The sequence below is a fragment of the Camarhynchus parvulus genome, chromosome 3 (genome assembly GCF_901933205.1).
Source record: "Camarhynchus parvulus chromosome 3, STF_HiC, whole genome shotgun sequence".
Classification (NCBI taxonomy): domain Eukaryota; kingdom Metazoa; phylum Chordata; class Aves; order Passeriformes; family Thraupidae; genus Camarhynchus; species Camarhynchus parvulus.
The window spans coordinates 18,996,880-19,113,928 of NC_044573.1; the positions used below are offsets into that span (position 1 = coordinate 18,996,880).

At 42.5% G+C, this 117,049-nt stretch overlaps 1 protein-coding gene across 1 annotated transcript; it reads right to left on the reverse strand.

The window, feature by feature from the left end:
* Positions 1-52,683: 52,683 nt before the first annotated feature.
* Positions 52,684-113,919, reverse strand: TGFB2 (transforming growth factor beta 2). Its single transcript, XM_030944551.1, has 7 exons — positions 113,001-113,919; positions 75,638-75,801; positions 60,934-61,066; positions 60,699-60,809; positions 58,755-58,929; positions 58,045-58,198; positions 52,684-56,238 (listed from the first exon to the last, which is right to left on the reverse strand). Exons 1-7 carry the CDS (start codon positions 113,341-113,343, stop codon positions 56,080-56,082), a joined length of 1,239 nt encoding a protein of 412 aa, XP_030800411.1. The 5' UTR covers positions 113,344-113,919; the 3' UTR covers positions 52,684-56,079.
* Between the last annotated feature and the right edge of the window lie 3,130 nt (positions 113,920-117,049).

Genomic DNA, 117,049 nt, shown 5'->3' on the forward strand with positions numbered 1-117,049 from the left:
ACCTAAGATCCATCCTAAGGTGGATTTTGAAGCCATCTCAAAGTATTTGAAGGTCATAAACACCAACACAGGGAGACAAATTACCTGGGGTAGTGTAATACACTTAAGGAGAACTAGCATGCAATGGAACAAAGTAAAATTCAGGCTGCATATCAGGAAAATTTTCCCTAACAGAAAGTCTATTAGTCTGTGGAATAGCCTCCCAGGGGAAGTGGTGGAAGCCCCACAGCCTGAGTCATTTAAAGCTAGACTAGAAAACATTTGAGAATAATCCTGAATTGGCAGAGAATAATCCTGCATTGGCAGGGAGATGGAAAAGATGACCTAATAGGTCTTTTCCATCTCTAGCTTCTATGATTCAACCAAGGTATGTTACTGTGTGCTATGTATCAGGGCATGCCCAGCCCATTAACTCCAAGTTCCACTTCAAAGTGGAAATCTTGAAATTTTACCTTGGCTGCTGCTAACTTTGCCATTTCAGCAGACAGTGAGAGCTTTGTGTTCTTAAAGAATTTGTTCATTTTTAAAGCTTGCATAGAGAATGAGAATATGAACAATAAATTTAGAAAAAGTTGTGGTTTCTTTTAAGCAAGAGGGATATTTTCTGTTTCTTTTAATTTTTTTTTCCTCTTTTCACGCATGGCACTATGAGACACAGCCCTCTGACCAGGTTCCAGATCTATCTATGTATTTCCACATCTGTTCCCATCATTATCACACTTGAGTATCTGACATATATGGTGTTGCAGGGAGCAGAACTTAGGTCACAAGCAGGCCTGAACCTTGCAAATGGATGAATATGTGAGTCCACACCTATGTGCCAGTTAAATTCATTAATTCCATGGGCCAGCCTCTCAGCTTAGTGTAAATCACTGTACCCTCTAAGGAGTGGGACACTTTTAACTGTAGTAGCGTGACTTCTGAAGTGGTGCTCCTGAAAGGCACTGGAAAAGATCCTCTGGCCAGGTCCAGCTTGCACCACTCCCACTGCACAATGTGGATGTCATCTGCCTGGAAATGGCTGCAGGGCACGTCCCTGCCAGGAAGGCTCTGCTCTTCCAGAGAACTGGCAGATACATCACCGCTGCTTCCTGAGCCCTGTGCGGAGTCGGGGAAGGGCCAGCAAGCTCAGCAAGCACAGTTCCTCTCTGGTTAACACCCAAGCAGTGGCACAGCTCTCTGCTGCAGAGCAGTGGGGCGAGGAAGGGGCAGAGCACCTCATCCCTCTGTTGTTGAATGTGCTCTGATGTTGTAAGAAATAAACCTCCTTAATAAATGTCTTTAAGGAGATGGGTCCAATGCCCAGCACTGATTTCAGCTACCCCTCACTGGAAAGTGACAGGAGAGATCCTGTGCCTGATTGTATTGAGGTTTTTAAGTTTGGCAAAGGAACAAGAATAAATTCTGATACCAGTGCTCAATGCTGGCCTTATTTGACTCAATATAGGGCACTTGTTTTTCTTGGTGAGGCCAACTCATCATGAGAAACACTTACTCAAGTGCTGTGGGTATTACTAAAAATTCCTGACATCAAAACTGGATAGCTTCCTAGTTCAAATTAGAGTTACCTCAAAAGTGTGTCTGCAAGGCTGTCTTATGCTCTCACCCCTGTGGAATCCATGAGCTGTGTGAGTGCGAGGACACTTAGCAATTATTTACAGGACAGAGTGTGTCATGCTGGAGGAGTGAATACCCTGATGCTTCTCTAAGCTTTCAGATCTGCCTTTCACTCTTCTCAACCCATATGTTTAACAAGTGACATCTGGCTCTTCTTGTCTTTATAGCACACATTGCTCTTCGTCCCTTTACAAGGAGGCCCCTATTTTTTTAATAGCTTGACTGAAATCACAGCATGTAAAGATCCAAAAAGTATTGCTTCTGACATCACATGAGAGAAAAATGTGTGAAAGGGAGGCTAGACTAAATTAAAATAACCTTCCCTTTTAAGAAAAAGGTATCAGTAGAAAGGTGTGCTTAGGAAATTACTGCAAGATCCTCCACTTTTTCCCTGCTTCTTTTTTTGTGTCACAATCCCTTCTACTTGCCTGTCAACTTTCATCAGACTCTATTTCTTTTTGTAGTAGCAGCTGTCCTTATTTATGGGATGCCTGACACCATTCCAGATGCTCTGTATCTAGAGGAGGATGAGGGTAAGAGCAACCATCCCAGGAGCTTTTAGTTGAAAATATGTATTTTGCACCTCCTATTGTGTGCTGGTTTCGACAAGGAACCAGGTGAGAAGTTCAAGCTCATAAAGAAAATTCTGAAAGTCAGTACATTTTCCAGGGAGCTAGCATAAAAATTATGTGTGGCTTCCTGTTTCTTCACCAGATATTTCAATGGCTAATAAGGACAGGAGTTTTTTCAACCCCCTCTAGTTCTGGCAGTGACTTCAGTGGGAGAGGGGTTATTCCAGTGCTGAGACCATTTGGAAAATCTCACCTTAAATAATAAAATATAAATTAGTTATCCAGGATATTATCTGTCACATCCAACATCAGCTGCAAGTGGATCAAATTTAAGCCCAAAATAGGAAACAGTAATCTGGAGCCCAGCTCGCTCTCAAAGTAAGCTTCAGTGCCAGCCATTGCCTCTACTCAATTGCCAGCTCAGGAGTGGAAACATGACACCATTCAGATTTCTGCCCTACAGAATAAAAGCTTCTCCATGTGTTGAACTTATGCTGTTCCACCTACTGATGCTGGAAAGAAGCACTTGTTAATGTTGGAGTGATAACTTGCAGCTTTTGCATACAAGGAAGTTGAACAACACCAGCATTTAGACGTTAAACCATTTCTATGGACCAACCTCACTTTTGGGTGTGAAGGATCTGCTTAAGTTAGTGCAGCTACAGATAAGTCTAGAAGTGAAAATTCTACACAGAGATGACATCTTTCCTAAGCTGAGATGAGTTGCAAACGCAGTGTTAACAGCACCAGACTGGGCTCTGACCATGCACTAGGGTAACACAGCTCACTCATAAATAATTTTAGAAAAAAAAATCAGAATGAGACATTCCTGGAGCAAAATATCTCTGCAAAATTATTGTGCAGAGCACTGTCGTCTGAAAAGAGACCTTAAAGAAGGAAGAACATGGGGTGTCCTCATTTTTAATTTCAGTGCCTACTGCTAATTAAAAACTGTGAATGGTGGTTTCCATAATATTAATTTATTATAGCATGCCTTTATTAACATAAATATTTCATTGTTCAATGAGGACATAAAAAGATAAATTGACATTTTGGCAGTCATTCAATGTTTTTGGGATCTATTTTATAAGATATTTTACTGATGAAAATGTGTCTTAAAGTCTTAGCAATATGTTTGGCTTTGGTCTTTGGCAGCAAAAAAGCAGGAATCTGAAAGCCAGAAATGTCCCCTGAGCATGCATCTATATTCCTGCTGTAGGTCTTCAGAGTTCTCCTTTTACAGACAATTGGAAAAATGTTTCAGTGGCTGTTTTCTGATACATTTTGTTTTGTATTTGAACAAATCTCACATTTCTACTGTCAGACATTCCATGTTTTATCACATTTTTCTTAAATGATTTTCAAGAAATTACATTAACTCTTCAAGTTGACAGAGTAAATATTGTCAACATAAAAGCTGAATACTGATTTCACAGATATCACCATCTTAACTTTCCAGGGAATTTTGTGTTGACTAATGGAAAAACAAAATAGGAAAATCACTTACACACAAAGAAAGTTTTATTTTTAAGTGAAGTTTATGGAAGGCATATTGTTCAGTTGCAGACAATATTTGGAGATATGTATGCACTTTTACATTTCTTGAAACCCTCTGTATCTGGATATGTCTAAAAACAAGGACACATTAGATACCATCCTAAATGCACATTGTGAGTAAGGCTTAGCACTTTTATAGAAGTTTAATACAATACAGTGCTAACAATGAATGACAAAAGATTAATTCTGCACACTGGAAATACATTAGAAATTTTATTATCTGAGACAGTTTTCCAGTACTTAGGACAATAGCTTTTTGTACAGGTGGTAAAAACTTGTCTGAAAGTTGAGGTATATTTACAGAAATCAAGGGAGGGAATTAGAACTTGAGAGTCATCAGAGTAAATGCAGGAAGGGCAGTCGGTCAAAAGACAAGAGAGTTCATCCTGATTGAATTGTGCATTGATGGAATGATTTGGATTCTCCATCCCCCATTGGTAGGCAGGTCCTAAACACACTAAGGTGTGTCACTTCCCAGTCTGGTCAGACATGCTGTATCTTCCTGAGTGAGGCCAACACCTGCAGCGTAACTGTTCTTTTTGTTTTTATTACTTTATTGGTTACATTTTTGTCTCAGAAACTGTCATCTGCCATGACCATAAAGTATCTAATTGCCTAATATAATTGCCTAATATAATATTCCTCAAAATTCTGTTTTAAACCTATTTTTTGGGGTTTTTTTTCCTGTTTTGTTGGTTTTTGTTTTGCTGCTTTTTTTAAGCAAATTACTTAAATGAAATTGTCTAGTTCTTTTGTTTTGTTCTCTGATTTCTTGTCCCTGACCTCTGCTCTTTTGGGGATGGTAGAGCTGAGCAAATTTTTGCAAGACCACCTTTTCAATCTCTTTTCCACAACACAGCTAACCAGAACCCCTAAGTTTGTTCATAACAGGCAAGGAGTTTAATGACTTCTCTTCAATTAACCCCAATTAATATCCTAAATAATAAGGCATGTGCTTACTCTTAACACCTCTGTTACACCCTTTCTTCTCACAGTTCTGTTTCTTTCTTGGACAGTGTATTCTCTGCAGCACTGTCTTTTATTGTGTTTGGAAAGCACATATGGCATTTCTTTTTTCACTCCTGCAAGGTAAAGAACTAATACTTCATTTTTTCCAGAAGTAGGTGAAAAGGTGAGTTGGAAAGACAGGGAGGTGGAAGGCTATATCTGTGTGCTGGAGTGGCTTGCACACTGTAACAGATGTTCTTGCAGCAGCTAAGAAACTAATAGAAATTAATAGCTAAACAAAGAGGTATTTAATTCCATCCTACATATGATTGGACAATAGGGCCCTAGGCTTCAGGTCTCCAGATACTTGCATGCATGTAAGCAAAACATTCCAAGGGATGCATTACATACAGCTTGAATGCCAGGCAGAATGATATACAACCCCAGGCTCCCCTTCGCTAAAAGCCAAAGTATTAATACTCAGGTGTTCATGCCAGTGGTGCAGAGGTGAGAAATGGCAGGTGACTGGATAGGCTACCCAGTACAATAAAGCCATTCTGAGCAGGAAAAAACATGACCCCTGGAAAACACTAACTGTGCTCAGATCTGCTCAGCTTCCTTGCTGCTGTTTGTTGTAGTGGCTCATGCAGAATTCTAAGATTTTCTTTCTGTTCAGGTGGTAGCTTGGGGACGGGAGATTTTGAGGTGGGCACAAGCTATCTTTTACCAAATAGGTTGCAAAACACTTAATTGAGATGTCCCTGTAAAAGAGGTGATATGCCTCCTCAAACCCAAAGCAGAGAGTGCCTGGGCTGCTTTACTAGGCTTACTTTATGATGGCTGTTTTACTGGGTGTGGGCACCAAACCTCACACAGAAATACTTTGTTCCTTGAAAACACAGTTAGGCTGGCCTTACAGTGTCAATATTTATCAGGTATTGGATCTCCTGAGCTCGGGAAAAGGTTGTTTTATCTAAGAACTGCACTGATTTTGAATCAGGTCGCTTATTCATATGCCAAGATGAAAACACAATGAAGCTGTCTAGCAACTGCAAGAAATGTTGCCCATGCCGTTCTGTGGTGTTAAGCATGTTGGTGAGACAGGTTCTGTTTTACACAGTCATAGAGTAGGGATGAAGGGGAAAATGAAGAAGCAGAGCTGTATGCCAAAAAATACTTTAATACTCTTCAAGGTCTATGATCTGAAATACGTCATCATCATCTGTGTCATTAAGTGCTTGTGGGAGATTGCAAATCTTCAGGCAAGTGCTAAATGCTGTTTTCTATTTTCCTCTAAGTCAGTTATAAGTATTCTCCAAAGTGTGGGAAATATAAATCTCATTTACATATGGTCGGAAAATTTGTATTGGCTTCTGTTTCACAGAGCCATGGAATTGCTGGCGCTGGAAGAAACCTTGGAGTCATCTAACTCATCTCCAGCTCCAGCAGGGTCAGCTGGAACAGGTGGCCCAGGCACATGTCCACTCAGGTTTTGAGTATCTCCATGGAGACAGTAATTTAAATGGGCTCAGCCATAAAGTGAAACAAGCCTAGACCAGTGGAAAGTAGGACATCTGGCAGGAAAAAGGGTGGACTAACAAAAGAGGGAAAACTACTGTGCACAGAAAAAACACATATCCTATTGTTGTCTGTAAGGACAAGGGCAGGCAAGTGCCTGAGAGCAGCATTTGTTTCTCTATGGAAAATCTGCCAGAGAAATATCCTTCATCTCTGAGGTGCTCTTGAGACCCTCATGGAATGAAGTATGGCACTTGAATGTAAGCCCCTGACAGAAAGCCTGGAAATGCCAAGATCCTAGAGAAGGCAGGAACGTTCTCATCAGTGTTTCCCATTAGGATGGCACGTTGCTCTCAAGAGCTCTTGTGCCGTGTCTGCCCTCTCCCAGAGGAAGTTTCCTTTCGCTTATCTTGGGCCAACAGCATGGGCCTCTCACAAACACAGAGCAGGGAAGTGGGCAGAGGAGGGGACAGCAGCTGAGCAGAAGATAGGGTGGTGTCAGCAAGGTCTGCAAGGTCTGTGCTGCAGCTCGAGGCCGGAACAGTGTCCATTGCTCCCTGCATGAGGATTTGGCTGTGTAGCTCTGGAAATGAGCATCCTTGCAATGCCTCCAGCAAGCAGCAATCACAGAAATCCCACTGTACCCTGAACAGGTCCTTCAAACAGGAGCAATCATGTGTTTGAGTGTTTCGGGTTTTATTTTTGTAATCTGAATGTAAAGGTCTTTTAGCAGTAATTCTTTGTGAAGGCCATTTTCTTAGGAGAAAATTCGTCTTGTATTTTACTAGAATAGAAATCATCTAAAAGTACATGATTTCACATTTCTGCAGAAATACAATCTAATGTTACAAATAGCTTCATGGAAGCAATTATTTTGAGAGCAAAGTCTGCATGAGGACACACAAATTGTTACAAGCACAGATCCTGAGTCATGTGGGTGAATAGCTTGTGACATTTGACTGTAAAATTGTGAGCCAACTAAATACCTAAATACTCTTATTGATTAAATTCAATAAAATTATTGACTTTTAAATTGTACAGCCTGATGGTTGACATTTAAGCAGAATGCCAGGATCCCATTATGTCTAAAGAACATCTTCCAGCTGGAGAGGTGGCATCCATGACATGACGCTTTCTACCTGAAAGAAAAGAAAGAATTACTAAAGGGGAAATAGAAAGGTCCTCTCTGTCAAAGTCATGAAAGAAGGGCAGTGTTTCAATGGAAAATAATAGCAAAATGGTTAAAAAAGCACTAAATTTTTTCCATCACACAGATTTCAGTAATCATGAATCACACTATTGTGCAAGCACACATCTGGCATTATTTCTTTCAGTACTGAGTGCCCACATATGTTTGAGTATGACACTGTGCTTGTCAAAGGTCCTCAAATTTTTTCTAACACATCAGTTTGGTGACAGCACAATTGTCTAAAGAATAAGCTTAATTAACAATGGCATGCTTAATATTGTTCTGTGATTGCCTTCTATTAAAATAAGATCTTAAGAAATCGTGACAACATTAACAATCATAATTACTAGCTTAGGTGGACATACTACGATTGTTGGACCAGAAAGAGATCGCTTCCAGGTGGGACAAGGGATTGCATTTCTGGCTGACTCTGGGTGAAGAAAATTGAGGTTGCATGTGTTTCAGAAATGTTACATACAAAACTATAGTGAATTTTCTGAAATAATGCTGAAACCAAATGTCTTTGCAAGTCTATGTTTTTTACCAAGTCCAGGAAGGCATCAGTGGTAATTTCTGTAAGCACATTGTGTTACTTACTCTCTGCACAATGACACCATAAAAAGATGGAACAGCTCTACCCTCAACAGAAGCAATATGCAATACTTCACTGAACTAGTTCCCTGGAATTGTTCTGGAAACTTCTTAATTATCAGCAGAGACAAGGGTAACTAGAGGACTTACAGGCAATTTCAAGGCTAACACCCAGTTCATATTTTAGAGTTAGTTTTAGAGTTAGCACAAGACTTCTGGTAACTTCTACTCTGGGACTATGGGTAAAATATAAACCTCGTGGCCACAAGTCATAGCAAATGAAATTAGCTCAGAGGGTGAAGGAACAGGATGTAAACTATAAAGTCCTTTTCATAACATTTTTTATAAATGTATGTCTATGAAATACAAATTATGAGAACCGTAAGGATGACTGGAGGCTTCTCAGTGCATGCAGACATTCAAGTTTCTGTTGGTGGCCCAGTATGGGGGACGGAAGGGAGCGAGGACACTGTGAGGTCTGTTGTTCACAGAGGCACATAGGAATGGGGGTGTGAGAGAGCTCTCTTTTTCTCATGTTTCCTCTTTTTTATCCATGAATCTGGAGCACAAGCTTTTCAGGCCTTTCAGCCTCAGCCTTCTGCTGTGCCTGTGCCCTTCCTTATCTTGTGGCCTACCACCATCCCTGCCATACTGTCCCTTCCTGCGTGTTTCCTTCTGCCTGGGCTGCTATCCAGCCCACAGGGCAAAGGAGAAAAGGTGTTATATGGTCCTGATGACTGAACACCCTTCGAATGGAGGAGAAGTGGAAGGATTGTGTGCCCAGAGAAAACAAGAAAAGGGAAAGAGGAGTCAGTAGCACCAACTCCTGTGGGTAGGAGTGCCAAGTCACCCTCCCTGTCCTATTGCAGCAGCTCCTGCTGTCCCCCATTCCTGTCCATGCCCCTCCTTGTGTGTAGAAGCAGCAGAACTTGAGGGAAACACACCCACAGACACAGTGTTTCAGCATAACCCTGTCTTCTTGGACAGGCTGCATCATGGTGCCACTCTTGGCAGCCACCTCCTTCTGTGGTACAGAACAGCATTGGCTGGTGAGTGTCTTGCTGTCTGGAGTCTTGCCACAGGAGTGTTGCACCATCCTGTATCCAAAGAATAGCAATCCAAAAATCATGTTCCTTTGCTTGTCAAGAAACATGGATATGAGCTGTAGCTTGTCTGCTGGGCAAGTACCTCCAATCTTCTGTTTCCTGTCTTGGTTTTCTTCTGCCAAGTCTATTCAGACTGCTGTGTCTCTGAGTCAGGGTCTGTGTGTCAGCTAGTTCAGGCTTGGGCAGCATGGGAAGAAAAAGGCATTTCAGAGCCTGAATCAAACACAGACATAGCACGTAGGTGTGGCAGACCCCTCCTTGTCACCAGTCAGAACTGGGGTCTGTCAGCTGCAGATTAGGAGGTAGGAGGTTTAGGAGATGTAGGTAAGAGTTAGTCAGTCACTGAGATAACAGGGATTTAGCTCCTGTAAGAAGAGGAAAAAGCCTCTTGAAGTGGATCCTGATTGCCACAACAGTGCAGTAACAGAGCGGGCAGAACACTTGTGTGATGAGTCCCTGTCACAAGGCTCTGCATCGACCCTCATGGCTGTACTTTCCAAGCAGGATTGATTGGGGACTGTATTTTACACTTTCATTCAGTACAAGAACTGCCTGTGCCATGTTTCAATACCTCAGGAAATAAATGATTAGTGCTTGCCAGATAATCAGATAAAGCAGGATACTTAAGTAACAAAAGATAGTTGTGTGAAGCAGTAAATCATACGTACACAAATCAGTTAAAATTAGGTACTCATTAACAACTATATTTGGCATCAATTAGCCAATTTCATTGTTGAGATACAATGACAACTTCAATTTATATCCATAAAATCTTCTTTCTTAACCACTGTTTATCTGCTGTCTGAGGTTTACTGACTTGACCAAGGAGATGAACACATAAATTTATGTATGGTAATCTACTGTGCATTGTCCCAAGAAAGTTTTAATCCCACTTCAGTTACTTTCTCTAAAAAAAAAAGTCACAAACTGTGAAAACTCTGTGTAGTGATGGAAATTCCTCACTTGGAAAACTTCCAAAAGTACACCTATTCCCACTGGAAATCCTTCTGGGCTGAGGAGAATGGATTTCCCTGGCTGCTACCAATGCTGGGCCAAAGTCTAATTCTACCAAGGAGAGGTCACATTAACACAACTCTTTCAGACATTCTTAAGTGGAGAAAAATACCTGATGTGTTTATGTTGAGAAATTTGTGCTAAAAATAATTAAATTTGAAAACTTTTATAACTCAATAAAAATAAATGTCCAAAGAGCAAATTATAGTGTTGCAGGAAAGGATATATTGTGCACCAGCTTCACTCTGCAGGAGACAGCCAGGAAAGCTCCAGAGGCTGCTATGAGGCCCATTTTGTCAGAGGTTCCTGAAAGTTCCCACTCAGTCCCTTCATTTTTGGAGCAGAAGAATTCAAATTTTGTTGCTTATATTAGTCTGAAATGTCTCTTGTGTACAGTGCAGTAGTAACAGCCCCTGCAGAGGCACAGCTTTATTAATTGGCTGCAGACTTTTAGATTTTATTTGTACAGTTTTGTAAATGTTTTTAATAAACCTGAAGGTCTGATTCTCATTGCTGTAACAGCTCTGGTATTAAGCAGACACAAGACATGTCTGTGTACCTGCTACAGAGCCAGGGCAAATGGCCCTGGCACCCAGCTCTGAATTGTGGCTATGCTACCATACCAGTGCATCCATCTACTTTTGCCTCTATCAATTTTATGTCTCTGTGTTTATGTATCTATCTATCTATCTATCTATCTATCTATCTATCTATCTATCTATCTATCTATCTATCTATCTTCATCATCTCTATCTATATCTAATCTACATATATGTGGGAGTACATTGCCACTACCATGGTAGTGGTAAAAAATTGGTTTGCAAAAGCAAGGGTGGCTGTGTCCCTGCAGCATTGAGCTCAGGTCTGTTAGGTCTCAGGAAAGGTCTAGACAAAGAGGTCAAGCAAAATGTGTCATTCCAATGGCTCTTTAAGCACCTCCATGCCTGAATGTTGTTTCACAGCCCAAAGAAGTGGTTTTGGACAGGCTAATTTTAGATGGACCAATGTAAACACATGAAATGTAGCACAGCCAGGCCACCTATTTTCCTGAAAAAAAAGCAAAGGGTATGTATGACTGGTTACTGATGAGGATCCAGTTTTCCACAGCGTGAGCATGAGTCCCTAACCCCGCACTGGGTGCCCTAATGCCACTCTGGCACTGGTTCTTTGGGGGGGAATGCCAAGGCTGAGTCACCAGCAGACAGGGCTTCCTCCAGTACCTTCCCTGCAGCCTCCCAGCCTTGCCCTGACCCAGCTGCTCCACCCCGGCTCCCCAGCTGCTCTGGCTGCTCGCCACCCCCTGCCCTACAAAATGCAAGTTTGTTTTACAGGAGGCACATGGCTGTCAGTCACTCCAAGATTTTAAATAGCCTCTTTAATACCTTAAACATGGTATAACATGCAAAATAATTTGGGGACACCAAACTTTATGACAGAAGATGCTTACATTACCTAGTAGAGGATTGTATATGAACCATTACCCTACATTGTTAAAATAACCAGTGGATAAAGGATTAATAGAATGAGGCATTTGCAAATCTTTTCCCTTCAACTTTGTCAAGAATTCAAATTCTTTAGCTGCCTGGCCAGACAGAGTTCCTTGTATATATTGTTTTGTATTACAAATTAACTGTTAGGTGTTTAGAACTTGCAAAACAATCTGTTTGAATGAGAGTCTGGCAGCGTGAAATAAGATTGGAGGGGGGAAGTGGGAAGTTATGAATATTATGTTTTTCAACTGGAATCTTGTTGGCTTTTCTTTAAAGTCAGATAGTCATAAATGACTTGACTGAAAGGATAAATAATATTTTTACTGCACATTTGGATACAGAATGCCACCCACAGATCAAAGATACACTCACACACTTTGGCAAGCCTAAATATTAACCTATATTATGGTCTGAGAAGACATTGTATTCACATACGAGCTGTCCATATTTTGTAGGTGTCTAACATCAGTTAGATAGGAAATTTTTTTGATGAAATCTTAAAAAAAATAAAAAGCTAAAAATGTTTGACAGCAATGAATATTGATGCTGAGTTCTGATCATTGCTCAGGGCAAGACATTGCAAGAACTTGAATATACAGGACAAAAGAGCTCCTGTGCTGGGAGAGATTTTGCCTCTGGCAAGTTTTGGGTGTATGAGCAGATCCCACATTCAACAAGTGGGACGCAACTGAGCTGGAAATAAAGATGGGATGGCAGCTTGCTATGCAGCCCTGTAATAATTAGAGGGGGATAAAACTTAGCCTTCCATATAATTCGCAAATTAGTTGAAATGCATTTGTACTGAATGTTGAATTCTTACCACATATTCTTCCAGTATGGAAATATGTAAGTGCCAATGATTGATGAAACCTATAGATACACAAACACCAAAAGCAAAAGGGGTTGATGTCCCGAAGACTGGAGCAGGATGGCTGGGAAAAGAGAGAAAAACAACCCGAGGAGATGGGATTCCCTTTCACATACAGTATGGATTCTTGAAGCGCTCCCAAGCTGTCCAACTGGCTGAAGATTAAAGAAGGCTGAGTGGAAGCTCAGTCTCTGCAGACTTTGCCTTGGGTATTGTTTACTTCTATCTGTGGGAGCTAAAGCCACAGCAGACACAGACACAACAGTGTCCAGTTCACTGGCGCCCATCAGATGGAATGCAATATGAAGGTGCATACTACTGCTTGTCAGTTTTAGATTTGGATAAACCACATGATGTGTGATGGCAGCAGGGAGCCTGTGTATATTTAACATATATATATATTCCTTCTGGAATTGGCACAAGAATAGTATAAGATGATTCACCTATAACTCAGAATTCACCGATTTTTTTTTTGGCAACACTTGCCAAAACTAGAGGAAAAACTTTTCCAGTAATTTGAATCTTTTCTTTAAAAAGTAAAACCCTAAAAACCTTCAATAATTCCTAACATAGATGAACCCCCAATATTTCTTGGACTTGCAAAATTAAGGTGAATTTTCTTAAGAAGAGTAAGGAAATATTTCCAGGCTACCTTTTCTTATGAAATTTCAGTAACTCTATTCAATATTGCTGTTAACTCTAGCTAGAAACAGAGTTAGATTTTTCAGAATAGAATGACAAATGATTTCAGGGAAAAGTGTTCGATCGTGCTTTAAATTTCTTGGATGATAAAGGTGGGACATAGTAATACAGGATAAGAATGATCTATATGTTCTTCCATAATATCTGTGCACCAAAAATCAGTAGAAGAGTCTGCTCAGGGGCTGCACTGTGGCACTGCATGGCCAGCATCATTTCTGTGCATACCTATTTACCTACACTAAACTCAAAATAGCTTTCATGCAAAAAGTAAAGTATAAGGATATTTAGCGCACAGGGGATAAATTTCAGTCCTCTTCTAAGCATTGTATTTACTACTTACTTGATTTTTTGACAAGGTTTTACATATCAAGCAGGAAAAAAATAATCTTCAATCTCTTTCTTGTGAACTACTATCTTTTTATCTATTACTCTTGCAAAAGTTTGCACCACAACCAAGTCACTGTACCTGCCAGGTATTGTTCTGGGCTTTTTTTCCCCTTATCTTATGGCTCTTGGGCCAAAAGCTTGATCCAGCAATAAACCATTCAAATAATGATTTTAATTTATTTTCAACAGAGTTAGCTGCTTCCCTCTATAGCTCCTAGGTTTCTTCACTGGTAATAAAAGCACAATGAAGCCTCATTTTTTCATGGAGATGAGAGCTAGAGCATACAGAATTGGAGTGCCTGAAAGTTGCTCAGCTGAAAAGGACCTGAGGGTACTGGTTGACAGCAGCTGAACAAGAGCCTGCAGTGTGCCCTGATAGCCCAGAAGGCCAGCGGCATCCTGGCCTGTATCAGCAATAGCGTGACCAGCAGGAGCAGGGCAGTGATTGTCCCCCTGTACTGGGCAGTGGTGAGGCCACACTTCCAGTGCTGTGTTCATTTCTGGGTGCAAGAAAGGCATTGAGGGGCTGGAGCAAGTCTGGAGAAGGGCAATGGAGTCAAGGAAGATGCTGGGGCACAAATCCTGTGAGGAGCAGCTGAGGGAGATGGGGATGTTTAGCCTGGAGAAAGAAGGCTCAGGGGAGACCTCATCCCTCTCTACAACAGCCCGAAAGGAGGGCGTAGTCAGGTGGGGTCAGTCTCTTCTCACAGGTAACAAGTGACAGACTGAGAGGAAATGGTCTCAAGTTGTGCCAGGGGAGTTTAAGTTAGACATTAGGAAAAATTTCTTCACTAGAAGAGAGGTCAGGCATTGGAACAGGATGTCCATGGAAGTGGTGGAGTCACCATCCCTGGAAGCATTCAAAAAGCATATGTGGAAGCAGCACTTGCTGATACAGTTTAGTGTGAACACGGCACTGTTGGGTTGACGGATGGACTCAGTCTTAGACCTAATGATTCTATAATTCTATACAAGGCATGATGATGAAACAAAAACAGCATTCCAGCTTTTGTTTTGGAGACACACAAGGTCTAAACAAGAGGAGGAGGCTGAGCAGAGGCCTCATTGCAGTCTTCAACATCCTCGTGGGAGGAAGCTGAGGAGCAAGTACGGATCTCTTCACTCTCATGGCCAGTGACAGGACCTGAGGGAATGGCCGGAAGCTCAGAGGCGGGGTTTATGTTGGATATCAGGAAAAGGTTGTTCACCTAAAGGATGGTTGGGCACTGGAACAGGCTTCCCAGAGAAGTAGTCACATCACCAGGCAGCCTGACAGAGTTCAAGAGGCATTTGGACAACACTCTCAGGCACATGCTGTGACTCTTGAGTGATGTGCAGGGCTGGGAGTTGAACTCAATGATCCTTGTGGGCCCTTCCAACTCAGCTTATTCTATGATTCTATGATAAGTTATGTTCCATGAACCTAAAAAAAACCTAATTTCTTTTGGTGTGTGGGCTTTCCAAATGCTACCCCAGAGTAAGTGCAAGGCAGCATGGAGTTATTTCCAAATTACTTAACTAAGTAATTGCACAGTGCTTTCCTTTCTGAGTACTTATTTCTTAATTACTGGATCCAGAGCAGCCTGGGAAAAAAGCCACCAATACATAAAGCAGCATGGAATTGTACTTCTCTTGGGTCTGAGTTAACTCATACACAGCAATGATAGGGAGTTCAAAATTTGCTTATATGTTACCAAAAGAATACACATCAATGAATAGTAAAATACACTATCCCATCAATATAGGCATGCGAAAATAGTAGAGAACAAAGTAGAGATACAAAGTAGAGAACAAAGCAGGAGATATTTTATGAGTAACTTCCAGAGTTTTAAATACATATCATATGAGCACTAGAAAAGCTGAAACCTAAACATTTTCCTTGTTGTTACTAAGAGATGGGAATTAGGCTGCATGCAGCCAAATAAATAAATAAATAAATATTCTTTCACTCTGGTTCCTGACTAAATGAATTGCTCCTCCTATGTGCTCGGACAATCTGGTGCAGTGCCTCTAATGAGTCACTGGGATTAGTCCCACATTTGGAGAGAATCCCCACTGTCTGCACCAGGGGACCTGCTCTGCACATCTGGGAAGCGTAGCGTGCCTCCCATTAGCATGATTTTAATTGCCAGTTGAAAGCACACAGCTCCTCACAAAGCCAGACCCAAGCAAGTGTCCATAATATAAAACATGGGCAAGCAATTTGCCTCCAAAACATTAGTATGAACTGCTAAGTAATCTATTACAGCAAAAAAACCCAGAGCATTAGCACATGTTGGGAGGAGCGAGCCAAGCACACCGTACCTCTTAAATCAAAGCAATAGGTTCCCAAGGAATGGTGTGCACATGCAACAAGGCTCATCACTTAGACCTGTCATCTCCCCAGACATATGGCTATCCATGGATCATATGGCTCAGGCTGTAACTTGTTAAATAGTGGGGGTTTTTTGTGATTGCTTCTTTTTTTTTTTTTCTTAGGTTATTGGACATACAAAGCCACCGGGGTGAAGCAGTAATACAATAAGGGGTAAAAGTTTGAAGCAAAGTGTGGTGTTCATAAACTGCTGACAGACACTACAGATAGACCAGTCCATTTTTTGTGGTTCTTGTTATTGCTGCTTCTAAGCATCAGCTCATATGTAAGGCCAGTCACAGTCAAATCATTAATGAAGAGTTCATACTTTCATTAGCTCTTGTTTCTTTTCTGGTCCATATTTGAAAGCTTAGTACTCTATTCAGTGTATTTGATTTGTTCTTGTACACGCATCCAGTGGAGAAAATGTCAGGGTACATAATGAAGGAATATATACTGTCAGCTTTAAAAAACCTGGAAATTATGAGTTAAGACTGAAAAATCATCAGATCAGTGTGGAAATTACATGGGCTTTTGTCAGTATGTTAATAATATGTTTGTGTCCATTGCATGTGATACCTTATTTTTGACATTTTAAAATTACTCTTTCAGACAATTCCTCCCCCCATGCCTCCCACAAATGCTCAGCTCAGCATGTTTTCTGCATTATTGCAAGCATGAAAAGCTCCAAACAACAAGTAAGTTGATAAGGGGAAAAGGCTATTCTTACAGTAAATCTTAACCCAAGCAGGCTTCTACAGCATGGACTCCATCACAGCAGCCTCTTCTTCCTATCCACAGTTTCTGCAGCGCCGTTGTTGGAGATCAGACACCCATTACACACAGGTCTCCCTGTCAGGTACTGACTTTGCCAGAATGCTGGAAAGTGGGATTTCAAAGCATGGATGAAAAGACAGATTCCTGTCTTCTTCAGCAGCTGGACAGGTGTTTAGAAGAGCTCCCAAAGAAGATGAGAGAAGCTGAGAAACTTATTCCACAAATGTTTATGTCACAAGAGATGATTCTAAAAGTCTGCCCTTGAGATACTTCATGTTTGTGATGCACACCCTTATTCAATGGCACAGTACTTGGTACAGCCTAAGAGTCATACAAACTAACATAGTAGAGTGCTTGAAATGAAAGCAAAGGTCCTCAGGCAACACCATGATTCTAGCATCTGGAATGAAAGTCAGTATCATGAGATTCCAAATAAAACTGAGAGTAGGAAACAAAGTAATACAGGTGGGGATTGATCTTCATCAATATTCAGACAGAGACAGAAAAAATCCTTTAGGACTACACTGTGACATCTTGGACTGCAGCAATATTGTTCTGCACTCCTAGGGATTCACGCAAAGAGGATATTTTTCTGGGGTGTTTTCTGAGGATATTTTTCTGGGGTGTACATGACACAGTAGTCATGTGCTGTTATTTTTCTTCTCTCTAAAAAAATAGCCCTTTAAAATTAACATATGCTGGTAGTTCTTGGCCTTTCTAGGTTTGGCCATGATGGCCAGAGGTTGGGAGGGGGCCAAGCCTACCCCTGTTCCCTGACCTTGCACATCTGCCATAAGGAGAAATCCTCTCCCAGCAATCAGGGTCCAGGGACTGTTTAAAACATACAGCGTAATAAGGAGATTTCCTAATTTTTCTTACTCCTGCAGCCTTTCAATTCAAGTCACAACCAAGTCCTGATAGTTATGATATTAGAAAGCTGAACTTATTCTCATTCTTTCCACTTTAAAAGTTTAATTCATACAGTTGTCTACAAAAGGTAAGTTTTCTCCCTCCAGTGTAAAAATGATATAATGTGCTGCAGAACAAATTTCACAAAATTAAACATAAGCAAAGACTCAAGCCATGTGACTTCTGCATAATCCTGTACATCAGCATGTCCTGATAAGCTAAGCTGTGATCTCAAGTTTTAAACCCACTCATTTTAAAGATTAAGCATTTGCTTCCTTCTCACTGAGCTCTGTGGAGAGATAACTGACATCAATTTTCTTTGCATCTTTGCAGTTGTTGCAACCTCATTATTCTTTGAATTATCTTGGCAGTCAGTCATTTTTTAGGTTTAGTTGGTGCCATCTTGTCTGTAGAGTACTACTGTGGCAAGTACAACACAAAGAAAGGTCACAGCATAAAAGCAAGTCAGTCTCCATCTTCTAGCATTTGTAGGACTCCTTTTATTTCATAATTGTTCATTTTCTACTACTTGCTTTTGTTCCTTGGCAGTTGCATGATTTCATCCTGCCCATGCAGCTCATGTGAATGTCCCATGAATGCTGGAAAAGTCCCCTTTCATGCTGCCTGTTTTCACCATTTCTGCTGGAGTTCTGTAATTGGGGTGAGGTAACACACCCTCATGACTCAAACCAGCTAATCTCCAAAAGCACAATAACCAAGAAGCCTAGCATACATTGCCTTGTCTAGAAGCTGATATTCAGCAATGAACTATGAGAGGATTTAAGTAAAAGATTTTTGCCCTCCTCCCCCGACCCTGTCTTCCTTTAGAAAATAAATGTCTGATTCATGCAAAAATAATGTATGAACCATTTGCACTGCATTAAAAAAAAAAAAAATCTGCTTGTTATTCTGAGACAATTCTGCCTTCTTCTGCCTGGAATCACACTGCTCTGCTTCAGATAACTCAGGGGTGAGCCAAAAATACACGGCGGCATTTGCCAAAATGTAAAAGCTAAAATTACACGAATGTCAGGATAGAAATGGGAAAAACACGGTTTCTAATAGGCTTTAGAGCAACCGCCAGGGCAGGAGCAACATTCCTCCAGCAACTGCTTCCCAGTGGCTGCTATCGCTGCTATGCACGCAGACCCTGTCATAGAATACTGCGCTGGGCTGGCCAGCAGCGCCGGTATCAGCGTGACCGCAGCATTCCACTGCCCTTAAAATAGAAATCAGCAGCGGTGGGGTCGTTCCTGTGGCCTGAGGGTGGGTAACAATTGCTGGCCATTGCAAGGTCGTTGGACGGGATACGACTCCTTTGTCCCGTGTCCCACGCTGCTGCTATCGGACTCTCTCAGAGATTTGCTGCTTCTCCAGCAAACCTGTTTGCTCTGAGACCTGTCAGATGGGAACTGCTCTGGTTGGCCACCAATATTTGTGAAATGCCTTCTTCTCCTCTTGAGGTGCAAGGATCTCCAGAAATATAAAGCATTAGTAATGCAAACTACTGAGTAGATATGCTCGACCTCCTCTTGTTTTCTGTGTTTAATTTCCAGCTGAATTCAGTGGGTTTTCAACATATGCTTAAGGTTAAACAGGCTTAAAGGCCATTTCTGAATTGTGATGCTTTCTAAATTAGGAGTCCCATTAATTGCTCATCTTGCAGAATGGAATTTAATTTATTTGGCATATTCTAAATCACTTTCCAGGAATAAGTTAAATTCTGATTACATGCATTCCCAACTTCTATAAAACTCTTTTAGCACAGATTGCTTTCTTCTTTGTAAATCCCTATTGGATTCATGAGCTTTTATTTCATTTCACTTCTCTTCATATATTTTTAAGCCTCTGAGGTCTAAGTTCATTTCTGAAGTCAAATGGGTGAAATGCTGTTGACTTTCTGGCAATTCTGAAAGTGACAATTTTCTCTATCACATAAATTACCATATTTCCTGTTATTTATTTTATGATACTGGTATTTCACTCACACATTTTTTTCTGTAGCCATAAAATTTTCCAGCTGGGATATAATTTTCTAATCCTTCTGTAAGCCCATGTATTTTGTTTCACCTCTTAAAGAAATTTAATATTGTCAATCTGCAGTATTCTCTCTTGGAGACAGACGATCTAAAGTTTTCTTCTCAGTAAAGAAATCATTGGCATACAACACATTTGCACACATAACACCTTAGAATGAAGAAGGTGCTATGGTTTGGGTTATTTTCATATGAAATCATCCTGTGTGAACTTCTTGTGGTTGAAAATAGAGTCTTCTTTTCCATGCAAGAAGGGAAAGTGTGGGTATCCCCGGAGTTCTTTTGCAGGGCTGGAAACAGAAGCCAGTCAAGGTCTCACTGAGTGGAAAAGAAAAAAAAGTCAAGTATTTTATTTTCTCATAGCTGAGAAAGTACAAAGCACTTTTTCTCTCCCACTTTTTTTCCCAGTGGAGCAGTGAAGTATATACCGTCAGAGGCCATGCAAGAACAAAACCAGAGGCATCATGTGGGTAAAGTTACAGGTTGATAATAACTCATGTGATGCTATTTTACTATTGACAGATCAAAATGAGAATAATTTCTCTTTGCTAGGTCAGTATTTCTCGTGGCTTTATGATGTAGGCCTTATTTGGCCATGAAACAACTTTGCATTTCAATTTGTTCTGCATGGAGTAGAAGTTCACCTGAAATCTTAATTTTTTTCCACTAGCAAGAAATTTCTGGCATAATTTTTCTTTTTGCTTCATTAGAAAATAAAACTATTTTGTCACTCATCCTTAAGACTTTTACATCATCCTGAGAAAAGTTGATTTGGAAAATCTCTTAGTGGTGTTAACTTTATTAGCCTGGTAGTACAAAACTATTCAAGAGCATTCAGCTAACAATGATCCAAACATGTTCTTTGTCAAGCCTACAACTCACTCAAATAGCTGAGGCAATGAAGAGGGAAAGCAGGGAGAGTCAGGATTAGGGATAATATGTTTTCTTGAAAGGGCTGCCTACCTCCACTGCCTCCTGGCACATTATAATAGGGAGCTGTGACCAAAGTGCTGAGTGCTGCAGCAGTGATATATTTGCATTTCACCAAATAATATTAGATACATATGGTGCCCTTCACTTTGAGACTTTACCCAAATATTTCAGAAACCTTGGGCCAAGTTTTTTTTAACCTCAGAGAAGATACTTCACACCAGTTTTACTGTAATTCCATGGAAGAATCTCCAATTGTTCCAGGAGTAAGAGAAGAGGATTAGGTCCCAGACTGCTCCTCAAATAATTTTTCTTGATGGATTAGGGACATACTCAATGCTGCTTTAAATGAATTATCTCAGATACCAGAAGCAATCTAGCCAGAACAGCATGCAGTACCATACAGGCTAATATATACTTGCAAGAAGCAAAAGTTATTCACTTTTCTTTAGTATTTTGTATCTAACACTGTGGAACATTTTGCAATTCAAATTAAATGTAGCAGTTTAAGATTATTATAAACATTTTGCTCACTTAGAACCTTGAAAATGTGTTCCAGCTTTCAGCAGCTTATCTCAAGGCAGCAGAGTGCAAAACAGAAAGGTAATAAAATATTTTGTTTCAGGGGGTTGAAAATTCCCTTCATGCCCCTCTTGGTAAACAAAATTTTGAAGAATCAAAAGTACTTAATTCTGGTTTTACTGAGTTTTATTACTTATTTATTAATTTAAAATTTATGTATCTGATCACTCACTGGAACACTGAATTTCAAGCTACATAAAGTATTTCCAGTGGACCAAAAAATGAACTTCTTTGTCTTATTTTTGTGTGTGATTCACACATCATCAAAATACGTCATCAGTAGCACTGAGCTGCTGTGGTGGAGCTGCCCAGCTCAATCCAAAGCCTCTCTCACCTCCAGCAGCTCTTTGAAGCCAAAGAAAGAAAGACACTGAGGGATTTTTGGGAGTGTGGGAGGGAAATGTGTGGGATAGCAGAGGGTAGAGGTTTTGGGAGAGGAAGGTGGGGAAAATCAGGACAAGGAGGGTGTTTCACCAGGTGGAAATGAGGAGCATCCTGCTGCTCTCACTGATTCCTTAAGGCAGGTGCTGCCTCCTGAACATAACAAATAACAATAGACAGTGCTCTCTTCAATGCCTCCAAAGAGTCACTGGGTCAGTTTAGCTGAGAAATGAAAAAAGCCTTCTGAACCTGCAGCAAAGAAGCTAAACTCAGGAAATCTTCCCAAAATCTGTCCTTTATGGCATGACTGTAGAAATATGCATTTTCTCCCTTGAGGCATTAAATTGTCTCTGAATAATATTGCTCACAGAAAGAAATAATCTGTTAAATGCCTTGTAACAAAGCAGTATTTGGCTTGTGCAGTATTCTCAAAGACATGTAGACTTTTTATTGTAGTCAGAATATTAACATAGGAAATTATAATAATGATTTATTAATTAATTCAGACTGTCATCACAAGTTTCTATAGCTAATTTAAATGGCAATCACAATGGAGTCTGTTTTGTCTCATGCTCTCCCTTTCAGTAAAATAAAGCAGAGACACTTTGTTGGCCATCTGAGATACTTTTATCTTTGCCTTCAAGGGCCCTGCGGGAATGGAAGCAGGGAAAGAATATGGAAAGAGGATTTGTACCTCATGACTTTGAGACTTTCCTTCAAGCCCTGCATTTTTCCCCTCTCTTTGCCTGTTCAATAAAACAGCAAGAGAGAAAGAGTGCAAGAGGGGTGGAAGAGGAGACAGAGAGAGAGAGAGAGAGAGAGGAGGGAGCATTGATTTAAACACATTCCAGTATCTAAAGACACAAAACAAAATAATTATATTTTAAGATTTTCTGAGCCAGGATTAGAGATGGATTTTTCAAACTAAACAATGAAGAAAGTGACTCAGGTTTTCGTGCATTTACAGCAATCATCTCCAATCAGTAATTAAAATAAAACCAGGTAAGAAAGAAGTTTCAGTACACAGGGAAGCAGTGTCCCTAAAAACATCCAACTGCATAGCAAAAAGTATTTGCAGAAACAGATGCTAAAAGTCAATTAATTCAATATACTTCAAAATACTTATCCTGCTTGCCAAGGCAGAAAACAAGGAGAGAGTTTATCATGTCACACTTCATACCTAAGATACATTCTTAAAATTTTCAAAGTGTTCCATAGAGACCCAATAGTGACTCTTGCTCCTTAAAAGTTACTGGAGATATATAGAGGCAATGAATGCTGAATTATCAAATAGCATCCACTGGTCTATCATGAAACAATTTTATAGTCTTCACTTAAGTCCAAGTTCTCCTTTAATTTAACTTTGACAAGGTTTAGCAGAGAACTGAAGAAGGAAGCAGGTAGATGAGAGTAAACAAGTGGAATCAGCAGGGAAAGCACACGTACACCCATCAGCTGCTTCCATAGGTTCCTGCCTGCAAAGAAAGCAAGAGCTGGAGCCTCTTTTCAGTGCTTTATCTAACCAAGGAGCAGAAAAAGCAAATATGCATTTTGGAAGAAGGTACCCAGTGTATTTTTCCCCACAACATTCGAAACTATGCTTACTTAGGATTAAAATGAGAAACACCACAAAGCAAACTAACTAACTGAAGGCATTCTTAAATACATGTATAGTTGTTCTGCATTAATGAAATATCCTGAAGTGTCAGGGACTGAATGGCACTGCCCCATTTCATCTTCCCCCTTTAGGGGCTGTGGTGCTCAAGATTGTCTCTTTTCTATTACATGGTCTAACAAACAAAATCATAGATGGTTAAAGCATCCCACAGATTTGTACTTGGTCCGTAACCTCTTCCCACATTGTAACAATTTGTTACTCAAGTGTAAATCTGATACTCTTGGCTTGAAAACAAAGTGTTAGGCAATCTGCAAACATGAGCTCATTACTTTGGGCAAGGTGAAAAGGGTCTCTGATGTGGTATACTCATTGTTGGCCTCCTGATATTAGTCAAAACTCTGAGAGGAAACCAGTGTTTAACATGGTTTCTGTTTTCCTTTTTCTTAGCCTTTTTTCTATCTCTGACTTTTTCACACTTTGGTATGTGCCACTCTTCTTTCAGGAGGGGGTTGTTTTTGGGTTTTTTCATGTGTGTGTTGTGATTCAGACTTCTAGCATGTATTATCAAGCAGCCCTGCCTTGTAGGGAGTCTCTGGGAAATTTGAGTGAGGGAGGGATTTTATTTAACCATTTCCTGTACTCTACCCTTGCCTTCCCCTAGACTGTGTAGCATTCTCTAGGAGAAAATATTTACAGATGCAATTAAAACACCCAGAAAACAACAAGGAGGTAGAAGCAAGAAGAAGATGGGCAGTACTGAACATCCTGTATCTGTATGGAGGCAGGCTGAGAGAGCAGGGCACTCTTAATCCTTGTGGCTGTCAAGTGCAGTCCTGGATGTGATGGGAAGACAACTCACAAGACTTTTGTTTTTCAGGCTTTTCCTTTGGCAGGCACAAATCTCAGCTCTTCATTATCCTTGCAGTCCTGTGCAGCTACTGCTGTCTGCATGGCTTTGCATGGCTCTGCAGAGCTCACTGCCCCTGGCAGGAGAGACAGAGCTGCTGTCTCTGTGCTTGGCTTTTGCACTGCACCTTTTCACTTAGAAATTGTGGTGTTACCCACAAACTTTTTCCTCAAAAAGGATGGAAAAACTGAAAAAAGCTGAAATTCATACCAGCTGCAAGTAAAATAACATTTCCTGAAAACAAAAATATTGGTGAAACCTCTTCAAATTCTCCTCAGGTCATCAGCTGGCACTCAAGGGGTTTTTTACATATCAGGCAATGCAAGGCACGGTATGTTTTGAGGCACTGGAACAGATTGCCCAGAGAAGCTGTGGATTCCCCATCCCTGGCAGTGTTCAAGGCCAGTCTGGACTGGGCATTGAGAAACTTGGTCTAGTGGAAGGTGTCCCTGTCCATGGCAGGGGTTGGAACCAGATGATCATAAAGATCTCTTTCAATCCAAAGCATCCTATGATTCATTCCCTGATTCTACATTCCACCTCCAACAATGAACAGCACAAGCTATCTTAAATCCTCCTAAAGATACACAAAGAGGTGCAAAATTCATGTATCTGGATAAAGCTTGTGGATTCTGATCAAAATCCTAGAGCAAAGAGGCCTTTATTCGTGCTTTCACTTGGCTCTCAGTTCTGGGTTTTTGTTGTTGTTATTTTTGTTGTTGTTGTTTTGGTTTTTTTTTTAAGCAAGCACACAAATGAAACCTTGACATGAACTTTGGGTTGGAATTTGTTTCTTTTTTTGTTTTAATTTTAACTCATCCATTTCATTATTCCCTCTGTTACACCTTTTGGCAACCAGGTCTACAAACTAAGATACCTGAGGATATTTTTTTCTCCTCATAATAAAGTCTAAAGTCATTACCGGAACCCTGTTAAACAGGACTACTGCCCCTGCAGACTTGTTACACACAGGCTCTTTCTCACTGGGTCCCAGGCTTATCAGATAGCAAGGACAGCCCCAGCTGGCCAGCCTTAGGTAAGCCAGTTAGCAAGACATCTTTTTGACTGACCTCCAAGTTCTGCAAGCCCAGAATGAAGTCATCATTCTGGCAAACTGGGAGAGAGAGGACCCCAGCGTCAAAATCACTCAACCCTTACTGTGATTGGAAAAGTCTGAGATGAACTGAGAGTCAGCAAAGCCTCAGATGTCTTCCGTGGAGACCTCTCAGTGAGGAAGATTGCTGAGACAGAACTACTGCACAAGACATGACTTTTCCTAACCAGCTAACTGAGAGTCAGTGAACTTGGATCAGATGCTGGCAGCAGACACCCTTACACATTAATCATTTTCCAGCACCTTGAAGCACAAAAGCATGTCACTAATAGCACATAAAAATAGGAAACACCTGTGGTAACTCTGTGGGGCTTAGCTCCTGGATGTGGACTGCTGCAATAAAGAACATTGCAAGGGTATAGGGGTTCCCTTGAAAGCCTGTGGATTCCAGAGGTCTGCCACCTCTCCTCTGACTGTCTCCTGCTTAAAAGTGTAGAGTCCTGGGGAGGATGGAAGGGTAGGATAAAAGAGGTAGGAAAAGAGGAGCTTGAACTGTACAGCTCCCTCTTAAAGCACTATTTTAAAAAAAATGGTCTTAGCTCTGGCAAATGAGTGTCTGAGATACAGTGCAGACTGATGAAGTGGAGTATTTCAAATCCAAGAATAGCTTCAAGAAGAGTGTGGAAACTCTGTGGCTTTGCAAGAAGGAAATGGCCCAAGAGTTCAGGCTAGAAAGAGATTTGGAGAGAGGTCGTTTCTGTCAGTCTCAGGTTCCAGACTGGGAATAGTTTGGACTCCTTCGAAGAACTGGGGAAACAAAGAGAGAAACAGAGTTTAAATGAAGACCTAGACACAGGAAAACTACTGCAAATTATAGAACGGAACCATCAAAGAAAGGGTGTTTGTGGCATCTGCAGGGCAGGTTACAGATCTTTTTTTTTTTTTTTTGTGAGACCTTTATGAAAGCTTGTTGTTTTCTGCTGCTGTTGTCGGCAGAGGAGCTGAGGGGTGGTCGCAGTGCAGCACCACACCACAAGATGGCAAGAATCAGAAGCTGACCTCAAACCAGAATCCAGAGAGAACAATGTAATTACATTAAAACTAGAGAATCAAATTACCAAAAGTGTAATGTTAATGAAACTTGGGGCTGTTACAGGAGATGAGTGTTTCAGGGTTTTCTTTGCTCTTTGGCCTGTGATTCTTCACACCAAATCTCACCCTTATGACACCTCATACACAGAAATGACAAATACCCTCTGCAGTACATGTCCTCCTAAGCATCTCTTTTTTGTTTGAGGAAACTTGAGGAAAACTGGGGGTTTTGCCACTACTTATCATCTTAGTTTCCTTTTACCTACAATTTTCTTCTTCATTTGTTTTTGGTTGGTTTTATTTCTTCTTGTCATACTTTTTCTAGCACTCACCTGAACTATAAATTTAATAAATTCTTATCTTTTTTAACAGCCTTCTCAAGTCCCTAAACTTATTTACTTGCTCTGTCCCAACATTTTCCTTTTTCTCTCCAACACCAAGGGAAAGACTGCTCCTTTGGCCTTTAGGGGGATGCTGAGACCAAGCTAGGAGCAATCACTTCTCAGATTGATATCTGAGCTATGGAAGTTCCAGGGCACATTATAAACAGCCATAGCACCATCCATGGTTTCAGTTTAGGTCTTTGGGACAAACGTGTACACTGCAAACACAGCAAGCCCACACAGCTTTGAGATTCTTGGTCCTGCCTCAACGGAGCAGTTGCATCAGCACATCTCATGCAGTCCTCTTCCAGTGGAACAGTGGCTCCTCCGGTGATGAGCAGCTGTGCTGGCAGAGCCCAAACACCACTGAGGAGCTGCTCTCCACCCCACAGGTTGGACTGGGGCTGAAATGGACTGGCAGGCCAGCCTTAGACAGTTTGCACAGTTGTATGTGTTCTACAATAAACAAAGGAGACACTTTGCAGCCAGCAGGTTTTGCCAGCTCCACATTTACATGCAAAATACCATTCTTAATGAGGTTGGACTGTATGACCTCCTGAGGTGTTTTCCAGCCTCATTTATTCCATAAGTCTATGAAATTTACATTAAAATTGCATCAATAAAAACAAGGATTCCCTAGAAAGCTTTCATGTCATTCAAACTACTTGATTTCTTCTTAATAACCTCACTGGGGAATTTCTGAAAACGCTGAGGGTGAAACTTTCCCCACCTCTGCTTCCACAGGTGACAAACGCTGGCGAAACCCCCCAGGAGCAGGAACAGTCTCCCGCCCTCCCCGAGCCTGACTTTGCAAGCCTGAGCTGACGCAGGGCGGTGCGAGGCTCCTGGGAGGCGCCCCCCGTTCCCGAGGGATGCTGCGGTCCCAGGAGCGCTGCCCGCGCTGCGGGTCGGGGCTGCGCGCTCTGTGTCGGGGCTGAGGAATCCGGCCAGTCCCCAGCCCAAAACAAATACAATTGGTGCACTTCAAACACCTCGCCCCCTTTGTCAGCATCGAGCGACTGCAGCCTTTATTGGCGTGCCAGCCTTTTCACGTCGCCTGAAAGTTTCAAACAACTTCATAGCCATGGGAGTGCTAATTAAAACATTCGGCAGTTTTACTGTCTGAGCAGTGTAAATATGATGTAAAAAGAAAATTAAAGAGCATTTACACAGATGCATACTTGTTCATTGTAGCTATAAAATCTAGCTGCAGGGACCTGGCAAGAGCAGAATTCTCTTACTCTTCAAAACAAGTTATTCAGCAAAAAATTAGACACCAAGCTTTAGCTTGGAAGAGTTATTCTTTGTTAGCTTCATTTTTTATTCATTCCTCCAAAGCCACACTTCCCCACTTTTTTCTAGGTTTATAATACTGGTCACTCAATTTACTGCTGAAATGGGTTAAGGGATGATTTGAAACAAAATATTTGTTTCACACTCTTGAGGTCACAGTCCACACACAAAACTTTTTTCCCTTCTACTCATGCAGCAGCCACTTTTAGACAGTGAATCCCAGTCACAGGGAATAAAATCCCCTGAAACATCAGCCACAGGTTATGCCTAGGATAGGGAAGGCATTCTGGGGAATCTTATTTTCCAGCGTTGGTTGATGTTTCAGTCTGGGATTTCAAGAACGCCGACTACAGTTGTTTACACTGCAAAGAAAGGAGCTTTTTGATCAGGGGAAGCTGAGTCACTACTCCCTGTTAGTTTTATCATTTTGCAGAGAGCGAGAGCTGATGCCTGATCTTTCTCTGACCTTTTATTCAAACTTTCTTTTCTGCATTCCCAGGCTGTTATATTCTGTTTAATCATGTCTCTTTGATTTTCAGAAGAATCAGATACTTTTTTTGTTTGGTGTTACATGATGTCATAGACAAAAGCAGCATTAATCCCATGAGGTTACCCTCCGGTCAGAATGGCTCACTGAGAGGATGAGACTCAGTCCTAGAGCTTTTTTCTGGGTCCTGAGCTATTTTCAGGAGTAGGAAGAGGGAAGGAGGGGATGAACTGGTTTTTGTTTTGTTTTGTTTTCCCACAGACATCATAAGACAAACAGACCATGGGTCAGGTAATGTAAGCAACAGGCTGCAAAACCATTGCCAAAAATCGTAACCATCCAATCATCTCTGAAGGAGAAAAATTCATTTAAGTGACACATGTTAATAGTATTGAATTCAAAACGCTTTCTTTGACATACAAATGTTGTAAAGTGCCATATACGGATCAACAAAAATATTTTCTGGTCTTTTAGATCTTCCTTCCTTATTTTGATCACAAATCAAGTTTTGGAGAAAATTTTTCCCACTACTGTCCACTGATCACATCACTGAAGTATTTAAAAATTTTAGCTCGCTTCCTATAAGGAAAAAATGGGAAGCATAACCACAAATATTTATGTTAGTGTCAGTGCTTATTATTGGAAGCTTAGTCCAGTCTGCTGCAGTGCCAGTGCAAGAACATACCATCAGATATAGCAGCCAGCTCTGCCAGGAAGTTCAGAACAACATCAGCACACACGATCTTCATAACCTGGAAAAGACAGAGAATCCCCAATGGGAAGGTGTGGGTGACATGCAAAAATGTCCCCACTTGAAATTGCTTCTAGTGTCAAGGCTTTGGAAAGGCATGGCAGTATTAGCAGCAGGCATGAGCTGGATTTGGAGCACCTTGCTCTTGGAAAAAATGAGAGCCCCATATTTTGGTGTTAATTCCTTTGCAGCAGGTATGACCACTAGTGATGCTCTGCAGCCTCTGGGTGTTTGCTTAGCTGTCTGCTGTCTGATATTGTACCAGGACCCAGAATTTTCCTGTAGGATGGTGGGGAGGGAGAGGGGAATTTTGGGAGAAGGGATTTAGGTCCCCATGCTGTAAAGCCTGTTTGGCTTCTACTACTTTCTAAGGGTAGAAGGGGTACGTGATGAAATTACCAAGTTTATAAAATCTTATTAACTGATCAGATGGGGGCTCTGCTTTTGAGGGGAGGGAGTCCACAGTGATCATGATGCTGGTGCAGAGCTCCCTTTCCATAGCAGGCAACCTGTGTTTCCCTAGCTGAGGTCTGCGTGCTCTTCTTGTGGTTGTCCTTCCTCGAGGGGCTTGCATTACCCATAATAGCGATAAGAAATAAAAGGCGTAATAGCAAAAAGAAATAAAAGAAACATTACTAAGTTCTACTAATAGATAGTAGATAATAATAATTAGTACTAATGGGGAATGCAATTACCTAAGAGAAATAGGTTAGGGATAGAAGACTCAGTAATATTTCCACTAGCCTGCCCATTTTTTCTCTTTTCCTTTAAATATGTCAGCTGAGATCCCAATGTTATTTCTGTGACAAAAGATCCTCATTATAGTTTTACTGCTGTCATTGTAGTCCTACTGCTAACTGTATTTAATAAATTAAGCTTTACGACAATAATGAGTGTGTATTCACTGCCTCAGGCTGCTTTATGACAAAGGCACTCAGTACTCAGGAAAGCCTCCCATTTCTCCTCCCCAGGTGGGTAATCACAGCTAGGAAAATATAGGCCCTTCTATCATCAAAAGTTTTTGAATCTAACAACAAAGGGAGCTACCTCAAAATTATAGAAATATAAGGGCAATAACAATAACAAAGACAGACAGCATCTCAGCATTATCAAAAATCCAAGTAAGTCTGAGGTGTGGTCAAGAAGAGAATTCAAGTTCTCCCCATTCCCAGATGAGAGCTGTAACTACAACTATATTCAAATTCCTTATTTGTTATATTTTGGTACATTTTCACCTATCAGTGAAGCAGCTTCATTTTCTGGAATTTTAAGGTTTATGACGCATTTCAGTTTCTTCCTTTATGGGAAAGACACATTGCAAACATTGGGCAATGTCTTGCAAAGTCTTGTCCTAACCTAACACGACTGAGCAGTGTGGGAGGAGGAAGTAATGACTTCCCCCTGACCTGAGTAGCTGACATGAAGTCTGCCAAGAATCACAGCCTCTTTGCTCCAGGGAACACAGGAGCAAGTCTTCAGAGAGGAGGCAGGGAAGGGGAGGGACAAAACGGGAGGCTCAGAAGTATGTCTCTGCCCCCTCCTGTGCTCCGTGTGGCAGAAGAGAGTGGCTGCAACGCTTAAAAAGAAGCAATAAATTCCTCCCCACCTTTTTCCCCCGCCAGTAGTTTGCTTGCAAAGGGTTGGGCCGCAGAGCCTTCGCAGGTTGGTGCCATTTTGCAGCGCCCACAATGTGGAGTAGCATATAAAATGCAGAGTCTAGCCCATTTGGAAAAGAAAGTAGGTTTCCTGTGTGGACATAAAGACAGAGCTGTAAGGATGGAATTTCACAACAGAACAAAAATAAAGCACAGTGCTGTTCCAGAATTTCTCGATCCTTATTCTAAACAGCAATAAACCCACCTCCCAAACCCCAGTCAGGACAAAATATTAGCATTCCCTCCACTCTGGTTACAGCTCACATCCCTCTTAATACCTCTTGCACTGCCATGAACTATTTGTATAAGAAAGGCTTATGTTTGAACTGGAATTGGCACAAATAATTACCCATTGGATATTCCTTTTCTGCAGAAATCTGATCTCTTTCAGTGCTTCACAAATCACAGAATCCACTGAGGACAGAAGCCTGTGTTTTCCTCTTCTCCAAAGAGAATAAAAAATCGGCAGTAACCCTGACAGCTTCCTGTAGTGTGGCTCTCACAGCTTATTCCAGATGAACCGAACATTAAACTTGCCATAAAAATGTTATGATGGGAGGATGTATCTCCCACAGTACTCAAAAATTATGTAGTGAGTTTTACCATCATCACCGCCAGGTTGTAACCCTTCCCCAGCTCTTCTGAAAAGTGAAAACAGTAAGAACAAACTTTTAAAAACCAGACCATAACAACGACAAATAATAGAAATAATTCTCACAGGCAGCAAAAACGACCTAAGCATAGCCCAGAAAGGGGCACCGCTTCTGTGCGCTTGGTGAACGACTCGGCCTCACCCACGGGGGCACTGCGGGATCCACCCGCGGCCCTGTGTGCGCCGGCCGGCAGGGCGGGGGGAAGGCTGCCCCGTGCTTCCCGCAGGAGGGAGGCCGTGTTTGAAATGTGCTTGAAATGTGCTTGAAATGTGTTTTACCCCTGCCTGCTCCGCACGCTGGCGGTGCGATCGCAGTGAGTCAGCCGGCTCCGGGCTCCTCTCCGCGCCAGGCGAGGTGCGCCCCGCTCCCTGTGCCCTGCCCCGCTCCTTCTGCCCCGCTCCCTGTGCCCCGCTCCTTGTGCCCTGCCCCGCTCCCTGTGCCCTGCCCCGCTCCTTCTGCCCCGCTCCCTGTGCCCCGCTCCTTGTGCCCTGCCCCGCTCCCTGTGCCCTGCCCCGCTCCTTCTGCCCCGCTCCTGTGCCCCGCTCCTTGTGCCCTGCCCGCTCCTGTGCCCTGCCCCGCTCCTTCTGCCCTGCCCTGTGCCCCGCTCCTTGTGCCCTGCCCCGCTCCCTGTGCCCTGCCCCGCTCCTTCTGCCCCGCTCCCTGTGCCCCGCTCCTTGTGCCCTGCCCCGCTCCCTGTGCCCTGCCCCGCTCCTTCTGCCCCGCTCCCTGTGCCCTGCCCTGCTCCTTCTGCCCCGCTCCCTGTGCCCTGCCCTGCTCCTTCTGCCCCGCTCCCTGTGCCCTGCCCCACTCCCTGTGCCCTGCCCCGCTCCTTCTGCCCCGCTCCCTGTGCCCTGCCCCGCTCCCTCTGCCCCGCTCCCTCTGCCCTGCCCTGCTCCTTCTGCCCCGCTCCCTGTGCCCTGCCCCGCTCCTTGTGCCCTGCCCCGCTCCCTCTGCCCCGCTCCCTCTGCCCTGCCCTGCTCCTTCTGCCCCGCTCCCTCTGCCCCGCTCCCTGTGCCCTGCCCCGCTCCTTGTGCCCTGCCCCGCTCCCTCTGCCCCGCTCCTTCTGCCCTGCCCCGCTCCTTCTGCCCTGCCCCGCTCCCTTTCCCTCTGCCCCGCTCCCTGTGCCCCGTTCCCTCTGCCCCGTTCCTTCTGCCCCGCTCCTTTCCCTCTGCTCTGCCCCGCTCCTTCTGTCCTGCCCCCTCTGCCCTGCCCCGTTCCTTCTGCCCCGCTCCCTGTGCCCTGCCCCCTCTGCCCTGCTCCGCTCCCTCTGCTCCGCTCCCTCTGCCCCGTTCCCTCTGCCCCGCTCCCTCTGCCCCGCTCCTTTCCCTGCGCCCCGCTTCTCTCGCCCCGCAGCGGCGCGGAACGAGCGTTCAGAGCCTCTATTGATCGCTGGGAACATTCAGCTGCTGACATCTGTCAGGCTGCCTCTAATTTCACCAGCGATCGGCAGCAGAGGATCTGCCCCCCACGGTTTTCTTCTCACTGAGCAGCTGCTGCTCCTTTATAGTCTGTTTGGTTATGTCATCATTAGCTTTTTAAATACGGGTAAGGAACCTTAAAAATGCTTTATGCTCTCAAGAGATCTGGAATTTCTCAAAAAAGAAAGAACAAAAAATTATGATGTTTCTCAAGCCTCCCTCCCATTCCCCTTCTGAAAAGGCTCAAAAATGTGGAATGTTGTGGGAAATTACTCAGAATGTAATAAAAAATGTACATGCAAAAAAAAAAAAATCTAACTCACAGCTTCCTTGGCTGAAGTGATGTCCCAGGGCTGGATCCAGCTCAGCAATGCTCTTTGGCCTTTCCCTAGTTTTCTCTTTCCAGGACCACATCCTTCATTTAGTTTCTGCTTCCAGGACCCTCTCTCTCACCCACACACACCACATAAATATACAGACACATACAGCTCTGACACACATTTCTTTCTGTGGCACAGGATACCCCCAAAGCTTCTTTTCCCTTTTACAAAGTTCAAGCAGTCCCTGTGCAGAGCACCTCCCTTCTCTGCTCTGTAGTCTCCAGCTAGATACAAACAGTCCAAAACAGGGTTTATTTACTGGGTCTGCTTTTTTAGCCATTTGGACCCTGCAACACTCATTTTTCCTCCAAGCATACCTTGCAAAAAGTAACAAAAACACTTCTGGAAAGTACCTGCTGTTCAGGTTGTTTTGCATTTTACAATGTTATTTTATTACTGCTCATTTTACATACACATGCTTATAGCTCACCACATTTTTTCTGACAAAAAACAATTGGGAGTAACTTTACAAAAGGTCTTGCTGAGGATTTAAAAACATCAAAATATATAAAAGGGAGTTACTTCAAAGGTTTTCAGCATAAAACCAGCCCTGAATTTTATTGTTTTGGTAACAATTTTAACTTTCCTATCCAGAAGTCACTTCAAAAATTATGGTGTTCAGAGCTATACATACATGAGTCATTCCCTCCGTCTCTTCATACCCCTAAATATTTCTGCTGTTACCATCCACCAAACTTCATGCTGTTTACACCTTTTCATAAAGAAGCAGAATATTTTTATAGTTAAAAGATCAATCAAAGGTGATAATTACTATTCACATGAACATGACAGCCTTCAGCTTTCTTGGGCTGTATTGAACGGCTCGCATGCGATTCAGCAGTGCAGAGATGGGCTTTTCAAAGCCAGTTAAAAGCATGAATTGAGGGATGCATTTCATGATGACGCTCATGCTGACCATGTAATAGGAAGTTGATTGGAGTTCTTGCATGTTTAAATATAGGCTTTGGTACCTTGCTTGATCATGCCATAAATGAGTATAGCTTAGATATGTAAATAGTTTAGAAAACACTGTGTGCTTAAAATAACGTTTTACCCTTTAAATGTTCTTGTCCATTTTCAAATTTTCCATCTCAGACAGTATTGCCATTGAAGGGCAGAGCTGAGAACGTTCTGTCCCTGGGGCTGTCCAGCTGGGTCACTTCAGCTCCTGCAGTAACTCACCTCAAACCAGCCAATGTGCCCATCCCACCACGGCACGTGCCCAGGGCTCGCTCTTGGTGAGGGAGATTTTCACACTGCTAAATTTCAACTCATCTGTGCTCTGGGAGATTTCAGGGCTGGTAAGGAGGGATCTCTGTAAAGATGCTTTGACCCACCAGGTGCTTCTGTTTTGCCATGGCTGCTGCAAAGGCCATCTTGCCATCCCGTGTGGCCTTGAAGCCTGGGAAAGGGAGCTCCACAGCTGAACACAGCAGGAAAGGCAGGAGATCTCCCAGCCTGTAAAGGCAGGAGCTCTCTTGCTCTTATTTTTGCATCATTTATCCAAATTTTGAAGGTACTTCTTTAGGTAACACACACTTCTAGATGCCTCCATAAGGCCTCACAAGTCTTCCAGGCTGACAGGAATCCTGAAAGAATATTGCAGTTCCCCTGTAGTGAATGGTTTTTCCAGTTCAATATCCTGGCATTATGCTGCTTTCCAGGACAGATGTTGTTCAGATAAAAAAAACTCCCCAGTAATGCTACAGAAACAGGGGCAAAGAGAAAAAGCTGCAGTATATCTCTGTTGTCCTATCTCTATTTGACATTGATATATTTGCAGAAGGATGGTGTTAGACACAAGCCCAAAGGGCTGTAGGTGTGTTACCAGGTTGGAACGAATTATCTGCGGGTAAAAGGGAGCCAGGACCTGCAAGGCATTGTTTTGGCAGAAACCCTCTCCTTGGCACAAGGGAACTGTGTGTAGTCCAGAGCCAGGGAAACCTAGGGATGAGGTGGTCCAGGGTGTCACATTGTCTGTTCTGACTATAGAATTTGAAAGAGAGGGATGCAAATGGCTCTTTCCAGTTCTCCGATTTTGAACCACCCCACATAAAATTTATCAGAGGTCACTAAGGTGATTAGAAACCCTCTATTTTTGCATCTGCTGTCAAAAAATTCCTCCAGGAGAGGAGATCTTGCCAGGACCAGAGCCATATAAGTTGTAGTAAAGGTAGAAAAAGCAAGAGAGAAATACAAGATCAGGTGTCCCAATATCAGAGGAGTAATTTCAGGTCTACCCATACATCTGAGAACAACATTTCAACCACTGGCTTGCTAATTAAAAATACTTTCATCATCTCCTAGAAAGCTGCAGTTCCCTTAAAAGTTCCAGCCACAAAAGTCCATTGTTCATTCTTGTTCCCAGAGCATTTGTGAAGCGGGTTTTAGGCACCCAGCTCCAACTGGCTTCTAGGGATCCTTGGAAGCCAAACTCCTTGAGGCATTTCTTCTCTATGACACAGAAAAGTTTCTATATAGAGTAGGAGTGGGTCAAACTCTGACTTCTCTGCTCCCTGTTGCAACAATCCCTTCCCGACTGCTGATGAGCACTCTGACATCTGGAGTACCACCAGTGCCATCTCTAGGAAGACGTTTTTTTGACAAATCTTTCTGAGGCTCCTTGCAGGTTGAGAATGTGCACCAGGGCCTTATCTGCCCTAAAGCAGCTGGCTGGCTATGCATATACAAAATATAGGTTATTTCTGCCCCAAAACAATTATGATCTGAGTTGCTTACAAAACCTGTTGGTACTGATAAGCTTCTCTGTTTGTGCAGCAAGATAATTCTCCAGGAAATTGTGTCAGGTTTGACTGCAGCTGATGATTTTAATTTCAATTAAATAGTGTTTGCAGATCAGAAAATATGAAAGTATGCAAAGACGTATCAACAGTCTGCTACAGAGAGGTCACAGAGCAGTGGCCCAAAACTATCTTGGTTTGTTGGCAACACCAAGCACAGTTTGGTAGTGCAAATCTAAACATGATGTTTATGGGCATTTTTCATCTGCCACAGCTTGTCACTATCATGATACAAAGAAATCAAAACAACAACGCTATATTAGCATCCAAAAATCTCAGTGTTTTCTACAAATTCCAGCTACACCTCAGCTATATAAAATCTTCAAAGTCTCCCAGAGAAGAGCCAGGAATGGAGGACAGCTGTGCTTGCCTTTTTCAACATTCCAAGTTTGGGTTTTGGAGTTCGTCTGAAGGAATGACAGTAAGCAATCAAAGAAACAGATAGGTAATTCTATAGCTGATTGTACTGGAATGTCTTGGAAAAAGAAACTCATGGATTCACTGAAATGTCATTTTAGTGCCAGTGCGAAAATTACATCCAGATTATTTCACTTCAACATTAATGACACTGGAGAGACAGGCAACATTTATTGCAGTTTGTGCTGTAACCTAAGAAATTAGTGCTTACACCTGCCAGAGTGCCTCAGCACTCTGCCTGCTATGAGATTACCTCTAAAACAAACACAGGCAAAATTTACTGAGGCTGCTTGCATGTCAGAGAGATCTGATGCACATGGAACAGGGAATTGAGCAGCACAGGATGGCTAATACTGCAGCATTTGAACTTTATAGTGGATGGCAGACAATCTAATGGGTAATTAAGCAAGGGGCTGTTCTACTACTCAACTTTAACGAGAACTGTATTTCCAAAGTATGGAAAAGCATTTAGATATGATTTGCTGAAATAACTACAAGGAATCTCGGTGCACACATAAGGACTGTGCTGAGATGGAAGAATAGCTGACCATTCCGTCTGAGTAAACTATTACATAACAGCTAAGCTATAATAAAACCCCGATTCCAAATCAAATAAGTCTCCCAGACTGCTTAAAATGAGTCACCAACAGCTTTATAAACATACAAAATACTTGACAAGGAAGTCTCTGATAATTTTTTAGTAATTATGTCTGTGAATTGTTCTCTGTTGACATCACTATTAGAAATGGTTTCCCATAAGCTTGCACTGCCTGTTAACATCTGCTCATTAATCACTGAGGTTTTGAATATTTCTTTCATTACAAGTTTATTAAAGAGTTCACACCGTTTGTTCAAAGAGATGTCTAATTAACACTCAAACAATAGCTGAAGACTATACAGTTCTGTTTTGTTTGGATTTTTATGGCTTCAAAACACTCTGAACAAGTAATGATTTCACAAGATGATCACAGATGAAGAAATATCTGTACATCTTAGAAATATGTGAGGAACAGAAAATCATTTTTCAAGAGCCAAAAGAACACTTTCAAACCTTGTTTGTCATCTGAAGAAAACACTGAAATGTGATTTGGAAGCAAATGCAGAGCAAAGCAATATTTCTTAAGACAGTCCTGCAGGGCTGATAGAGTGAACAGATAAATTTGGCCTAAAAATGACCATGAAAAAGGAAGGATGTAATCAAGGCCCAAGGAAAGAAGATCATCCCCAGGAATATGATTTTTGATGAGAGAGTCTGACAGTTACAACACAGTGTTTTGGAGGCAGGAAGGTCCTAAGTTCAATGGCAGCTAAAGTATCACCACAGGCAGTTCTCTTGACCTCTGTGGTACCTCAGTCAGCTAAGCTGTAAGGCTGGCTTCCATGGAAATCCAGATGTTGCCTCTGAATTAAACTGTCCTGAGTAAATAAGTTACCAGAAGAACGGCATATCTGAAAAATGCCTTAGCCAGAGGTTACTAAAGGATATTACTAATGACAGACAAATGAGGAACATCAGAGAATGCCATATTTGTAGATACTTCAGCCAGAGGTATTTTCTATGTAACACTTGGGGAAAATAAATAATGAGTTTTTTACACGTTTAAGAATTAAAAAAAAAAAAAAAGCCACAGATGCTACTGTTTAATGAAAGCTAAAATACTTTCAGGAGAAGCAAACCTATAGTGGCAACTCTCAGTCATTTTACTAGGTTATTAAAGTACAAATGAATCCCGTGCAGTCTATCCTGCAAAACACAAACCCAGGGGCATTGATGGGCAATGCTTATGGAAAAAAAAATTTCAGATGGCCAGCAAACTCTTGTTCTGCCCTAGGTAGAGCACAAATAGATCCCTAAACAAATAAAAGAAACACAAGCTGCAGTACGGCTATGAAGGCTTCCAGCAGGAAATGCTCCTAGTGGTGAGCTCTTTGTCCTGATGTGGACACACTGGCTTGTGGCTCTGGTAATGGGATGGGGGCTGCCTGCTGGTTTGCTTCCTCTGAAGGACAGTTTCGGGGGAAAGAGTGGCAGTAGAGGGCAAGAGGGGATGATGGCTGGATGCAAGGAATAACTGCTATGACAGCCACATTTATCCACAGCTGAGCACTCTCTCATGTCAGAGCATGGCCATACATAGGACCTGCATCCTGGACCAGACCACAGAAGGAAGAAAAGCAATTCATGGTGATCATAAGACCAAAGCTAATGGGCAGAACACTGGCTCTTATGATTATGTTTTTCAACTCTTTTTTCTTGTGCAATTTTTATTCTCATTTTTATTTTCTTTTTCTGTTTGTATCTCCTTCCTTCAAAAAGCAGACTATCAAGAGCTTCACCTAGGATGGGTGGCTGTACTGGAGTGGGATGGAGTTTGGTCTTTACACTTTTCTTTGACACAAGCAGCTTTGGTTTGAACATAGTGTCTAGAAATGAACAGGGATTTTGCCATTTTTTTATTATGTGCAAAATGCTAGGAATGTTTAAAAGTAACAGTAACCAAAGTAACAGGGAATAGGAAATAGGAGAGACATTTATCCCCTTAGAAACAGCTTTATTCCCCTTGCATTTCTACAGGAGCATAGACGTTTTCTGTCTGCTTTGGCACCAGAAGCAACTTTTTCAAACATCAGGAATTTTTCTGTCTTTTACAAGGGCTGCATATACTGCATGTGAGAGCAAGAAAATGGACTTCAATTTTAAAACACTTTCCCAATGCTACCAGTGGGACGGTGTAACAAATATGACATTCTTCTGAAGAAGACAGGTTGTAGAAAAAATAAATTATTTCATAGCACTCCAAAGTAATTTTTAAAATTTTGTTTTGCAACTAGTTCCTACTTGGTCAATCCACCCATAAAAGGAGCTGAAAAATGTGGAGTAGGTTAAGATGAATGTATGTGTCACTTGTACTCCCCTGGTCGAGAGAGAAGTACAGTTCAGCATGAAAAAAGAGGCATATTTATTGCAACAGTGATCCAAAATCAGTCACAAAAGACCTGATCTAAAGTCCATTAACATCCAGTTTTTCCAATAATTTAATAGACTTTTAGTCAGACCTACTGCCTCTTCTACAGTATCCATCTCCTCTGATCTTAGAGAAGATTAGTACAAAGCAAAAGATATGCATGCTGCCATGAAGGTCATGTGCACTGATCAGCCACAGCATCTGCCATAGGCAGAATTTCATTACCTCAAGCTGACATCAGGAGCAATTTAGAGTTAGAGAAGAGTATTGAATAACAGCCTTTTAAATACAGTAATTATAAGGTCTTTGAAACAAATACTGGCGTTGTGATTTGGGGAGCCTGAGGAATTTAATCAGCCATTCTTGATCTAATTGCCAGTGTGATTTTCACTCTATCAGATGTGAGCTGTAATTGGTTTTGAAAAGTTTGACATACGATAGGCTTCTGGGCTCTCCTTACTTAAATGCTTTATTTGTTTTATCAAACAACTTTCTAAGCAGAATATGTATGCTGGTCTGAAACTCTCACCCTCTTCCTAGGACACAGCGAAGTAGATGCTGAAATGCCTGGAAGAATAGCTCTGGAAAGCTATCAGAGCTAGTAAGGTCTGAGGTTTTGATATTTACAAAGAGCCAGAAACCACTTTCTGCTAGCATCCAGTATTTTAATTTTAATGGAAAGAAAAATGAATCTTTGTCTTAAATCCCACAGTAGAAGGACAACTTCAGGAAAATGAAAGGAAATGCTTCTTCCCAGAGTGGAATTCATTGCTGCAGGAAACGCTGGAGTCAAATACTATGTCTGGATTTCTACAGGACTGCAGTGGCACTACTAATAACAACTGTAATTTCAATTTATGAGCTCAATCCTGCACCAGTAGAGTCCTTGCAGGATCTGGGCTTAGATCTGCAGATTTGCTGAGGCAGGAACCTGTGCTCAGAATTATCTGTGCAGACAACAAAAAGGGATAAGAAAGGCTGAGCTGCCACAGGTGTTGTGGAAGGCTCCAGCAAAACCATTGAAATATCAATGGGCTTTGCTACCTGTCTCAGGTAAAAAATGCTCCTTTCTAAGCTGAGGAAATTGCAAGCACAATTTTGATGCAGGGGTAATGCTTCTCACAGTCTTCTCTTTCTGCTAAATTCAGCATGCTGCAGGGACTTTGGAAAGAGCAGCAAGCTGGTCACATTATTTAGGTCTGATTATGGGGCTGAGCCTCTTCCTCTATGGCAGAAAAAGGGCAAGTGCTTTCTGTCAACAAAGGAGTGCAGAGAGGGGAATGTAAGGAGGCTGTAAAGAAATGTGATGCAACACGACCTGGGCCTGATCCAGAGCTCAGCAGAGCCAATGGAAAGACTTGTAACGAGTCCTGGATCCTGCTCCAGAGGGATTGTAACTGTGCTCTGCAGAGAGCCCAGGACCCACCTTCACTGGCTGCACAGCAGGCCCTTGTCCCCGCGCCAGGCAGAGGCGAGCCCTGTCGAAAGGTTGTTTGTTATTGTTATTGTCATTGTTGTTGTTATTACTGAAAGAAGTATTTTCACAGCAGTGAAGGTCAGCTACGAATGATGACTCACTTGCACCGCAGATCTACACAAATAGCATGTGCTAAGATTACCATCTGGTATAACAATCTACATCACAAGACACCACATTTCCTGTTACCCAGGGTAAGTAAATTTCAAGCATGAGGGAAAATTTTAGCAAGTTTCCCCAAGTACCTTTGCAGAAAGAATAATGTGGCTTACACAGAGGGGGGAAGAGAAAGGGAAATTATGAGGTAAATGCTATTCCCCTCCCTCCTGCCCCCTCATCTCCCAAGAAGAAAAACATATTAAGTTTGCAGTTCTCATTTCTATCGTATTTAAAAAGTCAAATCTATGTAATGAATACCTGTCTGGAGGGAGTCCAGCGGGATGCTGACAGCCAGGCTTTCTGGACACTGTGTGAAATGGAGGGTGTATGTTTCACTCTCTCTCTCCATCTCTTTTTTTACTATTTATTTAGTGTCAGGACAGTGCTGTGTGTGCAGCCGCCGTGAAGGGCGTTGGATCTCGGCGGTGCTGACGATGCTCTCCCCCACACCCGCTGGCTCTGAGCTTGTGGTGGGAGCACAACTGCCAACCTGAGACACTGACACCCCAAAAATTGAGGAAGGGTCCACTCCTTCCCCCTGGTGCGATGTGACTGCCAGGGGTGAGCTACCCAGCAGCCCCTCTCCTTGGAGATGCTAGTTGGGCGGCTCTCCAAGTGAGGCGCAGATGAAAATACCAAGATGAATCAGGCTGGTGTGTTTCCATGGATGACAGTGGCCTGGCTGTGGCACAGCTGAGAGTCTTGTCCCAGCCAGAATGGCACTGTTGGCAAGGGGGAAAGAAGCTTTCTGTGGCAGTGCTAATCCTACATATGCTAAGGGCCACATTCATAGCCTGGCAAAATTTCCTGGTGCCACTGAGCATTGCTTTTCCTTCTCCCTCCATCCAATTTGCCTTTCCCATCGCCCCTGTGTGAGAAGGGGCTGTGTCCTTGCTGGAAGATCAGCCCAGGGCTAAAGCCATGTCCCAGGGTGGTACTTCAGCCCCACAGCCTTTGCAGGGTGCCAACCACCACATCTCCTACCTGATGTCTCTCCCTCCAGCTGTGGCACTGCATCCGTCTCCTCGAAGGTCCTAGTCACCTCCCAGGAGCTGGCTGCTGGCCAGCCTGACAAGGGAGAGGGATGGCTCCTCCTCCAAAGAAGCTAGCAAAACCAGTGGCCCTTGAATTTGGCAGGAGCTGAAAGAAAGACCTGAGCCTCAGGAAGAGAAACAGATAAGTCTTTTCCAGACAAAACAGAGGTGAATAAAACAAATAAATAAATAAATCTGGGCAAGCCACTGGATGCCAGAGGCACTGCACATGAGTGAGGTGGCTGGGAATCCCCTTTGGGATGCTGGCAAGGATTTCTTTGGCTTCAGGGAGCTCATGATGTCTTTTGCCGTGACTCAGTGCTGTTCAAAATCAGCTGCAGAGACAGGCCCCAGCAAGGATGAGGGAGATTTCATCTCCTGCATCTCCTGCTCACATTTCAGACAAAATCCAGGCACTTTCTTTCTGTTTGTTTGCACGCTAAGGGCTGCAGCCCTGGTGGAAATACCAGGAGACAGGCAGACAACAGAGCAAGAAACACAGAGATAAAGTGAACATAAGTGCCCTTGTTTCCCAGCCATGGGCACCCTTCTTGCCTTTCCCTGCCCTACCCAGCACATCCTTTCCAAATTTGCCATCCAAAACTCTCCTTTCTGTGACTCACACTTGTTTTAAACCATCTCTGGAGTAGTGCTGATGCCTGGCCACGAGCACACATCCAGCAGGAGAAGTTGGAGCTGCTCTGTCAAAGCCTAAGACCATGGCCATTTGGGGAGAAAATCCTTTTAAGTGGTAGGACTTGTCTTGGTTTTCTCCACAGCCTGAGCTATCTATGCCTCAGTGAAAGGGCAAAAATCAGGTCTTCCTCTTGCTCTGTGTAAGTCTAGACCTGCTGTCAATGCTGGCAAAACATCTGCTGCTGTCTGAAATAAAAAAGCAGTAAGTAATGCAAAGATCATAAATTGTGAGCAAGCAGAGCCTGCTTGCTTGCCTGACAAAATTGGGGTGAATATATGATGTAAACTGGCAGACCTTTGCATTTCACCTTCTGAATCTCTATGAAAACTGCAGCCCTGTGGTGCCAAAAGGAGAGATCTTCCATGCTGCACTGGCCATGTAGTCCCAACAGCCTGAAAATGCAGGGACAGCACCTCAAACCATGTAAGACACCAGCCAGCAAGCCTGAGAAAAGACTCAATTGCTATAGCTAGATTAGAGCAGGCCATGTTTTTTCCACCTAAGGAGCTTTAGGGGAAGCTTCAGAGAGCAAAATACTCTCATGAGCTGATAATACACATAAAGCACATAGTGTTCCCTGTGACATGCAGCACCCATTGAATACATGATAAAATACTGTGGTGCCCCAAACCTACACCCACCCAAAGTCAGGCCAACAACGCTTTTGCTTCTCTTTCTGTTTTATCGAGGCATGTGCTGACATAAATCAGACCTCCCACAAAATCACTGGACTGAGCTAATGCAGCAAATGGAGACCCAGTTCAGTGTGCATCAGGACAGCTTGAGATGTGACACGTGATGTGTGCAACTTCATATCCTAGTGAAAAAAAAATCTCAACCAACCCCAATTAGTTTTATAACATCTCTTGAGACGATGATACACTGGACACCACAGATGGGAAAAATTTTAAATCAGGACAACTGTAGGGATGTTACACTCGCTGTGAGGCTGAAAACTGGGAGTGGGGGCTGCCTTTTTAAAGATATTTTCTTAGTTTGTAAAAACTTTGCTTAAACCCATCTCTCTTAAACCTCTGCACCAAGAGTACAGATTTCATTAGTAACCCTGCAAGAATAAAAATGTGACTTCAGCACTTCTGAGTTATTCTTAACATATGAGCCATTTTCTGGAGAATCCAAACCTTTGATCAACTTTATGAGAAATACCTGTGACAGAAAGAAAACATTTAATGAGCCAGAGATGTCAATTATAAGCTTTCAAGCAATTTTATACCCTATATAACGCATATAAACCAATACAGTTTAAACTGTATTTTATCATTCTATAAATGTTCTAAACTATCCCTTTTAATATTTTAACTTTTTCCCCCCATTTATTTGTTTGAAGGCATGAAAGATAAACCCTTTTCAAATGTTCACGGTCTTTCATGGTATAAGGCCAAACAAATTAGGAACAAACCAGCAGAACAGCGCAGAGATTGTAAATTTCAAACAAATGAAACACTTTGCATTTTTTATATTAATCGAAATTTGTTCAGATGGATAAGTGGCTGATGTTGATTTTGTGTTTTTTGTTATTTGCTTCTTTCTTTAATATTCTCTTTACTGACCCTTATGCTTCAGGACCTGACCCTGATTCACCAACATTAAGGAGGAACATAACTCTGACTTTAGAAAAAACATGTTCCTTTGCCAACATCTTTGAGAGAAGATTTTAGACATCCTTACTGATTGCTGGTGTCTGTTTTTAGGTGTCTTTCAGTGCCTTGGTTTTTAAAGAATGCTGAATTCCAGTCTCCTGAACTGCACAACCATTATATGTCTTGAAAACAGAATTTCCAAATATCTGTTTGCTTTGGTAAGTCTTGATCCTTAGAAAACCTTGAGTTTTGCAAAACTGTTCCATCAGAATGCTAAGAATCTCTGATTATCAGTATAATAAGGAGTGGTAAAATAATAATACTTCAGACATTTAAAGCTCATGTAGACCAAATTCTACATTTTTCATTATCAGTACACTTTGACTGAGAAAGAACAGGATGTTTCCCTTATACAACTAGACAAATGTCCTGGACAGAGAAAATGTTACAATTTCCAATTAAGCTTAGGCACTCAAGCAGCAGACAGGCTAAATCCAGCTGCTTTAAAAGGGTTTTCATTCCTTTGCAGACTCTGGGCCTATCTGTAATATCTTACGCTTCCATTTTGTGAGGTTTCTTGCAAAACATATTAGCCGCCGTAAGAAATCTTCAATTCCCACGGAGAATTACATTTCAAAATGATGCTCCGTGCTAGTAAGCAATATTTTTTCCTGGGCTTCCACATATGGCAATATTTATCTTCAAAGTTTTCCTCTTTGGCTTGTAGGCTGGTTTGCAAACCAGATGGTCTTGTGTGGCCTAATTGTAAGATGATTTGTTGTGTGATTCAGTAGCATTGTTTATTTGTACAGTGGTTTGATGGAATTTGTAAACTGCATAATATTGTTTTACTGTGTTTTCTTTTATTACAGAGCCACATCTTGCTCTGGCATTTATGGCGGCGATTATAATTAAATGTAGTTCTCAAGATACTTTGATCTCTGTTTGCTTGCTGCATTAAACTAGTAACATAAAAGCACAATATTTCTCATTTAAGCAGTTAAATAATGCTGGATTTGAAGGCTGAGTGAATGTACCAAATTTTATCTTCATACCCCCAAAAATGAACCAATCAAACAAATAAAATGTTAATTGAATGCTGGAAATCCAGTGGCTATTCAGCAGCATCAATTTAATGATTTATTTGGAGCTAATCATGGAATCACAAAATGGTTTGGTTTGGCAGGAACCTTCAAGATTTTGTAGTTCCAGCCTCCCTGCCATGGGCAGGGATGCCCTGGGCCCATCCAGCCTGGCCTTGGACACCTCTAGGAACATCCCCATTTTAACCAGCCCTTTTCACTATGTGTTCTGCAGAGAAGTCTCCTTTGCTTTTTTGGGACAAGAAGAATTTGTCTGTACTTGATCACTGCATATGGTTAGTTGTATTCACGTAAATATTCCTTAGCTAGGAATATATTTACGTTTCCAAGCCTATAAACAGATCTAAAGAGCTTTCTGGCCTTCCTGTTCTGTTTCCATCATGAAAGGTATCTCCTGTTTAGTTTCTGGAAGCAGACTTGAAGAGGGATGACTGTGACTGGGAACCCAAAAAACACTTTGGACTATGGACACCAAGATTAGGAATTTGGGATGTTTCTTTCACTTTTAGGAACTCAGCTTCAAGCCAACACATTTTACTCAAAGCCATGTGTCTCCTAGCTATCAATGGTCAATGTGACAAACTGATGGACAAATTTCAACACCATACACTTTTTCAAGAAATGTCAACATAAGATACAAGCAAATCAACGCCATGAACTCATGGCATTGATACAGAGAAAGTCAGGAGACAGGCTGCAGAATGAAGAGATGAAAGAAACAGATTTGTCCTTTAGCCTTTGGAAGCAGTTCCCTTAAAGCAAATTGAAAATTTTTGGTATGGATTAAGAATTATTTTATTACAAAGATCCTCAGCGTGTAATCTCTAGTCAGTAATTTACAACAGATTTGGAATAAATCAAAAGAAGCACAGTGTTCTAAACAAATCTCCTAATTATTCCAGCAGGAAGTATGGGTGTAATGATGATTCACATGAGAAGTGTCTGATTGACCTTTATTTTTCATGTGGATATTTGCTGCTTTCATCCCTTTATACAAACACATTCTGTGGCAGATTACCCTTGAAAAGATTTCAAAGGAATAAATCAAGATTCAGAGACAGACACATACCATCAAACAACCCAAGTGCATGAGGAAGCTGAAACTAGACTGTGATGAAGCTACTCCCACGCCGTGCCTGGCCAGCCTAGGGATGTGTCATCATATTTTGTAGTGCCTTGAGAGTCACTGCTCTTGCACTTTCTTAAGCAGGTCTTTGGTAAAAAACCTTCTCCTTCTGCCTGTTTGGCTCTGGAGATGCAGGGTACGATTCCTGTTCTTTGTGGTCACTTTTTGCTGAATAAGATTCCTTCACACTTACATTTTCTCTTAGGTCAGATAGTGGTTGAACACCAAGACATGTCTGAACATAGTTTGTCTTCTACATCTACCTTATTTCAAAGGGCCATTACAGCCTTATTCTCTTGTCAAGTTGCCACTGCTCAGCAGTGAAGAAAGGCCCGACTGCCAAAGAGAAGTGCAGCTAAAAGCAGTTTTAAGAGGTGTCTGTCATCCCTTTCCATTAGCTGGTGAAGAGTATTGGCACTGAGGTGTTTGCCCTCTTAGTACAGATAGGAAGAGACAGGGCTCTTTCCGGAGAGGCTTCTCACTAGGACACTTACACAGGAGGACCAATTCATGCTGCATTTTTCTTTTTTCTGGGAAGAATATTGTCGAGGCTTAAAAGAGTTTAGATGATTAGCTATTTCTTTTTCCTTTTTTTTTTTTTCCTAAACAAGAACCTGAAATCCTGATGTTTTCATTCTTAAATTCCAAAGAAAAAAGGTGACAGTTGTTTCACTTGTAAGACATTGTCCCTATATGCCAGAGGCAGGGGGAAAAGCCTTTCCTCTGAAAGGGAAAAGAGCATATTCTCTATTGAAAAGCTACAAAGAACAAAGCTTCACTCCATGGTCTGCTTTAGTAATTCTGCAGACTCAAGTAGATGCTGTTGTGTTAATTCAACACAGCTCATGGTTTCATGATTTTCTTTACAGTCAGGAACACTGAAAATCTGCTTTCATGTTTGAAATGAAAACTGATATACTCATCTGACCCCAACAAACTAGAGCACAAATGACTGAATTCTGCTCCCAAGCTGAGCTGTGTGTGATTGAAAAGTGTAAGGCAAATACACTTACCTGTTACTCTCTGAAGTCAAAGATATCTCAGCAAAGCCTGATAAAACTGTGTAGACAAATTTATCTCTGGGCTGGATTCCAATATCAAAAGGTCAGACTGAAAACAATTTGAGAGCACTATAAGCATAGTGAACACTGAAAAGGATAGTTTTCCCCAGGTTATAGTTATATATTACACACATGCAATAAATATAGCACAAGTATTGATTCCAGCATAATGTTATTTTCAATGAGAGAAAAATGGCAGCGACACCTTGCAAAATATACCAATCTAAATGATAAGAAGATCAATTTCCTTCTCCAGAATACTGCCATGTTCATCGTCTTTCTAGATTTCAAATATAAGCTCAAATGTGCAATAGAAATGCCTTCTTGCAAGCTACTGAGACAGTGTTCAAACACTTCACAAACACATATGCTTTGTGTGAAGGCTCTAGTAAAATAGCAAACTGAGCCTGACTATGCTTAGACAAATGACTTTAAAACCTGGTTTGTCCCCTGTTGAAATAGTTGTGCTGTAGTAAAGCTGAAGTAAGAGAGCTGGGAATAAGACCACTCAGTGCAACCCTGTTGCCTCCAAAAGTAATTTCCTGCATCCAGCAACGCAAGTTACAAACCCAAACTGCTATTGTGGAGTAACCCAGAAGAGAATCAGTCTCTGAAATTTCCTTTTTTTCCTCCCTGGGGCCATACAGCAAGACTGCTAAGAATACACATAGTGAAGCTGTCCAGAAAGTGGAAAGTTACTTAGCAAACAGAGGTAGCGGCTTATGATTACAGAAAAAAAAAATTAAACATTTCAGCCCAATCTAAATTTTAAAGAGGTCTTTAAATTTATATACACTACTTTAATTTATGTATCCACAGAAATTGATCAAACATGATTTGATTATTTCCTTTTTCACTGTGTATATTCTTGCTTGCAAGTGTATCGTGGGTTTAAACCCAGCTGGAGATGAGGCACCACAGAACTGCTCACTCAACCCCCCTCACCCCCGTGGAAAGGAGAGGAGAATCCAAGTGACACTTGTATGTTGTGATAAGAACATTTTAATGGTTGAAAATAAAATAGAATAATAGTGGCAAATAATAATACTGGCAATAAAAGCAAAAAAAACAAGTTATGTACAATACAATTGTTCACCACCCACTGACCAATGCCAGACCTCCTTCCTGAACCCAGACTGGCTGCCCTTCCAGGTAACTTCCCCAGGGAATGATGTTCTGTGGTGTGGAATATCCCTTTGGTCAGTTGAGGTCACCTGCCCAAGCTGTGATCCCTCCTAGTTTCTTCTGCTCACCTCCTCACTGGCAGAGCATGAAACAGGAAAAAAAACCAGTCCTTATCCTAGGATAAACACGACTTAGCAAAAAGCCCAGAGCATCAGTGAGTTATCAACACCATCCTCATTCTGAACCCAAAACACAGCACTTTAACAGCTACTGAGGAGGAATTTACTTGAGCTAAAAAACCATGGCAATGGGGTTTTCCTCTCTGCAAGCCATGACACATATTTTTGCATATACATATTTATCTGAGGATAAATTTCCCCTGGCATGAGTGAGAGTCATGGATTTCTCCTACATTGCTCACAGTGCTTACAGTGGGAGAGGAGGTCTGATCAGTGAGAGAGTTGTTTGAATGAGTCCATGAGTATCTTGTGGAGATCAAAACAGAGTATTTTTGCATTTACATGGGTAGCCCACTGTTGAGAGGGCATTTGAGTTCCTGCTTTGTGCACAGCCTGTAGATCATCTGGTATGTTACAGCACTGCTTTAAGGGATCAGGAACTAGAGAAACTTGGGGGTTTAATGCTTGAGATCTCCTCCTCAGTCCTTGGGATACTTGCTGAGATTTTGACTATTTGATAGACACCATCTGTTACCACAAAGCAGTGGAGGAACTTTTAACACTAAAATAAGAGATAGAGGCTAGGAGAACAGCAAGGAGAGCTTAGCTACAGGAAAAGTTAATTAAGGTTTTGTTAACAGCTCATTTAAATTCTCTCCTGACTGCTAATGATCTCAAAACGTATCAGTGACTTTCAGTTACTCCTAGGTAAATTCCTACCTCCCTAAAGATACCCCTTTTCTTAAAGCATGAGAAATGGGAATGGCCTGTTGTGCTATGGAAGCAGTCCAAAGCAAAAAGTACAACAAAAACTAGTCCAGTTTTCCTGTGGTGTTATGTAGGGCCTATACTTATGCTGACAAAAACCTTCTGTTTTGTTCATCTTTCCTGCTCCTCTTTCTGCGACCCAAGCTTGTGTACATCAGTTGGCTGTATGACACTCAGGATCTGCAGTGATTTACCTTTGGTGTTATACATCATATCTGGGTATCACGGTGAAAAATGCTCAGTTCATTTGCTTATTTTGCTTATTTACAGTCTTCTGGTTTGGTTTTTTTCCCTTTTGTGTGTCTTATGGTAACTGAGAGTTTCATAAAAGAAACAGAGGAAATAATATATTTCAGAGTATCTCCAAATGAAGCTTTCCCTCCCAACTGTTCACAAATTGATCCAGACCACCTCTTTGAGAACAGGGTACACACTGCAGAGGAATGCATAACTTGCCCATGAACTGCTGCATATTTTGTCTTGTATTTACATTTTTCCAAAGGGGGGGAAGAAAAAAGGACTTTTCTTTTTTCCGGATAAAGATATTTGCTGCTTTTGATGGATGAAATCAGCCTGCATATCCTTGGAGACTACCAACAAGTTTACACTAGGAACTGGAATGAAGCCATCAATTCATTTCATGTGGGTTCCATCAGATGGCAAAACCCCATCTCATAGTCCCACAATGGTGGTCTTCAAATCACTGAAGAATGAGGTGACCTGTAACACTCCTGGCTCTCTGGGAAACGCCTTGATGCATAGAGACATTTTGACTCTTTCCAACTGCCATTCCTATGAGTGGCAATTATATTTATGTGACTTTGCTCTTGGGAGAAAAAACAGAAGACTGAGCTGTGTAGGACTTGCATCTGGCACACTCAGAGCAGCTCGAGTGCAAGAACTTCAGACATATTGAGCTCAAAGCCTCACACACCCCAGCAACAACTTTGGCAATTAAAGTTTGGTTACAAACCAGTAGCAGAGATTGGACCTAACGGGGTTTCATTAAAGTGATTGAGGTTTGAACCCTTCTTCAGAGCCCCAGCCACTTGATTGTTGATCAAATGTGAACTCACATGTTAACATTCTCGTTGCATCCATCTCCAATTAGCTGGACCAAACAGTATGTGAGAGCTCATGGTGTACTTCATTGAACAGCAAGAGACTCTGGTCCCCTTTGCCATTTTTATCTTTTGTTCCCTTTCTTGTAGCAAATATTTTTGGAATGAGTTTGAGAATTATTAAATCAGGATTGTGTACAGTATGTGCAAACAGTGCTGAGACCCAAAGATCAATGATCACTGCCATCATCTTGGCTTGGCACTAAAACACCCCATTTATAGGAAATACTTGTTTCTTGGACCACCATTTGGTTGAAGAAAGGTTTATACCCCAGGGGTTCTGTATTAGATTCCAGCAGGTTACTTCATTAAATGAGCATATCAAATTTGATTGGAAATTCTCATCAGCTTTCTGTTCCATTTAATTTTATTTTTATACAGATGAAGAAATTACTGTTACACCCATACCCACTGACAAGCCAACTACATTACTTCACATCTACTTTATAACCACATATAATTACATAACCTCTTGGTTTATTTTCTTCCAGAACTCATGGCTCCTCATAGAATCTGTTCTGTCTGAACTAAGAGGCAGATTTTGGCCTAAAAAACAGTTTTCAAGACATTTACATGGTTTGGGTTTTTTCCCTATATTGAATATTCCAGATTTATTAACCACAATTTGATTCAAGCACAGTAAGGGCTTCACTGATACAGTCTGGAGAGGCTGTGTTAACAAAATGAAGACAAGCCCAGCATCAAAATACTCTGCATAATCTCATTATCATGGCAGATCTTCCATCTTTTCAGCCCTATGCTCTAAAATTTCTTTCAGCACACAGTGTTCCCTCCACTTTGTTCCTCAGTTACAGGCACCATGACCACTGTTTCACCTACAATTTCCAATCAGCATTCCTCCTCAAACCCTCTTGTTCTTCACTGACTTCACAAATACAGCAGACAGGGCTGCAAGGTATTCTCATCTCAGTGTGAGGGCTTCTTTGGGTAAGAATAAGGCTGGCAGATTACATTCATGTCAAAGCACAGAGCTGGGTAGCTAAAAATAGACAGAATAAAAATTGGCATCTGGAAAATTTTGAAGGACTACAGTTTTATGCCTGCATAAAATCACTGAAATCAATTAAGGTTGGAGTGTAATCATGGTGGAATCGCCCCTGAGATTGTTTTTAATGCTCATCCCAAGTTACATTCTTAAACATACTGACAGACCACAGAGTCCATTTGTTATAATTTATCACAATAACCCTAAACAATCTCGCATAAACATTTCATTCAAGCCAAAAAATGCTATGCACTCCTTAGATGCCAGAGAAGGCACCAGGGAGAGCAGTCCCTGGCCTCCTCAGCAGTCCCTGGTCTGGAAGAATTTTCACATGTAATTTCATCAACTTTAAAAGCAGTGTTTCAATCCTGTAGTCCTTCCTGCCATCAGTTTTAGTTATTCAAGCGACTAGAGCCTGATAAAGAAAAGCTGCAATTCCAGGCTCCTTAATTCTTATTTGCTTAGATCATGCAATTGCATATTGCAGAGTGAATGGAAATAGAAAATAAACTAGGGAATCCTATTTTATGTCAAAACACACTTCCATGTGCCACATAGCTGCTCCTGGTAAACTGATATAACTGAGGCAGCTGTCTACAGACCAAGACATCCACTACAGTGGCTGAGGGGAGAGCAACCCCCAGAGCAGATATGATGCACTCTCACCCTGGATGGATGCTCTTCACCTCAGCCTGCAGTGGACCACATCAAGGTCACACATGCCAAAATCCCACACCAAATCAGGCTTTGCAGGGATTTAACATTCCAGGGCTGAGGAATTGCCTGTGCCAGAAGAATACTGCCATACGAAAGCAACACCAGCATATAATTGAAATAATTTATTTACCACTAGAGCACCACAAAAACAGACATACAATGTGTTAAAATACAGAGTAATCAATCACCAAAGTACAACACAGCTGTCCTTTAAGTTCCTTCTTTTTTTGCCTTTAAACCATGCCAACCATACAGTTGTATTGATGCTAAACACATCAGAAGTGCCGTCCTACCCCACCCAGCTAAGTGCTATGATTCCCCCTCAGCCCCAGTCAGCCCCATGGGTCTGATCTTTCCAGATGCTGAACATTTCCCATCAGTTCTCAGGGACTTTGCTCAGGCAGTGGCAAACACCTTGCCAGAATAAGGCCCTGTAGCACAAAGTCCTTGAGCTGCTGCAGACCCATCTGAAGATCATTTGAGGGGTATTTACATCAGACCAGAGACGTGCTAAGGACTCACGTTACCCCACTCTGCAGAGGGGAATTTCATCCATGAGTTCGGCATATTGTAGGATCAGGCCTAACACCCTTGGTAATTAAAGGGAAATACATGCCTAATGAATAAGAAAAAATAAATTGTAGGAGCTTTAAAACAGAGAATTTCAAATATTATCAGTGCATTTTGAGGAACACTAGAAATTTTTTTCAAAATCGATTTTGGGGCAATGCCTTACAGAAATAGTGTTCTATGCTTAGAGAAAAAAAATGAAACCCAAGTTCAAATTTTCAGCTGCATCCAGCACACAGTGAGTATGGCTGGACAACTATGTATGCTATCTCCCATCCCACTTCTTCAAAACTGGTTTGAAAGCTGCATTCCTGTATCAGAGAATTGCAAAAACATTTTTAAGTTTTGTAAAATGTGCTCACCCTTGTCTTCTCTCCTGTCCAACAAAAATACAGTTCTCATACTGAACCTGATAAAACTAATTTTGCTGTCGTTATACAGCAAAATCCAGAGTATGTATTACCCTGAGGAGTTTCACTGAGTTCAGTGCATCTTCCCACTGGAGTTAGTCTGGCTCAAGCAAGTGTTAGCAGGACAGATTCTTCACCTGTTCACCTCAGCTCACTAAATAAATCAGAAATCTAACACACCTCTTCCTGAGCCAGTGGGTGGGATTAGATAATCTCTGGGGCTATGTTCCCATCTAGGCAATAAACACAGGCTCCACAGAAGTCCTGAGGAGCTGCCTGTGCAAGCCACCATGGCACCTCAGTTTTGCACCAGTATTCTGCTAAAGCCAAAGAAACTGCACTTCTTAAAACTGGAACTGACAACACCACGCTCAGGAGTGTCCTCCCAACGCTGCTCAGGACAATGGCAGAAAATATCCCTCTCATCCAAGTAGAATGCTTCAACTGCAGGCTTCTGGCTTTCCTCTGCAGTAGCATCCATCACATGAAATGAAATGATTGTGCCTTCTTCAGTATTCATTTCTTATCTAGGTTTAGTGCCTTCTTCGGTATTCTTTTTATTCTTATTTAGGTTAGGGTTTTTTTTCAAAATGAAGTATGCGATGTGGTTTGTTTCTTTTTACTCCCTCTACAATATGGGAACAACAAAACCCCAGGAATCCCCATGTTCCTTTCTCTTTTTTTTCAAAAGAAACTTTAGCATCAACTCAATTGAGAAAAAAAATTGGTAAACTTGCCAAAATCAAGGGTCTGATCCTGCCAATCCTTACACATACCCCAACAGCCTGAAGGGCCCTGCTGTGCCACTGCAGAAGCCAAAGGCAAACCTCTGTTACCTGCAACAGCAGCAGCCCCACGAGGAGCTGCAGGAGCGAGTTCCCCGTGCCAGGCGGGCGTGTCCGGGTGTGCGGTGCTCCCGCTGCGCCGTGCGCGGGCATCGCCGGCAGCCGCTCCCTACGGCCTCCTGCACAGCGCTGGATGTCATCCTCCGCAGGGCTGGCCTCGCCTCAGCCAGGCTGGGACACCTCTCCTCACCTCGCTCCCTGCCCACCTGTTTGAATGCCTACAGCCGAAAGGAAATGGGAAAATGGGAAGGCCCAGAGATCTGAACCGCATCGCAATGCAAGCGTTATGAACGGGGACAGATGGAGGAGGAGGGGAGGAGCAGGGGGGGATATTGCTTTAATCCATCCTTTTTTATAAAACAGAAAAACAAATGGAGTCAGGTAGCTTATGTCATAATGATGAACAATATACAAAGCACATGTATAGCAATTATTATAAAACATGTATTTGTAGTGCAAGTCAAAATACAGGGACTCTACTCATACTGGCCAGCTAGAGGGAAACACGTGATTCTGAGTGATCAAAAAGAGCCCCAAATTCAAATTCAAAGTCAGGAGAGCTGACAGTATTACAGAGTACAAAAATATGGTGAAAATTTACACATTACACATAAAGTACGTAATTTTTTAATAGTTTACAAATAGAGATCTACAGATATGTTTCCAATTAAGCTGGCTTTTACTACCCACCTATTGTAATACTCTAGGTATGGTTACATATACCAAAAGAACAAAAAAATTCCCATAGCATAGCATAGCTATACAGCAACATATTAAGGTCTGAAGATTAGACCAGTAAATGTTAAATATTTCACTGGTTTACTAAACTGACATTTTAAATCATTTACAGTAAAAAAAAAATCTTATAGACTTGTCTTTGAGACTGAAACAGAGTGTCCTTTATTAGTAAATTATTCAGTATTTAAAACAAGGGTTTGAGACCTTACAAGAAGTCTCTCTAGGCAGCTGGCATGAAAAATAAGGTATTTTAAAGGCAGAGTTTGTCAGTAATGTAATAACTGATTTCTATTTTAATCGAACTAAACTAACCATTACTTTTCTGATTCTTTTGAGCTTGTGTTCCTTTAGGCTTTATATGTATTTCTGGCAGCTTATTTGGTCTCCACCTTGTCCACATTGGCTGGTTTTCATTTTCCCAATGGTGATACAGAAATGTTCATTTGATATTTTTTATACACAAATAAATAATGCACTGTTAACTCTATAGCTAAGAGGAATGGGTAGGATGCCTATTGCATAACAATACAGAGAGATCAAGTAAGGCACGGGACAGATACAGCAACTCCACTTCATGGGATTTTCCTGTTTTTTTCCTTTCACATAGTAACACTAACAAATTTCTTCCAGTGTTTATTTTTTTAAAGGTTTCTTTTTTTCTTTAACTTTGCTTCTTGTCTATCTCACACTATGTGTAGGTGAAATGTAGGAAAAAGCCTTCAATGTTTTGCTTCAGATGCCAGTTTAAAAAAAAACAACAAAACAAACTTTCAAACAGTTCAGACTAGTACCGCTTTTTTTTTTCTTCTTTTTTTTCCTTTTAACACTGATGAACCCGGGTTTTTATTTTTCTTTCTTTCCTTCTCACTCTCTCTTTCTTTTTTTTCCTTGGTTATCTTTATTTTTTTATAAACACGTCATGCTGTTTCAGGGATATCCTTTAGCTGCACTTGCAAGACTTGACAATCATGTTGGAAAGCTGTTCGATTTTGGGTGTTTTTCCAATGTAGTAGAGGATGGTGAGGGGTTCCAAATCCTGGGACACACAGCATGGGGAGGCTGAAGCTTCTGGATTTATGGTGTTATACAAGCTGAGCACCTAGAAGGAGAAACCAAAGAAGAGAGATTAAGGCAGCTGCCTCTAATGAGCAAACTGTTTTCTGCATCACCTCCTCCCACAGCACCTAGAAGAATGCCCACTGAAAATGGTATAAAGACTCCTCGAATTTAGGCGTTTTTATGCTTTTCCACTTCAATCTAGTGATCACAATATGCCCGAATTTCCTAAGGTTTTGTCCATACAGTCTTAAGCCTCAAAGCAGGCATGTACCTGGAGTCTGCCTCTAGAATGATGCCCTTTGGATCAACAGGCACACCAGATTTATGAATACAGACGAAATGGAAAGATTTTTATCTGTTTCTTCAGGTTGCCATTTGCTGTTTACAGATTTTGGAATTACAAGTGACCAAAGAAAAGAGAGACCTCTTCAGAGTCTCCATGGCATCCCTCTTCTTTTACCCTCTGCTATGCTAATTAAGTCCATTAATGCCACCCTGCAAGCACCAGGACTCAAGGTGCAGTTACTCCTGCTGAGAGCCAGATGCATGGAGTTACCACCTATGTCACCCTGATTCCTATGCATGGTTCTCTGCAAGGGAAGGATGTAGGGTTAGCCACTGATGATGCATAGGTGCTCCTGAGGATGCCATTAATGCCTTAGCCAAACACCAAGTGACCTTTTCCTAGAACTTCCACACAACATTTGCAGCTTAGAGAGACAGAAGATCTGTTCAGGACAGCAACACTAACTACTTTATTAAGCAACTTCTGGCTCCTCGGGCAATTATCCAAACCACATATTTTTGACCATGACAGTTACTCTTCCTCTTTCCTTTAAAAACAAGTGCAGTTCCAAAATGTGTACACCATTACTCCACACCAGCAGAGAAACATACCTTATTTATACCTCTGCCTGCTGACATTGCTAACATTACAATGTCACAGACAGTGACAGCTACAAAGGGGTCTGTAAGCTCAGGAAGAACATGGTATCATGGTTTTACCAACCAAAAGAAACTCAAGCTTGGGCATGGCAAGTTGTCCCTCCTGGCTGACCCTAATCGGTCAGCCAGGAGGGACAACTTTAAGGGAGGCTTGAAAAAGGGGAGACGTCATTCTTAGTATGGACCCGAGGGTGAAATTCTTACTTTAGGACAACTATGATGCAAATGTCTGTCTCTTGCATTTACTGTCTAGACATCCTTAGTGACAGCTGAGAGGAAATTAGCACTTCACAGTAGAATACTACTCATCCTAAGGCAGTTGGCTAAAATAGCACATCTAATCCCTAAAATAAAAAGTCCCATCTCAGGCAATTATTATTTGGTTCTTCAACATCCCATACAAAAAGTCCCTCCTTCACATATAAATTTTCAAAGTGTAGGAAAGAATATGTCTTTTGAAGTAAAAGGAGGACAGCTATCAGTATGGCAGGTCATAAAAGTAGGTGATGACCAGGTGGTACAACTCAGCCCTTTGGTTACCCTGAAAGTGCCTCCCTCAGTGTCTTTGCTGATCAAACTCACTGTGCCACCTTCCACTCATGTCTATATTGAAAGGCCTTTTCCAAGCCACCTCCAAAGGCTACATACTCACAAGAAGTATTCAATCCAACCATGTGTTCGCATCAATGAACACATAAAAGAAAGTAAATCTCTGGGCCAGCACATTTCTCCTGCTTCAACGCTAGCTTGAGGCCATGAGTGAGTTCTCTATAGGGCCACATTTCATCATCCTTAGTTACTGAGACTAACTCTGGATACTGGTGCTGATGTCAGCCCCAGAAAGATAACTCAACCTGCAGTTATAAAACAGAAGTCAAAAAATAGCAAATCCATTACTCACTCTGCTGTGCTGAGTATCTGAGCTCCATAAATATGGGCAGGCTCCTGCACAGAAATTAGCATGGTATCCTTTAGGTTCATGAATCCATTTCCAGCCAAGATCCCTCTTGAAGTCAATATAAAGTGGACGCAGACAGCAATTATCCTGCACATTCCTAGGAAATAAAATACAAACACATTGGTCATAAGAAAGACAACACTGGGAATAAAAATAATCCAGTTGCTTGCTCCCTGGAAATCATCCTTTACAGAAAGGCAGGTCTGAGTCACAAAAATTCTCAACTAAATCAGATCAATAGTAGCTTATGCTGTAACTGAAATTACAGTTATTGCAGGATGCTTGGACATGGCAGGACTTGCTCATGCAGATAAATGGCTTCCCTGGAGGACTACTCAAGTGTTTTCTCCAGGTCCTACAGAGGAGACTCTGAGTAGGTGAACAAAGTGAAGGTGATAATTTTGCTCTAACTATGGGGCTAATGCATGTGGGAATCATCCCACATGGAACTGACATTCTACTGTCTAAGGTCACAACAATCTGCCCTGTCTCCGTGGGATTGGAGACCACAGGGCAGAGACCTGCTGCACACAGACCCCTGAGGGTCTGCATTCTGTATAAAGGCTAACTGTAAAGAAACATGATAAACAACTGCATGACACCTCCAGTGTCCCACCACTGTGTAAGAATATTGGATATGCAGGCATAGTTACCTAAAACAATAGGCAGCATCTAGAGCACGCTTCTTCCGCCGACTGGGCTGTTGCGACTCAAGTCTGTAGGAGGGTAACAACATTAGCAGAAGATGTGGGGTCTTCCCACTGTATTTTTTCCTATTGGACTTTAAAGCTTTCACATCACCACTGGAATATGTGTAGTCATCAATACCTTCAAAAAATACATTTTGGTGATAAACATTGTGTTGCTTTTTCTTCACAAATTAAATAAACCATCTCTTAAAAAATTCTCAGAAACTGGGCCATGATGGTGTCAGCTGGGCATGTTTACTGGGGAAGTGGGGGCAAATTTCAACCCAAGATGCCTAAGATACTCACAGTTCTCATGTTAGCTATTCTATCAACCCTCCCACATTCACATCTATTTAATGCCATTTCAGTACATTTACTAGAAACGTTTAAATGAGTAACAGAGAAGGTAACTTCAGTCACTGCATCTCGGGTATCTTAGCTTTAAATGCCCCAAGCAGTGATTCTCTTGTTGCTTCAGTCAGAGCAGTACTCCCAACTTTTAACAGGCATGTACCTTTTAAAACCTTTTAACACACTTAAAGATGCTCTGGATACTGCACCTTCCTTTCCACTCTTACTTCTATCCCATTAGTTTTCACCATCACATTCACTCCTTTATGATACTTGTAAATTCCCCATCTTTCATTGCCAGTTTATTTAAATCTGCTAATTTTCCCCAGAAAGTAGTTAGTCTAGTCTTTTCCTTTATATGGGCATGGAGAAGACACTGATTAAAGTATTTCTTCTTGAAATGGCAGTCTATGGCCTCACATTCTGTATTCTCTTTTAACACTAACTGCCTTACTGCTTCTTACCACTAACTGCTTCTTACCATTGCAATAGCACAGACAAGAGACTCAAGGTACTGGCCTTTCACAGGAGTCACATTATGCCTTTTGTTAACATCCTTTAGAAAATTAACCTCCCCAGCCAGATACTACCATCTAAACAGAAAAAGATACACTATTCTTTTCTTAACATATGCAATTCTAGTGACCAAACACCATACTAAACATTTTTAAATGCACCCAATGGCTTTAATCTTATGTACAGTACATGTATTTACTTACAGGGAAAAATTCCAATGCAGTGAAACAACAGTTAGAAAAACTTAATACTTGACAAGGAATATAGCCAAATATTTGGATCACGAGTGAACCAAATCATGATACAGTTCAATAAATGAGAACTTCAGGAACAGAATTTAGGTTAAAATTAGTTCTAATATAGCTATAGTTTCATGTGTGATGGTGGATGGTAATTGTAGTACAGTCAATTAAATATAATTTTTCTTTTGTGAAACTGAAAGTTTAATGGCTTAAAAACACAAGAGAGCTTATACAACCTTCATAAATTTACTCCGTATCACCTTGCCTGCTGTCCATAAAGAACACATATAGTCATAACCCTCACTACACAGTTTTTATTTTTAATGCCCACTTTTTTATTTTTAATGCCCACTCATTCCAATCTTTTCAACTAAGTCTGACTCATTACAGTACTAGGATAGAGAGCAAAAGGATAATTTTGAAAATATTGAGCTATTTTCTCATTATTATCCAATAGTGGATGGCAAACTGTGCAAGAGTCTTCACAAAATCCAAAAATGTACGTATATCCTGTGAGCATGCTGCAAACTGTAACACAGATTTTTAAGGACATCAAAGCTGCATGCATGGAATGAGACAGCTTTTTCATGCCTTGTGATTTTAGAATTGTTCAGGTGATACAGTTTTACTCTTGTGACTTTAGTATAATTTCCTACCAGCTGAGAATCGTGATTCTCAAATGAGCAAGCTTTCAATCAGCTGAAGGCCATTTAGAAGGCAGAAACAGCTTTTTATTTCCTTCCTCAATTAGTACATACCACAACATTTTAAAAAGTTGGAGATTTTTTTCTTTAATTACCTGCAAATCTTGCTTCAAGCTCCTCACTTTTATTTGGGATGATGTAATTATTGGAAGGCACGAAGGTACAGCATGGACAATGTAAACTTATCTTAAATCCAAGATTTCTGTCTGCAAAACATAAAAGTGAGTGGAGTTGGTTTTTACATGTGGTTTTTACATACATCTGAAATACTCCTGAATTAATGGAGGAACAGCTGGGGCAGGAGTGAACGCAAAGAGCACTTTTTGTCACCTCTGTGATGGAGCCATTCATGTACAGCCTCAGTGACATCAAAAGACAACCATTCTCCTTCAGCTCTTGTTTTAACTACTTTGCTGTCAATATAGCGCTGTCCTGGGGATGATAATTCTTTAGATTTTAAAACCTGAAAGAAATAACAAATAAGAGTTCTACAGGTTAACATCTACCTGGTTGCCTTTAAAATGGACCACTAACATTAGAAAATAGCACAAGAAACTATTACAGTTGAAACCTCTATGCAGCAGATGAACATTCGTGCACATTTTCAGAAAGAATCTTCTTAGGGTGTGTAAGGAGAAGAACCATATAAAACCAGCCTAATGAAATCAGCTTAGGCTCCCAAGCAAAACACACCATCACATATTCCTTAGTGAGAGAAATCACACAGAAAGAACTGCCCTGAAAACCTATCCTGTAATACAAGTGCTGAAGAGATCACAGTAATCATCAAAAGAAGCTATTTCACCTTCCTCAGTAATACTTATACCAGCTAGAGCATAAGATGTCAAAGTCCAGGCTGTACAATGTAGTCTGTACACTGAAGATATCACATTGCTCCCCTATAAGTAAGCTATGGTATTGCCTTATTCATGCTTTTAGCCTTCCCTCTGATTTCGGGTACTAATCATACATTAAACAGATGGCCATGCAGAGATTTGTGCCAACAGGTGAGGCTGCTTCCATCCAAACTGATACAGGCTGTATTTGTATTTTTGTCAAATGTTTCAGCAAAGCTTCTACTGACCAAGCAATAAAAAATACCTGAACAAAAGAAACCCAGGCCCTGCATGACCAGAATTTCAAGTGCCCACAGTTCTCCTCATCCCAGGCAAACAATTCAGTGAGTGCCTTCCCATATACAAGCATAGCCTGCTATTATTTACCCTAAGACAAAAACAATTGGACTTCTGGCTGTTAACAGCTGGTTTCTGGTTTTCTGGTTATTACTCTGTTGATAGTCTTGTGATGCAGGGAGCTGGAATGCCATGCAACATCTAGTCAACTCTAATCAAGATACCACACGATAACATCACTTTGTAACTTTTGGCATGCCAGCTGTGCGACTTCATATTTTGTTTCGGGTTTTTCCTTTCTTTAAGCACCCAAATCCATCTCCAAATGAGTAACTGACAATGTCTCATTGTTTCCTCTTATTTTCTCAGCCCAGAACAACCTGACATCTAGCAAGCACTGCTGTAATAAAATCATGGTGAAACCACATAATACATGTAAAGAAAAATATTTCAAAAGAGGTGTGAAACTATGTCATCGTGATAAAATCAGGCTTTTCGTAATTAAACAAGCTTGAAAAACTCAGATTCCGTCCAGCATGTGGAGTCAGCATGTACAGTCTCCCCGTTTACTGCAAGGCAGCGCTGGATCTCTCATAGGCCAACACCTTGGCTCCTACAATAACATTTGTCTTATGAAAAGAACAGCAACATGACAGGCTCTTTGTCTTCTTTCTGATCAACACATTTAGCAAAAAGCCATGAGAAGATGTTGGTTCAAGTCCAGAAGATTACTAAGGGCCCCTGGTAGGCAATGCTGAGTTCCCCAGTAGAAACTAAGGGCACTCCAACAGTGAACATTGGGACTCCTTTTTATGAGGTAACCTTCAAACAAAGCGTCTGAACAACTGTTTACAGAGAGTCTGGCAGCAGCAAGGGGACTACCACTGCTCAGAAGTGCCAGAGGGATGAGAGAATCAGTAATCAATGCTGGGAAAGTCCCAGAGAAGTACAAATATAACTTTGCCTTCCCTTTGGTCTTTATCAGGTCAAGTGTTTCTGAGGATGTAATGCAGCTGTCATTCTGCAAGGATGTGTTGGGGCTGGCGGGTGGGGGGGTGTGAAGCAAATGGGACGCAAGAACTTGGCTCGTTTCTCTTCCTTTCTGCACAGTCATATCTTTCCAAAGACTCCAGAAACTGCATACCTCAGTTTTGGCAGTGATGTAAGGACTAAAAGTAAGTAATGTGCCAAAAGCAATCTCCTGATGTTAACTATAATTGGTCTTAGACATATTCTGAAGACACAGCTGTGCCTTGGTATCAGAAATAAATGTATTTATTCCAGTCTTTATCCCAATTGCTACCAAAAGACAGAGTCAAGGGCTGTCAGTGTGTACCTGGAATAAAAGGCATTTGTAAAAGTACAAGAAATCATCTCTGCACATATCCAATGGTCCAAGGGAAATCCATCCCCACTGTTGAGCTGAATAAGAAAATGCTTCTGAGCTGTATGGCACTGTGGGACAGGATGGATACCATGGATTAAAAGAGCTGGATATTATCCACCCTATGGTACCTACAATGTCTGAGAGTAAAGTTTCTCTCCATGTTGTTTACACCGCATGTTCAGGAAGAAAATTATAAGGAACGAGGTAAAACGTCACAAACTAAGTATGAGATAATTTCCCCAACTGACACCATGGGTTAAACAGGCACTGGCATTCTTAAGCAAAAGGCTGTTAAGTGAGAAGAGTGTTACACTTAGTGCAATTAACTTAAATCTCCTTCTCTTGGGTTAAATATCTTTAAAATGTTAGGGTGATGTATGATCTTAACAATCTGAGTACTCGTAAGCAAGAATGATCTTCTAGTCACACCACTTCAATTTTCTCTTCTTTTTCTCCTACATTGTTGGAAGTGTGGAAAGCTAACGGAAGATAAAATCCTAGACTGGATCCTCAGAGTCTATTTTCTCCCACAAATTAATCTGATTAAGTTTCTTTTCCCATACTGGTTTTATTTGCACCCACACTGAAGTAATTGCACCCTATATGGGGGTAAACAAAGGGGCCTTTTTGTAGGAATCTCTCAGAAATTTTTACAGCTGCAATATATTCTTCAAATGAGTCTTCCAGAAATCACTACAAGAAATAAGCATTTTAGGTTCTCTCTGCCATTTCCCCACTTTGGTTTGCTTCTTTTTACTTTGCCCTACATTTCTGGTTTTAACCTTCCCCATCAGCAACACACCTTTTTCTTCCAATACACCCTCAAGCCTATATCCTCAATGAAAAACTTCTCTTTCACCATTTCTAATCCTTTTTTCCTAGTAGATCAAGTAATTCAGTTTCAAAAAAGAATAAAACCCTTGCAGCTTTTGTGCTTGAAAGCTTGTCTACTTCTTCCAACCACACTGATTGGTCTCAGAAGAAATATTACCTTCACCTATAAACATTGCCTTGCCTTACCTATAAATACCACCTCACCTTCATGCTTAGCCCATCACAACCACATCAAACACAGTTATCAGAACTGCTGCTGCACAGCTTGTACCTGCAGGAGCTAAACAAAAGCCTTTGTACAAAAGCCTTCAGTGCATTAAATATATTAACAGAAGGCAGGGGAAAAAAGAAAATCCACAGAAGAGAAAGTCAACTGAGTTCAACTTCCCCTTTAATCCTTTCTTACTTCCTTTTGGCACCTTACCCAAACACTCCCTCTCGAAGAGGTAGAAAGAGTTGGGTCTGACTACAGGCCATGATGGGAAGGCAAAGGTTTTCCGGTGGGGGAATCCTGTGCATCACCCACTGCATGCAGAGACACAGATCCCATCATTTGCATGAGCAGGAGACAGAGTTTCCACACAGCAGCCCCACCTCCCCCACTGGGGACGAACACATCCCAACATCCCCAGGTACCAGCATGGCGATGCATGATGGCTGTGTAGGAACAGCTGTGAGCATGCACACCTGCACATGCCTCAGAGACAGCTCAAAGCCAGCAAACCTGGCTTCTGGACATGGACATGTCTGTCCAGGGGTATCTGCTCACTTGGTCTTGCTACCACTGCCTGTTAGAGCAAATGATTACACAGGGAACGTACACATACGATCACGCGCTGTGGGGATGAGCCGAATTGGAAGAAGCGTGACCAGAAGGTGATCCACCAGGCTTCTAGACCAGTATATAGAGTAATTTTCATTCACTAGCAATGCCCTAAATTCTTAGAACGATTTCAGGTTTTTTCTACCCCATTTTTGTATGTGATTCCTCCCTTTCAGAGGAAAACCACCAACTAAAATACTTCTTAATCTTCTCTTGACCAGTGTCTTGCACACTGCCTTTTACCTACCTTTTTCTATGCTCACTGCTAACCTACCTCTCATACATTTTTTTTTAATTCTGAGGCTTCTTGAAAACACCTGGTGAAAAAATGATCTTACAAATACCCATGAGGAGTCTCTAGATATGACATGCATGCAGCTACTGCCAGCAGATCAAGGTGAAACAAACACATGAATAAATGAATAAGGCAGTCAATTGCAGGAAATGGCTCATGAAGAAGCCAGATGCAAACAAAGCATTGCTCTTTTTTGTACAGCTCCATATGTTTAGGAAGCCCAGCCGGGGATCTTGGTGATGACAGCACTCACATGCCACCCTCATCAGGCCTGCCAGATTTCTGGTATTTTACAAATCCTGTTGAAATATACTCTTAATTCTGCTCAGTCTTCTGGGGGAGAACCTCTGCTTGGCTGGCAGGGACTTGTCTGTGCTCCTCTTCATCCATTAGAGGAGGCTGACCCATGATGTTATCTTGAAAGCATATCCCAAATCACCATGACCAGGGCATTCAGCAGTGAAAAAATTTAGTTTTGTCACAAACACAAACTGGTTTCAGAAGCATGAGGAGCTTCCAGAAAATACTGATTTGTAAATTACTTCTGTCACTTGCTATGCTTATTTTTCAGACTAACTGGAAAGCATTAACAGATACATTTTTTAAAAATTTAAGTATCAAGTAGCTGAAATCTTCATACAAATACTGGAGGATGAAACTGTTTATTTATAGGCACACACATTTATACCCTCAGGAAACTATCACACAGTAAAAGTAAGGATAAGGATTATCTTAGTCTGTATTTTATAAACTGTAAAGTACACTGAGAACACTACATAATTCATGATAACAAACAAAGCAGAATGCTTGCAAGATTAGCAGAAACATGACTTCTTTAAAGAATGGGGCACATCAGAAGTTAACATGAGCAGAGCAGCAGTATTCAGCATCAGTGTAATTAAACTGGTTCAAAAACAAACTCGAAAAAACGACTAAGCCCACGACTGTTAAAACAAACATTATTTTGTTCAAAGTTTCCTTTGCCTACTCCCCCGCTCATATATTTAGGCAGCTAAAGCAGGGGATAACTGAATCAACACATTAGTGTATGCATTCTAGACAATAACCACTGACAGCAGACGCCAGAACAGCCTGTCTTTGTGACTCATTACACAGCTAAAAGGAAAAAATTTGACATGAAGATACACTGGTTCTTTCAAATAACTAGAGCCTCAGAACAGCAACTTGTTTAGTTCATTTCAGATTTGGTATTCTGGCCAATAACTACTTCTAGTCTTCCATTGTCACCACAATCAGATGCAGAAGAATGGGAAAATTACAATTAAGTATAATTTACAGTGGAATAGTTTTGGCTACTAAATTCACCACGTCCTCAGCAAGCAAACAAACAAAGAACTGAATGTGGTTCAGCAGTGATGATATACAGGCTGATGCATCAATGACATACATCTGCTGCAGCCAAGAAAACCAAGAGCATTTTATGGCTGGGTTTGGGAATTACAGTCACCAACTCTTTGGAAATATTTTTGGTGACTTACAGTTTCTTAAAACAAGTTGATGAACTTTCCAAACATAGTAGTAAGATCATATGGCCACTTAAAAATATCTATCCTATTTCCTGCACTGCATTAGAACTTGAAATGGTCACTGCTATCAGTCAGTGTGGGTTCTGCAGTCACTGAACAGAAGTAAATAGGGCATTATCTTATGAAAACCTGCTATTAATCTGTCTTTCCTCTCCATTCATTCTGGACTGTCTGATCTCCTCCCTCCAGATGCTGTTGGCCCCCTGATAACTTCCTTCCTTCCCTTCCCTTCTCTGTCATTTCAGACTCCTGTGATGTTCTTGTATTACAACATCTTGGCAGGCTCACTACTCTTTCTCTGACTTATCAGTCATTATCCATGATTTCCATTGGAACTTCATGGCCCTTTTAAAAATAATGGAAATAACCTGACATGTGCTTGTAAGCCTAAAGTAAATAGACCCAAACAATGAGATCCAGTGGTAAATGAGGTGCTTATGCTTATGCATGAGAGCAAAGATAAGTTCAGTTATGCACACCATGGCTGAAAACTGCCATTTAGGATGACCTTTCCTGAACCAGAAGAAAGTGCAGGGAACTGCAGCCTAACTCTTTACACTGGAATGACCAGATTCCCAAGGTCTGCATACACAGCTGCTGGGAGTTTCCAAATTCTTACATACAATTCACCCTACTGAAAGATTCACTCACTGCCTGGTTCCAAATTTCAAAGGTCTCCTCGGACAGCTCTCAGGGACTTCAGCCAGCTCTTTCTGAAACTTACAGTTAAAAAATGGCCATGCTAATTATCAATCCTTTCTCATTCCCTGGCTAAATCTGAGGCCTTTGATCCAATTTTGGACATAAGGAAAAGAAAATCCTTGATTTTGCTGCAAACCTATCCAGTTTATTACTCATTATATGTGAAAACAGATGGTGTAAAGTGCAAAGCTTCCATATAGTAGCTTTTGCCAGATAATTGGGAATCTACTGGCTATCAAAATCTTAGCTGCTTCTAAGTGCAAGAGACCAGCTTTTTTAAAAATGTCCGTGTGAGTTTTTAAGCTCTTCTTGTAGCCACTCCTGCAAAGGAGTAATTCAGACTCTGCTTTCAGTGCTATGGAGTTAAAAGGGCTTTACAGTCCCCCTGCTTATCAATGAAGTCTTTCCATTACTTGCAATGGTCTCCGAATCAGGCTCAATTTGAGGGCAGAATCTTTAGAGACTACTATATGAGATGCAGAGTTCCTGCCAAAATACAAAGAAAGGTATGGAGTACTTGCCAAAGTTTGTAAAAAACCCATAGGTCTCTGATCCATCTGCTCAGAACTTGCCAGACACGTTCTTCATGCAAACTTGCAAATAAAAAGAACATATTGCACACATAACCCAACTGCTTTTATATCTGGATGGGCTACAGCTGCAGAAGGATTCTCTTACAGTGCTGGCTGATGCTCACTTAAAGGTAAAAGAAGGTGAAGTGTGAGGCAGGCAAAGAGAAGAGCACTTCAGCAGGTCAGAAAGGGAGGGGAAGTCAAGTGTGTCATGGAATCACTGTGACTGACACGTTGCATCACCCTGCGGTGAGGGGATGAGCTCTGGGAAGAGAATGGATCCCGGGAAGGGATTTCCTCTCCATTTGTTCCCCAAGCAGGGCCTTCCTCCTGATACTGAAGATACATATGCAGTGTAAGTTGGGGACAGAGCCCTGAGGCTGTCCAGCCTGATTTATGTTTAAGCAGGCAGGAAGACTCTGCATTGTTTAAGCAATAAAGAACAGAGGGTCTGGGGTCCTTCTACTGGAAGATTCTAAAATATTGAGGGCAATTTCCTGCCATTTGGGAGATTTTAAGATAGCTCCAAAGAAAGATTTCATATAAAATGAAGCAAAACAAAAAAATCCTGTAAACTTATCTAGCCTTTAGCTTTAATTTGCCAAAGGCACATTATGTTTTATTAAAGTATCAACAAAGAGGAGCCAAAGTCAACAGAAACAGAGTGGGTTCTCCTGTCTTCTAGCCAAATCTCCCAGATCCTGCAGGGTACTCCTGTGTTCATATCCCCTTTATGCACAGGTCTCCTAAGGCTTTTTCTCTTCCTTGGTCCTGTCCCTGACAGTCGTATCTCATCTTCATGTGCATTTTACTACAACATTTTGGCATGCAGCTTTCTTGGCTAAATGAGTATTTGGACACAGTACTTTCTCCAAGATGTTGTCTTCTTCCACAAGTCCCTCCTCTTTCTTCCCTTCCTCCTGCCTGCCTTGTTCCCTATAACTCAGCTCTCCTTGTAGTCTTCTCTTCCCACCACCTACAGGTTTCCACACAAATCACTCCCATCCTCCTCCATTTTCTCCCATCACCTATTCTTCTTCACGTAGGCTTCTCTCCAACAAAGCTTCACATTGTTTCCTAAACCTCCCCAGAACAGGAGCACATGGCCATCAAGCCAACCTGACGTTCCTTAGCCCAGTGACCACCATGCTGAGCTGCTTGGTTCAAACTTGCTCATGTCCCAGCATAATGTAGGCCTGGCTACCCCAACAAACCCCAGCCCAAAGAACAGGAACCCAAAGCTAGCTGTTGTTTTCAGACCCATGGCCTGCATTCCCCCGCCTCCAATAATGTATGGCCAGCACAAATGGCAATAACAGCCACCTGTGGCCCGCATTTCTACACATGGCAGTGTCCAGCTGGGAAGTACACACTGGCCCTTGCCAGCAGCTGATGGAAATATTATATATTCCTTCAAGTTGTCTATAGTAATTGCTCTATTCCTGACAAGAGGCGGGTGTATCCGAGATACGCTCCCAAATTACAGTGAAGATGATGGAGCCATAAATACTTGCTCTCATGCTCACAGAGTATTCGCCAAAGGTATTCTAGATATGATCTCTAATGTACTAACAACTTTTTGTAGGGCATACAGTATCTGGAACCAGAAAAAGGGAATTCTGGAAAAAGAAGAAAACAGCAATTCAATTGAAATATACTGCAAATGAACTTCCTCTGGTCCTGAGCTGTTCCTGGGGGAAAGTGAAGGAGTTTGGTAGAGTGGAAAGTTATCGTATCTATCTCTTATACTGGGTTTGGCACTTCAAAGAACACCACACATTTGCCATTCAACATAATCTCATAACCCTTCAGAATGCAAGAGTCTGGTTTCAGGATAGCAATACATAAATTGTGAGATCCAAATGCACTACTTTAGATGTGGGACACACCCATGGCAGTCAGTTACAACCAAGTGCCCCAGGTGATATCTGTAATACAGACAGGCAGTCAGTTACAACCAAGTGCCCCAGGTGATATCTGTAATACAGACATACTGTGCCAGCTCACAGCCACAAATCCTGCTTCATGGTATCTTCTCCTGTGCCATTAGAGACGGCACTTTTTGGCAAGAAAAGAGAGCAAGGCCCCTCTGCTCCTGATTATACAGAGATCAGCCTGAAGGATCTCTGTTGCAGTCAGTGCAAATTGCCTCAGATTTGCACTGCGGAGATTTGGCCCACATCTATAGTAGCTCACTCTAAACGTATTCCCCAACTGAAAAACAAGAAAAAACACTGTCTGAATTGGAAGTATTTGAACAACCGACTGTGGTTTAAATTTAAATCTGACTCATAATGGGGTAGTATGTTCCACAGCATCTTCCTCCTCATACCTCCAAGCAGGGAGAGAGGCCCTGGAGGAAATGGGGGCTACCACTGCCTAGAGGAAAGACAGCTCTTCCTAGACCCTGAGCAAGCTCCACGGGAGCTCTTGACATGGACTGGGCCCTCCCCAAAATGGAAAGACCAGAGGTCTCCTCCTGTTTGCTTCAGATTCTTCACTGCAATCTGACGTGCCTCCCCAGCTTTAACCTGGCACTGTTCATTTGCTTCAACCCTTGCTCTGATACATCCTGTGGATCCATCCCTTCCATCCACAGCCTCTCAGGTAATCCCACCCACAGCAGCCTCAGACAACAATAACAATAAAACACAGCGCTTCAGCTGCACTTTCTGTGATGGTTTATGACGTGTTAACAAAACATGGCACCACTTCTACAGGAAGTAATTATTATTTGTTATTGTTTGACTGCCTGTACATAATAAAAATACCTTAAACCCAATACTACAGCACTCTCTGAAGGATGTCTTTTTAGCCTTGTAAGGCTTCCTAATACTTCTGCTTTGCAGTGGTGCCTACTTGTTTTTAGGAATGCTTATTCATAAAAGACAATGCTTTTTTTGAAGGGTGCAGGGACTTTATTCATAAATACAGAAGCACCTTAATAAAAGAAAGATGTGATGAAGTCTTCAAAGCAGGCAAGAAAACTGATGAACAAAGACATTCCCATAACAACTGAGCTTTATCTGATCAAATTCCAATAAAGCCTGCATTTGGCATAAATCTTTAAAAACATAGCAAGGGCCACTGGAGGATGCTAAAACTTGTTTATTTAATATCATTTCTCCTCCCTTTCCCAAAAGCACTTTATCCTCTTAATATTTTCTGAAGTCTTGGTGCACGCTGGGAAGCGCATTGAGTGATCATGGCGCGGTGGAAAGACAGGAGAAGTGCGCCTTGTCCAAGGTCATGCCGCTTCCTTCCTTCCTTCCCTCCGGCTTCCTTCCCACTCTCCAATGTGCTCTGCTGATGATCAGCAGTATAACCATCAGATTAAGCCTCTCTTTTGGGCAGAAGAAGCAACAGAAAACGTAGTGCCTTTAATTAATTTAATTCTCTGCAGATTCACTTAACCAGAGCCAAGAAGAGATAGAAGCTTTCATACCAGCCTTTTAAAAGTAACTTAATTCCTACTTCTGTGAGTTTTATTATTTTCCATCCTAAGACTTCTTAGTATGTGCACTGTACTTCCCATCTGTGCAGGAACACACAGATGTGACTGACTAATCCTTAAATACCAAGAGAAGTACTCTGGGTGAAAACAGACATTTTCTGCACACAGGGATTACTACTTGCCCATTGGCTTTGTGGATGCATGCAGGGCACCTCCATGAGAATTAATCTCTAGGATTCATTGCCTGGAGAAATCCAGATGGCAGAAAACCTGACAAGCAGATTCATAACCATCCATTCCCAGTATAAATGCGATGGGGTGCCCTCTGCTCCAACTCAGGCTCTGAGGTGGGAACAGGGTCCTGCTGCTGCTGCAGCACCAGAGGCCTGGAACAAGGGGCCACAGCCCTGGCTCACCATGCCAAGCAGCCCCAGACTGCCTTCCTGGAGTCAGTGCAAACAAGGGCTGTAAGAAAACACAAAGTCCCTTTCTGATGTGGTTTGGAAAAGGGAACCAAGTACAGCCTGAGGAAAGCTTAGCTGAAAAGGTGCAGTTTTGCGTTTCTTCTTTCATTTTACGGGGTAGATCTGTAAGGTCAGAGGACCACACAAAGAAAGAATCAGGCGGAAAAACAAAATATTTATATTCTGCTTGCTTATTTTTTTCAATTTACCCTGCACATCTGTCTCTAGCTGTTCCTAAAACAGTCCTTCAGAATAACGTTGTCCCTTCTGCATCAGTGGTATATACACTACTACTGAACTGCCACTGGACTAAATCAGAAAGCTCTTGGAGGGCAATTAGAAGAAGTGCACACGGTCAGGGACTATCTCAGTGAACCACAAGAGAGCTCTGATTCTCCCCAGAAGACTTCTACCTTCTTCCCCTCTTCTCCTGAGACAGACAAGGGGAAAAAGGAACAACCATTCCTTGAAACTGCAGGTATGAGAGGAATTTCAAAAACCCTCATCAAGAAGAGCTCCACAACAAAGCAAAACACTAGGCAACCTGAAACTTGGTTGGAGGAGAAAAAAAAACCCTAATAATTAAATGTTGCTTATGCAAGATGAAAAACCACATTGTTCCTTCTGGGCACAACAGCCCTGGCAAGCCCAGCATGTATGTCACAAGACAGGAAGCAAAGCTCATGCACAGAGGAGGAGCGGCAGCTGCTCATGCCAACTCCACCGGCAATCTCCTCTGCAAGGCTCACTCTCCAAGCCTTTTCATGCTGGAGTCAGAGATCTGACTAAGTCTTCAGCCCTTACAGAAGATAACTGCCTCTCCCACTTCCACTGAAATGAGGATCTTCCTGACTCTCCCCTTTTACCTCCCATGTTTTTACCATGTTCACCACTAGACAATTCTATCTGCATTCTCAATACATTAATACACAGCCCTGAAGCTCCTCCATGACCACTGGGGCACCAATGCCTCCTATCTGCACCTCTTCACCTTCATCTGCAATTATTTTCTTCTTTCTAATCTCTAGAATTCATACAGTAACTTTTAGAACGCTTTCTATAGCGCTGCTCTATAATACACCACAGAATCTTAGAAAATCTCAAATTGGAAGGGACCCAAAAGCATCTCTTGTCTCTGATTTATCCCTGCTTTTGCTTTTCCTGCTAAACGCTGCATTCTAACCTCATGTGCTGTGATGGACACGAGCTGCAGCAACATTTAGGGACTCATGCCCCTGGCAGAAGAGCTCCTGCCAAGGAACCCATGCAGTTCAGACTGCCCACCAGAGAGCTGTAATACCCCCAGTACAAGGTTTTAGGAGAGCTGCATATAAGATTGCAAGAAACAAACATGACCAAAAGGAAATGATCCAGAGACAGCTTGCCTCTCTACAAGCAAAGGAACAAAGTAACATGCCTAAAATATGCCTGGCACAAACACACAGGGCATGCTGCCTTTGGCTTGCCTGTTACTTGGTGGAGAAAAGATCTAATCCTACAATAACCTGCACTCATTACTCACCTAACACTTCACTTAGTTTGCTCCACCCAGCCTAAAAAAGAAACTGCCTTACTCACCAGCCATATATTTACCCAGGGACCCAGGTACCTGCCCTGGATGCAGGTGTCAGTCATTTATATGGGCACAGGCTTGCTGGAGTCAGGCTCTTTCAAGTAAGCCCCAGCTGTTTCTCATCACAAGGCAAAATCCCAGCCAAGCAAAGGCCCTTTCTTCCATACCTCTGCTGAACTCTTTGTGTCCCATGTTCCTCAAACACAGAAAGGCAATGAACTGAGCTCAGGCAACCACAGCTGCATTCTTTTCAGGTGGCTGACTAACAGCTCTCAAAAGTAGAACAACAGAAAGCCCAGAGATGCTATCAACTCCTTTTAGGGTGTCTGAGCAGTGAGGTCAAGCCAGAATATACAATTGTTTCAGCAGGCTGCTGTGGCAGCTTCACTGGGACTCACAGAGTATTTCTCTGGGATGGCTGTTCTAAACAGGCAACACCAGTGATTCTCAATAGAGGTTCTTAGCTTTAACTTTTAACAAATAACACATTATCTGCTCAACTTTTCTGCCATCCTGTTCCTGGAAAGGATGGCAGTCAGGTCACAGCCGCCAGCGACCACCTGTGGACCTGAACCACATTCAAATGGGAATTAAGCTTTTCCTACATTTAAACAACAACTAAACAGAACAATGCACTTTTCCTGCTGTCAGCCTCCATGAGTGATTTTACTATCACTTCAGTGAGCCCGTGAACCCAAAGTGTCCCCTCTCTCTGCTTCAAGTTTGGCTTCCACTTGACCAGACCAGGCAGGAAAAGCTGAACGTTCAAAGTGAGGGAGAAGACTCAAATTTGCACCCACTGGATCCAACCTGCACAGCTAATGCAGGCAGTAAGAACAGAGCTAAAGAAGGTCTCTATACACTTTTACAAGGTGGTATTCTATCCATCAGGGTTTTCAGCAGAACATGTCACAGGTTGCTGGAACAACCACAAGTTTTACTCAGTGTAAAACTTCTGGGAGCTGGGCCCCTTTTAGTTGCTGTGTTTCTCAGTGAGGAGAACTATGCTTTAGATGAAATATGCTCTAGACAGTATTTGCACAAATGCACAGACTCTGTTAAATGAGGTTAAAGGCTCCAAAGTCCTTAAAGATTAAATGACATAAATCTTGTCAACACTCAGGAGTGAGTCATGGGGCATTTTCTTACTCACTCCACAATCCCTGAAGTGTCCACTCCCTCGCCTCAACCCCTGGACTACTATACAGAAGCCAGGTTTGAAACTCCTTAGCTTTGCAATTCAGTTTTAATTCAATTTCTACAAGGAAGTCTTAAAAAAGCTTCTCCTGAACACGGGCCAGAGAGAGGAATTTGACCTCTATGTAAACTACAGTTCAGGTCAGGTGTTGGGAGACAGAGATCTTGGGAATAACTTTTTTGATATCTTGTTCTCTCACTTTTTTTTTTATTTTTTTTATATGCTGTGAAACACAGAATCACTAAGGTTGGAAAAGACCTCCAAGATCACGGAGTCCAATCTTTGACCAAACACCACCATGTCAACTGGACCATGGCACTAAGTCCAGTCATTTCTTGAACTCTTCCAGGGATGGTGACTCCACCATCTCCCTGGGCAGCCTGTTCCAATACTTGACCACCCTTTCAGTGAAGGAATTCTTCCTGATGTCCAACCCAAACCTCTTGTGCTGCAGCTCAAGACCATTTCCTCTTGTCCTGTTGCTGGTTGCACAGGAGAAGCCAATCTCCACCTGGCTACACCCTCCTTTCAGGGAGTTGTAGAGTGATAAGGTCACCCCGGAGCCCCCTTTTCTCCAGGCTAAACAGCCCCAGATCCCCCAGCCACTTCTCACAAGACTCCCGCTCTAAACCCTTGCCCAACTTTTTTACCCTTCTCTGGACATGTTCCAGCACCTCCTTGCAGTGAGGGGCTCAAAACTGGACACAGGATTTGAGATGTGAGCTCACCAGGGCTGAACAGAGAGGGAAAATCACTATGCTGGTCCTGCTGGCTACACTACTGCTGATACAAGCCAGGGTGCCATTGGCCCTCTGGGCCACCTGGGCACACTGCTGGCTCAAAACTCTGCAGTCCTGAGGCTTTACTGCTAGAAAAAGTTTGCACATTTCAGCTTTGCATGGTTTCGAGTGAAGTCCTTTCTAGGGAAGGCACTGCAGTGAGATGCTGCTTTGCAGACAGGGGACCCACGTGCTCGTCCCCAGGTTTGCTCTGCCTGCTGGATGGGTTTGCAGCAGCAATGTGGGAGCTGAGGCTGGCAGGTGCCTCCGTACCTGGTACAGCTCTATCCGCTGCTCCGACACGCGCGCCTTGGTGTTCTGCAGGCGGAAGACCCTGAACTCGGCCTTCACCAGGTTGGAGGCGTTCTTCTCCATGGCCGACACGTCAAACCGGACGATTCGGAAATATAGGCTGTAATAGCTCGGCGGGATGGTGTCTGCAAGAAAGCAGTGGGGTTTTATTCCTTCTCTTGGTGACAAAAACCACTGTTCCTTCAAACATCTTAATACAAGACAGCCTCAGACAGGGAAATACCTGAAGCGTGGTTCAGTTTCCAATGGTCAATTTAGTACTATTAACAATTTAATAAAAATTAAGAGAATCAACCCCTGGTGTTTTTTATAAGACTGCCATATTAACAGAGATTAACAACTACTTTCAACTCTACTTCAGGTCATGCATTTAAACCTCCCCTCTTTCAACAACCTATGGGTGGAAAATCCTGAATACTTATGAGCTGAGGAAAAAACATAGCAGTTGGTACATGGTAAATGCCTTCAGGCTTACAGAAAGTTCACAGGGATCTGCTAAGACAACAAATAACAGCAGCTCATCTGATCTATATGTTTTCTGAAACCCACTTTCCCTCAGAATATGGAGTACGAATTAGCCAGCTTCAGATTTTATTCCATACCTAGTTATTAAAGGATATTTTTGGAACAAAATAGTAATTCTAATTATAGTGATGAGGGCTGGAAGAAAAGAGGAAGGAAAACAAGGGGAAAAGGCAAGCAGACAGCAGACACTATGAACAGGATTACATGAATTTTGACCCCTTGAAAGCAGTAAAAGCCATAAACATAACACCCCTTACTATAAATTTGGTAAAAGCAGAAAAAAAAAACCCTGAAAAATGGGCTCAAGTCTTCAACAGCAGTGTCAGACATCTCAGTTTAGGTTTCAAAACAGTGTTTCTCCTTCCCAGTGGTAAACCCTGACCAAGGGTAAGCAGCAAGGCAGTTTTGCACAAACCAGGAAACCTTAAGGCATTCAGTCATCATCTGAGGCCCTTTCACATTGTCCGGAGCAGCAGCACCAGGAGAAGTTTGCCTGCAGCACTCCTGCCTCACACCCAAACTCACTGCAGAAGAAATGGGGAAGAGAGTGGAAGGAGACAAACTCACACTCCCCAGAGGGGAGAAGAAATTACTGTAAGGCCTAAAAAAATCTCAGTTCAAATGAAGGGAAGTTTCTTATTTTCTTACAGTGTGAAAACAAGTGGATAAATTAGAAAACAAAAAGAGAAAGGAAAATTGCATTTGGGGGCTGGGGAGGCATTTTCAGCTGAGGAAGCACATGTGTTCTCACAGTTACATGTTTAATAACCCACCTGTTGTAGCACTTTGAGGAAGTTCAAACTGACTATTTAATAAATGCAGCTATAAGAAAATCTTTGATCATAAGAAATAATCTCAGCCTCAACTGTAGATGCATTGTAAGTGAGAGATGACAAATTCTCAAAGCACTTCAAAAAAATCCTCTGAAGGAGTACTTCCCAAAGCAGACTCTCAGTATGATCAAACAGGTACAACTATGAAGAGGAAACTCCAGGCTTCCTTATGATTCCACTTAATTTAAAAAAAAAAAAGGTTCTCAGATTTTCACATCTGCAGTGCTTGAAAATAACCCCCCAGGCATCATAATCACTACTCTTGGCTACCGTGCTCATTGAGAGGAAACTGCCACAATCTCAGAGCGAGAACTCAAAGTCAAACAGATGCAAATTACTCCTACACCAAAGCGGCTCCTCTCTCCCATCAGCAACACACCAGTGCCAGAGTCTCTCAAAACACCAAGGGAAGGGATTGTGAGAAACACTTAACTGTATGCCACTATGACCTTGATATATTTTGCAAATTCTTATAAAAGCTACTTGGTTCCGAGATTACATCCTTCTTTAAGAGAGAAATAGTATCTTCAGTTTATTTTTCCTGCTGTAGGAAACTCCAAGACTACTACTTGCTTTTCAGCCAAACCTAATCCTACTAGGAATATAATTTGGCATAATAATATGTATATATAAGATTGATGCTTCCAGGATGAGTTGTAAGTTGTCCTTCCCTGTCATTTGTTTGAGGCATCAACCTACCACTTCGTTCACTGTGGACAAGCCAAACTAGCAGCCCTTCACTTGCCCTGGCACAGACAAACCCTGTCCATCTTGACTTTATTTTAGATTGAAAAGCCCTATTTAACTGTCAGCTTGGTTTATATTTAGCTTCTTATTCCTAGAACCTTCCTGTGCTATATTTGTAGGCCTTCTTTCCAGTTTCTTTGTTTTAGATGCTGTGTATTACAAACCTCTGAATATGTATCTGAGTGGATATTCCTGAGCCATTCCTGCACTTACATTTTTTCTCTCCTTCATACATAAGGAAGACAGAGAATGAATACTCTTTCAGTGTGCCCATTTTTGTGTGGCATTATGTGCATTTGTATACATTGCAAACAAGTATTTACCTTCCACTGGAAGGCAGGCATGGGAAACCCTCTATGAGTAAGCAGGAATTCTTGCCTTACAGAAGTTTCATCTCTCTTGTAAGACAGTTTTACATCTTTATATATAAAACCTCACATAAGAAATTTGATTTCTTTACTCTATCATTCATGACAGTATCCACAAGAAGTCAAATGAGGAAAAGGCATTATTCATGGACAGATGAAAAAAAGAAGGAATGGCTGACTGCACAATTGGGGTTTATTTGAAAATTAATCAACATGAAGACTGAAAAATGAGACGTGCAACTCTCTTTAAAGGAAGGCTAAGAACCCCATGGAGTCTACAGGCTTTTGGATTGGCCTTTAAGTGATCTCAGATGCTGCAATTTATCTCTCTCTGTGACTCCACCTTAACCTGACAGTTTTATCAATTCAGATTCAGTTGGATACCTCTGCACCCCCCTCTGGTTTTGGCCCCATGACTCCAGCAGACACCAGGATGGCTCTGACCACGCTAGTCTGCAGTCACAATTACCCTGTTGCAGACTAGACTCCTGAGGTATATTCTTTGAACTATTATCATCAATGAGTGGAATTAAATCAATACATTTCCTGTAGCTAGGAAAACAGATTTCTTTTGTTTTGGTGGGAGAGAGAATAGTAAATGCAATGGAAGGTTCCATTTTTATAGTTTTTAAATTAGTCATTAAATCAATCATCAAAAAAACCTGAAGACTTTCAGCTGTAATAACCACAATCACAATCACCACAGCTGAGACAAGTTACACAACACAGCTGGAGAAGGTGAAGGCAGCATCCATCCTCCTCCTCCCTTTAGGCTGCTAAACACCGAGCATCACAAGTTTACTCTTTTTCTGTCTGTCTTTTTTTTTTTTTTCTGTCTTGAACAAGCTGAAACTTCATCAGCTGCTTTACATGGAACAGTCCGAACTGCCAGGTTGAAATGTACTCTGGTATGTGAGTGATAAATAAAGTGCACAAGGACACTGTGGTTTCTGTGCCTCTTACAGACTTTGTTCAATATCCAGCAGGCTCCTGTGCCAGCAGCCTGGACAGAAAGCAGCCCTGCTCTGACAAAGCAGAAAAACACCAATGGGAGGGTGCAGGAGACCCATCCCAATACAGCCTGCAGTATTGCTCCAGGCTGAACACTGTCCATGGGAGAGACTGGACACATTCTCTGACCAACCATCCAAAACAGCACACAGGCCCCCAGGAGCACCTGGGAGGAGAGCAAGGTGCAGTCAAGCACCCTGAAACTGAAAGCAGGGATAGGAAGTTTGTTTCACGCTGAAGATATTCCCCAAACCAGGAATAACCTGCATAAAAGGATGACACTTCTGCCTTGCGCAGTTGTGTTTGATGAACTGAGCCCTGCATTTCCACAGCTTTCCTCACAAGTACTGCATGTCCTGACATTTCAGGAGAAACAAAACACTCTGTTTGACACAGCTCTTCTGAGAGTTGAGCTTTCGTTCTGGCGAGGAAAAAGACCTAAATTCAATTGTATCCAAATGAGGCTTTTTTTTCCCCTCTGAATTTTCATTTCTGCTATTGAAACAAAAAGAAATCAATTACATGCACAGCCCAAGTTAAGAAATGTAAACAACTTTTCTCGTTGGAAGAGGCCAGACAGGCCGCCTTCACACATACACCCACACTGGAAAGGCTGAGAGCTTCAATCTAATCCTTCCATCGAGGGCTTGTAATAAATGCTCCAAAGATTTATTTTTATTCCCTTTTGTGTTTATTAAACTTTGGAGGGTTTCTTTTCCTTTTTCTTTTCTTTCTGGTGCTTTGCCCATCCTTTATTATGGCAGCTACAAAACACGGAGTGCCCTTTTCTTCTCGCTCTCCTTTTTTCCCCCTCCTCATCTTTCTAACTGCAGCACATGAATGACTGTGTAGTAGGCTTTGAAGCAGCACATGCAAATATTTATAAGAGTAGCTTGATTGTTATTAAATGCAGTTGTTATGCTTTCCATGCTCTGGCAAGCTTCCCTAACCTCTCTGACTATTAGGACCATTTAGGCTGTTTAGATTTCAGCTCACTGATAGCAAATTCTATGGGTTTTTTCCTAACAAGCAGCATAACGTGACATCGTTTCTCCCTCTGTGTGAATTTCTCTCCCTGCTCAGCTCTGGGGTCCCTGCCAGGAGCTGGGTCAGGCTGCCTCCAAAGACATGCAGACACGGTAAGTGAAGCAGCATGCGCTGGAAGGATGAACATCTTGTCAGCTGTGACAGCACATCTTTCCAGCAGGATCCCATCCTTCCTGTCAGGCACACTTCAGTCACAAATCCTCTCCTCTTTTCCAGGGAAAGTCTCTCCAAGAAATTAGAAGCTTGTTTAATGCATCTGGGCTCCCAAAGCCCATAATAATCACTCTGCTCACCCCTCCTGACCCTGATGTGACTGCAAAATCCTGCTGGAAACTGCCTCTCTGCAATCAAAGGGGACCAAATAATGGAAGCCACAGGTCACATCCAGGAACTGGAATAAATCAGTCATACATCGCCTTCCCATTAGCTCTGAACCTCTGTCCCACTATGACACTAAGCTATGAGCACTTCCATTAGCTGATCAGTGCTCTTGGATGGAACACTTGTGCCATTCTTCCTCAGGCATCACTTCCAGGCTCTTGCAGCAAGGCTTCCAAGTCAGACAGTACAGAAGTAGTGTAAGAGACTTACTCCAATATTCCAGTTTTTATCTACCAAGCTGTCTCTGAGGTATGACCTTTATCTGTCATCAACCATTTGCTACTGAGGAGGGACTGTGTGCTGAAAGTCAGGAAAAAACCCACTGGGAACACAGTAGGTTGAGAAAGAGTAACTACCTAATTACCAGATTTTGTGACATGTTTTTCACAGTTGAACCACTTGCTATTCCTTTTCTGAAACACATTTAAGATCTATGACAATATATGAAAAGTAAACAACCCCAGGACATACCAGGTTGAAAAACAGGCACAATGAGGCAAAGAGGGAATTTTTGGAGGACACATTTATGAATTATGTGCTCCTTACTTAAAATCTGACAAGAGCCTTCTGGTTCTGCTGCTACTTCCTCATTGCTTCACCAAGACTGACTCAAAAGATGACTAGCCAAAGCAATGACTTCAACAGCAAACAGATCTGCTAGCCAGGTTTCCAGCTACCCAAATAATTCATTCCCTCAAGGTACTCCTACTGCTCTGGAGTTTGATGCACTCTGACACTTTTACACAACTGTCTTTTGTACTTTTACATTCTGTAATGGTGAAAAACATCCTGCAGTTGTCTTTGGGTCAAAATGCAACTGGCATTGTAAGGATTCTGAGACATTGTAATTATCCCCTGAAGAATCACAGGATTAAGTTTAGGTTTCAAGTTCTCACAAAGACAAGAAGTAAAACAAATTCAAGTAATTGTTAGTGGTGTAGCAAAGCTGCTGCATAGAATTCTTGTACAAAACGGGTTTAAGTCCTGGCTTTGTGGGTCACCATAAAGATGCAAAGAGAAGGGCATCTTATTACAGGCTCCCTTCATTTCTGTCACTTCATCCCTATTAGCACATTGGAGGTCGATGTGAGTCTTACAGTGGGCAACAAACCTTGCCTAGAAAAGCTACCACCATTGCTGTTTTGCTGCTTTAAGGCTGTAACAATTCAACACATTTTAATTTTTTTTTTTTGTAGTTGTTTTCCCTGGGCTGGGTCAAATTGTGTTGCAAGTTTAACCTCAACTGTGTTTAAATGCTGCAGCTGAAACTGACTGCTTTGGATGTTATTTGGGTATGCAGACCATCGTAAGAAGAGCTGTAATTTTGCTATATCATTGAATTGTCTGCTTTAAGTGAACCTCATCAGCCAGAAAGCCCTCATTGAGATCCTTTCTTCCACTGGATCCTCTCTCTGCCACACTTTCACAATTATTTTCAAGCTACTAGTCTTTGTACACTCAGTCCAAAGCAGCACTTAGTATGAAGAAGTCCATACTACTCATATCAGCCAGAAAGAAGGAAGAGAAAATATCTATCCCGAACAATCAGTGATGGCTTCTTATCTCCTCCCTCTCTTATGGGTTCCATAAGGAAATAAAAAAACCAGGCCAACATCACACACGTTTGTTTATCTCCTATGAGGTGCAACACCAAGAGTCTGGGCTACAGCAGATGCCCCAAATGAATCACTTTTTGAAAATGTTCCCAGCTATTCCATCACCCAAAAGGCAAAGAAGAGTCAAATTTAATACTAAAGAGAAAAGCTGCAGGAGCATTCTGCTGTATCTGAGACGACCAAAAGTGTCAGACAGAGTCTCTAGGACCCTGTGAATGACAGGGAGGAACTACTGCCTCACACACTCCTGATGCAAGGGGAGGGAGAGTTCAGGTGGTGCAGCCTGCCACAGAAAAAAAACCTGTCCCCCATCACTGCTCATTGCAGGGAAGATTAGAAAATCTGAATGTGTTTCAGCAATGGGAGAAAAATACTTAAGGAAAACATACATAGTCCTTCCAGACAAACTACACAACTTACTTTGGAGGAAATCAGTTGTTTGTGTGGGATGTCTGGAGCAAAAGGTGACACCTGTGGAACACACAGGGAGACACCTGGAACTAAGGGTACAGACTGCATGTATGAGTTTACATCTCCAGATGTATGGTAAGGTAAATCAGTACAGAGATTGCAAAAAACCTTGTAACTACTTTACCACCACAGAGCAGTCCTGAGGCAACTACAAGACACTATCCTGGTCCTTTACAGCCTCCTGTTCTGAGAGTGTGTCCTGTTGTGTGAATTCCTTTAGGAAAGTTCACTTTACCTCCACAACTGTGAAGAAAGCAAAGGCTGCCCAGAAGATCACTTCTGCTATAAAACAAAATTCTCTGAGCATTAACTTCTAGAAGAATCTGAATAAACACTGAGCCTCTCGAATCAACTGCCTGGATCCAAACTTCTGAAGCTGGAGGAGAATCAAAAACTTGTTGAAATCACTGAAACCTCTGGCTAAGATGAAAGCGGAAACTGTCTGGTCCCTCTCAGGAACACAAAAGCAGAACTCCAACCCAGGCATATTTGGTGTGACCGCTCCCAAATACTCCTATTTCTTGAAAAGGAGCATGGAATCCCTCCTAGGGGACAGACCCTCTGGACACAAAGTAGCACACAGGCCCCAGGACTGGTATTTCTTTTCCCTATTTGCAAAAGCGAGAGTAGATGGGAACAGATAAACCAGCACCTCACATGACAGCACCTGCACAGGGCTCAAGAGACACCTTCTGCCCCTGCCTTTATGACTGCTTGAATGTGACTTTCCTGAAGAGAAATTCCACCATATGAAGTCACTAGACCCTGCTCTCTCTGCCTGCCTTCAAAGCTTTCCAGGCTGTTGGGCTCGTTTTCCCTCGTCCATGCTGAAACACAGGGGCTGGGTAATGCGAACAACACTGAAACATCACTTGAGCTCTGTTCTCAGGTCTGAAGTTTGAGCCATTTCAGCAATGCTTAATTGGGGTAACTTAATTACTTGGGATTGTTTTGGAGAGCGGCAAATGCTCAGTTTTCCATTCCAGACCATCTTTCACAAATAAAAACCTCCACGCATTTTATGAAGTCTGAAAGGTCTGACCTCAATTCTCCTCTTCTCAAAGTCCTCTTTACACATCACCTGTCATGCAAAGCAGCCAGAGAGGGAATGTAAACACAAACCCGACTGCTGTCTTTGTTTCTCAACAAAGAAGTCTTAATCTTGTGGCAGGTTAAAACATATGGGGTAAAGGTACAGCAAAACCACTTGCTCTTTCACACATTAATCCCCCCTAATCTCGCTGCTGTGTATGCAACACTGCAATTTTCATAGTGAGACAGAAAAACACATCTTCAGATGTGTCCCTCACTCCTGTGCTGGGTGCCAGCACAGTAAGGCCATGACCATTCTCAGGAGAAGCTGATCCTTCTCTGCAGGCAAGGTGCATGACAAGCTAACAGGAAAGCTGCTGTGTCTGTCAACAGGCATTAGAACAACTTACAAAGATGCCAAAGCCTCTCCAAAACCTGAGTAAAGTTTTGGTCCCAGTGAAGTCACCGACCAAACATTCCCAACACTTTCAAAAGGGCAAGGAATTTACCCCTGCAACTGCAAGCACAGAGAAGATTTTCAGCACAAGGAAACTGTCTCCAGCCTCTCTGTGAATTTATCTGCCAACAAAAGGCCCTTCAGCTTTCAGCAGTTATTTTGTGAACATTCAGGGAAGAAGAACTCCTTTCAAATCCCCATCAGGATCCTTTGAATGAAATCCCAGGTTATCATGTATCACCACTGAAATCAAATATGTAAATAGATGTGTGTTGTGTTTGGAAACGTCTCAGGTATGTACTTCGCTATTCTACTTACACTGGAATGTAAGAAAAATACTCCTTGTGTCTTTCATCTCTCTTCACGAAAGGCTGCTCCTCTTTCAGCTAGGAATCATAAGGAAGAATTGCAAGTACAATTGCCTATCTCATCTTAAAAAAAAGAAATAAGGTGGGGCAAAAAGAAAAAGCTCACCAGGGAACACAAACCTTTCTCACAGGCAGAGTAAGACTTGACTCGCTGGCACAGTTCAGCTGAGGTTTTATGGCTGCAATGACCTCAGCAAGTGAAAACAGAGCAAACCAACCTTCTGCCGCTCACAGGACTGACCAGCAGTCTTCCCTGTAACAGAGACATTTTTCTCTTCCATTTCCCAAACTCCTTCTGCTTGCATGCTACTGAAGTGGTACCCTCTGTAAGAAGAGACCTCTCTGCTGGCAACCTGATGAGGCAGACATGATCACAAGTTCAGCTGCACTGCTGTGTATCCCACTGCTTTACACGGACATTGGGATGCTGACTGCAGTGCCTGAAACCCCCTAGCAGCCATCAGTGCTCCAACCTCCACCCCCAAACCCGAGACACCTTGAATAATTTTCATCTCAGAAAAACATTTTGTCTTCTCAACAGGAGATTAGGTGTAAGGTTAGATTTATGTGTGTGTGTTTGAGAAAGTCTATATATGTTTATTATTTTTTTAAATCCTTCCTCTTCCTGACACCCTTCTGATGAATTTCACTTGCACTCACAGCCCATCCAGCAGGATTCAAACTGGCTTCACTACTGTTCCATTTTACTAATGAACTATATTTAAAAAATACGCTTTGTTCAGACATACTTTTATTGAATCCCTCAAATTCACACAGAAAATTATTTCTGTTATAAATCTATCTTCCCTGTCAGTCTATGAGGAGAGCCTGGCATGCCTGCACACAGCTCTGCACACTCTGCATCTCTCCCTCCTCTCAGCTCCAGGGTTTCCACAGGCATGAGGCCAAAGGCAGCAGCACCCTGCTGCCTGGGCGGGGGACTGGCCATCCATGGTAAGGTAAGAAAGCTGCACTCCCTCAGCAGTGCCCAAGGCAGAGAAGCCAACCAGCCCACAGGGTCAGGATGCTGGGAAGAGTCCCGGGACATTGGTCCTACAGCACCAGCCTGGTCAGGTGCCCTCAGAGCTGGGGACCAGGGTGGTCTTTTGGGGACCTCCAGTGAGGCAGACTGTGTTTAAGCCTGATCCTCGGACAGAAGCACAGGCATATCCTGTCAGTGCCAGGAACCAGGGTTTACAAGGCTAACCTCTCTAAGCAGATGGACTCAGTAACCTCCCTTAAGGCGAGCTGTGGTCATCCATCTGTCTGTCTGTCTGTAAAATCAGGCTGCTGCACCCTGACAGCAAACACGCTCCTCGCAGGCTCCAACCTGCACCTTTAGTGCTGGATGACTTGAGCTGCCTTTTAAGTCCTGAATGCCATCTCCATTTTAATCCTCTGCGTAGAAGGGCTCCTAATCACAAGCTTTGTTATGAAATCCACAGGGATGGCAGGAAATCTCTGGGACATGTCCTAAGGATTTTATTATGCCAGGGCAATGCAACTATACAAAAATCTACATTACAAAAATGTAGTGCTGCAGAACAAAGCTGCACTGGAGAGAAAAAAACAGAACTGGAAAACATTCCGAATTATTTAAAGAACTAAGAAAACTTTTCCCAAATCCAATTTTCTCCAACAGTGTCACAACAACCACAAAGCCGTCATACATGACAAACTCAGTAGTGTTGAAATCAAGGAAATGGCAGCAAAAAGACATTCTCAGGCTATTTCACAATTCAGTTTAAGCTGCTGTGTTTATGTGCCTCTCTACCTTAGCACAGAATAATCCAAGTATCACTTCTCTTGATCTCAAGTCCAATGTTTTATTTCTCCTCTTATACATCTGCAGGGCAATTCAATCAGCTGGAATTCAATCTAAGTGATATAAGTGGTAAAACCAGTTTGAATATTTAGCACAGTAGCAGGGCAAGAAGCCCACCACTCTGCTTCAGAGAAAGAGCACAGACATAAGCTTTCCTCTAAACAGAATCTTCTCAAAGTCACCCTGTGAGCTTTTCATGCAGCCACATACTTAAAGGATTTCCTGCCTCAGAGCCCATAGCAGTGAGAGAGCACAGGTTGAACCCAGTCCTCGTGATGCTCCTCAGACTGAGGAGAGCCTACAGGATCAAATCCTCCATGCAGCTCACACTTGGAATGTGATTTTTGTTACTGCTTTCCGAACCTACCCAGCCTGTGTTTTGAAAGGCCTCCCCTGAGCAGGAGCAGTAGCAGGAGTAGGAAATAGCTTTCCTGCTGTTGGTGGCCTTGGCAGTTCACACTCCTCATGATAGAGGTGAAAATGAGCATCCACCTTCTGCAGAGATTGCTCATTCCACCCTTCTCAGGCTGGCCTGTGGACAGTCACCTCCTACTAACACTCTCCAGGCCTCCCCAGCCCAGATTACATTCCAGGCTAGATAGAGTCATCCAGTCTCCCCAGATTTTTTTTTGGTTTCAGCATGGGAAGAGAGTACAGTTTCAACTGACAGAAGTTGGTCAAGGCAGGTCCCTTGCACAGAGATGAAATTAAACAGTGCATCCCACAGAACCCAGCAGGGCAGCAGTCTTTGCTCAGTCACGGATGACTCTTGAGTAAGGGTATACCATAAACCAAGTTGTCCTAAGCTACTTTTCCTTTTATGATGGACATAGAAAGAGCAGTGTCCCTTTGCCAAAGGTCTGGAGCACCAAGTCCTGTTACCTATGGCTGTAGGTTGCATGTAAGGCAATGCACCTCTGAAACTGTGAACTCTCCTTTTCCTCCTCCTATCTGCGTATTTATGCAGCCCCACAACCACAGTTTTTAGGTGCACATCTGTCATTCATCACAGTTGGTGGCAGCTCTTTTACTTTTGCTGCCTCATCTCACTTGGAGCTCTCCCACCATTTCATTCCTTTAAACCACTCAGGCATTTTCCCTCTTCAATTAGTCCCTTAAAACTTTCCTTCCTCTTTAAGCTTATGATTATTCTTTCATTAGTGCATTTTGTGGTGCTCTCTAAGGAGAACAAAACAAAATAAACTCCTTTCCCCCCAAAATCACATTGTCATGTTCTGAACAACTTGTAAGAAAAAAAAGCCAAGGCACAGACTGGTAATGAAGGTAAAACCATCAGGTTTTACCCTCTTCTGGAAGAGACTAAAATTGAATATACAGCCATAAACCACAGGAAATCAAATAGGTCTCAAATGAAAGTTGCCTGTGAAAACAGTTTCCAGGTTTATGGTTTTAATTACTATATAAATGAATGGAAAACAGGATTAAGGAATTTGTACAATTGTCGCACACCATATTTGGAATCACAGCCTTTTTTTTTTCAGCTACAATACCATGAAGGCATAATCCAATAAAGTGCAACTGAACTAGATCCAAATTCTCCTTGCTACTTAGCTTGGTAGACAGAAGTCTGAAATAATTCTCCAGCAGCACTCCTATGGGACTGAAACATGCAATATCAGAGTGATTTTGCAAAGCTTCCTCACATATACTCGGGCTTTGGATTTTATGATTTGCACGCATTAAAAACGTCTATAACTTCCAGTTTTTCAGCTTTGCTCATTTACTAACTCTGTTTCTAAACAAGATTTCAAGCACCAATTAAACCATGGACCATGACCCCCTCTACAGAGGTCCTCTGAATTGATAAAGTCATCTGGGAATCAATCAAAACGTGCAGAGAAGCAGAAGTGTTGGAACCACTCTTGTGCCTTTTGAAGAATCCATTCATATTTGCAAACACAAATGCTTGGTGTTTTTCATTCACAGCTAGAGTAAGCCATCTTTCCTTTCCTTTCCTTTCCTTTCCTTTCCTTTCCTTTCCTTTCCTTTCCTTTCCTTTCCTTTCCTTTCCTTTCCTTTCCTTTCCTTTCCTTTCCTTTCCTTTCCTTTCCTTTCCTTTCCTTTCCTTTCCTTTCCTTTCCTTTCCTTTCCTTTCCTTTCCTTTCCTTTCCTTTCCTTTCCTTTCCTTTCCTTTCCTTTCCTTTCCTTTCCTTCTCTTGTTTTCCTTTTACATGTTGATTTTAGCATGGACAAACTGCCCATGAGTGATTGCTCTTTATACATCTTCATGTAAGTCAATTACCTAGGGAGAATTTAGCACACTGTACCAGTTCAGTCAAGCTTTTCTTCTGCAAGCCTAAAATCCCCCTAAGGCCCTTCTTCACAGGCTTGCTGCTCTTCATCTCCAGCTGAAATGAAGCTCAGTAAATATTACACTTGCAAGGTAACAGGTCTGGAATGTGAAGCATCTAGAGCTCAGCAGAGTCTCTTCTTGGAGCCTCATACGTACCTTGTTGCCTGGTGCCAAACAGTTATTGACTGGCTTTATTCAATTAAAATAAAGATATTGATTCCCACGACTGTACAAACCTCTCAAAAAACAAAACCAAGTTTAGAGAAATGCTCTCTAAGAAATGCCACTAAGAGAAGATAAGAGTGCTAGATGCCTTTTTGGAGTCTCTGAAAAGAGCAGCATCTCAAAGAGACCTTTCCATCTGGAATATACACGTACATTTTTGTTATCATCCTTCACAAATTACAGACAAGAGAAAGAAGGTAATGGCTGGGGTCTCCTGCTTTGTCCTACAGGATCCTTGCCTGTCACATTATGAACTGCACAACAGCAAGGACCAACATGGACAAACTTCCGTCATTCTGTAACTGAGTTTACAGAATAGCACTGAGAGCCAGCTGATACTTAAGAACAGACACAAAGCAACAACTAAGTCACAATCCTCTTTATAATCAAGCCTTATTGATTGGCACCATGTAGCATATGTTGGCATGGATAAACTCTAAGCATTTCTCACCTTCTAACCTCGGGCTGTGTCCATACAGACTCAGTCTTAACTAATGCTAACTTCCAAGTGCTCTGTTCAGAACTGCAAGACCCCCTAAGGTTGGAAGAGCTCTTCTGAATTTAACACTTGCTTCTACTAATTTACTGTATGTATTAGATGCTTTGTGTCAGCACAAGTTAGGAAGAGAGAGCATTCCCAGCTTCTCTCCCATGGGAATGCAATGGCTGGCCAACCCAACAGGTACAAGCTCTGAATGGTATAACTTGACTAATTTACAAGGTTATGCCTTGCTAACCTAATTCTCAGAAGCCTTGGACCAAAATGCCTCTCAAAATTTGAAACAGAAAAAACCAAAATGCCTCTGAATCTGAAAAGACACCAGTATTCATCACAGATGTTTATGTAAGAACTTCTGACTAGTAGCAAGGTGTACAAGGGAAGACCATAGCTTCTCAGACCCTCTTGTTCCATCTTGATCTTTTTTTTTAATCCAATGCCTGGAAACATTCTAGGTACTTATGACTAAAAATGTTTTATTCCAACAGTCTACTTTTTGAGCAAATCCACCTCTTTCCAGTCTGATCTTAACTGTGGCCTCCAGTTTCTACTGGTCCAAGCACAGGAAGAGTGAGTAAACAATGGCCTTTCTGAGCACATGAGAGCCCCCCCATATCATTCCTGAGCAGTGATACAATTAAAAAAAAATCAAAAAAATTTAAAATAACGTATTGCCAGAAAAGCAAGAAAAAAAAAGGAAACAAAAAAGAAGGAAAAAAAGAGATGAAAAAAAATTATTTTTCCTGAATAATTTCAAGTTAACATACTAAGATGTCCTAGACAGTTTTCTGAGTCTTAAAACCATCCCATTTCAAATGTTAGTTTATGTAAATCTGGAAAGTTGCCTTGTCTGGAGTAAAATCACATACAGATTGAAAAAGGATTAAGGGGTTTTTTTGTTACAATATATTCAGTTTTTAAACTTTAACCTTCTAGTGTCTGGGATGGAAGAAAATTGGGAGAGTTGGGAATAAGGAGAAGGGGTATGGTTCACTGCAATGGCTGCTGCAGGTATGGACCCTCTTTTGGCATTGTACAAGGTAACACAGGGCATTACAGACACGAAAATGTCATTTTATAGCGTGGCTCCTCCTTGTGACAGGTTAACACACAAGGAAATGGCAGAAGTCCGTATCATAGTGGGCACTCAGCTCTTGTCTGTGCTATTCTTGTCTGTGAGTGTTCAGGTTACAAGGCTAGACTGGCTTTCCTGTGTCCAAATAAAACAGCCAGATTGATCCAGTTGGATTTTCCAAAGCGCAAGATAAACGTCTTTCCCCGAAATGCTACAAATATCAATCACTCCGAGTGCCGCCACCTGCCTGAGATCCATCTGCAGAGAACTGGCTTTTGGACAGACATCACCACAAAGGAGTTCCCGATTCCTTTGTCCTTGGGGAGCCTTCTCACATCCTGGAGGAGACCCCATGATAACAGAACTGCGGTGCAGGAGAGCTGGGCACCAGCGGTACCACAGTGGCGGGGCAGGGACACACACACCTCCGGCAGGTACCACCAGGACAACGGAACTACACCCTAGCTCAACGACACAATGCTTATTGCCTCCTATTCTAACGACAGGTTTTGCTCAATTAATTTCAACTCTCTCCCTCCACCTGAAGTTTCACCTAATTTCTTTTAAATTGTTATGGTAATACCCCCCAAAATTTGCTTTACATTGGCAAGCAACTTTTGTTTCTGCTCTTTTGGGCACGCATAACTGTTTGAGGCAAAACTCTCTAGAGAAAGAGGTGTGCATACAAACAGACACACTTACATGCACACAAAGAAACAAAAAATATAAAAGAATATGTTTCAGACTAACAAAATGACATCCAACTAAATATTAGAAAAAGATGTTCTGACCATTTATGATTCAGAAGAATCCAAAACTAACGCAGACTCCAGACAGAGATCACATTCAGTGAAAGAGCTCCACAAATTGCATCATACAACACCATGACTGCGATAATGAATACGGGTAACAAGTACAGGGTCAGCGTCTGCATTTCTTAAGGATCAAAACAGACTAGGAATGCCTCAGCAGCTTCTTGGAATAAGCTAAAGAATGATTTGAAAATACTTTAGTTCAAAGGAGCATGAAAACCATGCAAGTTTTAAATTTTCTGCTCTACATGCATTATTAGTCATACTTCCTACTGGTGGGACTCCACAGGTTACTCAGCTGACCTGTGCCTGCAGAAGCAGGGCTCCAGAAGTACGTCTTTACTGCTCCAGACATATGACACTGACACAAATTACACACGATACTTAAGTTTAAGGATCATATTCAGAGGGAACAAGCCCTGGAAAATAGCTGTGAAACAGAGAACTGTCGGAAGAGTTTGCTGTTGAGTTGGGTGTTTTGTCTGAAGTACTGGTTACATACTCTGGAGCCAGAGTCGTCCTCAACGCTGATACAAAAGAACAGGTGACACTGAAATATCACACATATCTATACAAAACATAGAATGCCTCAGGACTATTCTAGCTCTCCTCAATCCAAGGCTGACCCTCCATCAAAAGGAAAAGCTCCACATTTCAGAGGTGAAACTTCAGAAGGAATTTGTCTTCAAAATGCATGTGAATTACATCAATAATGAGGTGACACCTCTGTCCTGGCTCTGTACTCTTGACACACAGATACTACCAGCACCTGAGGACCACAGATACAAATGAGAAGTAAGGGACACCAGCTTACCACCCGACAGTCAAGTCAAGCAACAAAGAACAGTTTTTTGCCATTTTCAAATTTATACAACAATAGGTTATTTTACATAAACAAAAGTATTACTAGAATGCACAAAATTATCATAAATACTAAAATCACTGCCAAAAAAATTTAAAAATTATTCAACTGAAAGGACATGGCAAGACAAGGGTTGATGGTGTACTGCAGATAAACAAGCTCTCAGGGCATCACTGCAGCAAAAGTAATGTGCTCCCAGACTGCAAGGAAAACTGAGGTCTGTTACTACAGAAATTAACTGGGATCGCACACACATACAAAATATTTCCTTTCAATACCACACATCTCTTTCCAATAGGACAGAGTCAAAATGGAGCGAAGTCAGAGCTAAGCAAGGAGATCCAATGGCTCCAGGGCGTAATGAAAGGAAACAAAGACTGAATAGTTCATTTTGGAAATGTTATGAAAGTGCTAATCTAAGGATTAGGGGAATAGCACCTACCTATGATAAACCACATCTCCAGTTAGTCTGTGGCACCACTTGCCTAAAGCACTGCAAATACATAATGCCTTCTTCTTCCTTGCCAGCTACCCCAAGGGTGGAGGGAAGGGCACCTGGATACAGCAAGGGAGCCACTGAGACTTGAACTAAAAAAGGCGAGAGGAAATGTAAAAAAGGATAAACTCATGTGCGAAGTAACATAATCCATGGCATCAAGTACAGGCCACCGGAAAAAAATAATGCTTGAAAATCTCTGTTAATTAGAAGACATGAAATACCACTGTCCTGGAGACCAGGGCAGAGAACTGTGCTAGCATGAAACTTGAGTAGTCCCTACCCAAAGAACAAAAGCCCAAAGAATGTAGAAAATTATTTTTCTCATAAATATCAAATCTATGTCTGGGATAGCAAACCTAGCCAACATTGTACACTGAGTCAGAAAGATGATACAGCCTTATTTTGATTTCTTGAAAAGAGTAAGAAAAAGTTACTTCTTAGTTCATTCAGTTATTTTAAAAGAGAGGCCAAAGAAAAAATGCTTAGAAGTTGTTTTCTCCATTCTTTTCATAGCTTCCATTTTTTGAAAGGGCATCAAATCCTAATTCCATTTTTTTGAAAGAGCATCAAATCCTAATTCCATCTGAAAAAAGGAATCAAAATAATAATAATGTGAGATGGGGAGAGTCACAGCTGAGCTCTATTTTTCTCAGCTGACAGCCTCCTGTAGGCACTTGAGTAAAAGATACTACAGAATACTACTGCACATACTACAGATACTACTCATCATTTCTCAGGTTGGTCTGGAAAACAAAAATAGGTATGATCGTGACACTGTTCAAATTTGACAAGTGACTTTAACATACAACCAGCAACTCAGTTGGCTGTTTACAATATATTTCAACAGGATTCCCAAACTTTATTTTGCTTCTCCAAGTACATAGCCGGCAACAAACCAACTAAAAGACCAGCTGATGAACCAGGGTCACAGCACAGACAGCACAGTGCAAAAAAACCCCCAACACAGCCCATGATCAGAGGCAGAGATCCATGCACAGTCTCTCTGATATGCACATTCAATCCTTCTTTTTGCTACCTTTCTTATACAAGCAATGCAGCTCTAGTGCACAGCCGTGCGTGCAAGGGACTACGGACACCTGCACATTTTTCTACAGTTACCTAACCTTCTGCAAATACCTGCCACACTACTCTTACAATTAGGAAAAGATAATTTTAAATACAGCGTCAAGCACTAGAAGATTGGAATGGAGCAATCTATGCTATCTATTAAAAGAAATAAAATAAAATAAAAGCGGAGGTGAGGGAAATAAGGAGTAGTGAGAAATTAAAGACGGAACAGGAGTGGAAAAATATTCAAACAAACAATTTGTTAGCACCTGGAAGAAAACAAGGAGTTGAATAACTGCTCACATGGCCTTGTCAGAAGCAATTAGTGTCTAAACAACCTGAAGTGCCTTCAGGACTGGATAACAAACTTTACAACTAGAGGAGAAACCACAGATGACATTTATCTTGACTTCAGTAAGTCTGGACACTGACAAGCCTGTTAGCAAATGAGGGAAATGGGGTCTAGACACAAATAAACAGTAGGTAGGGTGCAGGAATGGGAAACTGCCCTGAGCCAGCAGTTATCAGTGGTTCCTGGTTAAAATAGAAGCTCTACCCACCTGGGTGCTGCAGAGGAATGAGATTACTACTGAGCTATCAAACACAGACTAATGAGTTGGGCTGCTCAGCCAAAAAGAGACTACTAAGGGTGTTACATAAAAACAGCCCCAGCTACCTAAACAGCTGCCACAGAAAGCAGGGGGATGACCCATTTTCCATGTTCATGAGGGACAAATCCTGAGTTGGTCTGAGCTGCAGCACGGAAGGTCAGCTCTAGGCATCATGAAAACCATTAGACAACAAGGGCCATGCACAGAAAGCTCCCACTGCATCCAGAGTGAGTGGCAGGCTTCTAAAACCCTTCCCGTGGGAATGATTTTTACAGGATACCAACTACACACATAGAGACCAACTAACTTAAAAATTTAACAATGTTTCTTCGAAGCATTCTGTTTCCTGGGTAATGCACTTGGAAGCCTGCTGCAACTATCCTGGAACTAACCAATAAATCATAGCAGCTCCTTAAGTTAAAGAGATAAGCCTCGTGTTAAAGGAATTTATAACAGGATACTTGACATGTATAAGAATGCAAGTATAATGAGTAAATTCTCTCTGGTATTAAAACCAAGTTTGTGCTTAAAACAACACAGTAAATAATTATAACTGATACTCTATTCCCTGATTGTGAATTCCCCAAACTAGGACGCTATCCTGCATGACACTTTCCTCCACTGCTGATTCATTATCTTGCAATTCCTTGTAATATTGCTTGAAAAGTTATATTCAGTGCAAAGAGTGATGGAGAATTTTTGTTGAATTACTATGACATGCTTTTTTTTTTCTCCTTAGTCTTTGGCATTATTTCATGCTAAACTTTGAACTTGCTCCTTTCATTGATATGCATTTCAAGTTTAAAGTCAAACAGTCCAATAGCTGAAGCCAAAAGTTTGACCTCCATTATAACTGCTGTAATCTTCTGGGAAAATATCCTCATGACTCTAATTTCTCTTTTCAGACTCACCATGCTGCTGATGAGAAATAATAGTTATTGGGGCTGTAAGGCCAAGATTAATGTCTGGCTCTGAAAAAAAAAGCCAACTCCAAACCAAAACAAAAAAATGACCAGTAGCAGTGAATGAACACATGAAGTTTCTCCATTTCTCATGTGTGATCACTTCCTAGATAAGCAATCTGGATGAGATGATGAACACTCTCACATGAAGAAATATTTAAGATCACATGAAAATCTCTGGTTTCAAGCACGCGTGCCTTTTGCAGTGTAATTGATAATACCACAGAGCATCATTATCTGACTTGTCAGCTTAAATGGGAAGATCTGTAGAGCTGGGAAAAGCACTGTGAGATCAACAGAGCCTCACGCACCAGGGCCCTGATCTCTCACTGGGACTTCAGGAACTACTGTAATACAAGTATTACTGCATTCTCCACTTTGCCTCAATTGGATAGTGTTGTTAGATGGATGCAGCATGTTTCTATCAAGAAATACTTGGCTGCGCTTCTAGAGGAGTGAAATGATCCCTGTAAATACATGGACAAATTGTGGTTGGCCCTTGACTCCACACATCAGAAAACCTCTCTGTCAGCAGCTGCAATATGGGGTGAAAGTTGGCTGATGCACTAGAAGGACCAGAATGGGACCAAAGAAAAGGATCTCTGTTACAGGAGCTGTGGAGAGCCCTGACTCACTAAACATGGGCAGTTACAGCCTCCCCAGCTGCACCCTTCCTACCCATAGATGTTTTACTTAGCACCTCTCAATAACACCAAAGGGAAAAAAAAAGTAACATCCATAGTGAACTTCTTCTCTATTTTTCACTTTTTCCAGCATAGAAGAACAAGACTGCTTTCATGTAGATTTCTTCCCTTTGGTGGCACCAATAAAAGTTTAAAGCTCCTTGTCAAAAGCAATGAAAAGGTTACAAACAACATAGAGCATCTGCCAATGCCCCTGAACTAAGAGTGCTCATGCCCACCTGCTTAGCTGTCAATACCCAAAAACACAACCACTGCTTCATAATGCTAAAAGTAAGATGGTATTTTTGTATTTGTAACAAAATCTCTACGGCAGAAGGATCCCAAGCTCTCATGGGGTTTCCAAATTCCAGTCAGGGATACAAATTTTAAACAGAAAGATTTTGGTGGAGCAAATGCCATTTGCACAGCACATGAGATGTATTTGCTCTTGGTGGCACTGGCAAAGTCAGCCATCAGCAGTTTCTGCATCCAACTGCAGGATCATGAGCTGCAACAATCCAAACTAGAAGTTGTAAAGCTCACCTCACCATAACCAGACTTTCACAAAAGCAGATAAAACAAAGCCTCAAACAAATTGTTTCTTCCACCTTTGAAAACACATGGGAGCATGAGCAAAGTTTCCCCAGGACACTGAGGTTTCGTACAGCTTAAAGATTTCGCATCACTTTTGGTGCAAGTACAGAATCAACTCCTCAGGTGAGGAGCTCTGTCACCACTGGTAGGTCAGTAGTGACTTCAAGCAAAACCATGAATCTCTCACTGTTTGCTGACTTCACTTAAGGTTCATGGTAAAAGCTGAACTAGTACAGATATAGAGGAATGTATCACTTAAAAAGGTGGTATGAGGGTCCATGGCATCTCCAGGTATCACTGAAGTGCCTCAAGAAGAAGGGAAGCAAATGGTTACAGATTTAGACAAGTCAGTCTTGGAGGCAAATAAAAGAAAGGCTTCTCCATGGGAGTCATTTTCACACTGGGACCTCTTCTGAAACATGTCTGTGATGAAACCATAAAAGGGGATAGATACTTCCAAACTTTTTCCCAGAGGCTTAAAAAAGAAGCCTTCTTGCTTGTGTATTTCTTATAAAGGCCCCAGCAATGAAGACCAAGGAATTAAGTTTAATTAGATTTTACCAGGAAACCTGCAACATTTCACTTTAGAGAACACTCCAAGAAGTAAAGCATTTGCAGTGTTGCTGACAGCAACTTGTCTGCAGGAGTCCAAAGCCAGAATGCAATGCACTCCTCCTGCACAAGACTTCACCTCAGCAACAGGGCTGTGGTACTCTGCAACACTCAGTGCCCCAAAAAGCAAACCCACAAATCCAAACATATCAAGAAATTTGGAAAAGAAAAAAAAAGGAATCAGAGCATTCCAGCAAATCCAAACCTACGTATGCTAAATAAAATGGAAAAACCATACTTGTTTTTTAACAGAAGAAATGTATGTGGATGATTATACAAAAAAAGACACACCAGGTGAACAGTGATGGTGTCCAGACAAGTGGGAGCTCCCATCTTCCTTTATTAGTATTTTTGATCTATTGCTGTTTTTAAGAGCAAGCTGCATTTTCTCCCTTTATAACTTTTTTTTCTACACAAGTGGGCCTCACTAGTTAGCTATTCTAACTGGAAGATTTAAGAGTGGTCAGGAAATTTCAGGAGTGCATGCAGAGAGTGGAGGAGATGAAAGCAAGTCCCACGGCACAGGCTCCATTCCTCTCGCCCCACCTCTGCCAGGAAGCGCTCCTGTTCCCCTGGCAAGCAGCACAGCTGGCTGCCTTCTCCGGCTCGGCCAAGGGTCCAGAGAACAGCCTTTCCAAACTATTCCCTGGCTGCAGGAGGAAATGAAAGCAAGTTATTTTCAAGAAAAGCAGATTGGATTGTCCAACCCTTTTACTCTGCGGAGAAAAAAAAAAAAAAAAGAAAAAAAGTATTATTTTTACTTACAAGAAGTAAAAGTATCATGAAGAAGGAAAAGCAAAGTAAAACTACGTTGGGGTTTTTTTTCATTGCAGAGAAGTCAAGATTCACAGACTCAAAGCACAGGCAACACATCTTTAAATGATTAAGATAAAGACAGCAGACAACAGATGAATGCTAGAGACAGAGGGAAGTGAAAGTTTTAAACCACATTCAAATTGTTCAATCCTTCCTGCTTTGTAACAGTAATTACAATTAAAATGATTTACACCCTTCTGCAGTGCAAATCAGGAACAGAAAAGCACAGAGATTTTAAGTCTCTCTCAAGAAATCTCTGCAGCCACTGGAAGTGCCACTGGCTGCCTGCAAGCAAGGAACACACACCTGTCTGCCCATGCAAAGGTGCTCAGCTTTCAACTCCTTCCTCTGCTTCTTCACTGCAGCTGGCCCAGGAAGCTCCCAGGCCACTTCTGAAGATCCCTAAAATGCGTCATTTACTCCATGGGAAATGTGTCTGCTCACAGAGCCCAGAAACAGCTATAGAGATGGACGTGGAAGGATTAGAAGTTGTAGCACAGACAGGACAGAACAGTATAACAAAACCTGGAGAAAACTCATCTGCAGAGCTTCATGTTCAGCTAGCCACAAATCCTGCTACCATGGAATCACGGCTAACTCCGAGAGGATTAATGCAGAGTAACTGGTCACTCTCTTTGGCCCAGTAACTTGTAAAAAACAAAGAAACTACCCAGATTGCTCCATGAAGATACTTGCTAGAGTTAGCTCCAATTTAGTGCTAATGAGTATATCAACTCCTATTATTTCAGTACAGATAAGGAGCAAATGCCAAGGTCGTTTACTAAGTAGCAATTACTAGGATGACTTATGATCCATTATGCCCTCTACAGTATTTCTAGTACAAGTGAAATTTCTTTATAGATTAAGGGCTCAGACCTCTGGGCGGGGTAGGAAGAACACATCCACTAACTACTTTGAACATGGAGTCACCAACTGAGTCAGTGACTTGGAGGTCTCCCATGTCTTGTGCTAGTGAACATGGAAAAGAAACCCAAAAATATTATTTGCTTTCCAAAATTATGGTTTCTGGCAAGAGAACTAACGTCACAGCTGGAGTGTCTGGCCCCTTGGTCTCAGAGGAGGAGCTGCCAATGGTGCGAGCCCCAGATAACCCATCCCCACCCACCCTGCAGTCTGGAGCGGTGGGTGCCACCTCTCCTCGTGCCACCAAACTCTGCCACACCACATCTTTACACCTGGCTCCAGGGACTTTCTGATGAGCTGGTCTCTACAGAACCCTGATTTTAGATTGCTGGCGCTTCAACAACTAAGCAACTTCAAAGAGCCAGACATAAGTACTGATTTATGTCCAAGATGAAGCAAGGTGCTTGACAGGCAAGACTCAAAGCTCAGGTAGAAGACAGTACCTCGCGTTCTGCACAAAATCAGGAAGTCCCTGATTTTGGGAGAACTGAACAAATGGGTTTAGCATTATGAAGGAGACAGTCATACAAAGATGATACAATGATGAATTGAATCAAGGGGACAGAAGTGTTTACAGAGAAAGCAGGACAGGAAAATGGACTGACACTTAGCTTGCTGCACAAGTAGAAATGATACACAATGAACAAAGACCACTCAGGCTAGAAAACTGTCTGCGAACCATAATGAAACCACATAAGAATGCCACCCTAAGAAGCTAAATTAAAAAATGCAACTATGTATTACCAAAAAATCCTAAAACTAAAACTAATAGCTGCTGAGAACTACTGTAACATCAGAAAACAAGAAGTGCAGATACCTGCAGTCACAACATCAGAAAACAAGAACTGCTGATAACTGCATGACAAGAAAAAACAAATGGGAAGAGCAGCTCCATGGCCAAGAAACTTAGACATGAAATTTACTTTAGTACTAAGGAAGCTTAACAGTGATATTCCTCCATTACAAAAAAACTATTGAATTACTATTGAATATGAAATATACTTCTGTAGATACAAAAGCTAGGCAAGTATAAGATGAACAGATTTTTTTTTAATTTCAGCAGCAACTTAGAAGGTCTTAAAACAACATTGTAAAACAAGTAAGACTGGATAACTTGCATAAGCTGTTTTAAAGAGCTGTCCAGGGAAGAATGGAAATTATTAAAACTAGCTTTCAATATCCTAAACACCAAATCCTAAACACCAAAAACTACCTTAGAGTCAGAACATAATTGTTCATACACAATCCTAACCAGGCAATCCGTGATATCGCACTTACACAGTCAGCCTTTTACTGATCCCAGAAAAAATATGTGAAGTGTAGGAATGAGAATGAGCTCAGAGGAACTAAGGGAGTGTAATCCACAGCAGCTCAGGAAAAGAGAACCCACTGGTCTGTACCTTAGTGAGTTGTGGGAGCCCTGGAGGGGCTTCTCCTAAGTTACACCCTGCTGGCTTCTTCCCCTGTTCCTATGCCTGAACACAGGTGTTCCTGAGCCACTGCCTCCCTTTTCCCTGCTGGGCCTCACCTTTGTACAGCCTGGAGACCAAGGTCAGCCCTGGGGGGCCCCGGGGAGAGAGCGGGAGCCTCCGGGTGTGTGGGTGTCTGGGACCTGAAGATCTCACCATGCGGCTGAATTGAACATCTGTGGGTGTTATGCAAAGGCCCTTTTTGCTCTTTACCCTGGACTTTACTAGCAGCAATTCAAGCTGCAACAGTGAGTGACACGGGTAGGTAAGACAACTGTTTTAATGCAATGTGCTTGGGCAGCTGCAAGACATTTAAGCTGGTGCTACATAATGGCTTCATTAGGAAACAAGAACAACAGGACACAAACAGGGCTAGGCAGTAAATTAATCAAAGCCTTGTGTTTTTATGAGACTTCAAATACAATGGTAGACAGCAAACCATTACTGAGAGGAAAGCATCTACAAAGGTCCCATTTTACTGTACTCTACTATCTAACATATTTATCCATCATCAGGAAGGAAACCAAACCATTACTAATCAACTGCAGATTCAACAATGATATGGATGTGTTAAATAATGAAGAAGATGCACTAAAATAGAGTGACTTGAATCCTGAATTATCAAGATGTCCATGTTTTTCAGTATGGGAATATAGCTGTAGGACAGAGAAACTGGACCATACTTACAAAGTAGGAGACTTCATCTGATAGCCAGCACCTCTGAAAAGAACTTGGGACAGACCCTGGTGGATAATTACCCAAGCATGAATTTTAACTTTTTCGTGTAGAGCTCCTGGCAAAGTTATTGCCAAAGTTAGCTGCATGAACTGTGTAGTATTGAATTAAAGGAGTTTGCAACATGCATGTAACTTGATAATGGCACAGCCACTCCTGAAATACTGCGTCCAATACCACTGTCCACAGTCCCAGCAGAACATGAACAAAGCAGAGGAGTTTTAGAGGGGAGCACGAGAATAACTGAAAAGGCTAGGAATTATCTCATGGATTACATACAGCATACTTAACTTTAAAGAGATGTGGCTTGATCACAGTCTACAGATCTGAAAGACACCTGAAATTGGATAAAGCAGCCCATGCCAAGCTCCTGGCTGCTTATTGCAGGGTCTTCCAGCAGCCACGCCTGCTTACTCTCAGCCAGATCTGTTCCCCTCTCCAGAACTTCCACTTTCTTTGGGTACCTACAGAAAGCCCACAGATCTGACAATGGGTCTTCAAAATAGCAAGCGAAGGTTTAAACCAGATTCAAATGCTAGAACTTGAAGCTAAACAACTCAAACCAAAAAGATACCCATTTTTAGTCCCTGTAATTAATCACTAGAATAATTTACCAAGTGTGCTGTGAACTCTCTTTCAAAAATGAATTAATTCAAAACTCATTGGCCTGGAATATGCAGGTAGAGAGATCAGAAGACCACTCTACTGGGATAATGAGGGTCTTCAGTTTTTTAACCTGTCCATTCTATCATAACTCAAAGCTTCTTAGAGCAGCATCAGTCTCATCCTTTCTGAAGTATGATACCAACTGCTGGTTAGCAATGAGTGTGATGAGACCTGAAAACATTACACCCTGAGAAGAACATCTCACTCTTGCTGAGATGAGCATCTCCTTCAGTTGCCAGGCAACATACAGGCTCAATTAGAAAGATGTCTGTAGGTCTGGCTGTATTTAAATTAAGGCACTTCATAACCTGCAACATTAAAATACTGCCTTATATTAAACCAGAACCAAAACACTTGGTTTCACATCTTGAATCAAATGAAATCTCATCCCACCAGGACACAGGAAGTAGCACATAGATAGAATACAAACCAAGCTTTTTGCTTTGCTTTTTTGCAAAAAAGGAAACACAAACCCCCAACAACCTATGCTGGATGTTGAGTCTTTTCAGGCTTTGAGAAGTGTACAGTAGTAGTACAAATATGATACAAAACAGCATTCAGGACATTTCTTATCAGCAAAGCAGATTTAACTGCCTCAGTCTTCATCTGAACAAAAGGCTACAAAGAAACCACTCCTTTGCTGCTTAAAGCCCTGGCCACAATGTCTGTTCTTCTTGCCTAAACAATCGCTGCACAGAATCCAGTTTCAACATCACAGGAAAAAATCTGGAGTGACTTTACTGACTCAAATTAAATTGCTCCAGCTCTTCATCCATGCAAAAAAATGTATCTCAGAAGTTAACTCATTATTTTGTGACCTTAGAGACACATCAAGTCAGAGAGGCTTTATGTAAAACCACATGCACCTTCATGCTATAAGCACAGCTCCTGTTCCCAAACTTCTTGGCTTTCCAGCTTGTAAACTCAGAATGTATCATGCAGCAAACCGACTTTCAGAAATGGTCCTCCTGGCTCCCGCTCCAAGCAGAACTGACTTCTAAGATTTTATTGATAACATAAAAACATCTTGTTGGCTTAGCCCTGACCTTTCTCTACAGTCCACTGCACAGAGATTTGCCACATTCTTAGTCAAAGACTTTAGATTCTACCCTGCTCCGGGTGCTGAGGTCTGATTTTGCACATGTTTCTAAGAAGCCTCTGGATATGGAGTGATGAACTTCTAGACAAAAACTCACTGTAGGGAGGATGATAAAGATATATTATGGCATGTTTACTTGCCAAGACCTTTGCAGTCAGATGGTCATTTATTTTAGACCAGGGAAGATGTGGAATACCTAAGAAGTGCAGGACTTTAACTCATTCCTTCTCCTCTGCAAGAATATGGCAGTTCTTGCCATATTGCCACCATATGCTGCTCCCAGATGACATCTGCCAACAAATGTAGTCCATCAATAAGGCTAACTAAGGTGTTTATTTTCAAATGTGGTCTTTGTTTTTGAGGGCCTTATGCAGAAGAATGTCTCCAGTGGAAGCTCAATAAAGGGGAAAGCAACCATATTACAGTAATGCACCCCAATATATATTGGAGATGTGGCCACTCCCTGAAACAAAGGAATGACACTTAATACCTGACAAAAGACTTCTGCAGCCAGTGGAAAGACTTCCAGCAGGCTTTGGACCAGGGCCCTTAATCTGGGGAACATACTCTCAAACAGCAGAGAAATGGAAAGGTTTGACTGTGTCATGTATAGTTGCCCCAGTGGTGGCAAGTGTGCATGAGGCAGATTCCTTTCCAGACTCCACCTCAACAAATGCACTTCCAGCCAGAGAAAATTAGGTTTCCCAATACAGTGCGGTAAATAAGGGGACTGCAGCTTGGAAGGAGGCAAGTTCCTTCAGACACATGATATTGTTGTAACTCAGACTACAGCCACCTTCATAAATATCTCTTTTACTAGTTTCTTTTGGGGCTCCCTTCACTGATTAGCAAGGGGAATGCTAAACTTCCAAATACATGGCTCCTAGCATCAGGGAGAAATGCAAGCTGTAATGGGGGAATCCAGATTCAAAGAGGGAGAGAAGGTCAGGCCCCCAGCAATCTGTTCCGAGCCCATCCAAACTGGGCCAAAGCTGCTCACTTAGCTCCCTTGCTTTGCACACTGTATATCCTGGCAGGGAGCCTCTCAGTTCCTATCACACCACCAGATCAGAACAGCAGATTGATTTTCAAGAAAGCTGGAACTTGTTCCCCCCTCACAGACCGAGAGATGTGTGTCTGCCGCAATACCCTGCCATCATGGGCTGGATAAACACGCAACGAGTACGACAAGCAAAACCTACAGACATCTTTCAGCAAACCTCAGCGTTGAAATGTGGCTACTTCACTTCCAAAGCGTGCATCAAGAAAAATGTGAGCATAAAGCAGTGATTGGCACAAGACATACAAGCCCTTGCTCTGCCAGGGAGGCCCAGAGCCAACTGCAACAGCCAAGAAAACTGGGTTGGATCTCTTGGAGATTGGGCGAGAATGAGAACATCAATGATCTGCATAGATCCAACACATCTCCAGACTGTTTACAATGTCCTATCATGTTGGAGAGTACAATATATCATTTATCCTTCCCTGAAGGCAAATATCCCTTATATCGCTGCAGGCATTTGAAGGCAGAAACGAACTGCCAGTGGACCTGAACCTTGGCATTCATAAATTTTGCTTACTAGGCATTCATTTATTGCTCTGCTTAACTATTCTCCAGTCAGCTGGATCAATTCCTGCACCAAAGCCTCCAAGCACAAAGGCCAGGAACTATGATGCAAAGGGCAGAGCTGCCCCTCCATAGAAAGGGAGAGCAGAGATGTCTGTCAGCTTTGCTAGTCCGGGCCACCCATGAGACCAAGCAGAGATGGGACCAGGAGCAGCAGCCTGCCCGAGGCTCTGATCACCACTTGTGCCATGGTTTCAACGCACTGCTGCATCAGAAGAGGCTGAATTTGCAGCATTGTTTTTACATGCTGTTTGGAAGATGTAAAGTTTTGCAGGTGTTCTTTCAAGTGTACATCTTGGCAGCCCTAGAGGTCTTTATGACTGTTTGCCCAAAGCCCAAAAGAAGTAATTTTATACATACTGGACCATGCCCACGCAAATAAGCAAGGACTGCTCTCAATCTGGGATACTGGAGATCAGCTGTAAACACAACTGCAGGCCCAGGATTAATAAGTATTATTTTGCAGAAGCCTTCATCAAGTAAGTGATTGTGAGGTGCTTTCTGACCACTTCAAAAGAGTCAGTGCTGCTTACACCTATTAGTTTTTCAGCCTTGTGATTACGAAGTTCACCCACAGGGTTGGGGGTTTTGTGGACTGTTTTTTTTTTCCACCCCAAGGAATGAAAACCAGCATGTTCTAATTCCTATCTTTCAATCATCACTATGGTAAAGATATATAACCATCACTATTTCAGCTGAGCTAGCTGCTGAATTGCAAATGCTGTAAGTAAACAAAAACAAGTAAGAGAAGGAACTTCAACAGGCTTAGCTTGCCTTTTAAAATTCAAAGCAGGGTTTTAAAAGAGATGAAGCCAGGGAAAACATTGGATACTAACACCAGCCAAACGGGAAAAAATAACGAAGTTGTAAGCCTGAAAAACTGAAATGGAAAGAATGACAGATTTACTGCTGCATTTGATGCACATAACCACCGATAGACTCTCCCCAGGAAGTGTTGAAATGACCATCACTGAAATGAATCCAGAAGCTAAAAATTAAATTATCTCTCCCAGAACATTCCAATTTGGGCTTTGGCAACAACAGATGTTTTAATACTGCAAAATGTATGCCGCACGCGCGTGTGCACGCATGCACACACGCAAGGCACCCCGAGCACAGTATCCCCTTTCACGCGAGACCTCCCTCCGAGCTCTCACAAAGTCAGGCTGAACTCACGGGCATTCTGCAAAGTCTCTGCTTCAAAGTCTCTGCTCAAATGCACAACTGTCAGATTAAGCAATCCATAAGGAGTCTTACAGCAGCTCCAAGTTATGAATGAATGGTTATTTGTGAACTTGCCTGTCAAGACAGATGCGGTATTTGTCAGAGCAGTGTGGGTTAGATATGATGGGAAGGAGCCAAACAAGCAAAGTGAAAGGTCAGTATCACAACATTTTCCTTCCCCGCCCCTCCTCAGTTTGCCTAAAACTATGCCACAGCTTTTGCTGAAGTCCAATACAGTAGTCTATTTTTATGCAACTTACCATGCTTATTTGAAAAGCAACATTCAAGCAAGAAAAACAAAATAAAAGTGTGTGCAGAGGGAGAGAAGAACAGGAACATTTTGATGCAAGAAAGCTACAGCAGAAGGACAAATCCAAGACCGGCAGAACACAGCATATCTTTAGAAACGTGGTGACACTTGAATCAAGACCACCCTGTGGAAGCTGAAATACAATGCATTGTTTTCCTTGTATTAAAATGTAGTATTACAAGGATTACAGGTTAATTCATGTTGGAAGTCCAACCTTCAGCTCAAAGCAGGGTCAGCTATGAGGTCAACTTATGTTTTATAATTTATACAGTTATTTTTAATAACCTGAAGTCAGCACCACGCTGTACTAAGTATTACATAATAATAAAAAGAGGCTCCCTCCCTAAGGAGGATTCAGAGGGGAAAAGCTCAGCTCTACAATGAAGAGGCTGAACATGTCAATGAGCATCACACCTGAAATGAGAAGCACTTCTCAGTCACTGTCCAAATCAAAACCCGAACAAGGGAGAGATGTTCTGAAGATCCTCTCCACACTCTCTGCCACAAATCTGCTGCAGGGGTGCCTGTGAGGTCCAGCATCTCCTGAAACCAAACATGGATGCCAGAGAGCCCAAACAACACAAGATGAATTTCAGCAGAGCCTGTCTGTTCACAGTGAGGGAGAAGTCTCTCTGCACAGGTGCCTTAACTCATCCAATGGAGCCTCCAACACAAGGAGCCAGAAGCTTTCCCAGTGGCATGAACTGCCATGCTCCCTTTGGAAAACCTGGTTGTTTGAAAGAATGCTCTTTTATCCAAAGAAGCAACTTCTCTACTGTGGACTGACTTGCATAGCACCAAAAACGCGTAAAAAACTGTTCAGACCAGACAGGTCTAACAAAGCCAGGTCTAGCACTTCATTTCTGCAAAGCCAGTCCTTTGCCATTCAAGCTAAGAGAACCACAGCAGTGAACAGCCTCATGAGTAATTCATAAATCCAAACACCACTGGTCACACTGGAAGGAGATAAAACACAACCCTTGACACTAAGACTTTTTTCCCCAAACATTTTATTGTCTTGTTACAGACAAATCTTTCAGTTTCTCCTCTATACCTTGCAGCTGTATGTTTTGTGCAGTCGGGTGCCCAGCTGCAATCACTTAGCACAGACAGCAAGGACAAGCACGAGGGAGATGTTTAAAGAAGAAACAGTGCTGCTTCAGATTGACTACTACAGGAAGCCAACTGAGTGATGCTGGAGCTAGGCACTGACTATCCACAGCACAGACTGAAGGGGAAGCAAGGACAGCCTGTGGTGGAAGGCAGGGTGCGAGCTTTCCCTAAACAAACGACCAAGCCAATCCTTTTAATCCAAACAAACCAGCAGAAACATCCGTAACACATTATTACATTAAATAATACCTGGGGAGCGAATCATCCTCAAGCAAAAAGCTGCCTGCTTGAAAACCTGCTGCATGTGGTTTCACAACAGGAACAAAAACATTTGTGTATCTTCACTCATGACTCGTTTTGTCACCATACCCTGGGGTTCCTCTCTTTATCCATAATACAGGAGCAGTCTAGCACATCAATGCAAAGGCAAAGGAAGCAGCTGCCCAACAGGGCCAGCCTTCTTCAGGATCACTGAAGAGTTTCTTTTTTCCCCTCTAAAACATGCTGTAAAGCATTTCCTTCTCACAGGGCTCCCATGCCCCAGTGGCAGATTTCAACACAGTGAGAGGGATTTGAACTGTCTGGCTTTGTTCATCCCTGCAACTGCACCATAAATTGGGCCCCAACTCAGGAAGCTAATTAGGCATACACAGAGCCTTAATGCTAATGAGCCTGTTCATGTGTGCGAAGCTCCATGCATGTTTCAGGGCTGTGCTGAAGAAGCTCACTGAGAATGACAGCCAGTTCTCACATTCATTGATTTCCCCAGTGCTGGTGCAGACAGGAATCTCAAGCTGACAGTAAAATGCTGGAAGTAGTAACTTCAAAGTAGCAGAGCCATCCTGATGGCCACTACAGTTCTCATGCAGAGTACCAAAGAGGAGCAAGGCTAAAAAACCAGTATCTAATGAAGATGATGCTCTGCTTTCCTCACTCAATCACCTACTCACACTAGTCCTGCAAGTACAGCCAGTAAGAGCAGCACAAGCTCTGGGCACTCCCTCCACATCTCCAGCCATGAGAAGCAGACAAGGGCACATCTCCAGAAAGGTATCTGGGACTATAAAACATTCATGCTGTCAACGGCTGGAGGGTGGGGAGCAGCAGGGGCACTGCTGCATATTCACCAAAAGGGCTTTTAAGCATGAGAACAGGCTGCCCAGAAAGTGGCTGAGTCACCATTCCTGGAGGTATTTAAAAGTATGGCTGTGGCACATAGGGACAAGGCTTAGTGGTGAACTTCACAGGGATAGGTTAACACTTGTACTCAGATGACATAAAAAGTCTTCTACAAACTAAATGATTCCATGATTCTGTCAAATCTTCTCACTCACCTACCTACAGTGAAAATGCCTCATTCAAACAGACACAAGAGAGAAATTCCAGGAGGGTTATGGAAAGGACTTGGGAATATAGCCCTGTCTTGTAGCTCATCTGACCATGCAGTATTAAAGAGGGGGGTCATGAGTGTTCAGCTTTTCTGTAGGCTCCATCCTCTGGAAGGAACTCAAGGACCATGTATCATTCCAGACTGCCTCTTGGACCTTCCCCCCTGCTTCCCAGCTTGGCACCCTGCTTACAGTAAAAGTGGCTGGTGATTCAGAAGCCAGGCAGGAAGCACATGTGGTGCTGCCCTTCATTAGTGCACCAGAGCATGTTATTTTATTATCCCTCTCAGTATGTAGAGGACTACTGTCTAGAAAATTACCTTGTGCCTTTCTAAAGCCATTTGCAATTTCCTGGGGTTTTCCACCTATGAAGACTGCATTAAGTGTCATTCCTTATGGAATAAGGAACTGTTCCCCCCACACCCCTCCCTGGGAAAGCCTTCACATTGCTTCAGGTGCTGTCTGTAATGCAGAGAGCATGCCTGGCAAACACCTCCTCCTACAAGAGGTGCTCCAGAGCATAACCATAGGTCCAGCATAGCTAGGAAGTTTTAAAATAAGTTGTTCCTTCTGAGTCTGTTTCCATATAATTAAAAACACAGGAAAGCCTGTCAGGTTAGACTCTGTGTTGTGCTAAATGCAAACACAGGTGAGCTGCTAACATTGTGGTAATGATGCAGTCAGTGCTGGCAGCCGTCTGCAGGAGCTCTTCTGGTACCCTGAAAACAAGGAACCCACATACGTGTAATTGCTGGTAAATTGAGTCCTTGTTGATAAAGTAGAAGCATGTCATTGTGCCCTGCCAGCTTATAATATTGCCTTTCATGGGGCAAATACTCAGCAGAAGGATGGCCTATGTAAAGCAATATTCATGGGACAGAGCTCCTGAGAAGACTAATCCTAACCACTAGTGCAGGATGGAACCCATAGAGGCTCCTTCACACTAAGGTAGCTTAAAACTCATGAAAAAACAGGCCCAAACCCAGAAGAACTGTGTTTTCTTAGGCTAATGAGTACTTATAAACCTATCTTCAAGAATGCAGAAAACTTAAAAATTTACCTGCATTGGCCTTAAGCTATCACTGCAAACCCATTCACTGACTGTAGTAAAAATTGCTTTGAATGAAGATGATAGAATGGGCCTTTGCCTCCAAATACAAGTGCTGCCTGTTTTTCTCAAGTACGCCTGCTGTTCATTACCATTACAATTCACAATCCTTAATTGTGTTGGCATTTAATTTCTGTTTACTCTCAGTGCAATGACAATCATCACCTAGTTTAAGTATCAGACCCTAGGTATTCAGCGAACAGCTGGTAAGTAATAAGCTTCTAATGTGATCCAGCATTCACAGTAACCAGTTTCAAGCATTTACTCAGGTAACTTCGCCTAGGCACAAAATTCCCAAGAACTCTGTGATGTCATGCTCAGAGAACACCATATCCAACCTTCCTCTTTAAACTCGTCTGAAAAACCTCAAATTCTTGACTTAGGAGAGATTCAGACTCACACAGATGCATACTGTCCTGAGCACAAGGCATGTTTGACAGACAAAAGCTTTCTGTTTCTTCCAAATGTCTTTGTAGTATTTTTTCTGACACTTCTTTTGCATCTGTTGCTTTTGGGTCATGCAGTCCCTGACTCACTGAATTTCCACCTATATCTTGATGTGTCCTTAACCTCAAGTGGACTCTCAAGCCAGATGCCCCCTTAATTCCTCAGTTCAAACTATCAGTAAACCATAGCACAACTTTAGTTTAAGCCTTAAATTAACAGCATGTGAAAAGATTAATATGAATAATTTCAAAACTAATCAGATCCCTTCTTTAAATGTTGACACAGTATTATTTATATCCCATAAATACCTTCTTGACTAAAATTCATCCCAGGAGATTGGCATCTTGCCAGTTCTATTCATATTTACTGTATTTATACAGTACAGTTGGCCAAGGATAATATTTAAGACAAAATATGCCTTAGGGTATATACAGTATCTCTTATAGTTTTCCTTTTAAATGTCCTCATTGCTAAAAATATTTAGTCTGAACTTTAGAAAATGCTCCACGAAGACCTATCAGCGATCTGTAGTGATATATTGCTGACTATGAGTATAATTAGAGCATATTTGTAATACTTGGGTTGTAGTCAGTTTCTGAACATTAACAACTTGTGGTAAAAATTGAACCACTGATCTTTCCCATGCCTGCCTTCCAGCAGCTTTTGACCTCCAGTGCATTCACACTGATCCCCTTCTCCCTCCTACCGCTCTCCAACACAGCAGACACTGTAGAGTTAAAAAAATCCACTCTGAAAAGCCTAGGAGAAAGTGTCTGTGGCTGCCAGAGCTGCGCTTTCAATTTCTTCCTTTAAAATATGGTGGAGTGATTTCTTCCTTACTGTCTTTTTTGGAAAGGTTCGCTCCATCCAGCATAACTAGAGAGCAGTGGAAAAACAGTTAACCTACTTACTCTGATGTTAGCAACAGCCTCGCACAGTAGTGCTGGATGTGCTGCGAGCTGGCCCTCGGATCCCAAACGTCTGATGCACTCTGTTGGTAGATACCTGCAATCTCCTGCGCTCTGCCAAAGCCTCTATCGATACTTCAGACCAAACCTGGCCCCTGATAACGCTTTAAAAATAGATCCTCTTTTGCCAATACCATCCAAGTCACACACCACAGATATTTTAATTTTCTGGGAAGTGTGCAGCTGCATTTTGGACTATTGGTTCTCTGCAGTCTGCTGAAGCAAGGAGGACAGATGTGCTCAGGACAGATGCACTTTACAATTCTCAGAGACTCTCTGCTACAGGGCCAACTCCCCAAACCAAGGCACTGCTAGAGGTCTTCCCAACCTTTGCCCACAGTTGCTCCTCTGCCCTGGGTATGATCTAATAGATCTCAAAAGGAAGTGCTGACTTCTATTAAAACCACCAGTAAAATAATATAGTACATCAACGTGGAAAACAAGCATGACTTCTGTGTTCTTGCTATGGCTATGAATTACACTGAACTGCTCTGCTCATACCCACTTGGCTCCAAATATGCAGGGTTTTTTTAAAAATAAAGTATTTCTTCCCCAAGGGTAACAAGGGTGGAGTGTATTTATCATGGCTATTAAGGATGGTGCCATAATTACAATAATAAAATGGCTCTGACTGCCAGGATGTCCTGTACCTGATGTTGTCATTTAAGACGAAAGGAAGAAAGGGAGGCAGCTGCACAGAGCGTGGGGCTCAGATGCCTTGGCTGGCATCCTAGGACTATCCCATGCAAGACAGAGCAAGCCCCAAAGCTACAACTTGCTAAACTAAAAATAAATAAGGGGAAAATGCAATTAGAAACTCTAGGATAAAGTTACCAAGATGGCTGAATTATCTATTTAAGCAAGAGCTATGTGCTTTTGAGAAACAGACAGCAAGTATATAGGGCATCAAGTGGTGGGGGAGGGAAGCGAGCTAAATGAAATTACTAGGGACTAGGGTTTGGTTATGTGAACGGTGAAGTTATTTTCTGCTTCTGGTATTTCACTTTCCTCGGTATGATGATGATCTAGATTCTTTTAAGGCAGTGCGGTGCTTTTTCTTTCTTTTTTTTAATGCACTTTAGCTTCACTACCAAAAAAAAGGCACGTCATTATGATTATTAATCACTCTAAGTGGATTTGGTCAGCACAGAGCATTTGTATCTTTTTTTTTTTTTTTTTTTTTTTTGTGCGAAACGTGGCATGGATCACCAGAAGGTCGTTAAAAACTGCAAAAGGTAGACGGGCTGAGACAGGTTCCAAGAACCGAAGCTACCCAAAAGGGAAAAGTTTTTCTGTACCTGAAATGAGAAGTGCCCACGAACCGAAAGGGGAGGTTAGTTAAAGTGGGAAGAGCAGGGAGGACGTCTCTGTCCTCTCTGAGCACCTATGCGAACAGCAGCCTGCCGGACAGTGTTCTAAAGGGACACAGACAAGACGAGCTGGCAACTTTTTTTTTAAGACCTCCTTTTCTTTTCAGTTATGGAGAGATGGAAACCTGCCCGTTCCAGACACTCCAAGGGAAACAAGAGCAGTGGAAAGATATTGGCTCTTTCTGGAGGCTGTACACGGGGCTGCCGGGGAGCTACAGCCGGCGCTGGGGAGGGAGTGGGATCCCGGGAGGGGGAACTCTGCTCAGGTACGGGCTGCTGGCAGCACAGGCACCCTCAGGAATCCCTGGGTGACTTCAGAGGGGTCTGGAAACCTCGCGAGTCTGGGGCAACAGGTGATCCCCCACGACATAGCCACCCAGTCACGGGTACCCCGTCACCTAAATTAAACCCTAGAAACCTCCACCTAAGCGACGCTGAGCATGACGAGCGAGGCGAGCAAAGAAGGCAGAGTACGATGCTTGGGGGTGCTATTTGAAGGCGCTGAGCACCGCTAAGCCTCGGGGGCGAAATTACGCACGCATGCACAAACACAGAGGACTTACTTTCGGGGTAAAAAGGCTGCATGTCTATTTTGTAAACTTCTTTGGCATAATACTCCTCGTCGCTCCTCTCCCTCTCGCAAGTGGCGGCTCTGTGGTTGGCTTTCTCCTGCAGCAGGTCCCTGGTGCTGTTGTAGATGGAGATGACCTCCGGGGGCACCTCCTCGGGCTCGGGGTACTCGTCCGGGGGGCTGGTGAGCTTCAGTTTGCTCAAGATCTGCCCCCGGATTGCCTCGATCCTCTTGCGCATAAACTGATCCATGTCGAGGGTGCTGCAGGTAGACAGGCTGAGAGCCACGGTGGCCAGATCCACGGTGAGGAGCACGCTCAGGAGATAGCAGTGCATTTTAAGTGTTTAAATACAGCGCCCCCCCCCCACAAAAAAAAAAAAAAAAGTGACTTTAACAGCGAACGACAACAAGAAAAAAATCAAAAAATAAAAAGGGGATCTGTGCAAACAAAGGGGAGATCTGCAGACAAAATGTTCTTAAAAACTCGGCTGCGAGGGCGGCTCGCAATCGGAAAAGGCACGGGAGGCGCTAGTCAAAAAAACACCACTAATAAGAAAAAAAAAAAAGAGAAAAAGAAAAAGCAAGTTCCTACAACTAGATAAAAATTCGGAAGTGGAATGAACCGGACAGCAAAAAAAGGAGGAGGCAAAAAGCCCCCAGATACAACAAACCTGCAAATCAAGTAAATGGCAGAGAGGCTGCTCTCAGCGCGCTGTAAAACAAAAATCTGAAGCGGGGGGAGGAGAGAGGGGGAAGGAAAAAAAACCCAAAAAAAAAGAAGGACGAGAAGGCGCAGTGATGGGTATCACAGGGCGCAGCCGGCAGAGAGAGGGTGCCGGCGCGGCGCTGAGCCCCGCCGTGCGCCCGCGGCGCCCGACGGCTCCCGGAGGGCAGCGGCACCGCCCCGCGCCCGGCGGCGCTCAGCCCCCGCGGCGGCGCGGGCGGGCACCGAGAGCCGCGCACGTGTGCGCCCGGCCGGCGGCGCCGAGCCCCGGCCCCCGCGCAGCGCAGCGGCAGGCGGCGGCTCCGGTCCCGCGGCGACCGGCGATCCCTGGTCCGGCCGCGTCCCGCAGGCTGCTGCGTGCGCCCCGCGCCGCATGCACCGACCCACCCCCGCCCGGGCCGCTGCGCGCCGCACAGCTCTTCCCAGCTCCCTCCTCTTCCTCCTCCTTCCGAAACGCCAACCCCGCGCTGCAGTCAGCGAGGCAGCGCCGCCGCGCCCCGGCAGCCTCCCGCGGGTCGCAGGCGCGGAGCCGGCCGCCCGGGGCTGGCCGCAGCGCAGCGCCGCTCTCCCCGCCCGCCGGCCTCCCCCGCGGGGCTGGGGCTGGCCCCGTCCCCGGCGGCTCTAGCGCTCCGCCCGGCGCCCCCCGCCTGCCGCCCCCGGCCCCTCGGCTCTCCCTGCGCGGAGGTGACGGGTGCCAGCAGATAACATCACGGCCGCGCAGGGAGAGGGAGATTTATACGATCTCCCCGCCCCACGTGCTCGGCTCGCTGCGAAGTGACGTGGAGGGGCTGCGGGAGCGGAGGGCTCCGCGCCGCCGCCCGGCTATTTATTCCCCTCCGCGCCACCGGCGAGGGACTCGCCGCAGCCCGGCCGCTGCCGAGGTGCCTCAGCCCGGGGCAAGGAGAGGCGAGGCAGCCCAGAGCCGAGAAGAAAAAGCAAGTCCTGCCAGGCTTTTATTTTACTTCTTTTTAAAATAAAGGCTTTAGTGCTTCTTGCACCTATTATTAAAGTAATTGGGCCAAATAGCACTCTGGCGTTAGAGGAAGAATAACACGCCTCTTGGACACCGCTCAGACGCGTTCCTCTTCAAGGTTGCGGGGCAGCTCTGCCCGCTGCTCTGTCACAGAACGCTCTTCGGCACTGCTCCTCACTTTCACTTCCAAGCGTGTTTTGGGCAATTCTCGCTATTCCCCGGCTCCCTTGGTAATCGGTACTACCGGCCAACGAGGGAGAGACCACAGATGAGGAGGATTTGCTCCTTTCCCGAGGTCTCCTCTCCTGTCAGAAGTGTGCAAATACATCCTCATCTGCACTTGACAGAAACTCTCAAACCCCAAATGCTCTGGCTATGCCTGTAATTCAATTTTTCCGCTCCCTCTTTTGGCCAACAAACATCACAGTCTCCATCGATGCCCTACTCTGCCCCAGAGAAATCACTCCACAGTCCACTCAGCTTAATGCCATAAAGCTTTTCCTTTACAGCTCATTTATCACCACTGTACATTAACTTTAAAAAGTGATCAAGTAGCCTTTTTCTTTACTCTCACCCATTTTAGCTTTACATTCCCTTCTGAATTAAGTTATCACAAGTTTTACTTGCCAGAACTTTCCAATAACATCATCCCAAGTGGGGCAAGGCTGTTTTTGAAGAACCTCTATTTTCAGAGACGAAGAAAGACATACAAAAGGTACTCAAAGGGCCATAGGTGTTCCCAAGAACAGCTCAGCCATTGCCAGTGGTATTACGGGTAAACACACCCAGGAGAAAGGAGGTAGCATGACTGGGACCTGGAAGCACACTGAGAATCATGCAAGACACAAACCAGCCAAACACCACCAAAGGCTTCCTCCAGCTGACCACACCTCAGGAACAATCTTCTTTCTGCAAAATTTTCAACTGTTTTCCAGAGCCGGAGAATGCCAGTCCCCAAATTAAATGTGAGTTTTTCCTTCCCAGCGAGGAAAAGTGTTTCCTGTGAGCAGCTGTGGCTGTGTGCTAGGTTGATGGAGGCACCCAACAGCACGAAGCTGCCACATGCTGTTTGCCTTGGCAGGGCTCTGCTGCAGGGGAATCTTGTGCCAACACGGCCAGCTAACCTCGGACTGCTGTGGGTACCAGCAATGATGGCATTCTCTGAGAGATGGAGGAGCTACGAAAATATATTTTTGACAGGTATGTGTACACACTGAGACTCTAAAATAAACTTCATTCTTTACCAGCACGTGGGTATGTACAGCCCTACGTGCAACCAAGATTGCATCCTCATGATGCAAGAGTTAATAGTGCTTTCCACTTAAATCCATGAATTCCTGCAAGACCAGATTAAACCTCTCTGCCACAACATCATTCTTTTACTGCTGTACATGTCAATGTCCTGCTCCTACTGACCTCAAAAACACAGCTGCAGTGTCAGGAATGGCAACGTTTCCAAAATTACTCAAATAAACAAGCAAGCTCAACATGTAGACTCAGCTGGTTTCACTTCTGCAGCACACCTGTACAAAACCAAGGGGACAGTTCCTCGAGCTGTTACATCTCACAGCTCCACTGCTAGCCAGCTGAGGAATCAGCTCCGTTACACAAGGTACCTCAACCGCAAATACTTCTAAAGAAAAGGGTTATTAAATTATTTCCTCCAAAAGCTGCAGCTGAAACCATGAAGGAATTCCTTATACAGCAACTGCAGCCCTGTAACACTTGGCTTTGCGTGCCACTCACCTTGAGGGCTTCAGAGCACTGATTGGGACAGTGCTGGACACCCTCCTCAGGGAGGGAACTCACCCCATCTCTCAGGATCCCTCTGCAGACACGACCTGCCAGATTACAAAGTGTTTTGATCCTTGAAAGTTTATTATTGGTGGGGGAAAAAACCAAAAACCCAACTAACCCAAACTTTGCAATGTCTTTCACAAACCCTGAAGCCTTAGGGATGCCCTGCTGGAGGCCATCAACGCCCATGTGTTCAGTGCCCAGCTGGCCATGCTGCCCACAGAGCTGCAGGGGCTCCAAGCTCCAGAGAAGCCCTCCCTGTAAGCTGCCAGAGATCCAGCCAGGCTGACAGCAAACCAGTCTGACTAGATTTTAAAAGTTGCTGGGATTCCTTCTGATTTGGCAATGATTCCTCAGTGTCTTTTAGACCATCTAGGAAAAAAAAATTAAGATAAATCTTGGGTTTGTTCTCATCTGAGAAAAACCCTTTGCATCTCTTCTGACCCTTTTAGTGTGACACAGGGTGTCAGGCTTACCCAGGTGCATGTCTCTATTTTGCCTTACGACTGCAGCAAAGCTGGATTCCCTAAAACTTCCCAATGTCACT

Excerpts from the sequence above, each read along its gene's own strand:
- TGFB2 (XM_030944551.1), bottom strand. The coding sequence starts at position 113,343 with ATGCACTGCTATCTCCTGAGCGTGCTCCTCACCGTGGATCTGGCCACC. Across the intron at positions 58,930-60,698 it reads GCTTGAAGCAAGATTTGCAG|GTATTGATGACTACACATAT; the intron begins GTAATTAAAGAA and ends TATTTTTTGAAG. Across the intron at positions 58,199-58,754 it reads GATGCTGCCTATTGTTTTAG|GAATGTGCAGGATAATTGCT; the intron begins GTAACTATGCCT and ends TTTATTTCCTAG.